Raw genomic sequence first — 144,179 nt, 5'->3', positions numbered from 1 at the left:
TGAATGTCAGCAGGGAATCGTGGACAGTGGGGTCATAATACACAGCCCTGCTGGATACCATGGGGGCCGCCTGGGGTTGCTGCAGGGAGGCCCAGGGATTTATATTTTCCGAACAGCCCGGAAGTATTTCCAAGTCACGGGAACAGAAGAAATGATATACTTCCGGGCTAAAGAAAAAGAGAAGTTTTTACCTGACCCGGAAGTGATAGAAAGTCACACAGACTGAGGGACAAACACTTCCGGGTCAAGGACTATAAAGGACTCTGGGAAATCCCAGACGGACGAGCTGAGTTGGGAGGCAGGGTGGCTAACCGTCTGGGAGAGGAGGATTATGATTTTTGGATTATTGTTTATTGGGAATTGTGGAGAGGTGTGTGCTTTGTGCACTTATTTATAATAATAAATCAATTATTTGGACTTTTATCTGGTGTCTGACGTGTGGTCTGAGGGTACAAGGGAGTGAGGAAGCCCTAATCTGTCACAGTTGTTAAAGAGAATAACGAATGATTGACATTTGAAACAACCGTATGTGGACTTTGTTAATCAGCCTCATGCATATGCAGTGATACTGCTGCAGACCTTCATCTGCTTGGAGAGCTGCCTCACACCACTGTCGGCATTTGAAGAGTCCTATTGTGTTCTTCCCAAACCGAACAAACATTGTAGTTCCTCTCCTTTGTTTTCTGGGAGTCAGGGACGAGTATAAGAAGCCAGCATCTGAGCAGGTAGCCACTATGATATGGTTGCTGTTGCAATGAATAGTAATGGCCAGATGAAACACTGAGGATTCAGCTAATCATCTTACCAACAAGCCAGCCATCATGTGCAGCAGCTCCAGGAAGATGCCTGCCAACACTATATTTTGCCTCAAAATAAATGAATCATTGGTTATCCCAGGTCCCCGAGCCACAATGTTTATCAGTCTAATCTTTGCACCACAGATTACTTGTGCATTATGGTTAACAAGATCTGCTTCACTCTCATGAATTGAAACTGGACACTTCTGTAGATTGCCTTTACACCCATATGCTATACGGAAACTGAATGCAGCGCCTCATTGGTCAGTTTATGGTTTCCAGTACAGTAAGTGTAATGGAGCTGAAGCTTGGCTGAGATATTCCTGACCAGTCAGCCAGTTCTCTCTGGTGGGCGCCTGTTGCCACAAAGCCAGTCCTTGGTTAATTCTTGACTGGAACAGGTGTAGCCCATTTCTAATCTTTCCATCATTCGAATTGTTTCTGTCTGTCTTTCTAAGTTTAGAGCCTAAATCAGCTCATGGGTTAGACATCATCATGGGGAAAAAAAAAAAACACCCTGCCATTCCCTAAAAGCTCCTTCCCTTTGTATATGAGCGTTTGCATGGTGTTCAAACAAGCCATGTTGTGTCAAACCATTAGGCCATGAATAGACTGTAGGGCATGAGATTTCGAGCTGTCTGTACTCAAGGAGTGAATTACGCCTGTGGTTTTACTTAATGCAGTTATTGACAACAAAGGGAAGTGACAACAAGTAGCCGATATAAACTAAGAAAAACCAAAATTCTTCAGTGCAAATTTGCAGAATTGGCCCTCTCTGAAAGGAACTGAAATAGAGTCTTTACATCATGATCATCAGTTTTCAGATGTAATATTTTTGTCACATCACTGCACATTATCATAACAGGCTCAGTGATATGAATTACAATGTTCACGAGTCATCACATGGCTGGTCTGGCTGCGTTTCCCTACTTAATCAAAAGTGTCATCATTTCCCACTTTCTAGGAATCGTTGTACACGGCTGGGTCAAAGGGGCCATAATTATGCACAAGCTCTCCTGTTAAGTTTTCATTATAAATCCCGACTTTTGTGTAGAAAGTTACATATACAGTAATCCTTCGCTATATCGCGCTTCGACTTTCGCGGCTTCGCGGATTTTAAATGTAAGCACATCTAAATATATATCATGGATTTTTCGCTGGTTCGCCGCTTTCTGCAGACAATGGGTCTTTTAATTTATGGTACACGCTTCCTCAGTTTGTTTGCCCAGTTGATTTCATACAAGGGAAGCTATTGGCGGATGGCTTAGAAGCTACCCAATCAGAGCATGCATTACATATTAACTAAAACTCCTCAATGCTATAAGATATGCTTCCCCCGCGGTGCTTGAGATTGTTAGCTTCTCTCTATCTTTCTCACTCTCTCTGCCTGACGGAGGGAGTGTGAGCTGAGGGGCTGTTTGCACAGAGGACACGGACGCTCCTCTACAAAATGCCGCTTTATCGCGGTGCTTCTGTATACTTAAAAGCATGTATTGATTTTTTGTTTGCTATCCTTAGCGAGCGCTCTCTCTGACATTCTCTGCTCCTGATGGCGCTCCTTTGAAGATAAGATATGTTTGCTTTCTTTTAATTGTGAGAAAGAACTGTCATCTCTGTCTTGTAATGGAGCACAGTTTAAACGTTTGACTAAAGGGTGTTATTTCATATCTAGAGGGCTCTAATAATGTTAACAGGGTGGGAGAGTTTATAAGGGCTTAAAATATATAAAAATAACCATACAAACATATGGTCTCTACTTCGCGGATTTTCACCCATCGCGGGTCGGTGTGGGTGTCTGGAACGCAACCCCTGCGATCGAGGAGGGATTACTGTACACATTTCTAGCCTCTTTTGTCTATATGCAAGTTTTATAACTCTGACCCCAGCCTGGTTAACTTCTACACCACATTTGTATGTTCTCCGTCTGCTATGGTGGATTTTACCTCTGGTTTTCTCCCATATCTCAAAGTTGTGCAGGTTTGTTGGTGACCCTTAACTGGCCCAGCGTAAGTACATGAGCAGTATGGAATCCAAAGCTGATGGCTGCCCACTGCTCTATGCTGTTAAGTGTGGATTAAGCTGGGTTCTGTGACTTTTTCTTATTCCTGCACTACATAGTTAAGCACATCGGTTGCCATTTATTGTAATTTTATTTCATTTCTTGAAGAGTTCCTCTTCATTGACTCAACCCATTCCCTTTTCAGTAGTGTGTCTGATGAATGTTACCATCGCGGCCTTTAGAGCCGACTATACTTTCTTAGAAGGTTGGCGTCCTTCAACATCTTCAGTAAGATGCTGCAGATGTTCTACCAGACGGTTGTGGCGAGTGCCCTCTTCTACGCGGTGGTGTGCTGGGGAGGCAGCATAAAGATGAAAGACGCCTCACGCCTGGACAAACTTGTTAAGAAGGCAGGCTCCATTGTAGGATTAAAGTTGGACAGTTTAACATCTGTGGCAGAGCGACGGGCACTGAGCAGACTCCTGTCAATCATGAAGAATCCACTGCATCCACTGAACAGTGTCATCTCCAGGATGAGGAGTAGCTTCAGTGACAGACTTTTGTCACCGTCCTGCTCCACTGACAGACTGAGGAGATCGTTCCTCCACCACACTATGCGACTCTTCAATTCCATCCGGGGAGTAAATGCTAACATTATTTAAAGTTATTTTCTGCTTTTACATGCATTTTTATTACTATTTAATTTAATATTGTTTTTTGTATCAGTATACTGCTGCTGGATTATGTGAATTTCCCCTTGGGATTAATAAAGTATCTATCTATCTATCTTTTATTTGCTGTATGAGGTAACTGCTTTCACGTTTTCATATGATACATTTTTTGGCATCTTTAATGGTTATGTTTTCATCATCTGTAACTTGTAAAATAACATTTTATTCTCAATTTACTCACCCAGTATTACAAATCGCTCATTTGCTATTCATGTGTATTCATTCAGCTTTCACTTTATCCAGTCAGAATTGTTATCTTTGTTGTTTGTCCTGTGTGGAGCCAACCCGGACACAGACAGGCGGACATGTTGTTTTTCACCACCACACGTTTATTATATACAATATTTACAATTTAAAGTCACTCAGACTTAGTATGAAGTGCACAACACACCCCAATCCACAGTCCTGGCCAAACAACAATGCCTTCTCCTTCGGGCCGCCTCCACATTCTCTTCTGCCTCGTCCTGCTTCCACCCGACTCCAGCCCTGAATGAAGGGAGACGGCCCCTTTTATATTCTCCCGGATGAGCTCCAGGTGATTCCCGACACTCCTTCATTGGCCACGCCCCAGCATGGCGGAAGTGCCGGTGTGGCGGAAGTGCTAAGGTAACAGGTCCCCAAGGCATTGGGCGGTGACCACGGGCCCCTACAGGGTGGGGCTTCCATGCCCTCAACCCGTGGCCCCCAAAGCAACCAGGAAGGCAGCCCCCACGTGATCCAGGGTGGAGGTAGACCCACATCCGGTCCCTCACGGCGTCCCGGCCGGGTCGTTGCCCCTGGCATCCCTGACACCTGATGACATTAAGTACAAAGCAGGAGCCAAGGCTGAATGAGGTGCCAGTCAGTTTCATGGCACACTCATGGACATAGCGTCACCATGCTTGCTCATACTGGCCTCATTTTCCCATTGTGGTGGATGGCTGTGTCCCATGCCCGGCCGGGATGCCCCTTTGACACTGGATCCAAGGAAGCAGCCATGGGATGCACACTTTGTTCCCCTGGAACGCGTGGTGGCAGCCCTCCTGGGTTACATCGGGGCCACAGGCGTGGGATTTCAGGGCTCAGCCCTGTTGGGCTCCGTGGCCACCACCGAAAGGAGCTGCATGGCCTAATGAGCCCCTGTGTGCGGGAATACAGCCACATCTGCAAGTGCAGCCTGAATTAGGTTAATTATTACCTGAAGCACTTCCGGGTGGGCTATAGGAAGACCCTGCAGCCACTACTCAAGGCGCCAGAGTGAGGAGGTGGACGAAGCTGCCTGGGAGGAGGAGGAGGAGGAAGAAGAGGAGGAAGAAGAAGAAGAAGATTTTTAATTAGTTTTGTGGTGATTTATGGGACTGTGCTGTAGCTGAGGGAAGAAAATAAATCTTTTGTTTTTATTTTTACCTGTGCTTCTGTTGTCAGTCTGTGTCGGGTCGGGCGCCTATATAGCGCCTTTTGCACCTTCTACTGGATCCATTTTCTTCCTTACTTTTTCCAATTTAGGGTTACAGGGATCCAAATCCTGGCAACAATGGGTGCAAAACAGGAACTAAGGCTGCATGTGGTAGCTGTCTTAACAGGGAACACTTGTGTGCACGTTCAGCCATCCGGGCGGAGTCCATTTAGAGCCACTAGTCAACTCAAGCTGCCTGTCTTTGGGATGTGGGAAGAAATGAGAAGGAAAAAAAGCAACGCGCACAGGGACAACCAACAGACCTGACTAAGTGTGTGTTTTGATAGGCGATTGCAAGGATGTTCTTTTGTCAATGATTTGACCCACTTGATTAAAAACGTTGTGAATTCCCATTCACACTGGGCACTTGTATCCCACTTGTATATGGATATGCTGTAAGTGCATTGCATTTACAATTGAAACTTTATACTGTATGTTACTTAGACAAACACAAATCTGATTGTGTCTGTTGTGGGGTTCAATATGGCGTTGCTTACATTTTTACTGACAATGAAGGCCCGAGAAAGAAGCCATTTGTGGCATATAAATAAGTGAAGTCAAGAGAGGCAGACGATGCACTCCAATGCTGCAAATGTGACATCTCCAGCCAAAGCCGCAAGTGTGCTGTGGTCAGTCTGCATGTGTGAATGGAATCAGGACTGCTGGGATAAAATCTGCCTTGGATCATTCAATGACCACTACTGCTGCCCAGCCTCTGCATGTGTCACCTCCCCTCACTTATTCGATATTTACAAATTAGTGCAGTCTCTAAGGTTACCGAAAAGAAAAAGAAAAGACTTGAGAATTTGAAAATATGTACCAATCCAAAAGATTGTTAGAGTCTGAGTTATGGAATATTGGCGCAGGTACTGGATGTGACACCTCGTGCTCTTTTGTTGGAATAAATAAATTAGAAGCGAGTCAGGGCGTTTGGAAAGAGTGCCCTCCGATCATCACATCAGGTTCAAACAAGGCTGTGATCGCTGACTCACATATTCCTGTCACTACCCAAAAAAGAGTTTTCCATGGATTATTACAACCAAAAAGGATGCTGCATAGTTCAAATGAACCTTTTCGTTAAAGATGTGCCATTTTAGTGGATTTGAAGATATGTGAACATATGTGGCTTAGCAAGAACAACACATATTCTTTAAAGTGACATGTCTGAGAGAATGCGTAAACTCAACTTTATTTATTCACATAAATAAAGTGAAACAGCTATGGTATCATTGCGTCTATCTCACACCTCTCTGCTTTTACTTAGTACTTTTTTCTAAATCCAGAAACACCAACAACTCACAACAATTCATGATTGAGCCTTTAGCATGTGTTAGCAGCATTGACTAAATCTGAGGAGTCTGCTTTATGCCCTACACATAAACCACTATGTGAGTTCATCATTTGTGACTCTTTCTTGCTTAGTCAACAACAAAGCTTTCATTATATTGTTTGTCTCACCATACTCAAAGTGTAGCCATAACAAGTGAAGGTGATTTCTTCTTAGCCACCCATTTGCTCATCTGTGCTTTCTGCATTGAAAGGTCCTTTTGTATTTGCAATAGTGCATGGCTACTAACAATGAGGACACCCTGTGGCTAATTTGAAAATTACATGAATCGAAGAAAAGGAGGGTTTTTGATGGGATTTCCTCCTCAAGTAAGCCTTTTTGGAAGAGCTTTGGAGACTTTTGTGTTCTGGGACTCCTAGTCCTTACACTTATCTTCTGCGAGGCTCCATTTTTTCAATGCCCCAGGAGTCTCTACCAGTCTTCTTGAAACTTCCTGGTCTTATAAAGTTTAACACAGATGTTCCACAGCTTTGTGGAATGCAGAATTCAGCGTACCTGTGTGACATTTCATTGTTGTTCAACCATCCTGCCCTGCCTGTCTTCAAGGTAATATGTTGAGAGTAGAGTAAGGTTTGCACCCCTGACCTCCTGAGTGTTGACACTTTGACACCACTTGAGATTCACGTGTGCCTGCTCATCCACACTTCAGACATTGGTCTCTGTGCACACGCCGATTTACATGACTGCAATGTGCTTCAGCATTATTTCACTCGAAGTAGTGGGGAAATGTATAAATCTCTGTAGCGACTCATACATTATAAGGGCATTCAAAGAAAAATTGAGAAATGGTTGGTTGTAACATACTGAGATTATCGCCATTGCAAAGCTGCACTTTCCCTAACCAGTAACCCTTTCATTTTGGTTGACCACACATATGTTCTTCATGCTGATTGAAAGACAACACGATTTATAAGTTCTGAAACCAATATTATTCCATCTCTGTCAACTTTGAGGTGGTTAGTCGTGTGGTAGTGCAGCAATGTGCTGTATCAGTGCAAGCTCCCAACCTCCTCCTCTTCTGTCAAATTGACATCTTTTTATAAATTCATTGTTCAAAACATCCCATCTTTCCCATGCGCTGATCTCTCCTGAATGCCATCTTCTGGCAGCTCCTAGTAAGTTAGGACAGCTCACAAGCTCTTGCTGAAGATAGGAATTAGTATCCTAAATTAAGGAAACTGATAAAGTGCTTTGACTCTCCTAAGAGTAGGACCAAATTTGTATCACTCTGAGATCTTTGAACCAGTTAGCACTGTTTTCCCACTTGATAAATACGGGCACGGGTGTCTTTTCATCTCACGGCACATGTTGGAGTAACAGCGTAGGCTCATTCTGTCCAATTTGGGCTCACAGTTGAAAGCTTAAATTAAGGCTAAAGACAGACAAAAATGAAATCAGTATCACTTCATAAATAATCAGTTCTTGAAGCCTGGGTGTTAGGTAAGCTTGTGGGTGATTGTTGGGAATTCTATAGATCAGGGTTGTCCATCTCCAATCATGGAGGGCCGCAGTAGCTACAGGTTTTCATTCTAATCCATCCATCCATTTTCTAACCCGCTGAATCCGAACACAGGGTCACGTGATCTGTTTTTGCTGCTAATTAACTTCTTTTGAAATAATTCTAATGGACTTTTTCTTGAAGACTCCAACCCCTTAATTGTTTCTTTTTCCTTAATTAGCAGCCAAACAATAATGAGATACAAATTATGACCAGCAAACTGTGTTCATCATACAATATCTGAAAATAAAGAAAGATGAAGGTCTCAGGAATGTTGACCTGCTCAGGTCCCCAAAACATTTTCACAGTGCTCTAAGAAAAGAGAAAATCAAAAATTTTGGAAATGTCTGCTATTGCATAATGAGAGCAGCAACAAGCCATGGAAATAAAGAACAGGTTTAATGAACAACGAGACTCAGAACCTAATTAAGCATCTGGTTGAAGTTGAAGACCCTGGTCTTCTGTTTGCTCACTCACGTCACATTTTGTTTCTGTTTGGGTGCCTTTTAAGGAAAGAAATGAAGCAATTCAGATTAACAATCAGAAGAATGATCAAGGTAACAAATTAAAAAAAAACAAGACAATTAAAATAAATGGAAAATGAGTTGATTAATAGCAAAAACTGGTCACAAATTAAGAAAAGAGTTAGAATGAAAACCTGTAGTCAGGACTGGAGTTTGAGACCACTGGTTCAGGCCATGTCATATTACACTATATCATTTAGATAATTCTAGTGCTGATTAGGTTAGATTGTAGATTAGATTGTTGTAGACACGGAACACACATGGAATGCATGTGTTCCAAATAACGATATATTATTTACTCAGTACAGCTCGAGATGTCTCGCTCCCAGATAATCAAGGCTTGAGCTGGGAGAACTTTTTGCCCTTTCTGCGGCGGTGGGGGATGTGATAGCAGGCTGCGTGCTGCTTGTGTTGATCGGCACATTTACAAGACAAAAGACACTGACGGAGAGGTTCAAAGGGATTTAACTTGGGCCGGGATTACAAGTTTTTTCGTAGGCTTTGGTAATTATAGAGTTAAAGCTGATGCCCTCTTTGATTCTGGCAGCAAAATTTTCATTGTTGAACGGTGATATGTACTACTGTGACAGTGGATGAAACTAAAGACCAGTATAACTCATTTACACAGAGAAGTATAAAACCGCCCTCTGTTTCATCAGTCACGGAGGATCACTGAAAAAATGTGGTCCTTCTGAACCCAGCTTTTCTGGTGATACTGGGGTGGGACTAGTCTAAAAGTAACTGCAGTTTAGTACTGCCTACTCCCAAGAACAATTTGGGCCTAATTATAGATGGAAATGACTCATCTCAAGCTATCTCCATGCCGTGTAATCAGACGGCGGAGAAAGATACGGAAGACCATGAGGGGATGGGGTGGTTCCTGGTCTGTCAAAGGCAGAAACGTCATCAATCAGTTCCTTGGTGGACCTGGGGGAATCCCTGCCCCTTGAGCTCAGACTGGACCCTCTCTCCAAGTTACAATTCCAATTTTGAGAAACTGGAATAGAGGAAAGTGATAGTTCCCGGTCCAGTCCAATAGTCTTGGTTACAAAGCCTGACAGAAGTTGACAGTCAACTTAATCAAGTCTCCCAATTCGATGCTTATCCAATGCCTCGAGTGGACGGTCTCTTCGAGAGGCTAGGACAAGCAAATTACGAAGGGGTACTAGCAGGTTCCTTTAATGGACTATGATACATTGAACTCTTGTATTGCTTTCAAGACATTTAGCTAAACCGAGTGCTATATTTGGCACAATGGTCAGACTTAGCTCCAGTGTTCTTGGTTCACTATTTGCCCAGTCACTGTCTATGTGACACTTAAATGCTCTCCCTGATCCAAGTTCAGATCTTTACTTTCTTTCCCCGTCACAAAGACATGCAGATCAGATTGACTGGTGACTCTAAATCAGCCAACATGAGTGAGGAAGGTCTAAGTACCCCATCCAGAAGGGTATTGGAGTACCCCCCCTAGCTGCCAGTGACCACAAACTGGAATAAAACCAATGCAGAAAATTTATAAATATGCCTATTATTACATTAGGAAACACTTTGGAAAAAAGCTCATACTCTTTAAAAGGCACCTTAAAATACCATTAGGTCAGTTCTCTTCTGCCCAGACTTATCTTTCTGATGATGTGTTATTTTCATGTCAGAACATTTCCTGATAGATGGCATTCTTCATCAATTGAAAACAATCAAAGTGCCAAGCATCAACAACAGATTTGACTTGTTAAACAAGTTCCTGAAGGAAGTTTTTCTCAGAACTATAAAGCCTGTAGTGTGAAAAGAAGCTCTCAGCACTATCTTACTGTCATGACATTAAGAAACATCTGGCAGGTAACTTGTCAGAAATTAAGTTTAATGAGATTCCATAATGACTTGGCCAAGTCTGGGTTGGGTGGGTTGGATTAATAGGTTGTGATACTCAAGATGTCCCTGATGGCACCATAAGGTGAATGAGCTGTCACCTCAGCATAGAGCAGTACTCAACACAGGGCTAAAGACATGACCTAGTCATCACTGTCATCATCTGACCTGGTCTGATCTGAGTGGTATTTATTTATTTCAATTCATTGGGGTGTCCCAGCATGGCACAAATTGCTCGATTTACTTTTTAGCATGCAATCCATTAGGGTAAAGTGTCTCACCAATCTGGTCATTCTGTGTCTCCTTAGTCATGTGTCATGCCAGTTTAGGCCTGGGTAGCACTTCTGGAAACTTCTTCAAAACACAGTATGGTCTTGGACTATCATGTAGACCTGCATAGCAAAATATTCTTAAACTTGTTTAATCAAGTTGAGTATCATTGGTGCCATAGACGAACTTGGTATCACAGCTCACGGGGCAAAAGCCAATCCTTGATGTTATACCAGCATACCATACAGCAAACTCACATACACACCCATAAGGGCGGAATGGTTGCTCTGAGGCTAAGGATGTTTGCTGGCATCCAGAAGGTTGCCGGTTGGAATCCCTGTCACTGCCAAAAGAGATCTTTCTCTGCTGGGCCATTGAGCAAGGCCCTTAACCTTCAATTGCTCCAGGGGCACTGTACAATGGCTGACCCTGCGCTCTTACCCCAACGGGTATGTGAAAACTAACAAATTCCTAATACAAGAAATTGTATAAGGTGAAATAACAAAAAAAAAAAAAACAAAAACAATTCACTTCCAGCTCTTGATGTTATACCAACATATCATGCAGTATTCTCACATACACACCCATATTCACTTCTGGGCATCATGCAGGTGGCTTCCTTTTAAAGAAGCTCTGCCTCTTTTATTTATTTATTTAATGAACTTTCTTTTTTACATTTATGAATATATTTATTGATTCATTGTTAATGTTAAGGTTTTTCCTCTGTCTTGTTATTATAAGTTTTTAAATGGATTTTTAAGCTGTCATCACAAATACAAACCCTAGTATCAGCTCGTCTCAACTGCCCTTTAGACAAGCTGCGAACTTGAGATATATTACAGGGTGAGCGAAAAGCATCTGAGGGCTACCTTACATCTATAACATCTGAGAACGTAAGAGACTCTAAAGAACTTAAAGTGGGATAGATCAAATTTCCCATATTCAATTGGCAGCACTGTGATCACGCTGCCTATGGAGCTCTCTTACACCTTGTCATAGGAGCAGCTTGTCTGGGGATGGAAAAGACAAAGAGCAAGGATAGAAGTAAGGAGGAAAGGATCAGAACTGGCTTTCCTTCATAAATGCGGAATGTTCAATTGCTTTAAAATAAGTTGAATGAATTGTCACATTTCACCAAGGTTATTATAGTTAACGAAAACTAAAATCTAAAATGAAACTAATATAAAGAAAAAAACATTTTCGTGAACTGAAATAAAATAATTAACAAAGCCAAAATGAAAAACTAAAACTAAACAAAACTTTTAAAGTAGCTGTAAAGGCTAACTGATATAAAATTGCATGTTCTCCCCGTGTCTGCGTGGGTTTCCTCCGGGTGCTCTGGTTTCCTCCCACAATCCAAAGACATGCAGGTTAGGTGCATTGGCAATTCTAAATTGTACCCTAGTGCAGGTGTTCTCAAACTCGGTCCTGGGGGACCCCGGCGGCTGCAGGTTTTTGTTCCAACCAGCCTCTGTTTTTAATTGGACTCCTGGACTAATTAAGTCAACTGTTGTTTCCCAGATTCCCTGTTTTAGGAACAATATACAAATTAGAAAACTAAGTTTGGTAAAAAAAAAAGAAAAAAGTATTAAAATGTATTAAGCAGTTATACAGTATGTATTTTTTTCTTTTAACAGTATTTTCATCTTGATTGTCATTCTACTTTTCTAGGTGTTCTAATTGTTTAATTAATCCATTATTTACTACATTGTGGGGCTGATGCTAAAGTAGTTGCAGCCTTTCACGATTGAGTGTTGTTTGCTTTTTGTTTCTGCTCTGCTAGTTTTTATTGTCATTATTAAGATTGAACGGTGGCGCAGTGGGTAGCGCTGCTGCCTCACAGTTAGGAGACCCGGGTTTGCTTTCCGGGTCCTCCCTGTGTGGAGTTTGCATGTTCTCCCCGTGTCTGTGTGGGTTTCGCCTGGGCGCTCCGGATTGGCGTTTCTAAATTGGCCCTAATGTGTGTGCTTGGTGTATTTGTGTGTGTCCTGCAGTGGGTTGGCACCCTGCCCAGGATTGGTTCCTGTGTTGGCTGGGATTGGCTCCAGCAGACCCCTGTGACCCCGTGTTTGGATTCAGCGGGTTGGAAAATGGATGGATGGAAGATTCAATGAAGGGAGCAAACTGCACAGAGAAAGGGTGAAATATAAGAGAGTTAAGCATTTAAATCCATAGCAAAAACAGACATATTTAAGATTCTTATAAATGTAAAAATCATGCTGCTGTGCTTTTCTGAATGTAGAATAAAAGATAAATAATACCAGCTAATTAAATGAGATCGGGTGTTCTCACTGATTAGGAATCTGGTTGGAACAAAAACCTGCAGCCACAGGGGTCCCCCAGGACTGAGTTTGAGAACCCCTGCCCTAGTGTGTGTGTGTGTGTGTGTGTGTGTGTGTTTGTGTGCGTCCTGCGGTGGGCTGGCACCCTGCCCAGGGTTTGTTTCCTGTCTTGCACCCTATGTTGGCTGGGATTGACTCCAGCAGACCCCCGTGACCCTGTAGTTGGGATATAGCGGGTTGGATTATGGATGGATGGATAAAAATATTTTTAGTTTTCGTTTTTGAATGAATATTCTTGCCATTAGTCTTTAACCCTTGTAACTTTTAACTCTAAAACAGAAAGTCATCCACCATGAACCACTCATATATATTCATCCAGTGAACGGTAGATGTTCACACAGCATTTGTGGTGACAGAGCAAGCTGAATATGGGCACGTAAAGCGTGTGAAATAGAAAGCGGTTTACTTTCAGTTTCTCTTTCTCTCATAACAGTGTTCCACACTGTCGCTGGAAGCAACATCAGTGCAAGAACTGTGTGACAGAAGCCTCACAACATGGGTTTTTACGAAGCTGCACACAATCCTAAGAACAATCTTCACAATACCAAGCATTGACTGGAATGATGTAAAGAATGCTGGAGCACTCTGGAGCAGTGAAAAAATGTTCTCTGGAGTGAAGAAACATGCTTCACTATCTGGAAGTCTGATGGGTGAACTGGGCTTGGTAAATACCAAAAGGATGCTCCCTTTCAGACTGCATAAGGCCTATTGAAAAGTTTGGTGGAGGAGAGCTAATGGTCTGCGGCTGTTTTTCAGTGTTTGGGCTAGACCCCTTGTTTCCAGGGAAGGGTGCTGTTAATGGCACAGCATACAAAACATTTTAGGTAATTGTGCACTTCCAGCTTCGTGGAAACGGTTTGGGGATGGTCCTTTTTTGTTACATCATGACTGAGTAACTGTGCTTAAAGTCAGGTTCATAAAGACATGGAGGAACTTGAGTAGGCAGCACAGAACCCTAACCTCAACCCTACTGATTACCTTTGGGATGAACTGATTGTCAATTGCGAGTCAGGTCTTCATTTCCTACATCAGTGCATACTACATCACAAATGTTCTTTTGGCTGAATGGACTTAAAGTCCATGAGACACACTCCACAATCTTGTGGAAAACCTTTCAAGATAAGTGAAGGCTGTTACAGATGCAAATTGAGAGTGGTGAGAGCAATTTCATATTAATGCTCATGGAAACGTCCAACAAGATCATATAGATGTGCTGGTCAGGTGTTCACAAACATTTGATCACACAGTGCATGATAATAGTGTTGATAGCCCCTCTCACCACTCTCTGGTGGATTTCAGCTCACAGTTCATAGAAGAAGGGAAAGAACATAATGTCTTACCTAAGACTGGGCCTTTCATGCGCTCACTGCACCGCAGAACCAGATATTGTGTAGATGATCTTGCAACATCTGAATCCATTCAGCAAACACTGTAATTTCAGCATTTGTGCACATGCACCACTTGTGACTTTATTTTCCATCAGCCCTTAGTAAAGATTTATAGTTTCCTGCGTTTTCCATTCTAATAATACATAGCGGTCAAGTGCCGCTAAGATTCACACCGTCGATGAGGCGGTGATTTATTTATTTTACTGGAGAATTACCAGGGACAACCCCAGCCTTGGAACGACACACACACACACTACAGAGAAAAAAAAAACATGCTAGGAGTTTAAATGATAAAAAGTATAATGAAATTAAGTTATGCAAATGAAAACAATAATACCACCCCTGATCCCTTCGGCAATATTACATTTAACATATAAACACAATAAGCACACAGCAAAGTCCATGGAAACCCAAACCGGATGAAATGAGAAGTGGTGAAGTTAAGTCCAGCGATCTGTATGATGAAAGAGAATGGAAAACACATTCCTACCGGTAGTTGCTGTAAGTATGACGGCAGATGGGTGGTTCAGGAGCGCTCCTTCTTTGGGGAAAGCCAATGAATCCACACACAGTCCTCAGTAGACAGTAGACAGATAGACAGACGATCCAGACCCCAACAAACAATACAATCCAGGACATGATGATGATAAATGGCAGAATTAACGGCAAGCAGTCCAGCAGATATACATAACACACCAAACAAACAAAACAAAACAAAAACTTTTTTTCTCTTTGACACCTGCCCTCCTTTTAAACCCCTCTGGCCACCTTTGACCCCAACAGCCCCTGCAAGGACTGCTGGGAGATGCAGTTCTAACTATAAGTAGCATTGCTACAACATAATTTATTTTCCATCAGCTCTTAGTAAAGATTTATAGTTTTCTGGGTTTTCCATTCTAATAATGCATTTTATTTATTTGTTGGTGTCTTTCTAAACAAAACACAGATTATAAACAAAAGTAAAATACAGAAGTTAAAATCAGACAAAGCAATTGTAATCAAAGAGAAAAAGCAGTCTTAAACAAATGGGTTTTAAGTTTCGATTTGAAAAGTGAAAATAACTCAATATTTTCTAAGCTCAGATGGTAGTGAGTTCCAAAGCTGGGGAGTAGAGCATTCAGTTGCAGTGGTTCTCAACCTGTGGGGGCCCCCCTAGGGGGGCACGAAGTAACAAAAACGGGGGTGCGAAGGTGTGAAAAAAAGAAAACAAGAATCAAAAATATGAAAAAAACATCTGTTGAAACCAAAACAAATTAACTTAAACTGCATTCTAATACTAGAACAATAAATATAGAGTTAGATAAATGTCGATAAAAGTTAAGTAGGTATAATAAAATATGCATCGACATTTCAAAAAAATGTTGGGGGGGACGCAATTAAAACTGTTATGAAAACTCGGGTCACAAATACTTAAAGGTTGAGAAACGCTGCCATAGTGGTTAGACGGATGAAGGGGACAGTCAAGTGGATGGAGGAAGAGGATCTAAGGGTACGGGAGGGAATGGCAACATGGAGGAGGTCGGACAGATCTGCAGGGGGCAAGGTTGTGGATAGCCTTAAAAGTTAGTAGGAGAATTTTGAATTGAATTCGGAACTGAACTAGAAGCAAATGAAGCTGCTGCGAAACGGGAGTGATATGGTGAAAAGAGGGGGTTCTAGCAATGATGCAGGCAGCTGAATCCTGGACCAGTTGAAGCTTATAAAGAGATTTCCAAGAAAGACCTGTCCTGTTAAACAACAAGAGACCACTCAGTCCATTTGTTGCTCGTTTGTTTAGCTGTTAGTAAGATGTCAGAGTATCTCCTAGATACTCCTATCTCCTGCTTCAGCTACACGACTTATAATTTGTTCCAGCTTCCCAACAGCCATCCATTTGCTGAACTTTTATGAATGTGTAAAGCTGAAGGACATCATAGCAGCATCTGATATAAGGCAGGAGCCAACTGTCTGACTTTGGTTAGATTCGCTTGTGTACCTGTAAAAGAGTTCATTCCAAGTTGCTGGTGCCCGCCATAAGGACATAAAAGTAACCAAACTGAGCAAAAGGAGAACTCCTTTCACCTGTGTGATTATTGGGCCTTTTGAGTGTGTGTATACATCTTGTAAGAGGCTCGATTCATTCTGTGGTCTCCCGCCTATGTGTCTTTGGGTTGTAGGTGTACCTGTAGAGTAATTTAGGGGACACTGGGAGAATATGAATGCTCTACACAAACAGCAAGTGGGACAGTATTTGAACTCCTGGAGCTGTCATGTAGTAGGACTAACCGTTCAGCTACTCAAGCCAACCACACAAGACCATTTAGAGTCACCAGTCAGCCTAACTTTCAAGTTGTTGGAACCCGGAGAAATGGCTGTCCTGTTAGGACTGAACCTAGGAATGTCCTAATCACTGTGCTGCCCTCCCATTACATCCTGACTTTTCAATACCGCAATGGTTTGAAATGACTCCATCTTTTTATTGTTATGACCTACTGATGTCGAAGGATTGCTGTGAGTAATAAAAAATAACCTGGAAATGGCAGCAGGGTAGCAACAAATCGAGTACAAAAGAGTTTCATGTTTCAGCTGGAGTTCCTCCCCTGGCTGGGATTCAAAGTCTTATTTTATGGCAATGTTGCCTTTGTTGATTGTGTGCATTGTTCTTTGTTTTTAATCTTGTGTATAATCTTCCTAGGTCATGTCCCATGTATTTTGTGGGTGGTCTCCCAAAAAGCAGGGCCACCTGCCAATCATTGCCAGGAACTGGTGGTTCAATTCGAACATGCCAGGGAGTTGGTGAGTGTACTTGTGCTTATTGTTTGTGATTAATTGGATTTCTAGATTTCTAGACTTTCAGTGCTTGCCTTTATTACTAGCTGAGGTGTAATGGTTATGTTTCCCTCTAGTGGACCTTTTTGGAAGTGCTTTTAGTCCACACCCAAAACAAAAAAACATAGAACATTTGATTAGGCAAACAAAATACAAGGGCAAACGAAGAACGAGTTCAAGCTGAAAACGAAACTTGACGCTAGGGCCTACTTGATATATAACATATTAGCACTAAAACATAAGTAACATGATTGTTATAATTTGTTACTAACCCTCACCTATTCTGTTTCTGTTCTCGGTACTCAAATGTGGCAATTGGTGCCACGGCCCACCTGCCAAGTTGTTTGCCTGCCTGTGGTAAAGTCATCCCTGATAGAGGATCACAGAAATCATGGGAAAAAGGGGTCCTTTCATCGGATTGGCTGGCCGAGCAACATTTCAGCCGTGGAATGGCCAAATGGGGAGGCAGCTTGATGGATGAGGTCTCCAGGACTCTAAAAATATCCAAATCTTATTATGTGATATCATCTACTGTTAAATTCTGCTTCGTACTTCTAAAATTTTATTATTATGCTGTATTAAGGTTTTGTTCTGTTCTGTGTATTGTATTGTATTGCATTGACCCCCTTCTTTTGACACCCACTGCACGCCCAACCTACCTGGAAACTGGTCTCTCTTTGAACTGCCTTTCCCGAGGTTTCTTCCATTTTTCCCTACAAGGTTTTTTTGGGAGTTTTTCCTTGTCTTCTTAGAGAGTCAAGGCTGGGGGGCTGTCAAGAGGCAGGGCCTGTTAAAGCCCATTGCGGCACTTCCTGTATGATTTTGGGCTAAACAAAAATAAACTGTATTGTATTGTATTGTATTATATAAGTGAGTCACACTAGAATAATTTGTGATATATCGCGGCTATATTTATACCAGTGGAAACCATGACATCACTAATATACAAACCATGGTTTTGTGGCAAGTACTCTGTGTCACCTATACAAAGAAATGGAACAGTAACAAAACAAAACATTTTTAATTTAGATGAAAAAATAAATAAATCCCAAAAAAAGAGTTCACCATGATCAAAAAACTATTCTATGAACCAAAACACATGTATAAAGTGAGGTCATTACCACATTGTGTTATGGTTTAGGATCTTTAATTGCTTTGTATATGTTTATTACAATTATAAAGAAAAATGTACATAATGAACATTAATACAAATAAATGGCGTAAAAATAATACAAAACAAACAAGAAGTTCCACTTTGAACCCCAGCCAGGGGAGACATGCTGGCTGAAACATGAGACTCAGGGCATCACTATCGAAGTTAAGAGCCCCAGTCTTTTCTGGGTTGTGGTAGAAAGAGGAGATACTGTTAGCGACTGCGCCCCCTGTAGCCCCAGAGTGGTATTGTTTACCTCAGTCGACCCAGAAAGGGGATCCCAGGTCACATATTAGGTGTATCACCTGATAGAACACATTCATTGTACTTACTTCATTGTTTTAAAGCTTTTTTGTTGAATGATGTTTGTTAAAACTGGATTGGGACACTATATTCTACTGGAAATGTATGGATTATGGAATCCCATTGGACTAGGGCTTTGTACTCTAAGATGCTTTTGTGTAAATAGATCTGACCAGTCTTTGTGCCATGACATACACAAAAAGTCTACAAGAATAACACACTGAAACATCCAAATCCCTTAATAAGAACTCATGAATACAGTGTAAATTTACATACTCATTGATAGTGTTTCCAGTATACGCATTACAACAAAACAGTACAAACAGTTAAAGCAAATTATGCTTGTCACGGTGGGCATGATGGCAATATGTGCCTCTAGTAAATAGCTGCCACAGTGCACATAATATACAATACTAGCTGCCTCAAAATAGTGAAATGGATGACAAGGTGCAATTCCAAAAAAAAAAAACCAAATCCAATGCCCAAATATGAGTACAGTGAAAAAATCCAGCTAACCTTCACTGTCAAAAGTTGTCATCAGAGAATGGGTGTCGGGTTGTCACCCCCTCTTTGTCGGGAGGATAAAATAATTCAATTAATCCTTTAGACACCTGTAATCTGTCTTAATTTTAAACAAAGGTTACATAAACAGTGAGGTATTGTTATTTGTGGTGAATGCATCATTTCCAGAAAGTTTCAATTCGAGTATTCAAATGCAGGTCACTTTCAAGTACGCACATGTCAGTATTGGACTTAATGCCACACATGAAACGCCATCTGAGAAGCTGGGATTCCTTGAGTTTTTTTGCTGTTCATGCTTAAAGCAAAATCTTTATCACATAGGTTCATAATGAAATACTCTAAATTTTATAATACTGTAATGGTTTTGAGAAGTTGCATCAGCCTGGGGTGAATCGCCAATAGTATAAGCTGGCATTCAATAATTTAAAGAGGAGCTTAGAAAAAAGGCCAATGCCTACAAAGTGCAGCAACAGTGAGCGGTCATTTTATGAAAACTGAGCAGCCCAAAAGTGTAATGTAAAGAGCAAAGAATTCATACCAGGACTTGGCGGTGATGATACATTGGTGTTAGAAGTGGGATGAGTGAAGACCTACAGTCCAACTTTGCAAAGCGGAAACTTAAAATGGACTGTCTGGGCTCTTCTGAGAAGTTACTGTAAAGTCTTGATGCTGAGTTCTAGGATGTAGAAGGCTGTTAACAGCATCAGTATAGGAAGGGAGACAGCTGAGAGACTACTACCTCTGGAGCTCCACCACTCCTTCCTCATCTGATAGGTTGCATTGGCCTGAGTTTGCAGTTGCCAGTGGAGCTTTGGGCTCATGGAGCTGTGAAAAAGTATGGCAGTTTGAAGCCAGGTGATCATGTGAATGAGGGCCAGTGGTAAAACTGCACAAGCAGAGAATGAGGCCGATCGTAAAAGCACTACAATGAAGCCACTGAGCTCCAGACCTCGAACATCATTTGCACCATCAATTCAGTAAAGAAAGAGGGGTGGGAGACCAGTACATCTGTAACTCCAGACAAGGAGGTTTGCCTGTCTACATAAGATGGACAGATCACCACACAGAAATGCAGTGTTTAACACTTCTGCTGCACTTCGTCACAGTGCAGCATTAAACATCCCTACCGCGCCACTTGACAACAGAGCATTCAAAACGCCCATGGATGTGTCTTTGTTACCACTGCTATGGAAACGAAGACCACCCTGCCGTTTTAAGGAGATGGAAGTGGTCACTGGGGATGGTGACTTTGTAGGAAGAGCTACAATATGTAATGGTGCTGACAAGTTGCAGCAGTCTTGGGATGAAACCACCACAATGAGCCGGTGTTCCATCTGTTGAAGCAGGCTGGCACGGCAGGGGCACCCTCAGCCCCAATGAAGGCACTCGGAGACTCAGGACAGACAGCAGAATTACATGTTGTTGTATGGCCCACATACAGACTCAATTCAGAATGAACAATGAGTGTCCAGTAATAGGCACCTTTTACTTTTATAACAATTCTTATAATTTAAGCCATTATTCTTCCTCATCTGACTTCTAACACTCTATTGCTCTATACTCCTGCCTCTAATTAATTCCACCAATAATCCTTAGTTAAGGGGGTGTCAAACCCGATCTGTCCATCTTATCTGTTTGATAAGGGCTATACTCTCCCCCTACTATCTCAGGGCTTGCTACAGTGATTTACAACCAAAGAGTTCACATTCTCCGGCTCTCTAGCACTCTGACCTTTGGCTTATGAATAACTGGTGTTTTCTGGGCTCATACAAAATAATAAAGAATATGTAGGCATAAATCTTTTTAATCCTCTTACATCTTGATGCTTAGTATAAAATAATGCTTACTTTCTCATGTGCTTATAATACTTTTCTAGTACGTGTAAATTATCAATTTTAGGAATACAGTAGTCTACAGTGGTGTGAAAAACTATTTGCCCCCTTCCTGATTTCTTATTCTTTTGCATGTTTGTCACACAAAATGTTTCTGATCATCAAACACATTTAACCATTAGTCAAATATAACACAAGTAAACACAAAATGCAGTTTTTAAATGATGGTTTTTATTATTTAGGGAGAACAAAAATCCAAACCTACATGGCTTTGTGTGAAAAAGTAATTGCCCCCTGAACCTAATAACTGGTTGGGCCACCCTCAGCAGCAATAACTGCAATCAAGCGTTTGCGATAACTTGCGATGAGTCTTTTCCAGCGCTCTGGAGGAATTTTGGCCCACTCATCTTTGCAAAATTGTTGTAATTCAGCTTTATTTGAGGGTTTTCTAGCATGAACCGCATTTTTAAGGTCATGCCATAGCATCTCAATTGGATTCAGGTCAGGACTTTGACTAGGCCACTCCAAAGTCTTCATTTTGTTTTTCTTCAGCCATTCAGAGGTGGATTTGCTGGTGTGTTTTGGGTCATTGTCCTGTTGCAGCACCCAAAATCGCTTCAGCTTGAGTTGACGAACAGATGGCCGGACATTCTCCTTCAGGATTTTTTGGTAGACAGTAGAATTCATGGTTCCATCTATCACAGCAAGCCTTCCAGATCCTGAAGCAGCAAAACAACCCCAGACCATCACACTACCACCAACATATTTTACTGTTGGTATGATGTTCTTTTTCTGAAATGCTGTGTTCCTTTTACGCCAGATGTAACGGGACATTTGCCTTCCAAAAAGTTCAACTTTTGTCTCATCAGTCCACAAGATATTTTCCCAAAAGTCTTGGCAATCATTAAGATGTTTTTTAGCAAAATTGAGACGAGCCCTAATGTTCTTTTTGCTTAACAGTGGTTTGCGTCTTGGAAATCTGCCATGCAGGCCGTTTTTGCCCAGTCTCTTTCTTATGGTGGAGTCGTGAACACTGACCTTAATTGAGGCAAGTGAGGCCTACAGTTCTTTAGACGCTTGTCCTGGGGTCTTTGTGACCTCTCAGATGAGTCGCTCTGCGCTCTTGGGGTAATTTTGGTCGGCCGGCCACTCCTGGGAAGGTTCACCACTGTTCCATGTTTTTGCCATTTGTGGATAATGGCTCTCACTGTGGTTCGCTGGAGTCCCAAAGCTTTAGAAATGGCTTTATAACCTTTACCAGACTGATAGATCTCAATTACTTCTGTTCTCATTTGTTCCTGAATTTCTTTGGATCTTGGCATGATGTCTAGCTTTTGAGGTGCTTTTGGTCTACTTCTCTGTGTCAGGCAGCTCCTATTGAAGTGATTTCTTGATTGAAACAGGTGTGGCAGTAATCAGGCCTGGGGGTGGCTACGGAAATTGAAATCAGGTGTGATACACCACAGTTAGGTTATTTTTGAACAAGGGGGCAATTACTTTTTCACACAGGGCCATGTGTAGGTTTGATTTTTTTTCTCCCTAAATAAAAAAAACCATCATTTAAAAACTGCATTTTGTGTTTACTTGTGTTATATTTGACTAATGGTTAAATGTGTTTGATGATCAGAAACATTTTGTGTGACAAACATGCAAAAGAATAAGAAATCAGGAAGGGGGCAAATAGTTTTTCACACCACTGTATATATCATGCAAATGAGCAGCTTCAGAGCCACTGCAGGGAACCCTATAAAAACGACAAACCTGCAAAGTCGTACATGAATTCCATCTAATCCGGCAGCAGTGAGCAGTCATTTTAAGGACAGAGTGCTACCTGAAGAGCAAACAGGTTCATAGAGTAGCCGGCGCTACAATAATAGCAAAGCATTGCAGTACTACGACTTCATCCTTCTGCATCCACACAAACTCCATGTGCATAGCTCTCCCAGCTCTTCCATCCTAAAGTGTTTGGGATTAATTTCATTGACAAATACTTTGCCTTACATTGAAAATCATAAATACAAGAGATGAGAGGACTTACCTATACTATAGCATTTTTTTTCCAGGAAATAGTCTTGGTTATAACTGCAGCTGAAGATGTTTAGCGAGGATGATGAGGTGCAAAAAAAAAAAAGGCTAACTCATCTGGATGACATCATGAAATGGAAGCATATTAAGAGGTTCATTCTTTTTTCTTTTATTAACTTGCTCTGCATTGTTGTAAGAATTCTCACCGTAAGAGGTGTTCACTTTACACCTGCGCTTTCACACTCATCACACATTCTGATTTCCACTCCATCTAAATAGCTCTAATAGACATACGGCGGCGTGTAAAAGTATTCCATCCCCTTCAAAGTCATCATCATTTTCTGCATGGCAAAAGATGTGTGCACAAATTTATCCATTCAGTATTTTTAATGGGACTCTTATGCTGTAACAATACATTTCCAATGTCAAAATAAAACCATTTTCTGTAGACATTTAACCGAAGAAGAAAAACTCCAAAAGTTAGTATCTGTATAAATATTTAAGCCAGACAAATTAATACTTTATAGGAACTCTTTTGCTGCAATAACAACCTTAATTCTTTTGGGGTAAGTATGGAATGATTCTTCCCCACTCTTCTTGGCAAAATTGATTGAGATCCTCTAGGTTGGTGGGATGGCACCTCTGAACAGCAGTTTGCAAATAGTACCACAGATTCTCAGTAGGGTTAAGATCAGGGCTTTGACTTGGCCAGTCCAAAAAAATCACCTTTCTGTTTTTGATACATTCCAGTTACACTTTGGCCTTATGCTTAGTGTTATTGTCATGGTGAAAGACAAATCTTCTCACCAACTGTAAACCTTCTGGTGACAGCCCATATGGATGTGCCATCTTGGAGGAGCCGGACTACCTGCTTGTGCAACCTGAATTGGCTGCAAGCACTGCCTCATGCCTCAGTAGTACAATACAATACAATACAATGCAATTTATTTTTGTATAGCCCAAAATCACACAGGAAGTGCCGCAATGGGCTTTAACAGGCCCTGCCTTTTGACAGCCCCCCAGCCTTGACTCTCTGAGAAGACAAGGAAAAACTCCCAATAAAACCTTGTAGGGAAAATGGAAGAAACCTCGGAAAGGCAGTTCAAAGAGAGACCCCTTTCCAGGTAGGTTGGGCGTGCAGTGGGTGTCAAAAGTAGGGGGTCAATACAATTCCTTAATACAGCATAATAATAAAAATTTTAGAAGTACGGTTTAACAGTAGATGATATGACATAATTAGGTTTGGATATTTTTAGAGTCCTGGAGACCTCATCCATCTAGCTGCCTCCCCATTTGGCCATGCCACGGCTGAAACGTTGCTCGATGAAAGGACCCCTCTTTCCCATGATTCCTGTGATCCTCCATCAGGGATGACTTTACCATAGGCAGGCAAAAAACTTTGCAGGTGGGCCGTGGCACCAATTGCCACATTTGGGTACCGAGAACAGAAACAGAATAGGTGAGGGTTAGTATTCAATTATTCAATTAGTGACAAGGATACTAGCAAAACGCAAAACTAGAGAAGAATCCGTCAAGAAGGATAAGGAGAGAGCAACTGTCTGTGGCCACCACTTGCAAAACCATTCCCTTTTTGGGGGTGCCTTGCTGTCACCTCTCCAGTGTACCTGTTGTTACTTTCATTTGCACTAAAGCAGGTTAAGTTGATTCACAATCGCTTGGGTTTCCTAACTGAACTTCCTAACTGAAGCTTCGTTGACTTGGTGTTAGACTAGGATGATTAAGCACTCCCTCAATTTTTTGAGCAATGTACTTTGCAAACACTACAGTTTGAGTTTTTCTTCTTCAGTTAAATCTCTTCAGAAAACAGTTTTTATTTTGAGTATGGAAATGAATTGTTACAGCATAAGAGTTCACATTAAAAATACCAAATGGCTAAATATGTGTACAAATCTTGTGTCGTGCAGAAGATGATAGTGACTTTCAAGGGGATTGAATATTTTTGCACACCACTGTATAAAGAGGCGAATATGTTGGTGTAAATGGGTCACTTACAGTGGGATGCAAAAGTTTGGGCAACCTTGTTAATAGTCATTATTTTCCTGTATAAATCGTTGGTTGGTCCGATAAAAAATGTCAGTTAAATATATCATATAGGAGACACACACAGTGATATTTGAGAAGTGAAATGAAGTTTATTGGATTTACAGAAAGTGTGCAATAATTGTTCAAACAAATTCAGGCAGGTGCATAAATTTGGGCACCGTTGTCATTTTATTGATTCCAAAACTTTTAGAACTAATTATTGGAACTCAAATAGGCTTGGTAAGCTCAGTGACCCCTGACCTACATACACAGGTGAATCCTATAATGAGAAAGAGTATTTAAGGGGGTCAATTGTAAGTTTCCCTCCTCCTTTAATTTTCTCTGAAGAGTAGCAACATGGGGGTCACAAAACAACTCTCAAATGACCTGAAGACAAATATTGTTCACCATCATGGTTTAGGGGAAGGATACAGAAAGCTGTCCCAGATATTTAAGCTGTCTGTTTCCACAGTTAGGAACATATTGAGGAAATGGAAGACCACAGGCTCAGTTCAAGTTAAGGCTCGAAGTGGCAGACCAAGAAAGATTTCAGATAGACAGAAGCGACGAATGGTGAGAACAGTCAGAGTCAACCCACAGACCAGCACCAAAGACCTACAACATCATCTTGCAGCAGATGGAGTCACTGTGCATCGTTCAACCATTCGGCACTTTACACAAGGAGATGCTGTATGCGAGAGTGATGCAGAGGAAGCCTTTTCTCCGCCCACAGCACAAACAGAGCCGCTTGAGGTCTGCTCAAGCACATTTGGACAAGCCAGCTTCATTTTGAAATAAGGTGCTGTGGACTGATGAAACTAAAATGGAGTTAATTGGGCATAACAAGGGGCGTTATGCATGGAGGAAAAAGAACACAGCATTCCAAGAAAAACACCTGCTACCTACGGTAAAATATGGTGGTGGTTCCATCATGCTGTGGGGCTGTGTGGCGAGTGCAGGGACTGGGAATCTTGTCAAAGTTGAGGGATGCATGGATTCCACTCAGTATCAGCAGATTCTGGAGACCAATGTCCAGGAATCAGTGACAAAGCTGAAGCTGCGCCGGGGCTGGATCTTTCAACAAGACAACGACCCAAAACACTGCTCAAAATCCACTAAGGCATTCATGCAGAGGAACAAGTACAACGTTCTGGAATGGCCATCTCAGTCCCCAGCCCTGAATATAATTGAAAATCTGTGGTGTGAGTTAAAGAGAGCTGTCCATGTTCGGAAGCCATCAAACCTGAATGAACTGGAGATGTTTTGTAAAGAGGAATGGTCCAAAATACCTTCAACCACAATCCAGACTCTCATTGGAACCTACAGGAAGCGTTTAGAGGCTGTAATTTCTGCAAAAGGCGGATCTACTAAATATTGATTTCATTTTTTTTTGTGGTGCCCAAATTTATGCACCTGCCTGATTTTGTTTGAACAATTATTGCACACTTTCTGTAAATCCAAAAAACTTCATTTCACTTCTCAAATATCACTTTGTGTGTCTCCTATAAGATATATTTAACTGACATTTTGTATCGGAACAACCAACGATTTATACAGGAAAATAATGACTATTAACAAGGTTGCCCAAACTTTTGCATCCCACTATATGTTTACACATTATGATACAAAATCTAACAATTTCTTGATTTTATTGTTTTTTCACAACACCATTTTTCTCCGACTGATGTTTTTCTGTCTGCTGTGTGAAATGTTTAAAAATCACTCTGCGTTCCTCTGCTTACAAAAGAATATACTGGCACCATTTACACATAAATGACGCACATGTGTTTTTCTGTGGAAGTCGGATCTCTACCAGGAAATGTAATAATTACCCTAAGTTTCCAAACAGTTGCTTCACTTTCAAACTGTAATAGGCTGCCGTTTGAGTCTGGATATTTTGTGCACTCTGCCAGACTTATGATGTTGCTTTTCTTCCACAGGAGCCCAAATATATTTCTGCTGTTGTCATTTCCACTATTACAGGGGACAGATGGCCTCTGTGGTTTAAAATACTCAGGACTTAAAATTCAGGGCTTTTCAGTCTTTCTTGTCAGTAAGTTGGACCAACATGGTGCTGTACAGTGCCTATCAAAAGTATTCACCTCTTGGAAGATTTCATATTTTATTGTTATACAACATTTAATCACAGTAGGTATCACTTGACTTTTTTGAGATACCACAACAGGAAAAAGACTCTATAATGTCAGAGCGAAAAGAAGTCTCTACAAAGTGGTCTAAATTAATTACAAAAACAATATACAAAATAACTGCTTTCCTAATTATTCACTCATTTTAATATGACACCCCCTAAATCACCACCACTGCTGCCAAATGGTCTTAGAAGTCACATAATTAGTTAAATGGAGACCACTTGTCGAGGAGTTTGCTTGATTGTTCTATAAATGGACCTGAATGTGGAGGGGCCAACTTTAGGTAAGTCAGTATGGTGACCTATCCTACACAATGAAGACAAAAGAACAGAAACGTCATGAAATGGTGATAAAAAAGCACAACTTGGGAGGAAAGAGACAAGAAAATATGCAAGTAACAGAATATGTGGTTAGATTATTCACAAATAAATGGAAAGAATATGGCACAGTTGTAAATCTGCAAGAGCAGGCTATTTGCAATAACACTATTGTGTGAGAAGAAGACTAATGAGGGAGGCCACCAAAAGATCACTGAGAACTTTGATGGAATCATAAGCTATAGTGGCTTCAGACTGGAGAGACTATGAAGACAATGGCTGTTAACCAGGTCCTCACCAGTCGCAGCTTCTTGGTTGGGTGGCAAACACAAAGCTATTGTTATAAAAGCACACATACAGGACATCTTGAAAGAAGGCACATGGAGACTCTGAGGTGAGCTGGAAGAAGGTTCCATAGTCTGATAAGAGTCAAATTGAACTTTGTGGCTATCAGACTTAAGACTATGTTTGGCATAAGCTGAACACTGCATGTTATCATAAACACCCAATTGTCACCGTGAAGGATGGTGGTGACAGCATCAGGCTCTGGGGATGCTTTTCTGCAGCAGGCCCTGGAAGGCTTGAGAGGGTAAAATGAATGCAGCAAAATATGGAGGAATCCTGATGCAGTCTTCAAGAAATCTGTGCCTTGGAAGATTTGTTTCTAGCAAGACAACGACACCAAGCATCAAGCTAAAACTACACTGGAATGGCTTCAAAACAACAATGTGAATGTCCTGGAGTGACAGAGTCAGAGTCCAGATGTCAATCCAATTCAGAATTTGGGGCTGGTCATGAAAAAGGCTGTGCACTCAGGATCAACATGCAGCCTGACAGAACTTGAGCAGTTTTGGAAATAAGAATGAAGTGTCGAGATAACAGAGAGAGACCTGAGCACACAGACTCAAGGCTGGCATGGCCGACAAAGGTGCATCTGCGGAACCTTGACTTGAAGTGAGGGAATACTTAACAGCTAATATTACCTGCTCCTGGTGTTACCTGGCTCTTGGTGTTTTGTTTGATTCATCACTTAATTTTGAGCTACACATTAGGTCTCTGTCCAAAATTTCATTTTATCATCTCCTTAACATTGCCCACCTCCGTTCATTTTTGTCCTTTAATGATGCTCAAACTCAGCTTCATTGTTTCATTATTTCTTGTATTGATTACTGTAATTCCCTCTTCATTGGCCTCCCTGCAAAATCTATGCAGAGGCTACAGTATATTCAGAACTCCGCAGCCACACAAAGCCTTTTACTCACATCTCACCTGTTCTCTCCCAGCTTCACTGGTTACCGGTTCCATCAAGGATTAAATTCAAGATTCTGCTTCTCACCTTCAAAGCCCTACATAACCTCGCTACCTCACTCAGGTCCCAGCTCCATACACTCTCAATCTCCTTACTGCCCCACGCACCCTGGAAGGAAGGTCCTTCAGTGTTAAGGCCCCTTAACTCAAGAACTCTTTTCCTCAGTCTCTCCGAGATTGCTCCTCTTTATCCACCTTTAAATCTCAACTCAAAACTTTCCACTTTGACAAACTTTTGCCCTCTGTATGTAAAGTGACCTTGAATTTGTGAAAGGGGCTCTATAAATGTAACTTATTATTATTATCTTCTTATATAATACACTACCATGGCTGTCTGTTTGTCCAGGATTTTAAATCAATTACAGCTCGCAAACCGTTTGACTTATTGACCTGAATGTGACTATGTGATGTCTACTATCCACTTTCAGGGTGATGATTGACCTCCAAGGTTATTTCTCTTTTTATTTTTATTTTATTTTAATATAGAATCAACTCTCAGCAGTGGCCAGTATCGCATTCCCTACCACCTTCGCTGTCACTTCCCCTACCTCTTCATATCTTAAAGCATTCTTGAGGCAGATTGAAGAGTTAAGTGCCAGCTTAAGTGAAAAGTAAGGAAAATGTACTAATTAATTGCAACACAGACACTGACTTAATCAGTTTTAACTTGAAAAGATGTAGACGAGAGAAGAGAAGAAGCGGGCTGCTAGGGTAGAGTAAAGAAGAGCTGCTCAGGAACCTCTGAGCAAATGAATGCTAAATGTACAGAGAAAGAGGATGAAAACTAGGAATGTTTAAGTCAAGTGTATTCACTGCATGTTATTGTGCAGTATGCCATTACTGATTATTAACAATATTAGTTGGACAGAAATTAACCAAACAAGAGAGTCTTCAAAAGGCTTCTTAAATACATTAAGGATGACAGAATTTCAAATGTTGGTGTGCACCTGGTTCCACCAGCTAGGAGCTGCACATGAAAAGATTCTGGATTGAGATTGATGCCATGTAGGGGTGTCATTACTAGCCACTATTCAGTAGCAGACCTGAGTGGTCAAAAAGGAGCATAGGACTCTCAGAAATGTCTCCATTTAAACAGTAGGTTCTGACCCATTGAGCATTCTGTGGGCCATCATCCCGTACTTGAGGACACCTAGTGGAACTGAAGGGAAAGGCTTCAGAGGGAGGAGAAGCAGCTGCCAATCATTTTTACAATGTAGGTGGTTAATTAACCCAACTTTTTACTACCTGCTAATCATTAGAATAGAAGTACATAAAACTGGATTGCTTGCCACCGGCGTAAACATCAAGAGAGAATGCAGACAATTTAATGAGGATCGACAGATGGATTTTCTGCATTGTAAACATTGTCCAATTTTAAAAATGATGGCCACTAGTATTTTTCTCATTTTTGTGTCAGAGGTAGGACGGGGGTGATAGACTTTGATGAAGGTCAGAGGTAAGATGGAGGATGGGGTGTGGTCAGATGGTGGAAAGTGGATGGAGGTCTGATGGGGATGAGAATCTTGTCAGAGGACAGATATTGAGTCAGGAGGAGGCTGAAGTTTTGTCAAAGGGAGAGAGGTGACCTAAAATGATCACCATACTAATGAGTTAAATGGTCAGGTTGGTTATCTCTTGTTTGTAAAATTTCTGATGGCCTTATGATGTTGAAATTTGCAATACGAAATATAGTCATGTAGAAATGTAAGTACATCACCTTTTCCCTTCTGTGATTTTACTGAGAATCGACTAATGAAAAGTTCCAAAATAGAATCTATTCTCTGTTGTTTGTTACAGTATCTAAGTTTTGAATTGATCTACTTGTAGGCCAGATTGAAGACTAGATGATTATTAGTTATGTCTTAATTTGTCAAGTCATAGAATAGAAAAGGGGGTACATACTTTTGCACATGACTATTAACACCTTCCTTAATCACAAAGGTCTTGTGTCTCATCTAGGGTTGGTTCTTGCCTTGTGTCTCATGCTACTGTATCCAGATAGTCTTAAGCTTCCACTGCTGTAAACACAACATAACATAAAATGGATGGACATTTCTTTCTCACTTCTATGTGGTCTCCATTTCTGACTACAGTGTTAGTTTTGTGCTGATGCCCCTTCTTTGAAAGGAACCATATAAAGGAGTACAATCTACGGAAAGTCTGTTTACCTTAGATAGACCACTTATGTCTTCATTAAAGCCTAGGCTACGCACTTTTGGTAACCTCACACCATAAACTGGCACTGCAGTTCATTGGTACAGGCTGGTGATTCAGGGGTGTCACCCAACATCTAAGGACTAATGGTCAACATTACCCATCTGTCCAAGACCCACAAAATGCAAGTGATAAAAACATAACCCATTCCCTAATCCCCAACCCCACACACACACATATATGATGTCATGTCTTCACTGGACTTCACAGACGGACGTTGTTCTGTGTAGTGCTGCTGTCAAGCCGCATGGTGACTTGCTTTTTTTGGTAGTTGGTTTTGTTCACACCGTTCTTCTTCTCTTCCTCATAGTAACCCCTCTTCATCACTCGTGTCAAGTAGGAAAACAAACTCTGCAGGACAAAAGAGAAAGATCAAAGAGTGTCAGGAAACAATCCCTGGTTTGACTTTCTTAAATGTGGCATGAGGGGTACCTAACACCCTCTTAAGCCACCGGTATCGCTCAGGCCAGGGTAAGTCAGCATACATCTCTAATCAGTTTCCCAAGCTGTCCTTACATATTTTCTGAGATCAGAGAGGATAAAAACATTTACAGCTTGTGAGTGTGGATGGACAAAGAAGACACAAATATGGGGCATAATTACTGTCAACATGGATAGCATTTGACATTTTGATCCACCCCTGTTTTATTCTGAACATCTTTTACTGAACTTTGAAACAAACTAAGTTAACTTAATTTAATTCAATTTAAGTGTATTAGGTTAATGACAAATAATTTAGCTACCATAGGCTCTTGGAACACACCTATACTTAGACATGGGAAACGGTGAAAAACTTTGAAACGATCAAACAACCCCATGTTTTGCCACTTCAACATCAAATGCAGCTCTAGACTGTGGAGACTTAACCATCTTACTCGTGTCTTATTCCAAATCCACCCTCAGGTTCTCACTCCCAAACCAACGCTGCTGACCCTGTGAGACAACCAGGCAGAGATTAAAAGATAAGCAAGCCAACATTGTGAGGTTCATCAATTTTTAAAGGAGAATGTGCACTTTACTACCCTGTTTGTCTTGCTCGGCACCCACCAGTGGGCAGTGGAGTCTTCTCGGAAAGTCATCACCAAGTGCTCATTATTGACATTCAATATGGATGCCCAGATGTGAACTGCTGTCTTACTTCTGTAGACAACTAGACAATTCTCCTTCTTCCTCTTCATCTTTTCCCACTTAAATGTGGTGCTGCTGGTCTCCAAACAGCTTGGTCCTGTACCTCCTTGCCAGTCAGTCCCTTTTCATTCAAACCTTCTTTCATTTATCCATTCACCTCCACTTTTGCCTCCCTCGTTTTCTCTTCCCCCGTACTTCCATTCCCATCACTCTTTTGCAAACATATTTTTTGTCTCTCCTCATCACATGTCCATACCACCTGAACCTACTTTCCTGCACTTTCTTAGATATCTCTTCTACTTTTGTGGTTCCTCTGATTGTCTCATTTTTTATTCTGCTCTTTTTGCATCTCCACACATTTATCTCCACTTTCTCATTTCTGTCACATGCAACTTCTTCTCCTGCACTCCCTTTACTGTCCATGTCTCAGCTCCATACATCATTGCTGGTCTCACCACTTTCTTGAAAACCAGACCTTTACCCTTCACCTTAATTCTTTCATCACACAATTCACCTTATACCTTTTTCCAATTGTTCCATCCACACTGCACACTATGCTCCATCTTGGGCTACCACTCATCCTAGATATTCAAAGTTATCCTGTCTTTTCAGTACCTCTCCCTGCAGGCTAACTTCTGAATCCTGATCATCCCTATCCTATTTATCCCCAATCCTCTATCTTCCAAAGCCCTTCTCAATTCTTCCTACTTCCTCTCCACTACCTGTTCTCTAGTGTTACTCAACACAACTAGACAATAATAACTAAAATTAGTCAGAAATAGGGAAAACCAACCTTATAATAATAATAAGGTATTAATAAGAAATGCAATGATTTACTTCTGTGACGGGCTGGTGCCCTGGCCGGGGTCTGTTTCCTGCCTTGCGCCCTGTGTTGGCTGGGATTGGCTCCAGCAGACCCCTTTGACCCTGTATTTAGGATATAGCGGGTTGGATAATGGATGGATGGTGTGAAATAGGACGGCCCAGACACACACAGGCGGACACCGCTTCTGCCATCACCACACGTTTATTTACAGTATATTTACAAATCAAGTCAAGTGCACCACCACCAAACCCCCAGTCTCCCCAAAGTCCAGGCTCTCACTAGCCACTGTCTCCACACACAAGTCACTCGGGCCTCTCCTCGCCTCATCTGCCACGACCTCTTCTTCCTCCTCACCCGACTCCAGCCTTGATTGCAGGGCGGCGGCTCCCTAAATAGGCGGCTGATTGCCGACCGCACCCAGCCACCTGTGACAATGGATGGATGGATGATTTACTTCATGAGGTTGAAGTACATAATAGAAACAAGAATAGTTGCTTAAGATATTTGAAATATTAAAATGTGTGCTTCAATTGAAATATATGAAGTCTAAATATTCTCAATATTAACAGACATTTGCCAATTTTACCCACTCATAGAGGTCCACAGAAAACTAGATTCTTAGTAAAGGATCAAAAATCATAAATAATATCATATTCGTAACCACTGACCCTGAAATAGTCCAAAATGCCACCTCAGATGCTTATGTTTTGAATTACTAATTTTTAACATTTTCAGAGTGGCTATTAGAGGGCTAGGACCACCGGTAAAGAATCAAGTATCAAAAATATCATCATAATCATAATCAGCAACCTTAAAATAGCATAAAAGGACACTCCATGTGTCAATATTACCAGTTTCATATCCCATTGTGGCCTGCACAACTTCAAATCCTTCTGATCATTTTTGCTGTAGACATCCAATTAGTTTACTGTTTATCATAAGGGTGTACTTTTCTGCTCAAAATATGGTCCAGGTCTAGAGGCCCACAAACAGTGTGGAACCCCAAAAACCTTGAAGCTAAACAGAATATCACATGTGGGGGCTTTCTTGAGTCAGGAGGCACCAGACAAAAAAAATGAAGAGATTTCAAAGCATTGAAAAAAAATTCTTATGAACACAAAAAGTTCACATGATTGTTTATATTCTTGCACTATATGGAAGCTTTTCTTCTTTACTGTGCAAAGACACTGCATGCTGCTACTGGATTGCTAAAGCATGCGTGTGCTTCAGTGAGAAGGGGACATTGAGCGGGCACATAGCCAGGGCTTGAAGTGGGGCATTTTTGTGCTTCAGTGATGCAGTGCCTGCTGTAAACGTTTGTGGCACCTTGCACTTTGCCAGCAAACACACACCATCTTCCCATTCACTTGCTCTTCAAAGTAATGTACCTCTAACAGCATGTTTAAAACTCAAGGGAGGAGCACACCACCTCATTATCTTAGATTGGGACCCGAGTGCACCCACACAACAGGTCAAGGCCCTTAACCTGCAATTCCTGTGTCCTGGGTATGAAGTTAACCTGCATCCAGCCCTGCAAGCAGGTCCTCCAACCTGCAGAGAAAACCTGGGGGTTGGTGGCAGGATTGGCACTCCAGCCACCATAAAAAAAAACTTAACACTGTTCCTTTCCATCTGAACTAGTGGGGTGGATGCCTTATAAGCATTGGAAGGCATGTTTTCGTAAATCAAAACCTTTGTCACATCAAAGTGGATGTATTTGTTAAGATTTAAAAATTTTATGGCCCTGATGGACCCGAGTAACCTAAAGCCTCATTGTAAACTTTAAGAACAGACAAGATACTTTTCAAATTTATGTAGAATGCTTAACTTTAGAATACAAGTTCAAGTGTGTATATATATATATATATATATATATATATATATATATATATATATATATATATATATATACTAGCAAAATACCAGGCTTGCATGAGAAGTAGTGTGTTAAAGAAGCAATGAAAAGAAAAGGAAACATTTTGAAAATAACGTAACATGATTGTCAATGTAATTGTTTTGTCACTGTTGTGAGTGATGAGTGTTGTTGTCATATATATATATCTACATATATACACATACATATACATACACACATACATACATACACACACATATATACACACAAATACATATATATATATACATACACACACACATATATAAACATATATATACATATACATACATATCTACATATATACACACACAGCTATTTCAGATCAGTGCAATACGCTGCTTGTTAAAATGGATAACTCCGCTCTTACGTGCAAGTCTGCGTGGATATTATGAACTATCGATTTGTTCAAGTTCTATTTAAATTTTAAATAGAAGGAATTTTTATTTAGTCGACAGAAATATCTTTGGTAGGAATGGTAAAAACAGACAGGAATATTATTCCTGAATAAATCAACTCAAACCTTAAACAACTTATAATATTTTGCTCTCCATAAAAATATATCCTGTCTAAATTATACAAGTTAGAAATAAAGTAAACATTAAAAGAACAAACATTCAAATTTCTTTACTCTTATGTAATTTTATATAAAAATAAACTTAGATTTTAAATATCCCAAAAGATTTTGCTCTCCATAAAAATATATCCTGTCAAAATTATACAAATTCAAATATGAACATGCTGCATAACAAAACCTGGAAATATAAATAAAATGTGTTCCTTTCAGCAATAACAAATCAAATCATTCAGTTGTCTTTGCTCATATGTCATTTTAGAGCTGGACGCCTGGCATCTTTTTTTGGCCACAAGTTCGTTTCTGTTTGGTGTGAGGTTCTGTGTTGTGGAGATTCTCAGGATGGATTGCAGGTGCTCATCAGTGAGGCGACTCCTGTGTGCTGTTTTGTTAGTCTTTATCACTGAGAAGAGCTTCTCACACAGATATGTGCTACCAAACATGCACAAGGTTCGAGCCGCATGTAGACGGACTTTTTGTTCTTCAAAGTCACCAAAGCGCCGTGCAAACTCAGTGCGCTCAGTTTATCAGCAAAGTGCGATTTGGGAACACCGTAGTGACGACTTGGTTTAACATTACTTGGCAACAGGGAAAGAGGGAAAGTTGCACTGGTGCATTTGTGTCTCCCATAAAAGCAGCTTCACTTGAAATCACTTTGTGATTGTGCACGGGTAAAAACGTCCGCTGAAGTGTCAGATTCTTATTTAATTATTCTGCTTTCTGTATCTTCTGCATTGCATTCAGGTTACCCTGATGTTTTGTCTCATAGTGCCGTCTTAGATTAAATTCTGTAATTACAGCCACATTAGCTCCACAAATGAGACACACGGGTTCAGTAAACATATACTCAGCCTCCCATCGGTTTTTAAAGGCTCTATTTTCAGAATCAACTTTTCTCTTCAGCATCGTGTGAGCTAGCTTCGCAATAACTTGCAGCATCATAAGCTAGACTTGATTAACGCGGTAAGTGTTCGGCAAGGCAGCTGAAGCGCTGCATTATGGGATCTGTAGTTTATTGTGTTACCAGCGCTTCATATACCCGGCCATTAATAACAATAATACAGTATATAAAATGATCTCGGGGCGGATATAATTACACCGGGCGGATGTGGCCCGTGGCCCTTGAGTTTGACACATATGGACTAAATAGAACTTGAAAAGATATTTTTTTGAAATGTGATCGCGCAATTCAGATAGAGTTGATGCGCACTACAGCCTGCATGCCTCAATAAGTCATCCTCCCCTCGCTCTTACTTTTTTACCGTTCATCTAATGAATACACTGAGTATGGCTTTACCAAAACAATCATTGATGGCGAATAAAGTATCCATTATTCGAGTATGTAGATCGGGATATATATATACATATATATATATATATATATATATATATATATCAGCAGAGAAGTAGTGTGTTAAAAAGCTAGAAAAGAAAAGGGAACATTTTAAAAATAACGTAACATGACTGTCAATATACAGTATTTGTTTTGTGAGTGTTACTGAGTGTTGCTGTCATCAAGGATTTGATTATCATTATTTCTTTCAATCAGGTTCGTATTTGTAGGATGTGTTGTGTTCAAGTTACATTCCGTGTTTGTCAATCGCTGTAAAGATGACAGGTTTCATTCATCGATTCGTTTCTTACTGCATCAATAAACAGCTCGTCTTCTTCTTTATCTGAGACCTGACACACTGCATGCACGGGTTTTTTTACACTGTCTTCCTTTAGCGGGACATTGACTTTTTCCACGTGTGCTTTGTTTCCGCAGTAGCTGGATTTATGAATATGCTTATCAGGCGCTTCATATTTTTGCTGCCTTTTCAATTGTGTAATTCGGTTTTGTTCAGCTCTTTGGAACTGTTGCCTTTTATCTGTGCACTCGTCCAGTTCACGTGAGCCACTCGGTGTACATGCATCGAAGGTTCCCAGCTGTGCTGGTGCCATCTCGTGCTATGTCCATGGCTGTATTTAATGTTACCTTAGTCCTGGCACTTAAAACTTTCTCTCGCAGTTTCGCTGAGTTTGTGTCAAACACCACCCTGACCATCTCATCTTCCTCTCCATAAGCACAGTCCTTCACCCGTGAATATTTACCCGTGGCAGTTTGCTATTGGATTGCCGCTGACGGACGGCCTTATATGGGCAGGCACTAAATTACAAACGCCAGCGCAGCCTGTCTATGAACTTAATTTAAAGTGTAGGTTTACATCGTGCTTTGTTTCCAGTAGCAGAACTCATGAATATGGTTGTATATGTCACTCGCCGCTTCTTATTGTTTCGCTGCCTTCTCAATTATATAATGCATGTTTTCTTCAGCGCTTTTGGAGGTCTTCCTGGTTTTCTATGTACTGCGTGATTACGTGGGAGGCGTGATGATGTCACACGAAACTCCGCCCACGGCGTTCAAGCTCATCTCCATTACAGTAAATGGAGAAAAACAGCTTCCAGTTATGACCATTACGCGTAGAATTTCAAAATGAAACCTGCCCAACTTTTGTAAGGAAGCTGTAAGGAATGAACCTGCCAAATTTCAGCCTTCCACCCACACGGGAAGTTGGAGAATTAGTGATGAGTGAGTGAGTGAGTGAGGGCTTTGCCTTTTATTATATATATATATATATATATATATATATATATATATATATATATATATATATATATATATATATGTTGTGACAGATAGGGGGCGCTGTAGCCCCTTGAACCCTCAGACTAGACGCCAGACACCAGGTAAAAGTCCAATAATAATTTTTATTTGAACAAATACGTGTACAAAGCACCCTCCAGTCCACTATACTCATATAATAAACAATAATCAATCACAATACAATCCTCCACTCTCTCAGATGCATTGCCAGCCTGCCACCCAGCTCAGCTCACTCGTCTGGGATCTTTCACAGTCTTTTATATTCCCTGACCCGGAAGTGGTTCTGTAGCCTCAGTCCATGTGACTTCCTATCACTTCCGGGTCAGATCAAAAGTCCTCTTCTTCATCCCGGAAGTATGTCATTTCCCCTGTCGCTGTGACTAAGACGTACTTCCGGGTTATAGGGCACGTAAGAGTCTCTGGGCCTTCCTGCAGCATCTTCTGTTGGCCCCCAAGGTATCCAGCAGGGCTGTAAAGGAAAACTCCAATGTCCATGATTCCCTGCTGGCATTCGGGGCACCTCCATGCTGCAGGGAGGGCTCCACCTGGCGGCCTGGGGGTATTGGCCGGGATGACTGGCCAGCCATAGTCCACAGTGTATGGTGAACACCAGGGACTCTCCAGTTCCTCAACACCTGACACAGACAGATGCTAGGCATGGGTGCAGTACAAACAAAGCTTCGTGGGAAATGTTCCAGCAAGTCTTCACACAATCAAAGCTCAGTACAACCAAGCACAGTCACAGTCCTAGGTGGTAACACAGCACTCTGTCCTCTCTCTGTCACTGCCTCCTCCAAACTTTGTCCTTCTCCTCCTGACTCTGGCTCTCTGAATGAAGCCATGATATCTGGATGTATTTCTGGTGTACCAAAGGCTTCGCCCAGGAATACTACCAAGTAAAAAGGAGCCTCCTGGTGGCACCCATGGCACCCAGCAGGGCAGAGTTACAGATCTCTAATTCCCATGAAGCCGTGTGGGAAACTGTGGTGCTGCTGCCACCCAGGGTGAATGCCATCTAGCGCTCTTGGGGAGATAAAGCCCTGTGCAAAAAATAAAATAAATAAATAATACCCCCAGAGTATTTTGCTTTGTGCAATCGCTTCTCTCTCTCTTCCAATGTTGACGCCATTCTGGACGTTGCTTACACTATGCTACTCACGAACACGCAAGGATCTGACATCAAGTCAACAAGTCTAACAGTCCTAGCAAAGAGGGTCTGTCATTAATGTAACAGTGAGTTTTATCGATGTTTACAGCTTTGTTATCATACTCTACCTCTGAATGTCAACTTTAGTTATTATCAACCCTCAATGCTACATGTCGACAAATGTTCAACATCTGCCCTAAAATAGTTATTGTTTATATTCATACCCCTGCAAATGGGGACTCCACAATGGAGATGATTTATTCTTTTACCAACGCTTTCATGATGACTCACTCTGACTCTGACTTCAACCATGTGACTTTGGAAGGAGCAATGACAGATTTCTCTGAGCTTCAGGAAATAACAAGCTTGGACCTGCTTTACCAAATGTTAAACATGCCTTTAAGTGTAAATCTTTGAGCAGGTCTGACCACAACCAGATTCGTCTTATTTCCAGCTACAAGCTATCTGAATCTGCTTCACTCAACACTATGTGTAAATTCATATTTAATGATTTGATAGTCAAGGTATCATCAAAATATCAAATGTGCACCTCTGACTGAAAGATTTTGGATTTCCTCACAGAATTCTTGTATATTTTGTAGCATGCAGCAGATATTAAAGCTCAATGTCTGTGTGATTGTTCTTTAAGCAATTCCAAATCCTTGGTTAAATCTTTGCACACATATCCCATATACTATATGCATGCACTTCTGTTCTGTGATCTCAAGAGGAGGCCATAGAGTACTTTGGAGCATAACATTTTGACCCTGTGGGTATATTTTGGTCGGGTTAAGGAGGGTTGTCCTTTTCACTACAGTGAGATTTTTAAGGACAGTGCCACCTGGTGGCTCAGAGCAAGTGAAACATCAGAAAGACCAAAGCCAGACTAGCAGACAAAAGAACCAGAGCTTAAAATGAATTACCCGGGTAATGCTGGGTGATGCTTCTAGTAACTGTTAGAGTTGATTTTTACTGTTAAATATAGTTTTCACTATTTGATTATGATAATGAATGACTTATATTGTTGTTAGATTTTTCATTTTACATTCTTAGAAAGCATTTTAATTGTAGCCTCTTGATGTGTGACCCAATCAGCTGACCTTTGCTGCTATTTCTCAACAAGGGTTAAGAGAACCAGTATACTCTAATTTAGCAGAATTCTGACTCCGAGGGTCTGTTTATCAGTAACTTGCAAGGACATGAGAAACAAAACTAACCACATACTTACCACATATCTAAGAAGTGTAATCAAATTCTGTAGTTCACTCTTCTCTTTTGTGGTACTGGATGCCTCGATGCTTGTGTCAAATCAAGGGAATTCTTCCCATTATGAACTTGCTTTTCGAATTTTACAAAATCAATAATTATGAAATCACTATGATTTATGCTTAAATTTGTTATGCTAACACATATGTGACCCTTTACTAAATTTCCATATTTCACACATACAGTACATTTAGCCTGCACTTGCACATACAATTATAAAGGTAATTTAAATAAAGTGGGTATATGAGTCACTATATGAGCATCAGAACAAATTGTTTTGAATATAAACATCTCAGGAGAAACAAGAAAACAAAATTATGCCTCAAGGAAAAAAAAACTAATAAAAATGTCTTGTTACAGAAGGAAAGAAAGCCCAACAGTGTACAGTTATAGTGCTTACTGAGGAAACTTGTAAATAAAGTTTGAATAAGATAATGATTCCTGGTGCTGCCTTTTTGTCTGCATGAGTAAACATCTAAGTTTTGACAGACAGAATGAGTCTATGCTGTTACTCCAACGTGCGCTGTGAGATTAAAAGACACCCGTGCCCATATTTATCAAGTAGGAAAACGGTGCTAACATGTTCAAAGACCTCAGAATGATGCAAATTTTGTCCTACTCTTAGGCGAGTCAAAGCACTTTATCAGTTTATTTAATTTAGCAGACTAATCCTATCTTCACCAAGAGCTTGTGAGCTGTCCTAACTTACTAGGAGCTGCCAGAACATGGCTTTCAGGAGAGATCAGCACGTGGGAAAGGTGGAATGCTTTGAACAATGCATTTGTAAAAAGATGTCAGTTTGACAGAAGAGGAGGCGGAGGTTGGGAGCTTGCACTGATACAGTACATTGCCGCACCACCACACGACGAACCACCTCAGATTTGACGGAGATGGAATAATATTCGTAACAAAACTTATAAATCGTGTTGTCAATCAGCATGAAGAAAATATGTGCGGTCAACCTAAATGAAAGTGTTAGGGTTAGGGTTACTGTTGTGTCTTTCGGCCACAAGGAAAGTGCAGCTTTGCAATGGCGATAATCTCGGTATGTCACAACCAACCGTTTCTCAAATTTTTCACCAAACTCTGAATGTCCTTATAATGTATGAGGCAATACGATTTATACATTTCCCTATCACTTCAAGTGACGTAATGCTAAAGCACACTGCAGTCATGCAAATTGACATGTGCACAGAGACCATTGTCTGAAGTGTGGATGAGCAGGCATACGTGAATCTCAAGTGATGTTACAGTGTCAACACTCAGGAGGTCAGGGGTGCAAACAGTACTCTAGTAGCTAGCATATTACCTTTAAGACAGGCAGGGACAGGATGGGCGAATGACAATGAAATGTTACACAGGTATGCTGAATTCTGCATTCCATAAAGTCGTGGAACATCTGTGTTACACTTTACAAGCCCAGAAAGGTTCAAGAAGACTGGTAGAGACTCCTGGGGCATTGAAAAAAATGGAGCTTTGCAGAAGATAAGTGTAACGACTAGGAGTCCCAGAATACATAAGTCTCCAAAGCACTTCCAAAAAGGCTTACTTGAAGAGGAAATCCCATCCAAAACCCTGGCTAGTTATTAAAAGGGCCATGTAGATTTTTTATAAAATAAAAGATTTATTCTTTGCAAAAATGTTCCTCAATAAAAAATTAACTCTGTGGAGCAGATAAAAGCAATAGGATCTGGCCAAAATAAAGACAATCCAATGTAACCAAAGACCAAATAGAGAAAGCCAAAATGAATTCTTAAACAAAGCATGAAGCCAAAATCCAAAAATCATAATAAACATAGAAGATCGTTGTAACTTACCACTCCCTAGCACTTTCTAGATGAATGTAACTGTGGAAGACCTGATGGATTTACATGGGGGGAGCTGCTGACGGTGATTGGTAGGTGGTCCACCCTATTGGGTGACCACCAACAAAACACACAGAACATAGCACAGGCATAGAAGACCAAGTAACATTAACATACTTCAATGAACAATTGAATAAACAAGACATAAAACAAAACTTTGAACATCAGCTGTGATATAACAATAAGGGGGATCACAGAGATAGACAGTTACTGGAAGATGATCAGGGACGCTGGAAGATTGAACATGACTTCAGAAAGAGCACAAGAATAGCCGTGGGTAGTTTCAGTAATTGGTATCTTGTGAGACCTAAACTCTCATTTAGTGTGTGTGTCTGTCTGAAACGCCATCTAATGAGTTTGGCAGCATTCACTGGAACCTGAGCAGATCAGATGTTTTTATACACCTCTGAATTCATTGTGCCACTGCCGTCAGCAGTTCCGTCATCATTGAAGAGAAATGACCTAGGACCTGGGGCAGCCATACATGCCCAAGCCATAACACCCCCAGCACCACATTTAACAGATGAGGTGGTCTGCTTTGGATCTTGCGTAGTTCCTTTTCATCTCCACACTTTGCTCTTGCCATCAATATGATGCAAATTAATCTTTGTCTTGTCTGTCCACAAGACCTTTTTCCACATCTCTGCAGGCTCTTTTAAGTCCTTTTTCACAAACTGTAATCTGGCCATCCTGTGTTTGTGGCTAACTAGTGGTCTACATCTTGCATGAAGTCTTTTGCAGATAGTCATCTTTGATGGAACAACATCTGCCTCCTGAAGGCTGTTTCTGATCTGTCAGACAGGTGTTGGGGGCTTTTTCTTTACCATAATGAGGATTTGTCTGTCATCAGCAGTGGAGGTCTTCCTTGGCCAACAAGTCTCTTTGTGATTCCTGAGCCCACCAGTGCATTCTTTTTTCTTAATGATATTCCAGACAGTTGATTTAGGTTATCCTAAGGTTTTACCAATGTCTCTAATTCTTTTATTCTTGCCATTCCATTGTTTTCTTTTACTGTACACAGCAAATTCATATTATTATTATTATTATTATTATTATTATTATTTACAGATTCAGCACTATGCACAGAAGATTTAACAATTACAAGACTTTATATTCCATTCAAACAATAGCCCCCCCATTACAGCTTCCCAGTCAGAAAGTAGATCAGAGAATCCTGCAGTTCCACTTCTGTCCACAAGGTGGTGGAATAACCCGTGACATGCTTGGCCTAGTCTGGTAAAGCCCTTCCGTACACACATTTTTGTTTGGTATACAAGGTTGTGTATGCAGGTGGCTTAGTCCGTGAATTAGACTACAGGTGATGGATCTGTTCTTCTGATTTATTTTTATGGTCCTCAGGAAGTGTTTATATTACAGAAATGTGAAAACAATTATTTTATATTGGACACCAGAAGTGCTAAGTTGTGCAGTGGTTAGTGCTGCTGTCTGACAGCTTCAGCATCCTGGACTTAAATCTCATGCCGGGACTTTTGGGTTTTCCTCCCAAAGACATGAGCATCATGTTAGTTGGTGAATAAATTACCCTGCGTATGCCATGAGTTGGATACAAGTGTTGCATCTTGCATTGCTGATGGGACAGAGTTCTGCCCAATGACTCTAAACTGGATTCAGCAGGTTTGAGAACCTATGTGTGTATATATAAAGTGTCTTGCAATAGCCCACACTATGAAATGGGGGTAAGTGAGTACTTAACATGTGAGGCAGTAGGAAACAAATCAATAATGGACAAATATACCTTCTTTTACTGCACATTGGACATTTTTACAAGGGGCATCATCTCTCAATGTGACTAACAATTACAAAACTGTTAACTCGTTCTTAACGTCTATTACAAATGGAGCACAAGCTTGGTCAGAGTCACACAGTGATCTGCCATTCTTCTGATCTGCCATCCAGTCCAGTTACCCATTTGGCCCACTGGTTCAGATGATGGCCTGTAAGCCACTTTAGTCCCTATTAGTGCCTCACTCTGTGACCCTGACCAAGTCACTTAACTTGCTAAGTAAGGCCAGGTGCATTGTCTCTGAGGATAATGTCCACTATGGAGAGGCGCCATGTAAAATAAAGTGTGCTTGTTGGAAGTTTTAGCTCACTAATACTGTACTGGAAACCAAAAGAAAGATCACATTAACTCTCTTAAACAGAAGGCAACTCGTTTATCTTGTGTGTGTGAGCTATGGAGCCTTCTTAAGTCAAGTCAAATCAAGTCTCAGAACAGCTGATAAAAATAAAATACAATAGAAAGAAAATGTATAAATAAAAATATACATAGCATCCAACATATACAGAACCTTCAGAAAGCATTTAGACCCTCTCTCATCATATTTTCTCCCTCATCAAGCAACACTCAGGGATGTAATAACCCACTGAGATGGGTGGGGGGGCTACTGCTGAGAGACTGCCCAGTAAGGGCATTTAGCCCGGCTCCTTCTGGGCGTTTTGCCATAAAAGGCACGCAGCCTAAAGAGATGCATCTTTTGCTGGAAGACATGAGTAAACTGCACAGTGGAGTACAAAATTAAACACCGGAGAAGGAGAAACCCTGGACCAGGGAGCAGCACATTTTTCTTTTTCATTCGTTTGGTTCATTTCATCTGGTTGGCATCCCAAACTTCTGACTGATTCCAGTTTGTCCTTCCACCGCCTAACTACAGATTATTTGTTTATTGAACTTTTGCACAGTTTTGGTTTTTGGATGGTTTTAATAAAAGTATTTGGCACTCATCTGCTGGCTCATCCCTCAGGCACATTATCTAGCAGTAGCGGGTTCAAGAGGCTCCCTGGAAAGACCCTGTAGCATGGGGCCAACCCGCACTGTCACCAATATGGGAGGAAAATCCACACAGACCTGAGTAGTGTACTTGGAGGAAGCAGCACTAACTGCCGTGGCACCATGCCCTCCCTATAATAATAATCATCATCACATTAATAGTATTGGTTGATGAGGTGATTGGAGAAGATCAGCACCAGTCAGAACAGGAACCAAGTCAGAGCCTAGAATGGCGTTTTTAGAAATTCAAGCAAGATGCTAAGCATGCCCATTATATCTAATGAAAAAGGTCTGGACTTCCTACATCAGTTTTTTTTGGCTTTTGTGTACCCATTTAAAGCCAATTTTGGAAGAAACAGACTGACTCCATTCAACTCAATTAGGCAGAGCCATGTGATCAGAGTAAATTGTGTTTTTCAGGCTGGCAACACAGACGCAGTTGACGTTGGTGATATGATGAGAATTTTAACAGCATCTGAATGTCTTATAAATTAAATTTGGTCAATACATACTACATGAAATGCTTTGTTGCTGCAAGTCTGCTTCTCCTGTGACTCCTAGGATTATTTTAGTTTACAGGAGCTGGTGAGTGTTAAAGTCAAATGTTCATTTTGCAGGTTTCTCAAACCAGCTGCTTATCTGAAGTGGCCCTTGGACAGAGGGCTTCCATGGAGTTTCTGTTTTCAACACAAAATGCTAGTCATCACCCAGCGTAATTGAGCACTGATAGTGTGCTTATAGGACTATAAGCAACCAGTGGGCACCACACAGACACATGTAAAGTGACACTGTATACACTGTACATGAAATTGAATGTCATACGAACAGCTACTGCACATATACAAATCTGTGATATAAATACCAAATTAATATTTCAATGTTTGAAAAGGGGCGGCACAGTGGCGCGGTGGGTAGCGCTGCTGCCTCGCAGTTAAGAGACCTGGATTCGCTTCCCGGGTCCTCCCTGCGTGTAGTTTGCATCTTGTCTATGTGGGTTTCCTCCGGGTGCTCCGGTTTTCTGCCACAGTCCAAAGACATGCAGGTTAGGTATATTGGCAATTCTAAAGTTGTCCTTAGTGTGTGCTTGTTGTGTGTGCGTGCGCCCTTCCTTGCACCCTGTTTTGGCTGGGATTGGCTCCAGCAGACCCCCGTGACCCTGTAGTTACAATATAGAGGGTTGGATAATGGTTGATTGGTTGTTTGAAAAGTAAACTAAAATTCCTGAGATGGAAGGCCGAATGTTTATTCCTACATACTGTGACAATAGTAGATAACTGGAAAAGATAGGCAGCAACCTGAAAGCACCCAGTATAAGCAGTAAATACTGGAGCGGCCAAAAAGTTTAAAAAATGACAAACAATCTACTAGAAGCTCTCCTCTCTGGATTCCAAAAAGGCCACTCTACTGAGACTGCACTGTTTTCAGTCACAAATACTCTTAGATCTGCTCAAGCAGCTTCACTTCTCTTTGTCCTTATCCTTCTTGACCTATCATCAGCTTTTGATTCTGTTAACCATTGCTTGCTCTTCTCTTCCTTCAATAAACTTGGAATTCATGGTTCTGCTCTGAACAGGTTTAAGTCCTGCCTTTTGTGTCTAACTCATGTCTTCTCCACAGAAACGCTCCACAGTGTTGGGTCTACATATCCTTTTCTCTTGACAATGGTTCCTTAGGCAATGTTATTTCTTTGCATAGCTTCTCCTACCAACTCTGTGCTGATGATGCACGGATCTTCCTCTCATTTCCAATATTCAACCAGGGCCATCTTAACAGCATTATAGGCCTCCTGGCAATGCAGTGCACCCACTCAGCAAGTCACAACAAACATAGATTAGCATGGGGCCTCTATGATCTTCGGCTGGGCTGCAGAGGGACAAAAGGAAAAAGCATCAGATGATAGCACCAATCAGGGCCATCTTAACGCATCCCTCTGCAGCCCAGCCGAAGCCCATGCCTCTCAGTGACATCACTACTGATGACATCAGTTCTTGCCCCATGTGCTGACATCACTTGCAGTGCTCAGAATCCATCTACCTGCCATATCATCCCTGACTCCACTTTTCCTGTCTTCCACCATATTTATAACCCTGTTTCACCATGTTAGTCAGCTCGTGTTTGTGAAGACATTTTTTCATTTTGACTGCCTGTTTTTAAAGTATACAGAGTGGCCATCCCCAAACCTTTTTCTTTCTACTGCCTATTTTGTTATGAATAATAATAATAACAATAATAATGTGAGTTTCTGTTATTAAATAATAACAGGAAAGGATAATAATGGGAAAGTCAGAATTATAGTGGTGGGCACAAAGTAACAAATATATTTTGCCAAGGTCCCCACATCCCCTTTCACCTTCCACATCTCTTTCTTTGGCCTCTTTTCCTCCTGCCTAGTTCTCGTGACATTCTTTATCATTCTCATTCCCAGAATCACTGGGGTTCAGAGCACTATGAGGATAGCAGGTTTAGAGTTCCCTCTAGTGGTCCATGGTGCCCCTGCAGCTAGTTTTTGTTAAACTTTCTCTTATGGCATTGTTGGGCAACCGGTGCGCCGTGGAATTTTCTATGGGCACCGCGAAAACTTTTGTAAAATATTTAAAATAGCTAGTGTTTTTTAACTTTTGGTTGATTAAAAAAGGTAATGTTTAAAAAAAAAAATTATGTTGGAAAAGCAGATAAAGGAACACTTACGGAAATGAGGTCTAAGAAACGCGAGAGACTTCAAATGATCGACAAGGAAATGCGAGTCTGTCTTTTAAAAATTGATCCTCGCATCAATCTCATATGTTCATGAAAAACAATCTCAACGTTCACATTAATTAAATTTAAGATTTATCCTTTGATTCCTGTATTAATAAAATGTCTTTCAAACTTGTAAAATGAACTGTTTTACGTCACGACTTTATTTATGGGCAGTCCCTCAGGTGCGCCGCGAAAGAAAATTTTTGGACTCGAAAAAGGTTGCCTTTCACTGTTTTATGGGTTCCCGACTGTCCTATTTACACAACGTTGCTTCTGGGGCACCCTGCCCACACCTAAGGCATACTGTACCTCTTGTATTTCCATTACCAGTGTTTTCCTGTTTTGCTTGTATGGTTCTGTCCTGTTCTGTACCACCTTGTCTTGCTAGCTATCCTGCCCCCTTATTACAATACATAAAAACTCACATGATGAACTGGGCTGAACAGTTTAGGAAAACAGATGAGCGGATAGATGGAAATTTTCTTAGTGAAGTTTGCCTTTGCTTGTCAGAAGCCAGCTTGTGATTAACTTGCCTTGAACCATCTATGGGGTTTGTGTGTTCTGCCTTGAGTTATGGTAAATGCCAGGTGTTCAAAGATTACCATCACGATGTAAGGAAACAGACAAAAGGCACCCACCTCCCAGGCCTCCTCCACATCTTGTGTCCAGTGGTCCCGCAGAATGGGTTTTACTGCACTGATGAACTGAACCCCAACGTACTGCCAAAAAGAAAAGAAGAAATTATTAGCTAAGAACTGTCCCAAGACTACACTGCTTAGGGACTCTGGGGGTGCGCCAAGGTGTCAGAAGTTATAGCTAAACTGCTTTTAGTTCCTCTTGTAAGTCTGTAAAGGCTGTCACCATGAGGCAGAGATTGTAAAATCCTCTCTTTAGATCACCGTAGTCATTCAGCCTTTGCCTTTAGGCCATGATGCGCACTAAACTACTCTCAGGAATGCCAAAAATAATGGCTGTTAAGTTGTTTAAAGGGCATGGCTGGTAATATGAAATGATTCTTGAAATTCATGATCCACTGAAATTGTAAACCACATGATGAGGCTGGTGGTAAAGGGGAGCGGTGGTGGTATTGGGTAAATTAACTGGATGACAAAGAAGTTCTGATTCTCACAGTGCGGTGAAGGGTGATGTTATGAAGTGGGCAGTCATCGTTTTGGGACTACAGGCACCATATTAAAAACAACCTGCATCATTTGAAAGTTTGTTCTCAGATGGACCTGATTTCTCTGAACACAAAACAGGTCTGTGCAGCTCTGACAACAGCAATGTTATTAGTGACACTGTGAGAATGTGAGAGTGGCTTCTGTTTTTATTTAATCTTACACACTATGCATATTTTACTCTTTATGTTATCTACCAGAAAATCTATGTCATATTTTAAATTGGGTATCTGTTTTTCTCAAGGGATCTTCGACAAGATGAACTCTTCTGGGCATACCCTGATGATCAAAGCTTGTAGGCAGAGCTGTCCATCACCAGAGCTGCTAGCCAGTTACCTGTGTGTAACATCATGAAGTACAGAACCCCATGTGTGCCTTTTGGCATAAAGAACAGCCCAGCCGAAACACTGAGAGACAACTGAGACATCTGAGATAGTCCATCCACCAGGGCGTTGAAGATGCCGTTCATGGGCTGATTTCTGCTCTTCGTTGTGATCGCTAAGGGTCACTGTTGCCCCTTAAACCAAACAGACAAACACGCAGAACTTTTCTTCTTGTAAAGTGCCCTGCAAGCACCACAGCCACCAATTAACAGGCAAATAATCAAAATAATAATAACCACAATTGTCTCTCTATCATGAACTGGAGTTTTTTATTGGGCAGAAACATTTTCTCCTGGGAAAACAAAAACATTGTAGAGGGTCAACAACAATTGTGTTTGTCTATTTTTTGCACACCACTCTCTATAATTATTTAGTTTATTTATGTAGTGAGAAGGGGCGGCATGGTGGTGCAGTGGCCTTGCAGTTAGGAGACCCGGGTTCGCTTCCCAGGTCCTCCATGCGTGGAGTTTGCATGTTCTCTCTGTCTGCATGGGTTTCCTCCCAAAGACATGCAGGTTAGGTGCATTGGCGATTTTAAATTGTCATGGGTGTGTGTGCCCTGTGGTGGGCTGGCGCCCTGCCCAGGGTTTATTTCCTGCCTTGCACCCTGTGCTGGCTGGGATTGCCTCCAGCAGACCCCCATGACCCTGTGGTTAGGATATAGCGGATTGGATGATGGATGGATGTAGTGAGAAGTCAAGCAAAATTGGCTAACTAAAAAGATTACAATATGCAAGCTTTCATGGAAACTCAGGCAAGATGAAAGGTTATTTACCAAAATACAGCTTTATGAGCAAAACACCTGGAGCAGTACTTGAAAATTATACTACTGCATGTAATGTAAAGGACGTGTTCCAAATAGGTGGAGGGCATACAGAGATGGGCTTCACTTTTGCGACAGCAGACATTTCTAATGAGTTTCATTTCATTGCATGATGTTGCGTATTTACTGTCCAGTAGCCATATGAACGTAACCACAATTTAGTTCATCTCAAACCATACAGCTACTATCTCAACTGTTAAATAACTGAACGTTGGAATGTTTGGTTAACAGTTACTACATACGTCAAAGTTAGTGAGCCTCTGTATCTGTACAGTTATGGCCAAAGGTTTTGAGAATAACACAAGTGTTGGTTTTCACAAAGTTTGCTGCTTCATTGCTTTTAGATTTTTTTGTCAGATGTTTCAATGGTATACTGAAGTAGAATTACTTGCATTTCATAAGTTTCAAAGACTTTTATTGACAATTACATTAAATTTATGCAAATAGTCAATATTTGCAGTGTTGGCCCTTCTTTCCTTTTCAAGACCTCTGCTATTCAGCCTGGCAGGCTGTCAATCAACTTCTGGGGGTTTAGATTTGAGGATTTTGATTTGGTGAGCTGAAAGCAACCTTCATTTTTCTGGGTTAGCATGTTTTGGAGACTTCCAAAAAGAAAAAGAGAAAAAAGAACTACAATTTCACTTAAGATGTGACAGAACCCACGTGGACTTTGTGTGTTGCCTGTGGTTGAGGAGTTTTTTTCTGCTTGTTATATCTGTGTACTGTACATGTTGGTATGTGGTTGCGCTGTTTTTGCCATTTATGTTTTATATAAGTAATTTAATACATGTACATGTATTTTCCACTTTGTATTTTGCTCCTTCTTGTTTTATTAGTATTATTTTAGTTATATTATTTAATCTATCAATACTGCAGGAATGGGAGGTTGACCTGCTATCTGGATCAAACACATCACCAAAAACATGGTGATTTATACTGGGAAAGGGTGAAGTGTTAAAATAGGCTTTGCAGGGATCACTGAAAATTAGTACTTATGTGTGTGTTTATTAATCTTAGGGTGTGACAGTAGACCAACCCATAACAAACTTAATAAGTTCCACTAACCTCATGTTAATACAGGTGAAGTGGGCATGCTACAGCCATACAATAATAGCTCACACTATAGTGGCACACATGGTAGTAACATTGCCACACAATGGATAAGCAGCATTGTTCCTGATTTATCACCAGACTTACATGAAATAATGACGGAAAAGGCTTTGTCTATAAGTCACAAGACCATTTTGTTCTTAGGGCCAAATGAAGTTTGCCATAACTTCTGCCAGCAGGGCAAACACCCACTTTGCATCTGATGTTAATCATACAGTACCTCATAGTATTTTGGTGGAGCATTGTAACGGCAATGACTTCTTCCCAGATCAAAAGCAATCTGCTCCAGTTTGTCTTCTTGGGACAGCCTCGCCACACTCTTCTCAATGAAGGACATCACCCTGAAATACGGACATCCAGAATCATAAAATGAGAGAGAGAAAGAAAACGAAAGGTCTATTACTTGTGCTATGTGTTGTGCTATGAGAATGGAACCCCAAGAGGCAGATCCACCATGACATCACTGATGAAGGACCATCCTCTGACTAATTTTTCTCGCTGAAAGCTAATGTCCTTCAGAGTCATTAAGTTCTGCAGTGTGCAGTTCATCAGTACTATTCAGATTTCTCTTTTCTGTTTGTTCTTTTTATTACTGTTTCTGGCTTTCGCATTTTGATTACAACTGGATTTGTTTGCTTTGGGTTATCTTATTAGGCAAAACAATTTTTGATTTTTTTTGTCTCCTTATCCCCTGCCTTGTCTGTTTATTGTTTCTTTTAATTATTTAAATAAATTATTGAAATATAATGAACAGTGTTTCATTTTTTGTTTGAAAGGCCAGAGGTTTTCAGTTATCTTCTCCCCTGAATGACATTTTTGAGCATTTTTGAAATTACTGAGCCTTAAATGCCTGCCGTTTGAGTTTGGGGCCTCTTCCTTGATGTACTGTCATGAGTTAACATTACAAATAAAATTCAAGAAGGATGCCTTTTTATTATAACAATTGATTTGAGGCCCACCACATGAGCCACTGACCTCTCTATGGCAAGACTAAATGAATCTAATAGAGTAGCTTCTTTTATCTGTCATGCTCATTTACATAACATAGTCAAATATCATTTAATTTATGCCACTCAGCACACACATAAATAGTATTTTTTCAATAGCATACCTATGTCTCTTAAAATTATTTAAATATCCCAATATAGATAAAAAGATTTAAAAAAAGTCTTACATGAATATATAGTTCGTAGAAATGCAACATCTTATGTGTTTTTTTATCAGAGAAGAAAATATAAAGTGAAAATATTATATGATCTCATCTCTAATTTAAATGTGCTGGTACAAATAGAGACACAGTAAGATTTTTTTCTTTACAAGGACATTTTTGGGTAATTATGAAATTACTTATTGTGATTATTTTCGGTGCTTCTTTATTCCGTAGATTGGCTTGTTGCTGTTCTTTTTTCTTTATTTGATAAGCAATTAAAATGTAAGGAACATTGTTTCATTTTTAGTTTGAAATGCCAGATATTTTCAAATGACATTTTTGAGTATTTTTGAAATTGCTGAACCTTAAATGCCTGCCATTTGAGTTTAGGGCTAGGCTGTCTGGGGTGTGGCCATTTCCTAGTGAAGACTGGTCCAGTTTTTCTTTATTCTGAGCCTTTTTTTGCTACTTTGGTGTTGTCAAATCACAATAATATATGTCCCCGCTATCTGATAATTCTTTCACAAAAGAATAGTCTGGCTTGCTTTGGTCTGAAATCTTGCTATTGTACAAGGACAGAGTGGCCCTTATCGATTCTCCTTGCCTTATTTTCAATACCATTGCTTACAGTACCTTAGGCCGTGTGCTTGGAGTTCCTTGCTCATCTTCAGCTCCTGCAGATCATCAATCTCACGAAAGATGAAGAAGACATCTTTACACTCAGGATGAGTCTCAAAGAGCCTAAATATTAAAAAAATAAAATAGAAAAATTAGACTCTTCGCTTTTTCACGACATTAATGTCAGCAAATAGAAAAAGACTACAATAAAGCCATTCAGGCTCAGTACTCTGTAGTGATAACAATTCTGATAGTGACTCTGGTTAGCTTGCTTGTAAAAGTGTACCTCCATTACTTTGGTCTCTGTCTAGAGGTCAACTAGAGTCATTACCCCTTATACTTTTTAAAGGGCTTTGTAAGCTTTTGAGCTTCTTCTATTGCCATCTGTGAAACAGTTAGCCGGATGCCAGGAGTTGTCACTTGTGCCATTCTCTTTTTTGGTCATCTTTTCATTTTTCTGGGTGGGATTCCCTCTACCATTGGTTTGGTTAGGTAGACTTTATCATCCCAGACTGAACTTTGTTTGCAGCAGGAAAGTACAAAAACACAGGACACTGTGACACAGGTACAAGAAAACAAACTAAGACACAGTATATGTTAGAAATCATTCAAAAGCAGTACTCACACCTACAGGACTTGTACAAAAAAGAATAATTAACTTTAAGAGTGCACAGTACTTATTCATAAACCAACAGGATCCCTACAACTACTGGAATTCAAAATGCTTATGAAATGAAGACAACTTAAATCTGCTCCTTACCTCTGAATCAAAATTTTCAGCCTGATGGCAACAAATGAAACTTTAAGAAGAGGATGGCTACCGTGTGACAAAACTAAGTCAGCCTTCGTTCATACTTGTTTGTGGCTACAGCACAGTACCCCAAAACCAATAGTTTTACCACTAATTTTTTTTAGCCACTTTATGTTTGCAGTGTTAAGTTATAATTCCTCTGCCGGCATGTGCTTGTCTGCACTGGTTTGAAAAATGAATTACCAGCTGTTGTCCATGGGCGGCCATTTATCCCAGCCAGTACCCCCAGGCTGCCAGAGGGAGCCCTCCCTGCGACATGAAGATGCCCCAAATTCCAGCAGGTCATCATGGACTATAGAGTTTTCCTGTAAAGCCCTGCTGGATAATGTCAGGACCACCAGGGGTCGCTCCAGGGAGAACCAGGGACTACTATTTGCCCTACGCCCCGGAAGTACGTCCGAGACACATGGACAGGAGGAATAATGTACTTCCGGGGTGAAGAAAATGACTTTGTATCTGACCCGGAAGTGATAAGGAATCATGGACTGAAGGATGGGAAACACTTCCGGGTCAGGAACTATAAAAGGACTCTGGGAACTCCCAGACAATGAGCTGAGCTAGGTGGGAGGGTGGAAGCGTGTCTGGGAGAGGAGGATTGATTATTGTTTATTGGAGAATTGATTTATTTATGAGTATTGTGGAGAGGAGGTTGCTTTGTGCACTTTATTATTATAATAAATGTAAACTTTGGACTTTTACCTGGTTTCTGACGTATAGACTGAGGGTTCAAGGGGACAACAAAGCCCTAAACTGTCACACAGTGTAGACTTCAGTCTTTCTAGGGGACCATAGTTATACTCTTAACTTGTTTACTGCCATCTCTATGACATTTGTGGTCCAGTGGCGTAATTTCAAATTTGACCACCAGAAGATTGTCGCATGAGCTTTAAATGATCAGAGTAAGGGAGTAACAATATGTAACAAACCAACACGTATCACATTCAAGTTTAAATTACTGAGAAATGATGGAGAGTGGCATGTATTCAATTATAAAAGAAAAAACAGGAGAACAATTTACCACATTTTGCTGGAGTTGTTGCAATGGACATCACTTTTTATTAAGTAATGAGGCATCATTTAGTAGTTAGAAGTAGTGATGAGTGAAACAGGCAAGTTTCGATTTGCATACAGCTCCACAAAACTGACACCAAAATTCGTTATGTAGGCAATTTCACAATTATCTAAAGTTAGAGGATGGACAGATATATAGATGGAGGTTTTCATCCTCATGAGCTTCTGACTCATGCATGAAATTTCTGTAACGCTCATCTAGGTGGCCCCAATAAACCATGGGACCCCCTCTGACATGGATACTTAGCTGACCAGTCTCGCCCTGTATGTTATTTGATTAGCCGACTGACTCCAGTCTGCCAGAGTTTTACTTTCTATGAGAGCTTTCTTCAAATTTGGTGTTCACCTCCTGAACTGTAGAAAATTCTGATATTTCTACATTTCTACTTCTTCGGTATTATGAGAAAAGTGTTGGAGATCTAAAGCTTTGGACAGGTCAGTCCAGTCTTCACATCTGACTCACTTTCAAAGCATTGAAGAATATCAGACTAATCTGGATGAGATCAGACCATTCCAACCATTTAACAATCCTCATCAGTCTCAATTTGCTGGTGATGAACAAAACAGCAAGTTTCGATTTTAATATGATTATGTGAAAGTGACACTAAAATTAATTTTGTACTTGATGTTGCATTTTTGAAATGTGAGGACCCTAATATTTTTTGGAGTTAATAAGTTTTTTGTTTAGGGACTAGAAAACAAGTAATACTGGTCCCTAAGTCCTTGTTCACTCCTCAATTCTATTTAAGTCTCTCAATCACATTACTTTGGAGAAGCAGTGTGCATACATAGGACTAAATTAAACATTTTAATCAGTTGTAAATAAATGCAAGAAAAAAAAAAGCATTGGTAGCCATTTTTGTCCCATGGCTCATTTAATGACAATGCTGCATGACTCCAGAGGCTTTTACTCCTCTTGTACATTTTTAATATGAAGTGAGGCATTGTTGGAGGGCCAGGACTTTGAGGACTTTTGCGGTTTGCGAGAGCACTTAATTGTATATAGCAGAATGTCCATTAAACGTGTGTTGGGTGAGTTGAACGTGTCCGCCTGTCTGTGTCCGGGCCACTAACAACTCTATATATATATATATATATGTATAAGTAACAAGCTGTGAATTTTACACATTAATAGACACTAAAACGCACGTGTTTTCTTTACAGGAAATTCTCATTACATGAAAACCCCCTGACATCCCCTGACTCTGTCGTTAGCATTACTGTCAACCAGCTAACGTCCTTTCTCATTTCTTTATTCCTATAAAATCTGGAGCGTTCTCCACTTGACTTTCTCATATATGTAGAGATTATATGTTAATTGCATGAATATTTCAACTTGTGAAACAAAACATCTACCTTTTCAAATTTCAAGTTTATTAGATAGTTCTTTTACCTGATTAGATAAATTTCCAATTGCAGTGTTATTTTGTGTTTGTATTTTCTTTGCATTGTTGATAAGTTAAATAACAGTTAAAAATAACAATACATTGCAACATAGTTAATAGACTTTTAATAAATAAGATGAATAATTAGGTATTCCCAGAATTATATATTATTCTTGCCCTTTAACTCTTTCATTCTGTTTATATGAAAAATCAGAGTGTAAACGTGTGTGCAACTGATTCATTTTCTTCTGCCTTTGCGATGCTCTTTGCTTTTTAACTCTCATTTTCAAATAAAAAATTAAATGTAGGTAATAATAAAAAAGATTGGGCAATCTAAAAATTATGGAAAACAAGAAGAAATGTGCATTAATTCACAAACAGTACAAAATTGATGAAGGATCAAACCATATATGAAATACAATTCGTGGAATTAAACATAAGGACAAAGCAGTAAATGTGTAGCGCAAATCAGAAAGGTATGGTATATAAATTTCACAATTTTCAATTTTAAAGAATAATTACACTTTAATTAAAAAGGATCTCTTACAGGAAAAATGATAAAACAATTATTTCATTCATTGCAATATAATTTATTAAATTAGTTCAAACAATCACTGTAATTACCGATAAAACAAATTTCTTTCATTGACAAAATAACGTGTAACAATGAAAAACAAACTTACCCACTGTTAGCGTTCATATGTAGCCCATCATACGTGATAAGTAGTAAATGCTAATACTTACTAATGCTGAATTGTATAATTTTATCAATGAATTAATAACCTTTCAAAGAAATTCAGAACCAGCACAATGAAAAAAAATTTCACAAACACTATTTAATCACTGAAAGTACTGTATTTTAAGCACAAAATCAAAAAAAGCAAAAAGTTAATTTCAACAAAGCACAGCTCAAAACAATTGTGGAGCAGAATTTGCTTTTATAAAGACAGCAACAGGTACCTAAATGTTGAAACAGAATAATTTGTTTAGCAGATAAACCTGCTTCAACAATACCACCACTGCCCCTCACATCACATGAAAACAGCCTGGCAGCCAGTCTGTGTGACAGACGGCCGGGGTCCTTGCCCGGTCGGTTCGCCCTTCTGAGGAGAGGACCGGAGGAGAGGACATGTCATCAGCAGTACCTCCTCCGGGACACAAGAGGGCAGCCCCCCTGGGTTGAATCGGGGTCACTGAAGCTCAGCCCTACTGGGGTCCGTGGCCACCGACAGGGGGTGCCTGGACAGCTCCGGAGCCTTGGCATGCAGCATTTCCGCCACACCTGGAAGTGCTACCCGAAGAGGAGCTGGATTCCCATACAGCATTTTCGCTAGACCCGGAAGTTGATCGGGGACCACGTGGTGTAGTGTAAAAGAGACCGCCTCACTCCATTCGGAGAGCCAGAGTCGGGAGGCAGAGGACAGAGCTTGCGGGAGAGGAGTGGAGGCGGCCAGAGAAGAGAGGAAAAGAAGAAAGGACTGAGCACTGTTGGTGATTTGTGTGTTGTGTGGTGCTGTAAAGCAAAAGATGAAAATAAAAATCTGTGTGCTCTGGACATTGGGAGTCGTATGTCTGTCTGGGTCGAGGCTGATCTTTCACACCTGCTGCACACTCCTGGCGAACAGGCGGTCACAGCATGAAGCAACAGACATTTTATGTTGATATCTGTGTGAAACCATTGCTTTGTGTGCTTTTCAGAAAATTGTGTTTTTTAGAAGTAATTGCGCCCTTGCTGCTCTTATTTTCCTGTCAGCAACCTAGGTCACAATGAAGAGGTTGCTGCAAATGATCTTCACTGCCATCTGATGTCGTAATGGTTCTCTTCCCGACAGAGATGCTGTGTGTTTTCATGGCTATTCTTTTGGCCATGTCACTACTTACAATGAGAAGCACCCGAAGCCCAGGCAGCCTGTGATACCAATCCATGGATCGCATTACATGTGTCACAGCACAAGTTCTTGACTGAGACCAAGATCAAGATTCAAGGACCAGTGTTCAACCATTAGTACTTCATAGATATAAATATTGAAATTAAATCACAGGCAGATACGTGTGAAATGAGAGCATGTAAATACTTTCAGACAAGACTAAACACTATTCTTCTTGAATCAGTGAAACAAATTTTGTTTGAAGTGGAACGCAATTTGTTTTCCATTCTCCAGTTTTACGAAAATTGTTTTTTTTTTATCAATACAAAATTGAGGAACAATAGTTCAAGCACAGAGACAACATTTTTAGATGAGAGTCCAAGGTTGGGAGGAAGAAATGCTCAGTATACTGTACATGTCATATCCATTAAAGGGCACAGAGCTCAAAGACGTGGTGCCAAGCATGGAGATATGAAAACAATTAATGAGGTGAAACCTTATAAAAAAGTACCTACTGTGATTTTGTTATATTGGTTAAAAGTTCAACAACTGGGAAAGGGGTGCCTGGTATAACACATACTGTACATGTTTTAAATCTGGGAAGGAGTTTTCTGGGAAACACTTTGAATGTGACATATGGGTTAAGTCGTATGTCATTGAGCCTGTCATGACGTCACATACAAGAGAAGTCATATCTCAGTGTACAGCCACTATAAATACAGCCAACTTGTTGGAAGGTTTGCAGCCATTTCTCGGTTATCTACTACAGTGCTGCCATCTAGTCGACGGCCATTGATTTTTTTTGGTCGCAACAGCTTAAGGAAAATAGTGTTCTAAACAGAATAGAAGATTGCTGATGTTTTGAAACATCTGACAGTAATGACAGTGATCGAGATAGTGACAATCAATTAGATGACATGGAACCTGTAGGCTCTGGTTTAGATGTAAGTAGTATAATGTCAGGCGGCTTCTGTCAAAATTTAATCCGAGTTTGATTGATGAGATTAAACCACGCCCTTTTTAATCGAAGACCGGAAGTCCCGCCCCCACCCACCATCTGTTGTTAGTTGACCTTTGATGACCTTTCAGGAAGTCCCCTCCCCCACCACCGGTTGTTTTGTTGACCTTGGATGACCTTGATCCGGGCCCCTGTTGATTAATGACAGGAAGTCCCCACCCCAACCACCGGTTGTTTGTTGACCTTTAGCCCAGCCATCTGTTTTCCCCAGGAAGCTGTCAAGGGCAATTTGATGGATGCCCCCACCCTCCTTGAACCCCCACCACCCCCCCCTGCTTGGCCACCTGCATTGCCCCATCTCACTAGGGCAAGTTCAGACATGCCCAAGGGCTGCCTAGGCCCCCCTTGAACCCATCACCAACCCCCACCACTTCCCAGCCACCACCCCTCTTCCAAAGACAAGTTCAGGCATGCTGCAGCCGGTCCCAGGACAAGTTCAGGCATGTTCCTATCCATACCCAGACTGAATGGCCTGCCTAAGCCTCACCGCAGCACATGATGTCTGGCCCCTCCACTTCCTGGGCCATTTTTCGAGGACATACACACACACACACACACACACACACACACACACACACACACATGCTCCGTTCCTGCCAATATTGCTTTGGGTAAGAATCCTTATATCTATGTAACAATTATTTTTAAAATATCTATCTATCTAATCGATGCTATATCATTTGTATGCCACTTTTTATTTTTTACCTAAGCCCACTTACAGATCAAGCCTTTTCACAGAACAACAGCCATCTCACAGACAGGCTCTGAGTTTAAAAAAAGCCTTTCAACATCGCACACAGAAAGACAAGCAGTCTCTGCGCAGCCCCGCAGGCACACTGAAATACAAGCTGTCCGGCTCTCAGATCAGACAGCCCCCCGCGCGCTCGCGAAATGGTCAGGGCCGAAGCTCTACGCAGCCTCCGAAAAGATACGTAGCTGTAAACTGCAGCCTGTATGTCCCTGCAGCGCTGACGAGGATTGATTCAGACCCTACTGAAGCGTGCGCGATTGTCTTAACACAGATGCCAAAACCCCACCTCCCCCGCCCGCTCAGCGCTGATTCAGTCCAGGAGCGTACATGCTTTTCATCAGCTGAACGTAAGCCCCCATCCCCATGCGCTTAGCACTCAGATACACAATTCAATCCCCCGACGCATGTTTCTTAAAAAGTTAAAGGCTTTCATGATAACGTGTAAAAAACGTGATAACTAGTTCGCTATAAGTCCTTTAAACATCACACAGTTAAATAAGATGCAGCAGTTCCCTTTTAAAGCACATTGGAGACGTCTAAATGCTAAATGAATTAATATATTTATAATTTGTATTAAAATCGATCTAAAACCAACCCTTTTTCTACCCCTGTTAATCCTCCCCTCATGAAGAAAGGCGTTTAGTTTTTTCTAAAAGTTTGAATGCCTTAATCAGAGCGGATATCTCGGGCTGTGGTCTTTGGGGAATCGGTGGCACTTCCGCATCATAAACGGCCTGAGCCGCTGATGACCTTTAACCTCGGAGCAAAACAGAATGCGTCTGTTTAATCAAATCTACCAGTTACAACGGAATCTATTAATCAAATTCGGATAACCCTTAACTTTGTGACCGGAACAAAATTTTTGCAAAGGTGAAAAGGTCTTGCGGAGATACGTACAGATGTTTAAACAAATCTATTAACCAAATTCCTGACTTTTTTAGCGTCCGCCGAAAGTGGTGCCTAGACACCGGACAAAGGCCATTATACGGATGTCCGATTAAAATGATTGGGGCACATTCCAAAACACCCAGCTTTTTGGGTCTATAAAAGTGTTCAGACTGGTCCATTACTCAGCAGGCCGTTAATACTGAAAGAGGACACCGAATCTCGTCGGAAACATCAAGGATCACGGTATGGCATATTTTTGATTATTATATGCGCCAAACAAGTATGTTTTTAGAAAACGGATGGATGAACCCTTATATTTTATTCTTACTATGAATAATTTCCAAGTTTATTCTCAAGTGCGTGCGCGCGTGCGACTCGTGTAGACGCATGAGCGTATAATATAAGATGTAGCATTTATATCCATCTATCTGCGTGTACGACGATTAATGTACAAATTCATAGGACTGAAGCAAACAATATTAGCTTTTTCATACCGAAAAGGGCTTTACAATCAAGTAGTTTTGTCTCGGCGTCTGAAAATTCAAACAGAGCCTCTTCTCTGAGAATACTCAGGCATGGTTTAAAAGCGCAGGCCGGTTGTGTATCAGCGCTGGCGTAGTAAGAGGTCAGTATTCTGAACTACGTACAGAAGGGTCCCGTTTGTGAAATGCGTACTCTTTCGAATCGGGCTTACTGTAGCAGGGGAATGTCTGCACCAGGGTCCGCATGTTTTAAAAGTCTGGGATATCGAAACATTTTAACTTTATAAACTCTCATTTGTTACAACCGGTTGGAGACAGCCTCCAATGATGAACGGGATCCAGGAGCATATATCGAATCGAATGCTTAATAGACATAAGGCAGCTGTGTTTTCATTCATTTCGCTAAATGAAAAGTAATTATTTTAATACGGAATAGTAGCCCCACAAAGGCCGGGTGATTTTAGACGTGAGTAATATAATTAAGTTATTTTTAAAAGTAATCCCACACTGCACAAGAGACAGATTCCACGTGTGTTTTAGGATTTGCTGCGGTCAGTGATGATTTTAATTTTTCCTTAGCTCATTTCTATAACATAGGAGCCTTTTGACAAAGGAAAACTCTGTAAATACACTTGTGCATTAAAACGGAGATTTAAGAAAGCAGGTTTCTACCTTAAGACAGATTACTCACCTTAACCCAGTTTTGTACGTGCATGTAAAAGCACTCACTGTTGTTACACTAGCACAAAATTGATATTTTCTGTCTACTCAAAAACTAAAATTATTTCTATTAACACAGGTGATAACTGGAAAGCATTTTCACTATTTTTAATTAAAAAGTTAAACAGAAAAGCTCAATTATGATTTTTGTTTTGTCATGCTAGGGTCCTAGGGTGACACTTGTGCCCTTTATACTCTCTTATGTAGACCTTAACACATATTCTTACCAAAATAGTTCATCACTTCCCAATTCCTGTAACTTCAGGTAATTAGACAGAGTGAGCTCCATAACAGGCAAGAGAAAAGTATTATAGGTCAGATACACAGAGCCATAAAACAAAAGCACTGAACGCCACACAACCTGGTATTGCTAGATGTATTTTGTTACCTGGAGAAAGAAGAAAAAAAAAAAAAAAAACATTTTTAGTAGTCACGTAAAATGACCAGTTGCTTTAACATGAAAATAAAACATCTTTAGAAAATAAAGCATCTAAAAGCATCTTTGTAAAGGACCGATTTTAAAACATAAGAAAAATCCTTGTTTCCAAAAGAGTTCTGCCCATTTTTTCCAGCAGTTTTCTTGACTGATCTCATTTTAAATGATAATAGCCAGTATAAAGTCCGTAAAGGAACTGGGTAGGAACTGGAGACATCTGATATCTTCTAGCATATCTTTTTTGCGAACAGAGTTTTCATAACAGTTTTAATCGAGCCCTTAACGTTTTTTTGAAAGTAGACCACTATTACCAATATGTCCTTTTTTAAAATTAATGATATACCATAGATGCATATTTTATTATAATTACTTAACTTTTATCAACTTTTATCTAACTCAATATTTATTTTTCTAGTATCAGAATGTAGTTCAAGTTATTTTGTTTTCGGTTCAATAGATGTATTTTTCATATTTGATTCTTTGTTTTTCACATCTTTGGCCCCTTTTTGTTACTTCGCGCCCCCTAGGGGGCCATCCCCACAGTTTGAGAACTACGGTTGTAGGGGATTATTTGTAAAACGCTCTGTGGCACTTCAAGCTAAATTAGATTTCCTTGGTTATTCAGCCGTTCATCGGTGTTCCATTTTTGTTATAAATTGTATTTAGTCTCTCTTTATTTACTAAACATTTTATATTTTGAATAGAAAACAGTTATTTTGTTCAGGCTTTAATTTAAAACCGCATTTTCATCAACAGGCTATAATCACTTTGGTACTTAGGATGCTTTGTATAATACAAAGTTTTAGAAATTCTGTTAATGCTTGGTAATAGCCTTCCATTTTACATCAGTTATGAACCCCTGAAAATAAGAATGGTTATAGTAGGTTATAGGAGCCTGTACACTACAGGGCCGATGATTAGGCTTATACTGGACACGTTAGGCAAATCAGGATGGACATTTTTTAGTAAATAGTTACATAATATTATATGTGTTTTACAAGGATTAAAATTTTACTAAAACTTTGTGGTTTATTCTTTCTTTTAGTTAGTCCAGGTTACATAGGACAGCTATCATTGAAAACTGCTTTTCCCTCTGTTTGTGAAAAGCACCCTTGGTTTTGGTAGCATTCAGGGTGAAGGGAATGTAAGTTTAAACTGTGATTCCAAGAGTCAACAAGTGTCTGCAAACGTCTTGAATACGAGTCAAAGGACCAGGGTTTGTGCAGGGATCATAGTCAGGGGCAGAGTTACGCTAGACATTATTATTCCAAAATGTAACATTGACTCGCCCATATCACAAATATAAGATAGTAAAACTAAAATTTACAAATACTAAGTCACAGAGGAGATTAAAAACATAATTAAGACCGGATCAACAAGGGATCACCCCAAAATCACAGCACACTACAACAGAACCTACGTTTTCTGAGGTATATTATCAGCTAAACTGTCATCTGTTTACCAGTTCCACGGGTTGCAAAGAGTTAGGGAAAACGTTATTTAACATCTGCTAGTATGAGGCTGATTAACATGAGCGGTTATTGTTAGAATCTTATCTGGAACTAAAAGTCAGGTTTGTGTTCCTCCTGATTCAGGAAGAATATTAAATATTGGAGTTTAGAATATGAACTAGACTGGTAAGGACATTTATGCCTAAATAAATAAATAAAGTTAATTATGAAATAAATAATTACATGAAAAAGTGGATTTATAAAGGAGTTATTACAATTTGAAAAACTGCTGTGATGTATAAAAAACATTGATAGGTGACAAAACCAGCACGAAAAGAAACCTTTTGAAATAAATAAGCTTTTTTGACATGCGTAGTCTGGAATAGTCTGAATATGTCTTAAAGAGTTCATTTTTTAATAAAACAAAAGGCAAATTAAAAATAATAAATAGTAAACCCGAATAAAACACAGAAGTATCATTTAATGATATCAATTAGTGTTAAGTATTATCAAGCACCGGGATCTATTTATAAGGATTATTTAATTTAGTTATAAACAAAATGATTGGTTGCATTTTGCTTTGAAATTAACAATAGTTTGATACCGCTTTAAGAATTAGAATGCAAGACAAACCTATACACTTAATAACAAATATTTGGATGCAATAGGAGTATCTCGGATCTCTGTTTTATTTTAACCTTTTGACAGGGAAGTATACCACCTATATTGAAAATGAACAGCCGACATGCTAACGAAATAGATATAATCGAAGATGTTTTAGAATATGGACCTGGGCACTAACCCATGATTCTGACCAACTAAAGGGTCTTTACTTAATTGTCGAACTTCCTGTGGGTGCTATGGATCTCGTAATGGAGAGTGCAAAAGATTCTAGAATCTTTACTCTGTAATGGTCCATATGACGGAGATCTAGCCTGTGTCCACAGTGTTAACCAGTCATAGGACATGATGTTCAAAATTCACCTAGGGTTTTTCAGAAGAGATAGGACAAGTGCGGTGTGTGTTCTGTATTCTCTTTTCTGTATTAACTATTCACAATGACCATACTCCCGAGACCTTAGGTTTTTTTATGCAGAAGTACATTTCACAGACCCGAATAAGAGACATCCATCAAAATGTTCTTGACACAAAGGAGGCCCAATCAGGCCGGTGGGGTGGGAGTCTCTTTTCAAAGAGTCTTTGCCCCAAGCGCCTGGATTTGTTGGGCTATAAAAAATTTTTCAACGACCCTCCATCCTTGACGCGAAAGAAATTAGGGTTAGAATTTAAAAATCAAATGGTACTTTATTGGTCATTTTCAAAAACAATATTAAAATTGAAAGAGGTTTTACCAACCACTTCAAAACATATTACAACTTAACAGCGTGATTAAAAGCAGACAAAAACTGGTGATCTCACCGGTACATTCAGTTCAGACACTTCATCTGATTTTCCAGGACGTATACCCATAAAACCTTAAAGGTCCATCAGACCTATTAGGTCCATAAAATGGCGTTTAGAGAAAGTCTCAGCTATTTCAGGTATTTTTGAGTAAGAGTCAGCATCCATGTTATGAAAGGCTTGTACAATCAACTCTGAATAGACTGTTCATTTTTCCAATCATCGACAGCACTTTGTACAAAGGCGTGAATCTGGTGAAAAGTAGAAAGATGTTGAAGCAGCACAGAGTCTTTATGACTAGACTCCTGAGCCACGGTTTGTGGAAAACAGACAGCCGCTGTTGCTGAGCCGGTCAGTGTCAAACAGACACGTAGGCCGTGTCTGGCTGGGTTGGTCTATTAAACATCCCTGCCCGGTACTTTTTAGGTGCCTATGCGTTATTATATCCGGCAGAACTGTAATCAAACTCTTGAACAGCTATTGAGCCTTTCGAAATGTCTCAATCAGGGTCCGTCAGTTTGTTCAGGGGCCAGGTCTGCATAATCCCATCCTTGGGTGATATGTTCCAAACGGCTGGTGCCTGTACCAGGTCATCCACGGCCTGAATGGCTATCTCCTCACCTGCTAGGAGCCCTGGAACATCATTAGCAGATACAAAATGTCAGGTACTGCGCGTTCTCCAGGAAACGATCCGACCAATACATATCACCATGGGTAGGTACCTGAGGCTCAGGATCCTAGATCTGGTCAGTTCAAGGCATAAGAAGGTCTGGCCAAGAAGATTGGTCTGGAGGTTAGCTGTTAGTCGTAGAGTACTCGGAGTCGGGCACGATAGCCTCAGGTCAAAACAGGCCATCGTAGGTGGCCGTCTGGTCCTTAGACCATCATGCCTGATCAGGAGCATAGCCGGAGAGATGTTGATTGTTAACCGTTCAAAAACACGTTGTTGAAAAATTTTTATAGCCCAACAAATCCAGGCGCTTGGGGCAAAGACTCTTTGAAAAGAGACTCCCACCCCACCGGCCTGATTGGGCCTCCTTTGTGTCAAGAACATTTTGATGGATGTCTCTTATTCGGGTCTGTGAAATGTACTTCTGCATAAAAACCTAAGGTCTCGGGAGTATGGTCATTGTGAATAGTTAATACAGAAAAGAGAATACAGAACACACACCGCACTTGTCCTATCTCTTCTGAAAAACCCTAGGTGAATTTTGAACATCATGTCCTATGACTGGTTAACACTGTGGACACAGGCGCTAGATCTCCGTCATATGGACCATTACAGAGTAAAGATTCTAGAATCTTTTGCACTCTCCATTACGAGATCCATAGCACCCACAGGAAGTTCGACAATTAAGTAAAGACCCTTTAGTTGGTCAGAATCATGGGTTAGTGCCCAGGTCCATATTCTAAAACATCTTCGATTATATCTATTTAGTTAGCATGTCGGCTGTTCATTTTCAATATAGGTGGTATACTTCCCTGTCAAAAGGTTAAAATAAAACAGAGATCCGAGATACTCCTATTGCATCCGCAATATTTGTTATTAAGTGTATAGGTTTGTCTTGCATTCTAATTCTTAAAGCGGTATCAAACTATTGTTAATTTCAAAGCAAAATGCAACCAATCATTTTGTTTATAACTAAATTAAATAATCCTTATAAATAGATCCCGGTGCTTGATAATACTTAACACTAATTGATATCATTAAATGATACTTCTGTGTTTTATTCGGTTTACTATTTATTATTTTTAATTTGCCTTTTGTTTTATTAAAAAATGAACTCTTTAAGACATATTCAGACTATTCCAGACTACGCATGTCAAAAAAGCTTATTTATTTCAAAAGGTTTCTTTTCGTGCTGGTTTTGTCACCTATCAATGTTTTTTATACATCACAGCAGTTTTCAAATTGTAATAACTCCTTTATAAATCCACTTTTTCATGTAATTATTTATTTCATAATTAACTTTATTTATTTATTTAGGCATAAATGTCCTTACCAGTCTAGTTCATATTCTAAACTCCAATATTTAATATTCTTCCTGAATCAGGAGGAACACAAACCTGACTTTTAGTTCCAGATAAGATTCTAACAATAACCGGCTCATGTTAATCAGCCTCATACTAGCAGATGTTAAATAACGTTTTTCCCTAACTCTTTGCAACCCCGTGGAACTGGTAAACAGATGACAGTTTAGCTGATAATATACCTCAGAAAACGTAGGTTCTGTTGTAGTGTGCTGTGATTTTGGGGTGATCCCTTGTTGATCCGGTCTTAATTATGTTTTTAATCTCCTCTGTGACTTAGTATTTGTAAATTTTAGTTTTACTATCTTATATTTGTGATATGGGCGAGTCAATGTTACATTTTGGAATAATAATGTCTAGCGTAACTCTGCCCCTGACTATGATCCCTGCACAAACCCTGGTCCTTTGACTCGTATTCAAGACGTTTGCAGACACTTGTTGACTCTTGGAATCACAGTTTAAACTTACATTTTCACCCTGAATGCTACCAAAACCAAGGGTGCTTTTTCACAAACAGAGGGAAAAGCAGTTTTCAATGATAGCTGTCCTATGTAACCTGGACTAACTAAAAGAGAGAATAAACCACAAAGTTTTAGTAAAATTTTAATCCTTGTAAAACACATATAATATTATGTAACTATTTACTAAAAAAATGTCCATCCTGATTTGCCTAACGTGTCCAGTATAAGCCTAATCATCGGCCCTGTAGTGTACAGGCTCCTATAACCTACTATAACCATTCTTATTTTCAGGGGTTCATAACTGATGTAAAATGGAAGGCTATTACCAAGCATTAACAGAATTTCTAAAACTTTGTATTATACAAAGCATCCTAAGTACCAAAGTGATTATAGCCTGTTGATGAAAATGCGGTTTTAAATTAAAGCCTGAACAAAATAACTGTTTTCTATTCAAAATATAAAATGTTTAGTAAATAAAGAGAGACTAAATACAATTTATAACAAAATGGAACACCGATGAACGGCTGAATAACCAAGGAAATCTAATTTAGCTTGAAGTGCCACAGAGCGTTTTACAAATAATCCCCTACAACCGTAGTTCTCAAACTGTGGGATGGCCCCTAGGGGCTAAGTAACAAAAAGGGGCAAAGATGTGAAAAACAAAGAATCAAATATGAAAAATACATCTATTGAACCGAAAACAAAATAACTTGAACTACATTCTGATACTAGAAAAATAAATATTGAGTTAGATAAAAGTTGATAAAAGTTAAGTAATTATAATAAAATATGCATCTATGGTATATCATTAATTTTAAAAAAGGACATATTGGTAATAGTGGTCTACTTTCAAAAAAAACGTTAAGGGCTCGATTAAAACTGTTATGAAAACTCTGTTCGCAAAAAAGATATGCTAGAAGATATCAGATGTCTCCAGTTCCTACCCAGTTCCTTTACGGACTTTATACTGGCTATTATCATTTAAAATGAGATCAGTCAAGAAAACTGCTGGAAAAATGGGCAGAACTCTTTTGGAAACAAGGATTTTTCTTATGTTTTAAAATCGGTCCTTTACAAAGATGCTTTTAGATGCTTTATTTTCTAAAGATGTTTTATTTTCATGTTAAAGCAACTGGTCATTTTACGTGACTACTAAAAATGTTTTTTTCTTTTTTTTTTTTTCTTTCTCCAGGTAACAAAATACATCTAGCAATACCAGGTTGTGTGGCGTTCAGTGCTTTTGTTTTATGGCTCTGTGTATCTGACCTATAATACTTTTCTCTTGCCTGTTATGGAGCTCACTCTGTCTAATTACCTGAAGTTACAGGAATTGGGAAGTGATGAACTATTTTGGTAAGAATATGTGTTAAGGTCTACATAAGAGAGTATAAAGGGCACAAGTGTCACCCTAGGACCCTAGCATGACAAAACAAAAATCATAATTGAGCTTTTCTGTTTAACTTTTAATTAAAAATAGTGAAAATGCTTTCCAGTTATCACCTGTGTTAATAGAAATAATTTTAGTTTTTGAGTAGACAGAAAATATCAATTTTGTGCTAGTGTAACAACAGTGAGTGCTTTTACATGCACGCATACAAAACTGGGTTAAGGTGAGTAATCTGTCTTAAGGTAGAAACCTGCTTTCTTAAATCTCCGTTTTAATGCACAAGTGTATTTACAGAGTTTTCCTTTGTCAAAAGGCTCCTATGTTATAGAAATGAGCTAAGGAAAAATTAAAATCATCACTGACCGCAGCAAATCCTAAAACACACGTGGAATCTGTCTCTTGTGCAGTGTGGGATTACTTTTAAAAATAACTTAATTATATTACTCGCACGTCTAAAATCACCCGGCCTTTGTGGGGCTACTATTCCGTATTAAAATAATTACTTTTCATTTAGCGAAATGAATGAAAACACAGTTGCCTTATGTCTATTAAGCATTCGCTTCGATATATGCTCCTGGATCCCGTTCATCATTGGAGGCTGTCTCCAACCGGTTGTAACAAATGAGAGTTTATAAAGTTAAAATGTTTCGATATCCCAGACTTTTAAAACATGCGGACCCTGGTGCAGACATTCCCCTGCTACAGTAAGCCCGATTCGAAAGAGTACGCATTTCACAAACGGGACCCTTCTGTACGTAGTTCAGAATACTGACCTCTTACTACGCCAGCGCTGATACACAACCGGCCTGCGCTTTTAAACCATGCCTGAGTATTCTCAGAGAAGAGGCTCTGTTTGAATTTTCAGACGCCGAGACAAAACTACTTGATTGTAAAGCCCTTTTCGGTATGAAAAAGCTAATATTGTTTGCTTCAGTCCTATGAATTTGTACATTAATCGTCGTACACGCAGATAGATGGATATAAATGCTACATCTTATATTATACGCGCTCATGCGTCTACACACGAGCGCACGCACGCACTTGAGAATAAACTTGGAAATTATTCATAGTAAGAATAAAATATAAGGGTTCATCCATCCGTTTTCTAAAACATACTTGTTTGGCGCATATAATAATCAAAAATATGCCATACCGTGATCCTTGATGTTTCCGACGAGATTCGTGTCCTCTTTCAGTATTAACGGCCTGCTGAGTAATGGACCAGTCTGAACACTTTTATAGACCCAAAAAGCTGGGTGTTTTGGAATGTGCCCCAATCATTTTAATCGGACATCCGTATAATGGCCTTTGTCCGGTGTCTAGGCACCACTTTCGGCGGACGCTAAAAAAGTCAGGAATTTGGTTAATAGATTTGTTTAAACATCTGTACGTATCTCCGCAAGACCTTTTCACCTTTGCAAAAATTTTGTTCCGGTCACAAAGTTAAGGGTTATCCGAATTTGATTAATAGATTCCGTTGTAACTGGTAGATTTGATTAAACAGACGCATTCTGTTTTGCTCCGAGGTTAAAGGTCATCAGCGGCTCAGGCCGTTTATGATGCGGAAGTGCCACCGATTCCCCAAAGACCACAGCCCGAGATATCCGCTCTGATTAAGGCATTCAAACTTTTAGAAAAAACTAAACGCCTTTCTTCATGAGGGAGGATTAACAGGGGTAGAAAAAGGGTTGGTTTTAGATCGATTTTAATACAAATTATAAATATATTAATTCATTTAGCATTTAGACGTCTCCAATGTGCTTTAAAAGGGAACTGCTGCATCTTATTTAACTGTGTGATGTTTAAAGGACTTATAGCGAACTAGTTATCACGTTTTTTACACGTTATCATGAAAGCCTTTAACTTTTTAAGAAACATGCGTCGGGGGATTGAATTGTGTATCTGAGTGCTAAGCGCATGGGGATGGGGGCTTACGTTCAGCTGATGAAAAGCATGTACGCTCCTGGACTGAATCAGCGCTGAGCGGGCGTGGGGAGGTGGGGTTTTGGCATCTGTGTTAAGACAATCGCGCACGCTTCAGTAGGGTCTGAATCAATCCTCGTCAGCGCTGCAGGGACATACAGGCTGCAGTTTACAGCTACGTATCTTTTCGGAGGCTGCGTAGAGCTTCGGCCCTGACCATTTCGCGAGCGCGCGGGGCTGTCTGATCTGAGAGCCGGACAGCTTGTATTTCAGTGTGCCTGCGGGGCTGCGCAGAGACTGCTTGTCTTTCTGTGTGCGATGTTGAAAGGCTTTTTTTAAACTCAGAGCCTGTCTGTGAGATGGCTGTTGTTCTGTGAAAAGGCTTGATCTGTAAGTGGGCTTAGGTAAAAAATAAAAAGTGGCATACAAATGATATAGCATCGATTAGATAGATAGATATTTTAAAAATAATTGTTACATAGATATAAGGATTCTTACCCAAAGCAATATTGGCAGGAACGGAGCATGTGTGTGTGTGTGTGTGTGTGTGTGTGTGTGTTATGTCCTCGAAAAATGGCCCAGGAAGTGGAGGGGCCAGACATCATGTGCTGCGGTGAGGCTTAGGCAGGCCATTCAGTCTGGGTATGGATAGGAACATGCCTGAACTTGTCCTGGGACCGGCTGCACATGCCTGAACTTGTCTTTGGAAGAGGGGTGGTGGCTGGGAAGTGGTGGGGTGGTGATGGGTTCAAGGGGGCCTAGGCAGCCCTTGGGCATGTCTGAACTTGCCCTAGTGAGATGGGGCTAGGCAGGTGGCCAAGCAGGGGGGGTGGTGGTGGGGGTTCAAGGAGGGTGGGGGCATCCATCAAATTGCCCTTGACAGCTTCCTGGGGAAAACAGATGGCTGGGCTAAAGGTCAACAAACAACCGGTGGTTGGGGTGGGACTTCCTGTCATTAATCAACAGGGGCCCGGATCAAGGTCATCCAAGGTCAACAAAACAACCGGTGGTGGGGAGGGACTTCCTGAAAGGTCATCAAAGGTCAACTAACAACAGATGGTGGGTGGGGGCGGACTTCCGGTCTTCGATTAAAAGGGGGCGTGGTTTAATCTCATCAATCAAACTCGGATTAAATTTTGACAGAAGCCGCCTGACATTATACTACTGATGTAGAAAGCTGCCCAAAAGTCGTTTCTTCATCACAAGGCGTTTGACAGGTTTCAGGACAGCACTTCATGGACATTCTGCCACCGAATGACTGCAAACATTCAACAGCTACCAAATGTTTTGTGTGCAACAAGCATGGACAGCACAAAAAAATGTGGTACATGTTCTTCTAAGCCTGCACTCTGCGAGGTGCCATGCTTCTGGACTCTTACTTATATGGAGACTTTTAGTCACGTTGCTGGTGAAAATAAAGTACTTAACAGGTTCTTTACATTTTTGACAGAGTTACTCTAGATAAATATACTTTTGCTTTTGTAGCAGGCGAATGATGAGGCGTGGCAAAAGCCAAATGCTTGGGGTCCCAACTGGGCAAAATCCCATTTAATTTAAACTAAAGATAAACAAATAAACAAAGCAATGGATGCAGTTGAGTGAGCTCTTTGTGAGGGACAATCTCATTTAGTTATCAATTGACAACACACTCTAATCTCAGTCTGCATGTTACTGTGGTTAGCTCCAAATTGAGACCCCACCTTATAAGTACCTCTTCATTATATACTGGGCAGAATGGGAGAGGTGGGGCTTCCTTGGCTTCATTGCTCTCGGGGGGATCTGGGGTTCTTGAGACTGTGAGGTTAAAGGAGACAAGACTGTTAGCAACATCACCCCCTGTGGTCCTGGGGTGGTACTACTTACTTGAGGCGAGCCTGGCACTTTCTAATGCATTTCGTTACATTACTTATCATATATGCATAGACAAATACTGCAGCATCCTGGTAATAAACGATCCAGTATTCAAAGTGCTGCCCATTCACAGCATGTTACATCTCTTAAAATGTTAAAGCTTGGAGAGTTGCAGGGTAGATCAGAAGCTGGGGCTGTAATCTTGGGATCGAATGTTTCGCCTGCTGACTTGTTCTCTTTGTGTCAGTGTGGCTTTTTCCACAGATACTCTGATTTATGCACACTACAACTACAAAAACTTAAGTTAATTAGCAGGTCTAAACTGCTAATTTAGCAGTTTAGTGAGTGTGTCTGAGTGGACACAGTGATGGTCTGGTGCCTGTCCAAGGTTGGTTCTTGTCTTGCTCCCACTACTACCATGATAGGCTCCAGCACAATGTGATTAAGAGGACAGAGAACGTTGTTTTAAAGCTTAGCATGGTGGGACAAAATGTATTGATGAATTGCAGAGTTGTAAGTGAAGGTGGAATTTATACTGAATTTTGAACATTAGAAAACTCTAGATGAGAACAGGCCATTCTGCCCAACAAAGCTCGCCAGTCCTATCCACTTATTTCTTCCAAAAAAACATCGAGTTGAGTTTTGAAAGTCCCTAACATCTTACTGTCTACCACACTACTTGGTAGCTTATTCCAAGTGTCTGTTGTTCTCTTGTGCGAAATTTACCCTTAACAAGTTTCCAACTGTGTCCATGTGTTCTTAATTAACTTATTTTAAAGTCACCATCTCGACCCACTGGACTAATTCCCATCATAATTTTAAACACTTCAATCATCTCACCTCTTAATCTTCTTTTGCTTAAACTGTAAAGGCTCAGCTCTTTTAATCTTTCCTCATAATTCAACCTCTGTAGCCCTGGAATCAGCATAGTCGCTCTTCTCTGGAACATTTCATAGCGCTGCTATGTCCTTTTTGTAACCTGGGGACCAAAACTGCACACAGTACTCAAGATGAGTCCTCACCAGTGCATTATAAAGGTTGTAGGTCATTGAATAAGTCCAGGCCTTTGAATGGATGTGCCGTGCTTGTAGACAACCAGTTCAAGAGAAGACAGTGGTCAGTACACAAGTAGTCCACAAGTAGGAAAGGATATGCTGTTTGCAATCTTTTGTTGCCAAGACACTTTAAGAGTCTTTTTGGCTTGGGCATCAATGAGTATGATAAATCACATCATTCTGTGTGCTGTATCTCTCTATAAAAAAAAAATTACTGGAAAGGAAATTTCCAGGGGGACGATATGTGATCTTCTCGGAAGTTCTCGGAAGACATTTAAAAAACACGCGAGACAAAAAAGACTGGCCACAGAGCGTCTCGTGGGGACCGTAAACATGAGACTTAGTGCCAAGAGCTTGTCCCAGGGCCATCTCGCAGGCATGTGGAACATGAGATTCTTGAAAGACACTCCCTTCTTATCAAATAAGAGCACAGCCAGCATTAGCACACACAGATCCTGTGCTCTCAGCAAAGAAGATAGAGCAGCGCGGAAAAAAGAGACCTTTGGGAGAGAAAAAAGGCAGATAAAAGATTATGAAAGCAGAGGAATTATAAAGGCTCAAACAAATGATGGCATGATAAACATGCAGAGAAGGGTACAGAATACGAAAGCAGTAAAATTCAAAAGTATTGTAGTGTACCAGCCAAGTTTTTGTTTTAAGTCACTGTTTTTTGTTTTAAGTCACTGTTAAGTCCAATTGATGGAGAGCGGAATACAGCATGGAAGACTGATAGTGGGGTACTGATTGATGCGGTGCGGGATGGGTGCTAGAAAGTTGTGTTTGGGGTTACGAAGACGGCGATTGTTCAAGTAGAACTTTTGTGACACTTTATTACGTCAGTCACTACAGTATCAAAAAAAGATAGTAGAGATCGCATTAGCGGAAAGGTAATTAATCATCACAACCAGGTATGATTGAAAAAATAGCAGGACAAATCGAGGTCAGAGATAAAAGGAAAAGAGTGGAAAACAAAGTCTTTTCGCCTTTGCATCATTCAATGAATAAAACGTGGATTTACACAATAACAGACCATACTCTATGAGAATCTGTGCTCCTGCACCAGTCAAAGTAACGACATGTTTCATTTCAAAGAATACACAATTTAGTCAGGTGTATATTTATGATCACGGAGAAGTGATTTAAATTTTAACATGTGACAAGAAAGGTAATGTATATATATTCCACGAATAACAATAGACACCAAAGGAGATTGTGATATGACATTCATATTAAAATGTTTACAGTTTACCGTGAGAATAGCTTTTGCTATGACAAATAACAAATCACAGGAACAAACATTAGAAAAAGTCAGATTATTTATTAGAGAAACAGAAACAATATTCACTCACGGGTAGTTATACGTTGCCTTGTCACAATGTGTCTCCAAAGACGGAATCAAAATTCAATGTGATATGGAAGAAAAGGTAATCCCAAAGTATTGTATTAAATGAAGCTTTAAAGTAAAAGCAGTAAAATTTGAAAGTATTGTATTGTCCCAGCCAAGTTCAAGTCTTTTGTTTTAAGTGGCTGTTACGTCTGATTGCGGGAGAGCGGAGTACAGCACGGAAGACTGATAACGGGGTCTTGATTGATGCAGTAAGGGGGTGCGAGACCCAGGGGAGGTGGGGTTGGAGAGAGTGCTAGAAAGTTGTGTTTGGGGTTACGAAGTTAACTTTTGTGACACTTTATTACGTCAGTCGCTACAGTATCAAAACAAAAGATAGTAAACATCGCATTAGCACAAACAAAAGGTAATTAATCATCAGAACCAGGTGTAATTGAAAAAATAGCAGGACAAAGCAATGTCAGAAATAAAAGGCAAAGAGCACAAAACAAAGGCTTTTCACATTCTCATCATTCAATGCACAAAACATAGATTTACACAATTATGGACCATACGCTATGAGATTCTGTGGTCCAGCAACAGTTAAAGCAACGATTCCAAAGAAGAAAAAAAAAGCTTTTAAAATTGTATATCGGATTAAACAAACACAGGGGTTGGCGAAGCGAAGCGAGCAGGGGGCAGAGCCCCTAATTATTATAAAAGAAAATATGTGAACCAGCAGAATGGGAAGAAAATTGCTTGTCAAAGAAATCTGAAGATGGTCTGTGTTGACTCTATAAACATTGACCTCACTGAAAATGGCAGCAAAATGTTACTGTAAGCTAAAGTGAGAGGTCAGTGGGCTTACCATCAGCTTCATAGGCCCCTAGGCAAAGTAGTGCACTGAAGCCCCTGTTTTGATAGCAAAACAGAAACATACATAAGCATCAAAAACATTGTGTGCTGCTGTGATCCAGGCACCCCTGGCCAGTGCCCATTGTGCCCATATGTTACTACAGCCCTGGGCTTAGTGTTACCAGAACAGATAAATGTCCCACATCCTTTAGGGGTATGCTGGCTGGAAGGCTGACATGCCGTGGGTTTGTGTCTGGATCTTGTTGCTGATGCTCAGAGGGCTCTAATAAGCAGGGAGCCTGTCAGCCTTTACACTTTAATGAGAAAGAAATGACAGGCCGGTGCGCTGCACTAAGTCTGCCCTTTAGTCTCTTACAATGACAATTAAAATGTCACAAGCCTCTTTAGTTTTTCTTTCCACAATGCCTGATGTCCCCCATTGTGTGGTGTCTCAGAGAAGTCCATGACCCCGCTACTGAAGCCCACTAATCAGCAGCTTTGGAACATGTGGTGGATCACAGGGGGCAGGAGACTTGATGAGCACATCATTTAGCTTCTCTGCAGGAGGCACATAATCATTGCAAGATGAATTTCCAAGATGTAGGGCAGCTCAATCAAGTCTGACAAAGTTAACACAGATGCATCCGCCTGTCCCTGTAGCTATACTTGGAAGACATTTTGATGCCTTCTCACTCAAGATGTGCCACAGAGCCACAGTGGGTGTACTGCCAGCAATAGCAAACGGCAACAATATTTAATTAGTGGTGCTGACTTGGAGCAGAAACGTGTAAACCAGCCTAAAATTCATAGCCTAAATACAGAAATAAAGGTTAGCAATCTAGGAATTCCAAAGAGCACTAAATGATTATTTTTATCTTGGGATATCCGCAAACTTAGATTAAGACAAATCCAACACCATGATTTTTATAGTATCATGATGGTGACATCAAATGCATGATTTCCAGGGCCAGACTCCATTGCAATTGCTGGTTTCTAGTTGTTTTTTTGATCATTATCATACTGCCTAGTAAAGCAGCTGTTTTGTCTTGGTAGAGTAATATTTTACTCTCCTTTCCCCTTTTGTATTATTAATGTGTAGCCTTTGTCAGAATGCCTCAAATCTCACAGACTTACCACTGTTTAGAATGTATTGTATCATATAACTTCTTCCAACCTTCCCTTCTACATCTATAACCTCAGGCAATTAGGTGTAGTAAAAGACAAGCAGGAGTTAAGTTACACTTTGAATAATGTATTATTGAAAATATTCATAAACAGTAATAATAAGCAAAGTACATGTGAACATTGGCAACCATACAACCTGATAAATGCTGATATGTAGGTTCAGGTGGCACACAGACTTGTTTGTTACTTAAAACATCTCTAGTTAAGCTTTTGGTTTTTGGTCAGCTTTCTTCAGAACAGGCCACATGCCTGTCTCAATATGAATGCTGAGCTGTGCTTCTCAGTGTGGTCTTTTTCAGTTCAGTGTGAGATGCTCCTTCATGATGATGGTGTAAGGGAGAGAGGGAGGGGTAAAGCAAGCAAATTTATGAACTCTCTGTCCAAACCCTACAGGCAAAAGGGTGTTGTGGTACTTAATGGCGTCTGATTTAAAACCAAACAGGCAACTTTAGACCAATACAATTCTGTGTGTGACACAATGGTTTCACACTTGCTCCCAATACCATTTGTTAAGATGGAGCTTGCCAGTTAGGTAGTTGGCCTCCACGTGGGGGCTGATTGAAAGAGTCCTGCAGAGAAACATTTGCCAAATTGGTTTTGGGCACTTCCCGTGACCCTGTCGTAAAATTACAAAGACTCTGTCCTAAAAGGAGTTTATGTGTGTGTGTTAGGTGGTGGATTCTTAACCATCAAATCATTGCTGTTCTCATCAATGATATAACACTAATGTCTATGTTATAAATAAAGACATATTACATATTTATCAACTTATATACAAAATTTCATACCACAACAGTGGTAATCCAGCCAATTCCTAAAACCAAAGGATAAAACAAACTGATTGCTTAGCATTCAGGAACAAAATGTCTGAATTGGCGCAAGCTGTCCTAATTCAGGGTGTTCTTCAGAAATATAATGATTTACGTCCTGAGGTAAAAGTACATAATAAACAAGAATAATTGCATCGAATATTTGAATTTTTGTTTAAAGTTTAAGTGTTCTCAATTAGAACTTGTCACACATGTGCGATTAGGAGGCAGTCAACAAGTCCAGAGGTGAGCGATTTATTATCAGACGGGCGGTTGAATTGTGGTACTGATGCCTCTCTCTCTCTGCCTTTCTAGAACCAAGGAAGAAAAATAATAATCCTTATGCACCATCAACAATTCTCACCATTGAAAATGGCTCCACAACAGTATCTTCTTCAACCATGGCATCATTTCCGGCTCCCACAGATGACGCCACTTCCGGTCCTCCACTGATGACGTCACTTCTGGCTCATACGAATGACATCACTTCCGGTCTCTCACCGATGATGACACTTCCGTCCAGTCCAAATGACATCACTTCCGGTCCCTCGCCTATGATGTCACTTCCGTCCAGTCCGAATGACGTCACTTCCAATTACATCTAACTTCCTGCCAAATCATTTCTTGTAGCCATTTTCTACTGTATGAATCAATGAATGTCGAATGTCTGATTTTCTAATCATTTTTGACAAACAATTGCATCCGAGCACTATATAGGGCAATTCCTCAACACTTTATAATTGTTTTGTGGACTTTATTTCATCACAAACTTTATTAACCCTCTCATAAAGGTTGATAGAGGGCTAGATCCCCAGTAAAGGATCAAAAATGTAAAATAACTTAATTTTTTCAATCTCTGCCCTTGAAATGGTCGAAAATGATACCCCACATGCTTATATTTGAAATGTGTTATTTTTAACCTTCTGGGAGATGCTCTTAGAGGGCTAGGACCACCAGTAAAAGAATCAAATATGAAAAATATGATCAAATTCATGATTAGCAACTTCAAAAATAGCATAAAATGACACTCCACACACCTATATTACAGATCCTCATTTTTATGTTGTATAAAAAGAAGTAACATAGACCCCTCGTATCCCATTAGGGTGAACCCTTGGAGGTTTGCTGATGTGTCCTGCAGAACTTCTGATCATTTATTTTTTTTGCAGACACCTATTGGTTTACTCTTTCACGCTTAGAATAAGCTACTAAGTAGCGTGGTAGACAGTAGGACTTTAGGGACTTTAAAAATTTGACTTGATGTTATTTTGGAAAAATGAAATGAATAGAACTGGCAAGCTTTGTAGTGCTGAATGGCCTGTTCTTGTTTAGATTGTTATAACAATCTAATGTTTTTTAAAAAAAGGTGTAATTTCCTACACAATATATGATTCAAAATGTCCTGCAAAATGAAGGTTTTTTGTTGTCTAGATGGCCAAAAGGGGGAGAGGGTCAAAATGCTCTACAGTTTGCATTACTAAACATTAAGACGAGTTAAACAGTGTATCATGAATGGGGGTTTTCTCGTAACGTGAGTCAGGACACACCAGACCAAATAACTGAAGCGATTGCAATGCATTCATAATTAATTCTTCTGAATGCTAAAATCAAACATTCAAAATATTTCTGAATAATTTCATGAGTTCTTGTCACTGTCACAATTGTTGTCTCCTGGATTTTCCACAAAGATTCAAATTCTCACTTAGCTAGACCCACAGGTTTGAATCCTCAGCTTGATCTTACTAATTAACCAATGCTGTAAGAACTTCTTAATATTAATTTACTAAAGAAAATAATAAATATTTAATTAACAATATAATTCATTAAGATAAAATTTGTTAATGGTATAAAGGAAAAAGAAGTCAGAAATAATAAAATAATCCAATCAGAAAACTGTAGGAAAACTACAAAAAGAGGAGACAATCACAGAAGAGCTAATCAAACACTTCTTTCGGCTGCTCCCGTTAGGGGTTGCCATAGCAGATCATCTTCTTCCATATCTTCCTGTCCTCTGCATCTTGTTCTGTCACTCCCATCACCTGCATGTCCTCTCTCACCACATCCATAAACCTTCTCTTAGGCCTTCCTCTTTTCCTCTTCCCTGGCAGCTCTACTCTTAGCATCCTTCTCCAAATATCCTCAACTTCTCTTCTCTGCACATGTCCAAACCAACGCAATCTCGCCTCTCTGACTTTGTCTCCAGACCATTCCACCTGAGCTGACCCTTGTCCCCATTTCTGATCCTATCCATCCTCGTCACGTCCAATGCAAATCTTAGCATCTTTAACTCTGCTACCTCCAGCTCTGTCTCCTGCTTTCTGGTCAGTGCCACCGTCTCCAACCCGTATAACATAGCTGGTCTCACTACCGTCCTGAATACTAAACATTAAAAATCTAATAAATAAAGAAATAATATTTATTAAAACATGCAAGGCCAACAGAAAATCTAAATCTGAATAATTATATAGTTATAGAAAATAAATAGACTTAAGATAAAATGCTTGAAATGCATACACTGTTAACAAGACTCATAGAAAAAATACTATTTCCCCATCAGGATTAATAAAGAATATGAACACCTAAAAAAAAAAAGGGCTGAGAGACAAAGATAAAAAAAAATCTAAAAATCAGAGAAACCAAAACAACTGAGACCAGAAAAATCAACACTCAAAACTCTAGAAGAGGATCAGAAATGCTCAATGGTTCAGGGGAGAGGGAAATCTTGATCAGCACTTTTATCAGAACCACTGGTGGCTGCCATAATTAACATAACACCTCAGGAGCTAACAGCCACAGGACGCCATTCTAATTAAAAAAACAATTGACAAATTACATAACAATAAGAAATGTTAAAAAAAAGGGAGGAAAAGGGTGGAGCCAAAGGCTGGACCAGAGCACTTATGAGATTCAAGCACTTTGTCAAACATGTTTGGGATTGGGAGACAACCTCAGGGCTCATCTGATAGTAATTACCCTCCGAACCAGAGGTTGGCGCTGTCACCTAATGCCTATCTTCTACCTCCCTCTAGAGAAAGAATGATTGATGGACTGGCCGCCACTGATGTCACTTCTGTTATCCAGTGCACTGAAACCTCCTCTTTCTACAGTATGAGGGTCCTGCTTAAACCGCCATCTTGGGAGAGTAAGAGGAGAACCGTCTGAAGAAGACTTGATTTGTTTTTGCTTAAATTTATTTTTCCATCAAAATATAGGGGGAGATTACTTTAGTGCCCCTAACCTTTATGATCTCTCTATGCATTTTTTTACAACTTCTAATTGGGATACATAGATATGATTTTTGTTAATTTATTACTTCTTTCTGTGAGTCTTTACAAACTTTATATCTTTTCCAGGGTGTTTTAATTTGAGGAATTAATTTCTGCTTTTATTTTGTTTTTATACTCCTTTTATTAAGTTTTTCATTTTTGCTATTTTATAACTCTGTTTTGTTTTTTTTATGGGCGCTGCCATATTCTAAGTCTGGTGATTCTCGCGTAAGACTCGGGACATTTAACATCACAATCTGCAATGGTATTTTAATTACCACCCAAGTATGCACTTTAATCAACATTGGACAAACTAAACCCATTTTTTTTTTTTTGTACTATTATTTTTGTTTCTGCATTTACTGGCTTTTTGATCCTCTGCTTTGTATTTTGGAACTTTGATTTTTGGTTAATGAATAGGATTGATGAAATATTGGCGAGACTTTTTGATATTTTGAAGCCAGCTTGTTATTTTTGACCATGTCTTCATCTCCTAGACCTTTTCATAAAACTCTTTCCTATCTTGCTAAGATAAAACACCCACCGTATTTATGGGGGCATCACATTTCTTAAAAAACTGAAAATGGAAGCTTAGGATCAGACAATCAATGCATCACAATGGTGTACATGGGAAAATGAAATTAATTACAAGTGAAGATGATAACACAACAATAAGTTACACTTACATGGACACCACCAACCCAGCATGATACCTACAGTACATTGGACTGTTGTCATGCATATAAACAGTGTTTAATTTTCTCCATGATTATTGCACATGTTTTCTTCTTTTTTGAATTTCTGTATATGTTCATTTTGTTTCTGCAACAGGTTTTTTAGGCTTACTATATTTCCTGAGCCAAAAGAAGAGGATACAGAAATAAAAAAAGACTGCACCCTCTGCAGTTTTTCTCCATATAAGAGCAGCATCCCCATTGCAGGTTTATCTGATATTCATTATGAATAATATGGCAGGTAATACTTAAAAAAAAAAAGATACAAATTGAAAAAAAAAGTAAACCTGGTTGGGAGCGATGGGCTGTAAATCCCAGACAAACTGAGTATTTTGTAAAATCCATCTGGATGCCTGGATAGGCACCTTTAAATAGGACATGTTCCGGGAAACCTGGATGTATGGCAGATCTCCAGGTTGTGTAATGTTTTGTATCTTAAAAATATTTGGAGTCTCGGAGCACCATTGATTTTTTCTTCTTATCGGCACTGCAGTTTTGAGCTGCTGCAGACTGCTACCCCATAACAATGGGAGGTGATAGCCAGTGAGGCCACTAGTGTGACAGTATAAAGGTCAGCATTGGCCATCTTTCATTGTCCAAGTTTCCGGATTAGCATTAATATCATGAGGGTTTTTTCTTTGACTATTCGGCAGCATGTTATTTTTGAATTTGCCTTTGGTTAGTGAACTGTGCAATTGTTTGGCACTTGACTGTAACCTGTCTATAAACTTTGTTTCTGCTTTTTGTCATCTCCTGGTCCTTTTCATAACTTCATGGCTGACTGCTTTGCCAGACAGCACAGTTCTTAATTGGGAAGAAAATCAGTCCGTGGCAGGGCTCCCCAAAAGACACACTCAAAAAAGGACCATGTTAGAGTTGACCATCAACGTTACTTTAGACTACAAGAAGAAACACAAATACTTGGAGAAGATTGATGGAAATTGGTGGCACTAGTTGATTGGATGAAATAATAAAGATATGCATATTAACAGTCAGATGATCTGATGTATTAGGTGAGGTAATGGTAGTAGAAAAGCAGAAAAGGAAATGAATTGTGTTATTGATTGCTCACTCTACAGACCGAGACATTTGTGCATATCTGTGTGCAAATAAAGAATTGTTCTGCTTTCTCATCTGCTCGCCATAAATGAAAGTTTTTTTCCACATGTAATATTTTACATTTACTTACATTACATTTCATCTGCCAGAAATATGCCCAAGCCTGTATGTTGACCAAATCCCTCAGTAACGATTTAGCTAATTCTGCATTGTCTACTCCTCCACCTTGTTTGATATTATCTGCAAACTTAACCAGATTGTTGATTATATTCTCATCCAGGTCATTTATATATACTAAAATGAGCAGTGGCCCCAGCACTGACCCATGAAGGACATCACTTTTAATATTGTAAAACTTTGAATATATTTCCCTTACCATAACCCTTGACTGACTGTGTTTGCCTTGCCCTAAATTACCAGTTCTTTAGTCTGATCATTACTTTACATGCAGCACCTTATCAGAATCCTCCTAAAAATTAAGTGAAATAATATCATATGCTCCTCTCTAATTGCATGCTTTTGTTGCTTTAGATTTTAAAGCAGAATTTCACTGTACGTTGTACGCAAAACAGTACTACTAAAGCTACTATTACCTCCAAAGAAACCTCTACAATCAGTGTTTCTCAACTGCTGGGTCACATGCTATTTTCGTGACTGGCAAGTTGTTATTGTTTGTAAAGGAAGTTCATGCAGTGGATTGCGAAGTGGGTCGTGGTGGGTCATGAAAGGATTGCACAGTTGGTCATTGTGGGTCGCTGCTCCAACAATTACTTCGACCCCCCTTTCTCTGATGATCACACTCAATTCACCAAGGGTAACAAACCACTCATGCTCAGTTCACCCTTCTGATGATCACACTCCTCCTTCATGGATCATGAAGACACCAACACAGAAGAGTATAGGTCACAACATCAGAAAGGTTGAGAAACTTTATATGTAAATGAATGCCCTAGGGTAGAATTTGAAGTGAGATTTCAATGACTAGCTCACCCTCAAACCTTTCTCAATCTCGGTCTGATGATCACACTCAAATCACCAAGGGGGACCAATTGCTTTGACGATCATACTCAATTCACCAAGAGGTGCTTCTGAGGTCTGCCTCCTTGATGGGTCACAAAGATACTGACATAGAAGACATGGTTGTGACATCAAAAACGTTGAGAAACACAGACCTAAATGGAGGCCCCTGGGCAGAATTGCAACTGAGATTCCAACTATTGGCTCAACCTCAAACCCCTCAAATCACCTAGGGTGACCAATCGTTCTGACAATCATGCTCAATTTACCAAGGTGTACTTCTAATGATCATACGCCTCTTTGGTGGGTTACAAAGAAATTGACATGGAAGAAAAGTGGGTTGTGACACCAGAAAGGCTGAGAAATACTGATCTAAATCGAGGACCCTGGGCTGGATTTGAACTGAGATTTCTTCTGGCATCACACAGCCAATTGTATAGAAGTGAAGAGGCAACAAGTGTATGAAGCACAGCTGCAGCTGAACTCTGCCAGAGACATTGCTTACACCCTGGCTCCAGTGACAGACTCTCATCTATTTGTTTTGGGCATTCTCATCACTTTGGCGCTAGTGTAAGTGCTAGCAAGCTCTTAAGATGTGAAATGGGTGTTTGTAAGAGATGGAGCCAAGGAAATATTTTGACTGAATTTGGAAGTGGGTTCCAGAAGATTTTAATTGAAATGGAGAATATGCTGACAAGCCACTGAACAATATGGTTCTGATGTTACATACCACTGAAGGCATTTTCTGTACAGAGGATGGCGCAAAGGCAGCCTTCTGCTGTGACTGAGGCTTAATTAGCACAGTGCAAGGAGAATGAAGAACTTTAACACTAGAATCCCTAAAGCCTACGAAAAAACTCATAATCCCGGCACACCTTAAATTCCTTTGCACCTCTTCATCAGTGGGCACTTTCTGGAAATAAGCCTTTTTATTGTATAACAATTCTGTGTAGCCCTTTTTGTATCTAGACAGGGTGTTTGACAGGATTCATCCCCCTATTTTCAGAAATGTGTTTAGGACTTACGTGTTTTGGGACTCCTAGTTCATGACAATCCTCTCATATTTGTGTATTTTAAACTCTAAAAACCTGAGTCAGGAGGAGACTGACTGAAGTGATTTCAAAATGTTCATAAGAATCTTATATGAACACAAAAGAGAACCTCAGCTACTAGTGGTTATTCTACATTATAGTGTATGTGTCACACAAAGTGAGTATGGAGTATATGTATTACCACTAAATGGTGGTTGTCAGGGCACATGCAGTCTACGCAAGTGTCTAGAGTGCCCTCTACAGGTAAGGACACAGATTGGGTGTGAATTTATGCATGCACGGGGTCCACTGAGAAAAGAAGAGTGTTCATAGATCAGCTTGCAGAGGAACTTCGTCATTGCATCTTACTAGAAAAGGAGGATTCAACATCGACAAGCTTCTGTTCCAGACAGCCGCTTTCCCCAGAAAAGTAAACTGATTCAATGTCACCCTACCCTCCCCTCCTTATCAGACTCTAAGTAACAGTGCAATGCTAAGAACTGATGATTTCCAATCAAGAGCTTCTGGGATGGATGCTGGCAGCTTCTCAAGTTTACCGTTTAAAATTGAGAGCTGCTCTTATTGTTAATATTATACAATAAAAGCATACATTTGATTTGCGTCTGTTAACAGCCGTTGTAAATGTATAGTAGCCTACTTGTCAAAGTTAGCGTCTTTTTTTAAGTTTATTTCTCACTCACGTTCACGCTCCCACAACACTTCCCTAAAATGTCAACAGGTAATTATTGTGGCATTACACGTATAATTTGTGAGCATGCCCTTGATGATCAAATAAAGGAAGCTCTGCAGTATACTTCTGACTTTATGCTGTAGGAAGATAAGTAAATAAAGTAAAACAAAAAAAAAGACGCTAACTTTGACAAGTACTATACATTTACAGAGGCTGTTACAGATGCAAATCAAATGTATGCTTTTATTGTATAATATTAACAATAAGAACAGCTCCCTACTAAAAACGTTTATTTTGGGAGACATTAACACTCGAACCCAGAGTCTTCTGAATTGGAGTCAGCAGCTCTAACCACTATACTAATCTTTGAAAAAAGCTCATTTGTTCTGTTATACTTGTATCTTTTGTGAAAGTGTTTCTTTGATATTTGGAATTCAGGCTTCACACATTATACACTTTATGTCTACATTTTGTCAATTATTACTAAAACATGAAAAACGTTTCTGTTTTAACAAAGTGTTTACTGTGCATAGATCGTTGTAGACATGGAACACACATGAAATGCAAGTGTTCCAAATAACGATATTGTATAAAAGGTGTCATTTTCCTTGACTTTTCACTCTATACAACTCTAAGCAACTGACATGCAGGTAAATAGACTTGAGCTGAGAAAACTGTGTGGGGTGGGGGATGTGATAGCAAACTACTTGCTGTTTGCTGCTTATCAACACATTTAAAGGACAAAAGACGCTGATGGAGAGGTGCAAAGTGTTTTAAGGTGGGACAGATCTACGAGTTTTTTCGTAGGCTACGGTAATTCTAGTGTTAAAAACAAAGCCCGGTGCCTTCTTTCTACTGGTGACTCCTCTGCTTCTCCCATCCAGGCTATGCACCAGGGGAGTCACCCTACCTGCAGCTGACCTTCTCTGCCTTCTGCTGGTTTGTTCGCCTTTCTGATCCCTGGCTCCAGTGGGCTCCACCAGACATTGACTTGGGCTCCCCAGCGACAAGGGCACTCACACTGGGGTTTTCAATTCCCAAGTCCCAGACTCCCACAGCCAAATGTGGCGAGCCATTCTCCTTACGGTCACTCCCACTCCTCACTAATACTCAGCAGGAGCGACCACTACCGACTGCCCCCAGGTGCCGGCCAAACACCCCACTAGGGCTCACTGCCCAGCTGCCTTCTTTCTTACAGTGAGTCTGCTCTTGCTCGCTCACTCGTTCACTCCCTCACGCATGGGCTCCTTCACTTCCAGCTGCCTTCTTTTTCCTTAACCTCCGTTCACTTTTTCTTTTTCTTTCTCCCCCTTTCGCACTCATGCTCCTACTATATATAATGGGGACGTGGTTCAGGTGTGGCAATTAGCAGCTCCCGGCTTCAATTACAGATGTTGACAATTCCTTGCCTGTGCACATAAGCAAGGAAATAGCCGCCTCATACAGCATCCAGGAACCGCTCCGGCCACACTACAACGCCCCTTCTTTAAACCACAAGTGCGGTGATTATCTATTTAAAATCTGGCCTTTTTAATCTGAGATATAGACCCACTATACCACAATTATGCTTTTTCAATGTATTTTATTAATTTAAATGACGTATATTTTATGGTAATGTCTTAGTAAAAAAAAAAATGTAGAATGTCACCATAATCGAATGGCACACATATTTCTAGTGGTTTAAATATAGTATAACTGTAGAGAGTAACAAATAAGTTTAGCATTAACTATAAAGTTTCTTTACAGATACTGTATGTTAAAAAAAATAAGTACAGACTCCTAATATATCCTACTTGTTTTCTGAAATGGCACCCGTCAAGAGCGTATTTTTCTGAGACAGTCTTGTAAACAGACATTGCTATAACTCAACATTCTCAAATTGTGAATTTGATGTCATAAATACTTTTGCTGCCCCCGGTCCTATCTCCAGGTCTCAGTGTGCAGGTCTGGCAGTGATGATTCCTCTCAAAGCAAAGGGGTTGATGGAGTACCTAACTCTAGTGGTTATCCTGTTAAGTGTAATCGGAGCTTGGGAATGGTAAATTGGAGAAACAACGTCATAGTAAATACTCACCCTGGCTTCTAAGAGAAAATATGGTGATCTCGAAAAGAACCACTAAGGCCCTGTCTTGGTTAAGGAGGACAGACAGCGTTTTCTTTATCATAGGTTCATAGGTCCATATTATCAAATAGTGCTGGCCACCATACAGTTTTAGAGAAATATGTCCACCACACAATAATAAGGAGATTTTGAACAGTATAAGGCAGTTAGGTCAAGCCCTTATCACTTAAGGCACAATACATCCCTCTGGTACATACATAAATAGATTATTAGGCCATCTTACATTAATTCAGCATCAAAGGAGGGCTGAAGCCTTTCTGGACAGCACTAATCACACAGTAGGAAACAGACTTGGCTAGGACTCCACTCCAACGTAGACCCCTGAGTACTGCCACATGCCAAATCATTTTGAGGGGATTCATCACTTCCCTCAAAAATAGGAGAACATTGAATTGCTTGGAGTGACTCTTAAGTGCCTTTCTTGGTTTTGTACCACAGACTGGCATATCATGGCATTTCACAGATTACTATTTGAGTCAGAAACTAAGAACAGAGGAGGCACACTGGAGAATTTCCTCTGTTTAGCTCCTTTCCAAGTTTATAATTTGACAAGTGTGCTAGTCTACACACACACCACAGTGTCCTGCTGTATCTTGCAATTGCTGAAGTAGAAGCGGCCCCATTATACAGATTTCCTTAAGTGAACGCGCCATCATTTAGGCAAAGAGATGCTTTTGTTGTGCAGAGGGAGCCTCAGGATGGCACAGTGGGATCATTTCCAATGACTTGAAAAAAGAAAAAGAAAAGGGAGAGAAAAAAAGTGAATTATGCACAGATCTTCAAGGGAACAGCAGCAAACGGTTTTTATTATTTGTAATCTTCTCAGCCCCGATCGAGAGAAGAAATGAAATGCGGGGGATAAAAATAGGCCTCTTCACAAAAGCATCTTTGGCTTTTGATTCAGCTTTGTGCACATCAAAAAGTACATTTGCATGTCAAAAAGCTGACCTGGTAGGCATGTGTCTTTTTTTCGTCTGAATCATGAAAATAAAATGAAGGCCACCTTTTAAAGAAACCACTAACTGCACCTCCTGCCCGTTTGTATAAAGCAGAGCCTTGAGACCCTGGGCAGCAGTTCATGAAACTTTTTACGTCTGCTCAACAAGTTACTCTTTTGGGTCCCGTTCAACCACCATCCTTGGTCACACTGACTGGAACTTGAGGTTATCTGACTTAGCAGTGCATAGGTGTCTTTATTTAATTTTTAAGGTAGTCTGAAATAAAAAGTTCCCTGTGTATTGATCAGTTCTGCCAATTGATGAGACAGAAACAGAAATGGGAAATAAAACAAGTAAATGGAACTTACAGAGGCAATGGAACATGGGGGGCTCCAGCTCCTCAAACCTACCACAACAGACACAGGGCACAAGTTATTAGCACACAAGAGCATTTTTATTGCATGGGAAACTCTTCACACCAACGTTTCCCACCACCACAACCAAAGGCACAAGAATAGTACAGCACACAATGACTCTTCTTTCTTTCTCTTCTGGTCTTTGCCTCCTCCGCTCCTCCCAGCAGGTTTTGTCCACCTTCCACCTAACTCTGGTTTGTTTCTGTGAGGTCAGCAAGTCCTTTTATGTTGGCCAACCCTGAAGTGTTTTTGCTCTTTCACCCACATAGTCTGTAAGCACTTCTGGGTAAGGCAGAAACCCCGGCTCCTCATTCCTTAAAGATCCCCCTCATGGCACCCAAACAGGGCTGAGGTAAAGAACTCCAAGTCCCAAGAACTCCGGGGCACCATTGCAACCCAGGGGACCTGCTATCTAGCCTTCTGGGGGAGGCAGTGCCCTAAAGAAGCTGCCTTCCCCCATCCTTCCTTCTCTTGATAAGACCGGCCGAGTTGGGCAGCTAGCCATTACTTACACTGTTAATCATCCATGTTCAAGTAATAAGGGGCCAGAGATGGTCGAAGGAGGAGCTAAGCAAAGGTTAGGACTTCATCAATCAGGCATTCATGTCTTTTGGATGTTGGACGAAGCTAGAATACAGTCACAGTACACATGAAGAGCATACAAACTCCACATGGGCATTGAGCCTGCTGGGATCCACCCCAAGGCCCTGGAGCTATGGAACCCACACATCTGTGCTCTGTTGTAGCGAAGGGTTAGTGTCTGTGTATCTGTTTGTTATGTCTCTGTTATATTCCATTTCGTATGGGATTCATGAAAGCAGTGGGAATGTTTGTGATGGAGGCATGGTGGCCCAGTGGTAGCGCTGCTGCCTCGCAGTTAGGAGACCCGGGTTTGCTTCCCGGGTCCTCCCTGCGTGGAGTTTGCATGTTCTCCCCGTGTCTGCGTGAGTTTCCTATGGGTACTCCGGTTTCCTCCCACAGTCCAAACACATGCAGGTTAGGTGCTTTGGCGATTCTAAATTGTCCCCAGTGTCTATGGGTGTGTGTGCCCTGTGGTGGGCTAGCGCCCTGCTGGGGGTTTGTTCCTGCCTTGCACCATGTGCTGGCTAGGATTGGCTCCAGCAGACGCCCGTATCCCTGTAGTTAGGATATAGGGATAGATGGATGGAATGTTTGTGATGTGCCGTCTGTTGGAGTGAAAAATACAGTGTATTTTATTATTACATGCATTAAAAAATACATTCCAATAATGGGGTAATGCAGATGTTAACACTAAATATGTCCAACAGGGAGTAACTGCCGATAGACAGAAATCAGTTTATCCACCTTAATAAAAGGACAAAAATAATTTAAAAAAAATTTTTCCCCAAAAAATTTTTCCAAACCCCGGTTTTTGAAAAAAAAGCCCTTTTTTAAAAAAAAATTTTTTTAAAATTTTTGGGGTTTTCCTTTTTAAAAAAAAAAAAAAAATTAAACCCAAGGCTTAAAAAAATTTAAAAAAAAAAAAATTTTTTTTGGGGGAAAAAAAAAAAAGGGGGAAAAGGGTTTGGTTTTTTCTTTTGGGGGGGGAAAAAAAGGGGGGCCCCTTTTTAAAAAAGGGGAAAACCCCCCAAAAAGGGGGGCCCAAGGGTTTTTCCCCCCAAAAAGGGGAAAAAAAAATTTTCCTTTTTTAAAAAGGGGGGAAAAAAAACCCCAAACCCCAAACCCCCCCCCCCAAAAGGGGGGAAAAAGGGGCCCCAAAAAACCCTTTGGGGGGAACCCGGGGAAAAAAAATTTTTTTTTTTAAAAAAAAACCCCCTTTTTTTAAAAAGGGGGGGAAAAAAAAGGAAAAAGGGTTTTTTTTTTTAAAAAAACCCAAAAAAAAGGGGTTGGGCCCCCCCCCTTTGGGGTTTTGGGGGGGGGGTTTTTTTTTGGGGTTTTTTTTTGGGGTTTTTAAAAAAACCCCGGGAAACCCCCCGGGGCCCCAAATTTTTTTTTTTTTGGGGCCCCCGGAACCCGGGGGGAAAAAATTTTAAAAAAAAATTTTTTTTTTAAAAAAAAAGGGGGAAAAAAAACGGTTTCAAACGGTTTAAAAAATTGGGGCCCTTTTTTTTTTTATTCCCCAAAAAAAAAATTTTAAAATTTCCCCAACCCAAAAAAAGGTTTTTTAAATTCCAAAAAAGGGTAAAAAAAATTAATTTTAAAAAAAAAAATTTTTTTTTAAAAAAAAAATTTTTTGGGGGGAAAAAAAAATTTTTTAAAAAAAGGGGGTTTTGGAAAAAAAAAAAGGGGGGGAAAAAAAGGGAAATTTTGGGGAAGGGAAAAAAAAGGGGCCCCCCCCCCTTTTTTTAAAAAAAAAAAAAAAAAAAGGGGGAAAAAGGGGCCCCCAAAAACCCCGGGTTTAAAAAAAATTTTTTTTTTTAAAAAAAGGGAAATTTTTAAAAAAATTTTTCCCCCCAAAAGGGGGGCCCCTTTTTTTTTTTAAAAAAAATTTTTTTTTTTTTTTTTTTTTCCCGGGGAAAAAAACCCCCCTTTTTTTTTTTGGGGTTTTTCAATTTGGGTCCCCCCCCCTCCCCCAAAAAAAAAAAAAACCCCCAAAAACCCCCATTTTTTCCCCCAAAAAAAACAAGCAAAATTAAAAAAAGGGAAAAATTTAAAACCGGGGGAAAAAAAAAAAAAAAAGGGGGGGTTTTTTTTCCCCCCCCCTTTTAAAAAATTTTTTGGGAAATTTTTGGGAAAAAAAAAAAATTTTTTAATTTTTTTTTAGGGCCCCCTTTTTAAAAAAAAAAAAATTTTTCCCCCTTTTAAAAAAAAAACCCCGGGGTTTTTTTTAAAAAAAAATGGAAAAAAAAAAAATTTAAAACAAAACCCTTAATTAAAAGGAAAAGTTAAGTCATTCAAGATAATCAATAAATAATCAAATATGACAATTTTTAAAGTAAATATAACCACAATACTCCCCCTAAGGGGACTCCTAAAAGATGTAAAAAAAAACCCAAAGGGTAACAGCAAAAGAAAAGAATAGATGCGGGGAGCAGGCTGATGCGGTTGCTTGCCCCACCACACCCATAGGACCACCTCAAGACCCCAAAATTTGGGGGAAGTATTTTGAGGAAGGGTGACACCTCCCCCCCTACAAATGGAATAGAACATGTGAGGTTTTTTCCCATTTTGGGGAGGAAATCCCCACCACCCCAAAATTTTCCCTTGTAAGTTGGAGGACCTGCGGGGTTGGATGAGGTCAATGTAAACCCAGGAGGGCCCAATTGCGGGTTTAAAGGGCCTTGCTCAAGGGCCCAAGGGAGTGGAATCCGTTTACAGGATTTGAACTGGAAACCTTCAATTGCCATGGCATCCCAAACTCAACCACCCCCACACAACAAAAAAAAAACAGCAAAACATTCTAGAAAAGTCCATAAATGGGGGGGCATCTTTGTTCATGTGTCCACAACCAAAAAAGACAAAACAAAATGATATTCATGGAAGGACAATTTAGGAAGCCACTGAAAAAGAAAAAAAAAAAACATTGCAGGACTTCCTCCAGTCTTGCCCAAAACCATTAACGAAAAGAATTTTTTTGGGGAAATGTTCTGTGGACACATAAGTCAAAGGTTGCAACTGTAAAGCATGGTGGAGGCTTTACTCGGTCCCCCAATCACTGAACTAAAAAAAGAACTCAAGGTGTATCAACACTTTTTTACAGGTGAATGTAAGGGCAGCAGTCCATGACCTCAAGTTTAAAGGAGGCTGTATGAAGCAACAAGACAATGATACCAAGTACACAAATACATCAATAAAGAAGGGAAAAAAAGGGCGATTTGTGGTTTAGAATGACCAAGTCAAGTCTAACTTAAAATTAAGAGCAGTGGCATGACCTGAAGAAGACTGTGCTGTTACTACAACCCAGAAATATTCATAAACTAAAAGATTTGTAGGGGGGAATGGTCCAAAATTCATTCTCAACATTGTGCAAGTCATATAAGTCTGAAATACTTTACCCTTAGAGATACACCCGACCAGTAAAGTGAACACTTCCAAAAAAATTCTAAAACCCCGCTTTAATCTGGCTTTCCTTTATCACCCAAGAAAAATAAATCCCCAGCATTCCTTATCGATGGAGGAAATGGCTTTTCCATTAAAGTAATTCTATTTTCCCCTTTTTTTGGGGTAGTCACCAATCACTACTTTTCGGTTTTCTTTTTTTGGGATCTGTGGTGGTCTCTAGCCACCACCCCTGGTCTAAAGGGTACTGCAGCCAATTGAGACGCTGGGAAAATGTAAAAATCCTGTTAATGGTGACACATTCATAGACGTAAACCCAAGAGGTTCAAGTTCAAGTTTAAATTGCTTTATTTAGTCATATTTAAAAAAAAAAGAAAATTTTCCTTCTCATTTGCATCTAATAACAAGTCAGGAAGAATGAAACAAAACAAATTGGACAAAGGGTTAGGTAAGGCAGTTTGATAATTCATATTTACACAAAAATTGTCACGGATAATGGCATAGAGGTCCGGGGGTTGAAAAAAGGGCCCGTTTAAATAAGTTGAAATCACCGCCTCCCAGCTTATAGAGGGGCGTGGTAGGGTGGACTGGAGGGCCTTTGGTTGGGGGGTTTCCTTGCTTATGTGCACAGGTGAGGGAATCCCAAAAACCAACCCAATCCCACCCAAATTTAAAATGGGCTTTGGGGGGGGGGGGTTGGGGTTGAAAATTTTTTAATTTTTTTTTTAAAAAAAAAAAAAAAAAACCCCCCCCCCCCCAAAAAAAAAAAAAATTTTTTTGGGGGGTTTTTTTAAATTTTAAAAAATTTTAAAAACCTTATTTTTTTCCCCAAATTTTTGGGGGGAAAAAAAAAAATTTTTTTAAAAACCCCTTTAAACCCGGGTTTAAAAAAAAAATAACAAAAGGTTCCCCAACGGAAAAAAGGGGCCCAAAAAATTTTTTTTTTAAACCCCCCCTTTTTTTTTTAAAAAAATTTTTTTTTTTAAAAAACCCCACCCCCCAAAAAAAAATTAAATTAAAAAAAAAAATTTTTTTTCCCCCCCAAAAGGGGGCCCCCAAAAATTTTTTCAAGGGGTTAAAAAAAAGGGGGGAAAAAAAAATTTTGGCCTTTTATTTTTTAAAAAAATTTTGGGTTTTTAAAAAATTTTTTTTTAAAAAAATTTTCTTTTTAATTTTTTTTTAAAAAAAATTTTTTGGAAAATTTAAAAAACCCTTTAATTTTTTTTAAATTTTTTAAAACCCCCAAAAAAGGGGGGGGAAAAGGGGGGTTTGGGGGGGGGGGTTTTTTTTTAAAAAAAATTTTCCCCCTAAAAATTTTTTGTAACCCCAAAAAGGGGGGAAAAAAAAAAGGGGGGGGTTTAAAAAGGGAAAAAAAAAAAATTTTTAAAAAAAGGAAAAAAAAAAAATCAAACGGGGGGGAAAAAAAAAAAAATTTTTTTAAAAAAAGGGGCCCCGGGGGAAAAAAAATTAATTTTTCCTGGGGGGGGGGGAAAGGGTTTTCCCAAAGGGGGAAAATTTTAAAAAAAAAAAAAGGGGGAAAAAAAAGGGGGGGAAACCTTAAAAAAAAAAAAACCCCCCTTTTTGGGGGGGGGTTCCCCCCTTTTTTTTTAAAAAAAAATTTTTTTTCCCCGGGGCCCCTTTTAAAAAATTTTTTTTTTAAAAAACCCCCCTTTGGTTTGTTGGGGGGGGGAAAAAGGGGGAAAAATTTTCCCTTTTTTTTTTTTTGGGCCCCCAATGGGGGGCCCCCGGGGGGGGGGGCCCCCCCCCAAAAAAGGGAAAGGGGGGGGGGAAAACCCCCCAAAAATTTTTAAAAAAAAAAAAAAAAAAGGGGGGGGGGAAAAAGGGGGGGTTTTTAAAATTTTTGGGGGAAAAAAATTTAAAAAATTTTTGGGGGGGAAAGTTTTTTTTAAAAAAAAATTTTTTTTTTTTGGGGCCCCCCCCCCGGGGTTTTTTAAAATTTTAAATTTAAAAAGGGTTTTGGGGGAAAAAATTTTTTTTTTTTCCCAAACCCCCAAAAAAAAATTTTGGGGAAAACCCCCCAAAAAAAAGGTTTTTTTAATTTTTTTAAAAAAAAAGGGGGTTTTTTTTTTTTTTTTTTTTTAAAAAAAAAAAAAAAAAAGGGGTTTTTTTTAAAAAAAAAAAAAAGGAAAAGGGGGGGGGAAAAATTTTTTTTTGGTTTAGTTTTTTTAAAAAAAAATTTTTTCAAAGGAAAAAGGGAAAAAAAAAAAAAAAAAAAACCCCCAAAAAACCCCCCAAAAACCCCAAATTTTTTTTTCCCCCCCCTTTTTTTTCCCCCCCAAAAAATTTTAAAAAAACCCTTTTTTCCCCAAAAATTTGCCCCTTTTTTTTGAACCCCCCGAGGCTGAAGTCGGGTGAAAGCAGGACAAAGCAGGAGATGAGAGTGAAGGCGGCCCGAAGAATGAAGGCAGATGTGCTATTGGCCAGGACTTTGGGGACTTTTGGGGTTTGTGTGCACTTTAATCTTGTATATAGTATTGTAAATAAACGTGTGGTGGTGGATTACAACATGTCTGCCTGTCTGTGTCTGGGCTACGTCCACAATCTTTATTTGACAATTGTGTGGAGTTTCCCAGTACCAAGAAGGAGATGACTGAATTACAGAAGTTTATTACATTTCCTAAATACACAGAGAGCAGTGGGCATTTCGCATGTCCTAGCAAGTTACTGGTAAATAAACACACGGAGTCAGACTTCAGCTCCATTAGATTATAATGGCTGTCTTATTAAAACTTAATATTGCAGAGAAGTAGCAGTGGGACTAGGTCACAGATCACGAAGCTTTAATTGAAACTCTTTCTAAGAGTGCTAAAGGCAAAAAGCTAATAAGGAAAAGTTAAGTCATTCAAGATAATCAATAAATAATCAAATAGTGACAATTATTGTTAACAGTAAATATGAACTCTGACAATACTCTCCCTAAGAGTGGACAATCCTGAAAGATGTACAAAAAAAAACCCAAGGGTAACAGCAAAAGAGAAGAGATAGATGCTGGGAGCAGGCACTGATGCGGTGCATTGCCGCACCCACACCATGACGGACCACCTCAAGATCCCAAATTAGGGCCCAAGTACTTCTGAGGAACGGGTGACACCTCAGCACCACACTAGCTTGAATGGAATAGAACAGTGTGAGGTCTTTTCCAGTGGCTGGAGTGCCAATCCTGCCACCAGCCCCCAAATTTTTCCCTTGTAAGTTGGAGGACCTGCTTGCAGGGTTGGATGTAGGTCAATGTCATACCCAGGATGGCGCAATTGCAGGTTAAGGGCCTTGCTCAAGGGCCCAATGGAGTGGAATCACGTTTACAGGATTTGAACTGGCAACCTTGCAATTGCCATGGCAGATCCCTAAACTCAGAGCCACCACTCCACACAACAGAAAAAAAAACAGCAAAACATCTCTAGAAAAGTCCATAAATGGAGGGCATCTTTGTTCATGTGTCCACAACCAGAAAAGCACTAAACAAGAATGATATTCATGGAAGGACACCATGTAGGAAGCCACTGCTATCAAAGAAAAAAAACAAAAACATTGCAGGACTTCACTCAGTCTTGCCCAAAACCACCTTAACGTTAAAGAATGTTTTTGAGGAAATGTTCTGTGGACACATAAGTCAAAGGTTGCAACTGTAAAGCATGGTGGAGGCTTTACTGCCTGAGTGCCTCGCAATCACTGAACTGAAAAAAGAACTCAAAGGTGTATCAACACATTTTACAGGTGAATGTAATGGCAGCAGTCCATGACCTCAAGCTTAAAGGAGGCTGTATGAAGCAACAAGACAATGATACCAAGTACACAAATACATCAACTAAAGAATGGCTTAAAAAGAAGACGATTTGTGGTTTAGAATGACCAAGTCAGAGTCATGAACTTAACCAGATTGAGATGCAGTGGCATGACCTGAAGAAGACTGTGCTGTTACTACAACCCAGAAATATTCATAAACTGAAACAGATTTGTAGGGAGGAATGGTCCAAAGTTCATTCTCAACATTGTGCAAGTCATATAAGTCTGAAATACTTTACCATTAGAGATACACCAGACCAGTAAAGCTGAACACTTCCAAAAACTTCTAAAAGCCCACGTCTTTAATCTGGCTTTCATGATCACCTAAGAAAATTACTAACATCACGAGCATTCCTTCATACTGATGGAGGAAATGGCTTCTTTTCATTAAATGTAATTCTATTTTCCCCTTTGTTTTTGGGCTAGTCACCAATCACTACTTTGACGTGTTTTCTTTTTTCTGGTAGTCTGTGGTGGTGCTCTAGCCACCATTGCCCCCTGGTCTAAGGATACTGCAGCCAATTGAGACGCTGAGAAGATGAATAGAGAATCCTGTTAATGGTGACACATTCATAGACTGTACAATACCCAAGAGGTTCAAGTTCAAGATTGAAGGTTGCTTTATTTAGTCATATTTACACAAGAAAACATGAAATTTGCCTTCTCATTTGCATCTAATAACAAGTCAGGAAGTAATGAAACAAAACAAATTGAGACAAAAGAGGTTACGGTAAGGCAGTTTGATAATTCATATTTACACAAAAATTGTCACAGGATAATGTGGCATAGCAGGTCCGCGGCTTAGAAAAAAGGCCAGTTTTAAATACAGTTGATAATCACCGCACTCCCAGCTTATAGAGGGGACGTGGTAGTGTGACTGGAGGACGCGCCGTGTTGCGGGTGTTTCCTTGCTTATGTGCACAGGTGAGGAATCGTCCACATCCACAATTAATGCTGGGAGTTGCTAATCGCCATACCTGAGCCACATCCCCATTATATTTAGAAGGAGCGTGAGTGCGGAGGAGGGAGATAAAAACAAGAAAGAGAACAGAGGTTAGGGAAAGAAACAGAAGAAGAATAAGAAAGCTGGAAACTGAAAGCTGGTGCACGAGAGAGAGAGTGAACACAAGCAGGCTCGCTGTATAATGACAGGCAGCTGGGAGAAGAGCCCTAGTAGAGTGTTTGGCTGGCACTCTGGGGCAGGAAGTAGTGGTCACTCCTTCTGAGTGGTTGTGAGGAACAGGAGTTACAGGAAGGAGGTTGTCTCTCCGCATAAGGCCGCAGAAGGTAATGGGAGTCGGAGGCTTAGGAGGTGGAAGCCCCAGCGTGAGCACCCTGGTCGCTGGAGAACCCAAGTCTCGGTCTGGCAGAGCCCTATGGAGCCAGGGACCTTGCTTTTAATGGAAATATTTATTGGATTTTAACCGCCACTGTTTCACCCAGTTTTTAATGTATTATTTATTTATTGGCTTTAAGAAGCACTGCACTGATTTGGACACTGATTTGGTTTTGTTGTTTTTAATAAAAGCGCTTATGCACTGTGCACCTTCCCCTTGTTTCGTTGTGATGTATTCATTGTCCAGCTCATCCGGTGACATTACCGACGGTGTTGGGTTCAAAGGCTCCCAAAAGTGAAATGGAAGCATGAAGCAGAACTCACATCGTCACAGATACATATCAATCCTTAATTATTTTCTCTGATATTCCTTATTAAAAAGTCACATGGTGCTAGGAAGAAAGGAATTTCTGGAGCGATTTGTGTGGGTTTTCAAAGCGACTATCCTTCCCGATTTGCTGAAGTTAATGGATGTCTATCTTCAAGTTGAGATGACTTCTAGTTTCTATAGCAATTGTCCTCTGACACACACTTGCCAGATCATCTCTATCAATCCCAACAACTTTAGCTGCAGGCTTAGTAATCTGCTGGAGCATTTTTAAATTTTGGTTTGTTAGACCACTAAACCAGGCGAAGAAACAGAAAGTGATAACAGACAACATGTGGTCCTTGTCTACTTTAAATAGTTTGAGTTTACGGAGGAGAAATAAACACTGATTGCATTTAGAGAATATTTTTTGTATATATTTGCATTCCAGTCAAGATTGTTATCTAAGTTAGTTCCTAAGTATTGTGACACTAGAGGCCGCTGTCGCTCCTCTAACCCAACAGACAAACATCCAGGACACCAGGCAAAAGCACAAAAAGGTTTATAATTTGTTACTTTTTTGTAATAGTGCCTCTAAGCACCCCAACCACCATACACAGGCAAGTGGTAATAATAATTACAATAATAAGTACACAATTCTCTCTCTATAAATCTCTTCTCCACACCTCCCAGCAAGCTCTGTCATCTATGTCCCAACTCCGGCTTGCATGCTGGGTTCACATGAGTCCTTTAAATAGTCCTTGACCCGGAAGTGCTTCTGTCCTTCCATCCTCATGACTTGCCAGCACTTTTGGGTGAGATGGAGAACTTGTAATTTCTTCAGCCTGGAAGTACTTCTGTGCTTCTATCCCAATGACTCTGAAGCAATTCCAGGATATGTAAACAGTAGGGAATCCTCAGTCTCCCTGCAGTATCTACTGGGGGCACCCATGATACCTAGCAGGGCTGTGTTGACAAACTCCAAGTCCCATGGTGCCCTGTGGGCATCCAGGGCACCACTGCAGCCCAGGGAATCTCCCATCTATTGTCCTGGGGGAGGCAGTGTCCTTGATAAGCTGCCTTCCCCCATCTTTCCATTACTGGGGCATCCTGGCCAGGATAAACTGCCGGCCACTCCTTACAGTATTTATATTCAGTCATGATTTCTACCTCCTACCCCAAAACAACAATGGATGACCATACAGATTTCTGTCTCTTAAAATCAAATACCATTTCTTTGGTCTTTTGTACATTCCGAACAAGACAGTTCTTATTGCACCAGTTTATACACACAGTCCATTTGATTTAGATAATGGCCCATCCTTCTCAAATATGCCATATAAGCATGTTGCCATCAGAATATTTGATAATGGAGCAGTCAGTGGTCACTGTTCTGTCTCAGGTCACTTGTGTACAGAGTAATGGTGATAAGACACATCCCTGAGGGCTCTCTCTGTTTGAATGAATAACTTTTGAAAGCGTCCTGTACCTTGACTGTATGTGAGTTAATTAAAAGAAAGTCGTGAATCCATAATGTGACAATTGGGTTTACATTCATACTATTCAGTTTTCTAATTAGTACGTGAGGCTAGATGATATTGAACACTGAAGAAAATTCCAGAAATAGCACTCTGACATACAGTATGTACCAGGCTGATCAAGAAAAGTATAGATTTGATGTAAGATAACAAGCAGAGCATCGTCAAGAGGGTCTGGGTGGTCTTTGGCCTTGGAATCCCACAGGTTTTTAAACTTATATTCTTATTTACTCAATGTGCTCAATAAACACATGATTAGTCCAGATTAGTTTCCTCAGATTGTGTTTGTCTGTAATTGTGACATAGATGAAGATCAGATGACATTTTATTAGTAATTAATACAAAAATTCAGGGTAATTCCCAAGGGCTCACTTACATTTTCTTGCAATGGCATTACATATTACTGTAATGGAAAAATGAATGGATGGAAGTAAACTCAAAGAAGCAGTATTGGCAGATAATAGTATGGGTTTCTAAGGGACTTAAAATCTGAAATATTGTGAAAGTCAGCTAAAACAAGAGATACCGTAGACCTGTTCTCTTCAAAGGATTAATCCAGGAGCAACAGTTCCAAATAGCACTTTTATTTTAGCAGATTTCTTGCAAGTAAAATTTGGAGGCAGTGAGTAAAGGGAATAGATTGAAGGAAGTGTATTTTTTTTGTTCTTTATTTCACCTTATACAATTTCTTGCATTAGGAATTTGTTAGTTTTCGCATACCCCTTGGGATCAGAGCACAGGGTCAGCCATTGTACAGCACCCCTGGAGCAATTGAAGGTTAAGGGCCTTGCTCAAGGGCCCGGCAGAGTAGGATCTCTTTTGGCAGTGACGGTGATTCAAACCGGCAACCTTTCAGATACCGGCGCAGATGCTTAGCCTCAGAGGCACCACTCCGCTGTTATTATTTTGAAAACATACTCACCAGTATATGCATAAAATAGCACAATGATTTTAATTTGGCGGCTATTTTTACAAACGCTTTTTTTCAGGCAGATACATGAGTGCATTACTGGATGGCTAGTTTTCTGGCCTATTCTTCTGCCAAGCCATTTGCCGTTCTGGCAAAATCAAGTCCAAGGAAGGATGGCAGCAGCGATGTTTTATAACTGAACACATAAATAAACTCATGCAGGAACACATTCATTTAGATGAGAGTTGATACACAGAACTTGAATGTCCTGCTACAGCAGGTCTAAAATGTTTTGATGCAGCAACATAAAAGAGATGAACAGATCTCAGAAGCAACAAATATCTGACCATTACTTAACTCGTCTGTCTAGATAAAGGCAGCCTGATCCCAAGCTCAAAAGGCAGAGTTCAAGGCCTTCAAGATTTAAAATGGGGCTCAGGGTTTAACATTTCAGTAATACTTTAAATACTTATATAAAAAAAAAAAATCATTCTAGGGAGGGAAAACTGACAACCTTCTGGTCTGAAGGATAAAAACAAAAACCAAGCTCTTAAATTTCAAAGAATTTTTTAATAAATAAAGAAGGGAAAGCAGGGCAAGGAGGAATTTCCAAAAGATAACATTGAGAAAACTGGAGCAAAATCTACAAAACCAGAAACTTTCAGTCTGTACTGTGATCATTCGTTTTTATGTTAATATTGCTGTTCATTTAATTTCTTATCTTCAAGCTTCCCTCTGCAGTATTTCTTGTGTTTTGTGGGTGTTTCCCCAAAAGGCAAGACCACCTGCCCATCACTGCAGTGCACTACCCTCAGCTCTTTAAATTCTGAGGAAAGCCCACAGTCCCTTGCAGTTCATTGTTTGTGTTCATGGTGGTGGTGAGTTTTTCTGTAATTATTCTTTTTTGATTTTTTGTGATTTACTTGGTTTTTTTACCTAATACTCTGTCTTTGACTTTATTCCTGGATTTGTGATAGGGACTTGTTTGACTTGGACTGCCATTGCCTTTTATGGTCTCCCTGGTTGTGCCTTTAATGCTCTTTGGAGCTTATTTTAGGTCTCATAGCATTTTTCCAAAACATATATATATATCTATAGATAGAAGCCCTGTGCTTCTCACAGATGAGGGCAGGTTCACCCTGAGCACATGTGACAGACATGAAAGGGTCTGGAGAAGCCGTGGAGAACGTTATGCAGCCTGTAACATCGTTCAGCATGATCTGTTTGGTGGTGGGTCAGTGATGGTCTGGGGAGGCATATCCATGGAGGGATGTACAGACCTCTACAGGCTAGACAACGGCATCTTGACTGCCTTTAGGTATCGGGATGAAATCCTTGGACCCATTGTCAGACCCTGTAGTTCTGCAGTGTGTCCTGGGTCCTGGTACACGACAATGTCCTGCCTCATGTGGTGTGAGTATGCAGGCAGTTCCTGGAGGATGAAGGAATTGAAACCATTGACTGGCCCCCACACTCACTCTCCTGACCTCAATCCAATAGGACACCTCTGGGTGTGACATTATGTTTTGGTCCATCCGACACCACCAGGTTGCACCTCTGACGGTCCAGGAGCTCAGGGATGCCTTGGTCCAGGTCTGGGAGGAGATACTCCAGGACACCATCTGTTATCTAATTAGGAGCATGCCCCATCAACATTGTCAGGCATGCATACAAGCATGTGGGGGCCATATAAACTACTGAGCACGATTTGGAGTTGCTACAATGAAATTTTGGCAAAATGGACTAGCCTGCCTGCCGCATAATTTTTTCACTTTGATTTTCACTGTATTATTTCAGCCCTCTGTAAGTTGATCATTTTCATTTCCATCAAACGATGTGGCATCCTTTCATTCCTAACACATTACCCAGTCTATATCAGTAGAGATAGCCAGCAGGATTTTTTCCCATTAAGATCTGATGTGTTTTCAAAGTGTTCCTTTAATTTTTTTATTTGAGAATTTATTTGAGAATTTGAGAAGCATCCTTATATATAATTTGATACTATCCATATGTATGGTGTTCCGAGCAGCCACAAGAGCAGCGGCCGCGGGAAGGATGCGTAGGAAATGAAGTCAAATAACTGATGCGGAATGTAGACTTGCTAATGCGACCACACGTACACAACAAGCACAACAAACGGATGAGCAGCGTACGACTACAAATGGTACTAACACTGAAAGAAATCTTGCAAATCGGACACTAATGAGGCAGCCGAAAAGGTCTATTTTAACCACAAATCAGTGCCATGATAACAAAATCATTTCAAGGACTTAACAAAACAAATAATTCTTTGTAGAGAAAGTATGGATTTCACAAACGTTGAATTTGTAGCCTGATTCGATTGGACTCCCAGTCGCTAGTGTATATATATATATTTATATGTATTTATATATATATATATATACAGTATATATATATATATATATATATATATATATATATATATATATATATATACATACAGAAACACTACTGTTCAGAAGATTTAGAATACCGTATATACTCACGGATCTTGTAACACGAAAAATCAATCATAAAATCAGACCCTGACTTGTAAGCCTGTTCAAAATTGTGGTACTTTTTTTTTACATCTTCTTGCCTCCTCCAATCTCGCATCAGTTTCTCAGATGGATTGAATTTTGTTGCAGCAGCACAGTTAACAATTTCTTTCTCTACTTCAACAATGTTTAATTTAACACCAGCTTCATATTTTCTTCTGATCAAACGCTTCATCGTAGATAAGGGATGCTGTTATGATAAAGGTGTATGGGGGTGTGAGATACAAAAAACACAAATCAGTGCAAACACTGCTTAGAATAGTTTGGTCACAATAGAGACAGAGAGCGAGAGGTTAGGAGCAAACGTTGATACAGCGCATTGCCGCACCCATATAGAAAAAAATGCAGTGTGCTCCATGGTTACTCTCTCAGGTGGGAGTTAGCATATCATAATCCTTTGTACCGATAGTGTGAGTTTTCTGAATTCAACTTATACGACTGACATTATAAAATATCAGAAATTCTACGGTAAAATCAAGTCCGACTTATCCGCGGGAGAACTTATCTCCGAGTATATACAGTACCTCAGTTTGTCCAGTCTGCAGTAGTCCACAGCCGGTATTTCAAGGCCATATTTTGTCCTTTGAGGGATGGCTTTCTTCCTGCCACTCGCCTTGTCAAACCTGCAGCACAGAGTCTCCTCTTTATAGTAGAAACTGACACTTGCTTTTTTCGACCTGCACTGTTAAGCTGTGCTTGAAACTGTTGTGCTGTGAGGGGTCTGTGATCACACAAGCTGGTGACCCTCAGAAACTCGTCTTCTAATTGGGTTGTGTCGTTGGGTCTGCCAGATCTTTCTATCAGAGTTTCTTCCAGTTTCCAATTGCCTTTGGATTGTGTAAGACACCGCTATCCTCACTGACACTTGATAGTTTTTTGCAGTTTCTCTAAATGAAAAGTTACACTTTTAAGGGTAATAATGCTCTGTCCCAGTTAATTTGTTAATTGCCATTTTCTTGTCATTATACAGTGTAATATGGTACTTCAGAGGGTGTACTAACACAATCTGTTCCAACTCTGCTTTAAGACAGACTGAGGAATTTTAAGTAATCAACAGAAGTCTGGACACCTGTGCAAATTGTTTGCTTCAACTTGCAAAGCTTAATTTATTATAATTGTTGCAGAACATCTGTAGGTTGTAACCTATTAGTTGTTCCCTGAAGAAGAAGGCCCATCTGCAATATTCTGAAATTTCCTTTTTTCAGTTTATGATAACCTAAACTTTAAATTCATTTCATTTCATCTGAGTAGATTTGATGAAAAACAGAATAATCTGAGGTGTTCTAAAACTCTGTGTGTGTGTGTGTGTATGCCTTGCCAGTAAATTGAAAAAGAAACTGAAAAAGAAACGAAAATTAAATGTTTAATTATGAAGTGTTAATTTACTCTGAATCTGAATACATAAGCCAAACTGCAAGTTTAGTTACATTTTTGAAAAAATTTGAAAGTTTTACTTCTATTTATTATTGTTTATTTTTAATGTATTATTATATAATACTAGACATTAAGCCTGTTACAATAACGGGCGCTAGAACAGTAGTGCATAAACATTAGTAGGAACAGTCTATATTAAATGGCAAGGGACCTTGTATGTAGCTGTAATATGCGTCACTGTATTGTGTGCCTTTAATTTTCTCTCTCAGTAATACTGGTTTGTATTTCCGTGAAATGCCTGTAATTTTGTCTGACAGTAATAAAGTGGAACCTCGGTGGAATCGAAGTAATTTCCCCCATAGGATTGTACGTAAATACAATTAATCCGTTCCAGACTGTATGAACTGTAAGTAAATATATTTTGTTTACGATTTTAAGCACAAATATAGTTAATTATACCATTGAATGCACAGTGTAATAGTAAACTAAATGTAAAAACATTGAATAACACTAAGAAAACCTTGAACAACAGAGAAAACTAACACTGCAAGAGTTTGCGCTATAGCCTTATGACCCGCTCGCTAAAAACACCTTTTTTAATGAGTTTTAAGCACAGGGAAAAAAATGAACATTTGAAAAATCCATAATTTAATTAACAACCAAGAAAAGTAACATTGCAACAATGCACGGGTGCACCTGTGTGTGTGTGTGTGTCTGACTCTGTTCCGGGCCTGCGTGTGTGTGTGTGTGTGCGTGCGGGCGGGTGTGCGTGTCTGTCTCTGTCTCTGTCGCAGGCCTGCATGCGTGTGTGTGTGCGTGCGTGCGTGCATGTCTGTCACTCGCGTAGGCCTGCCGGTCTGCGTGCGTGCGTGTCTGTCTCTCGGGTGGGCCTGCGTGTCTGTCTGTCTGTCTCTCACGCGCACGTGGCTTCAGAGTCAAGGTTTGTTCTGCTGATGTTAGTTCATCTCTTGTATTGCTGGACGTCTGCCCATAGCGGCACTGACTTCTCATTAGGAACTAACTCAGTAACTTACAGCATCAGTGTCCCAGTTATTTTTTTAATGTACAACAACTGAAGTAAAATGTGATATATGTACAAATCCTGCAGTAGATAAAAGTGTGGCCGGTGACGAATGAACAGTGGAGAAATGGATCAGTTTTATTTCAAGATAGTCCTGACTGGGTCATACTGTTAAGTAATATGGTATTAAATTACATTTAAAATATGTACAATTTAAAATTATTGCAATATTCTATATTATAACCTTGCTGAGTGCATATAAATAGCCATTTTAACAGTGGTGCATAAAATACACCATTGTGAGTTCATGTGAGATGTGAAATGGTGTGAGTAGCGATAGGTTAATATTAGTTTAACTTCATATTGGGAATTCAAATTGTTCAGAGCCTTCTCACACAAATGCAAATGTCTGGCTTAAGATTTGGTTTGGCTAACAGGTCTGATATATATACTAGCAAAATACCCGCGCTTCGCAGCGGAGAAGTAGTGTGTTAAAGAAGTACTGAAAAAGAAAAGAAAAGAAAACATTTTAAAAATAATGTAACATGATTGACAATGTAATTGTCTTGTCATTGTCATGAGTGTTGCTGGCACAAATATTTGTCTTTATGTCTGAATATATATATATATTGTCACAAAACAAGACAAAGACAGATAAAGGTTTGGGCAGCCACCCATATAATTTGGTATCCTGGCTGCAAAAGTCGTTTTTTTAAAGCAACTAGCACTGAAGTGCATACAATGGAGTCCAAAACCAGACTGCGGGAGAAGGGAAAAGGGTAGGCTTTTAAAGGGGAAGACAGGAAGTGAGGTCATAAGGATCGGGCACGTGTTCATTATTCATTGGATCAGGCCGGATGTGACATCAGGGGGGCCGGAACTGGTAAGGTCTGTTTCCATTGGTTTGGTCCCAGAAGTGATGTCAAGAGAGCCAGGTGGAGCCTCCCGGGTTTGGTCTACAGGGAAGTGAGAAAGAAAGTTAGTGCACTCTGCCACATGAGTTCCCTGCCTATCGGCCTTGGGGGCCGGGCGTGTTTTCTGTTTTTCAGGCAGGGGCTTCCCGGATCCGCATCAGTGGCGGGCGCATGCTGGTCTGCGGGGCTTCGACAGTGCGGTGGCAGCTGCGGGAGCTGCGGAGAAGGAGACGCTGCAGCTCGTGAGGCGCTGGCAACAGCAAGGCTGCCGGCAAGCACGTCGCCGCCGCAGGAGCGGAGCTGAAATGGCCGCAGATTGGAAGTCCCTCCCCCTGACAGGCACGCAGTTGGATGGTGTGTCTTGCATGCCCGCCGATGACTGGAGAGAGGCGGGACAAAGGAATGTCCATCACGTGCCGGGGGGAGACCCGATTGGGCCAGAGGAAGAGGCCCACAGGAAGTTGCCGGCTGACGAACAGTTAGGTCGGTTAACTTCCTGTCTTTGTCGGCTGCTCTGTCGGAGCTGGAGGTGTGCCTTCAGCCCGCGGAGAAGCGTGTGACGCAGGTACTACGTGCCCTCCGGGCAGAGCTGTGAGTCCTGGAGATGAAGGCGGTCACGTCTTTTGAGGAGTTGTCGAAGGCGATCAGACGGCGCGACGCTGGATTCTTCAGCCGGAGGTGTACGGCGGGGAAGGTGAGTTCAGCCGTCCCCGTACAGCATGAAGGAGGGTTTGCTGAAAACAGCTGTGATTGTAATGATCAGCAACAAGTAAGCAATCCTCAGACAGTGGATGCGGCGCAGGAGGCTGTGCGCGTGGTGAGGGGAGAGACAGCAAGGGGGCTGGCAGGACACGGGCTGTTGAATGCCCCAGGTCCTAGTGTCCTCCATCCCGTCTCATGCCGCTCTACAGGGACGCAGACGGAAAGGAGGCTCTTTCTTTCCAATAAGGAGACTCAGACTGTCAGGGCATCCCAGAGCAGGATGGGACATGGTGCTGGGTGCACACGTCTGCGTGCTGGCCGCCCTCTGCGGGGGCAGAGGGAACCCTTGAGGTCAGCGGAGAGGAAAGGAGTGCAGGCGGTTCCGTCTATTCCAACGACAGGAGGGACACAGAACTCGCGGAGGGGGTGCCGAACAGGCAAGTGCCGGGGTGCTGGATGGAGGGGAGATTGCTGCTAGTGCGTGGCACAGAAGGATGCCAGGGAAGGGTGTCCAGGCAGCGGTTCTGCCCCTTTCTTTCTGTCTGTTTCAGGACCGGACCCCGGACAAGCAGTAGGACCCACTTCGTTGGGAACCTGCCCTCAGGAGACGGGCCGTCTGCTGGAAGGACTCTCCGCTGGCGTGTGGGTGCCGCCACGGCTGGAGGAGACTACGAAGGAGCGAGTGGCTCCAACCAAAGGGGCACGAAAACCTCGGAGGGGGTGCCGAAGGAGTGGGCTCCAGGGTGCCAGTAAGAGGGGGGAGTGCAGCCTGTGCGAGGCACAGGAGAGCACAAAATGGTGGTGTTCTGGTGGCATCTCCACCCCTATCCCTGTTAGAAGAACAGGGCTGGACCTCGGCTGCCCAGGAGTTGACCTGCTTCGGGGATAAGCTGCCCTCGCGGGACGTGTCGCTCCTCCCGAGTGGTCTTCGCTAGCTGTGGGGCATTGTCAGGGATGCCAGGGGCTACAACCCGGCTAGGACGCCTTGAGGGACCGGAAGAGGGTCAATGCCAACCCTGGATCACGTGGGGGCCGCCATCCTGGTTGCTTTGGGGGCCACGGGTAGGGGGCTTGGAAGCCCAACCCTGTAGGGACCCATGGTCACCGCCAGGGGGCGCCCCAATGCCTTGGAGACCCTGGACCTCAGCACTTCCGCCACACCAGGAAGTGCTGGAGGGAAGAGGAGAAGGGACACCCGGAGTTCATCCAGGAGAACAGCCGGCACTTCCGCCACACTGGGGCATGTCCAGGGAGGAGTGCTGGGAAACACCTGGAGCCCATCCGGGGTGAAATAACAGGGGCCGTCTCCCTTCATTCGAGGCTGGAGTCGGGTGGAAGCAGGACAAAACAGGAGAGGAGAGTGGAGGCGGCCCGAAGAGGAAGGCATTGTGTGGCCAGGACTGTGTTGGGGTTCGTGTGTGCACTGACCTTATTCTGTAAATATAATTGTAAATAAACGTGTGGTGGTGGAAAACAACATGTCTGCCTGTCTGTGTCCGGGCCACGTCCACAATACATATATACACATATATACATATATATATACACATATATACATATATATACACACACACACACACATATACATATATATGCATATACATATCTACATATATATATATATATATACATATCTACATATATATATATTAGGGGTGGGACTCGATTAAAAAACTCAAGCTCTTTTAATTTTTGAAAAAAAAAGAAAACTAAGTCACTTCAGGTTCTGGCCAGATGACATCACTTGCGCCTTTCGGCTTACAAAGCTGCCATATTTCCTCCACTAGTCGAACTCGAAATAATGCACAGCAGTGTTGTACAAAAACCCCTTTGCAGCCAGGAACAATATATGGGTGGCTGCCGCAAACCTTTTTGTGTGTGTCAAGGCCATTCATTTCAATATATATATATATATATATATATTGTATTCCCGGCCGACTGGAGCCTCGCCGACGTAGGAGGACGTGAGGAGGGCTTGTGCCTCCTCCAGACCCGAGGCGTCCGTCCCTGGTTCTATTGGGAGCCACGGGTCGAGGGCATAGAAGCCCTACCCTGTAGGGGCCCGTGGTTACCGCCAGGCGGCGCCCGATGCCGGTTCATCCCGTGTGGCCGGCGGCGGAGTGGAGCCGGCGACGCATTAGAGGACCGAGGAGGGCGTGTGCCTCCTCCAGACGGCGGCGTCGGTCCTGGTTAGACAGGGGGCCTCGGGTACAGGGCTTTGAAGCCCAGCCCTGTAGGGCCCCGTGGCCACCGCCAGGCGGCGCCCGGTGCCTAATTATCCCGAGAGCCCGGCACTTCCGCCACACCAGGAAGTGCCGGGGAGACTTTGTGTGGCACCGGAGAGCTGCCAGGAAGACAGCCGACACTTCCGCCACGCTTGGGCGTAGCTAACGACGGAACACCTGGGGCTCATCCGGGAGCCTTATTTAGAGCGCCTCCCTCCAGTCATTGGTGGAAGTGGAGGAAGGCAGACGGAACTGGAGAGAGAGGGACGAGAGTCACCAGGAAGGCACAAAGACTGTGGGCCCTGGACTTTGGGGAATCAGTGCAAGAAGGCACTGGGGTGCACGTGAGCAAACCTTGTAAATAGTGAATATAAATAAATGGTGTGTGGTGAAACAATGATGTCCGTCTGTCTGTGCCGGGGCCAGGTTTCACATATATATATATATATATATATATATATATATATATATATATATATATATATACAGTATATATGGAAATGTTCCTAAATAAGTCTAGAATGTGTGTATGGTGTACACAATATCACTTCCCTTCATTGCCATTTCAATTTTTTATTATTATTTTTTATAAGCAGACTATTTGCAAACACCAAGAAATGACTCATACAGCAGGTGCCCAGTTTTAAATACAGACATGGATGTGGGTGTCTGTTTGGGAGGGGAATTGCAGAGAGGATCATTTCAGTGGCAAATAAACAAAAAATTGAATAAAGATATGATTCTTTTAGTCAGTATGCTGTTCTGGGGCTAATGAAAGGAATCACTGGTGGGAACACATCACAGGTCCATCCACTCCAACCTGTGACTTTATTTGTCTTCATATAAAATGTGCATGAATGCTTGTGGTAAGATATTCTGAAAAAAAGCAAAACGTGCAAATGAGCATCTAGTTTTGCTTTGTGTCTGCTTATCTTGCTTTGAAAGTGTGTTTTCTTACTGCATTTGATGATCAACTCTTAAATGCGCCATGCTAAACTGAATTTCTCGGCTGGGACCCCAACGCTTTGTTTTACATTTGCTTTGTGTTTATTTCTCTCTCTTCATCAAATGATGAGTTAGAATGAATAACTTGCTAAATTAAAGACAGGGTGACTGAGAGTGTGGCACATGCACTGGGCACAATGAACTGCATGTAGCAAGTGGTAAAAAGGGCCGGGATGAAGAAATGAGTATGACAGCTGCTGGAGTGCATTTTGAGCTCAATCATGCTTGGCTATGTTCCTTTAATATGATTTGACAAGCACTTAGCTAATACACAATGGTACAAGCAACCATTTTGATGTCGATCATCAAAAACGTCTCTCAGAAGGCTATCATGTTAGCATTTTTCTGATTTTATTTTGTGGGTTTTTGTGCCACTCTTGCTTTGTTTGCTTTTTCACCTTGTCAATCTGTGATCTTGTTACTTTCTTGTATACTGTATTATCATGATATTTCCCTCTATTTGCCCTTTACCTAGGAGTAAGTGTACTCATCAGATTCATTACCAGGTTGGTCTACTGTTGCACCTTAATATTAACACACGCATACATAGCTATACACGTTCACACAGAAAGTCAACAGTGCCCTATGAATGACAAACATACAGCTGATTAACCTCTAGCACTTTAAACCACACAAGTGCCTTAGCAAAAGCACAGCCTGCAACTCTCTCAGAACTTCAAAACAATTACTTATTATCAGCACGAACAACATACAATGTTTTAAAGATACCTCAGACCTAAATATTACTTTTGATCTCCAAGAATACATTTAAACATACAAAGGCTCAGCATCCTTGACTATAGGCCATTTATTAGCCAAGAATGCCTTACTTTATGTACTGTTTCCTACTTTTGTGTGGGGCTCTCACCCACAGCCTTAATAAACCTCACAGCACAGAGGTAATGGCAAACCTCCGGCTGCACCAGGTGCTCAAAGAAATCTACCTTATTACTTCAATCACTTTAGACATTAAGACAAAGCATAGAAAGTTAAAAACCAGTGTGGTATTTATTAAAGGAATAATAATACCAGCAGAACAAAGAATAATAGAAAATAGGACTGATAGTAAAGTCTGGATATATATAGTCTTTAGAAAAAGCATATGAAAAAGTAAAGATGACATGGATGAATATCACAGGTGGCTTGTGATCTAGCACTTGTGGTTGTTCATTATATGCTTTACTGACAATCAGATGGAAACGGCTGCACGTTGCCAGCACCCTCTTCTGACGTCGCTCTGTTCCCCTCTCCTGACGTCTTCGTTCCTTCTTCTTTCTCCCTCCTATGTTGACGAGGCATATTTATTATAAAATTCTACTGGGGGTTTTGCCAGATATGGTTGTTAGATATTCTGATTGGCTTGCTGTCAAAATGATGAATGAATTCACTGTCCATTTTCCCAAACAATAAAACTTTTTTTGATGTTGCTTAAAACCTACTGGCATGTCTTCCTTTCCCAGGCTGTAAACCAGTTTAGCTACTTGTTGTCTGAGATGCCCAAGTTATAAACTAATCAATACAATTAGGCACCAGCATGTCTTCCTTTCTTTGTTGGAACAACTGTTTTAAAAGTGAGGTGCAACTGGGAAGACGATATGCTTTGTCCTGAATTTTGTTCATTTGTTGTTTTGGCTTGAACAAACTATAATGGAAATATAAACCAAATTGTATAGATTTTGTACCCCACAACATGTACGACATTTAGGGAAAATATTGTAATCGTCCAAAAATTAGATGTCGAGATTTTTATGAATCTTGACGTTTTAGACCCCCCTGACTTTCTTGTATACAAAGTATGGGGAAAGTATTGAAATCCTGCAAAAATTCCATTTTGAGATTTTGATGAATCTCAATGTTTTATACCTCACATTTTTGTAATCAAGTCTGTGTGTGTGTGTATGTAAACATGATAACTTGAGTACACTTTCACTTAGATCAACCAAATTTTGCATGCAAGTATTAGTTACAAAACATAGATTTCTATCAACGTTTGGGCTATTTCCGTTAACCGGAAGTGGTACTTTACCTTTTATTCATGCAGCTGCAACTTTACTTTTGTAATAATTGTTAAATATATTATTAATTTGATTTAATTTGTTGTTGATGGTTCTTTAATATACATAATATACAAATATAATCATTGTCTTGTGGTTTACTCCTCACATATCCATCCCCATATCTGAATATACGAGAAAGTCTAGGGGAGACCACTCCCAATTTTTTTTTCCTTATTAGTGTCCATCAATTCCAGTCACACTTTTATACTACAGTTGCTTGTCTGCCATCTACAGGTCCACTTTAAACCATGCTGCTAGCTGCTTTCATCTTCCTTTTGTCCAGTCTAAGTAACCAGATGTCAAAATGGAATGTGAAAATGTAAAGCAGTTTTTGGTGAAAATCTCTAAGAACTGCAATACTTACAGTACATGTCTGCCTGACACCATCTGTTCATCCATTTTATTGTCTGTGAGCACAAGACAGACATCTTGTCCATCCATCTGTTCCATTCACCCCGAGCAAGGTCATGGGGCAAGCTGGAGTCCATCTAAGCCAGCATCTGGAGCAAAGCAGAGACAATCCCTGAACAGGCAGACAGACAGCATACTCAACTAAATTGATTCCTTCAACCTGTTTCCCACCATGTGCCTTTCAATGGGCTTAGATTGATAGTGAACATGAAACGGCAGACTTCCAGCTATTCTTCCAGCCCCATTCAAGAGATTGAAATGCTAAAGGCAGAATGAAATGTAGGTCTGATATGTGACATTTCCATCGTGCACTTTGGAACATCAGCATGGGATGGCAGACTTGCACCTCAGGTAACTTGATAAGCAGTTTCTGGTACATCACACAGTTGCCAACAATTGCTTCATAACACAAATTGCTTCTATTCATCTTTCTAATCTTTCCACTGATTACAGCCCTGGTACAAGTAAAGTGGATCAATTTGCATGAAAGTTATTATAAGTAAATGCTTCAACGACAACGAGACTGTTAAATCACATCTTGTCTCTTTCCCCTTAAGCCCCCCTCCCCCTTTGTAGATGACAGTAAATTACCTCCATTTTAATTTAAGCCTGGAGCTAATGTGGCATGTTTAAAGCATACTGGTAACGTACATCCCGCTGCTGCAGGGTATGAAAAGTGTGACTTCAATTAATGCACCGATGAATTCTGAAGGATAGAGATAACAACAACAGAGAATCTTTTATTGGTTTGGTGCCTAAATTAGGACCTAAAAGCCAGGGTGTATGTTAATGGTTTAGGCCAGGGGTGTCAAACTCCAGTCCTGGAGGGCTGCAGTGGCTGTAGGTTTTCATTCTAAACATCTTTTTCATTAGTGACCAGTTTTTGCGGCTAATTCATTTATTTTGCCTTAATTTTAATTAACTTGACTCAGGCCCATTTGTTGTTTCTCTTTCCTTAATTATCAGCCAAACGATAATGAGACTCAAAACAAGCCGTCACATGACCAGCTCACCTCTGCCCATCACACAATATCTGAAAAAGAAAGAATGATGAAGGTCTCAGTAAGGTTGATCTATCAGGTCATCAAAACATTGTGGCAATATTCTTAGAAAAAACTGAAAAATCAACAGTTTTGGAAATGTCTGCTGTGGCAGAATGAGAGCAGAAACAAGCCATGGAATTAAAAAGTGGGTTTAATTAACAGCAGGAATCAGCTTCTCATTAAGAAACTGGTGGGAGTGAAATTGGTTGGAGTTTGAAATCCCAATTTAGTTGGTCATTTAGTGGCTTGTTTCACATCTCAGTTCTGATTGGCTGTCATTTAATGAAGAAAAGAATCAGTTCAGAGCACTGAATCCTTAAAAACAGGGCTATTAAAATAAAGGGAAAAATAATTTAATTAGCAGTGAAAACTGGTCACTGATTAAGAAAAGAGTTAGAATGAAAACCTGCAGCCATTGTTGCACTTCAGGACTGGAGCTGGAAAACCCCTGGTATACTCAGTGTGTTGGGTTTGAGGAGCAACAGTGCTCTTTAGTGTCCACAATAGGTAAATAGATAAATGAACTACAGAAAATCAACAGTTTTGGAAATGTCTGCTGTGCCAGAATAAGAGCAGAAACAAGCAATGTAATTAAATAATGGGTTTAATTAACAACAAGAATCAGTCTGTCATTTAGAAACTGGTTGGAGTGAAATTGGTTGGAGTTTGAAGCCCCAGTTGAGATGGTCATCTGATGGCTCTTTTCATGTCTCAATTCTGATTGACTGTCACTTAATGAGGCGGCATGGTGGCACGGTGGGTAGCACTGCTGCCTCACTTCCCAGATCCTCCCTGTGTGCTCCGGTGTGCACCAGGTGCTCCGGTTTCCTCCCACAGTCCAAAGACATGCAGGTTAGGTGCATTTGTGATTCTAAATTCTCCCTTGTATGTGCTTGGTGTGTGTGTGTGCCCTGCGGTGGGCTGGCGCCCTGCCCGGGGTTTGTTTCCTGCCTTGTGCCCTGTGTTGGCTGTGATTGGCTCCAGCAGACCCCCGTGACCCTGTAGTTAGGATATAGCGGGTTGGATAATGAATGGATGGATGTCATTTAATGAAGAATAGAATCAGTTCAGAGGGCTGAATCCTTAAAACCGGGGCTATTAAAATGAAAAGAAGTGAATTAGCAGTGAAAACTGGTCACTGATTTGGAAAAGGGTTAGAGTGAAAACCTGCAGCCACTGCAGCCCTCCAGGACTGGAGTTTGACACCCCTGGTTTAGGGAGTCAAGGCTGGGGAGCTGTCAAGAAACAGGGCAAATTAAAGCCCATTGTGGCGTTCCCTGTGTGATTTTGTGAAAACAGAAAACAAAAGCAGACATTGCCTCCATATACTGCTTTTCAAGAAACTCGAAGTGCTATACATAGAGGAGGAGAGCCTCTTCAAGCACCACCAATGTACAGCATACACTTGGATGATGCATCGACAGCCATTTTGCACGAGTATGCTCATCACACCTTAATTATTAGGTCATGAAGAGTTAAGAGATACTTAGCCAATTAGAAATGGGGGGTGGTGAGGAGGCCAGAATGACTAGGCTGTGGTGGGCAATTTTGCCAAGACATCGGGAAACACCCTACTCTTTACGAAAGATACCCATTGGCCATAGAGAGTCAGTGTTGTGACTGAGGGAGTCCCGCAAGCACAAGTCCCAAAACGCTTTCAAAAATTGCACACTACAGAGAGGAAGACACCTCCAAAAACCCTGACTACAAACCCAAAGGGCTGAAAAAAATCTTTATAAAAATTAAAGGTTTATTATAACCAAAAGGCTCTGCAATGCATGAAGCTCTGAGGAGCACAAAAGAATTGCCAGAAAAGGCAAGAATCTACACAGTAAACAAAGACCTAAAACAGAATCCAGAAATCATTGTCAAGACAGAGCAGAGGTTCAAAAGCAATAAACACAGTTCCAATATAGAATCCATAAATGCTGTCATATACAGAGCAAAGTGTTTGGAAGTCTGGGAAATCACAAAGCAAGGCAAAAGGCACAGTAAACACAAGAGACACTCCACTCCCTTGTATCTGAAAGGAACCATCAGGAACAATGGAACGCCCTCCCATAAAATAGGGTGGACTGCCATTCCTGATGGTAATTGGCAGGTGGCCCCACCCCTTTGGGAACTGCCCAGAAAACACATGGGGCATAATCACAGCCACTTTAACTTACAAATGAACCCAAACTAAAATGTACATTATAAATAAAAGAAATATAAATACATATAAAGAACCCAGCCACAGGGGATGCACAAACCAGTGTGTTTCTTTGTGCTGGTCCCAAGCCCAGATAAATGGGAAGGGTTACATCATGAACGGCATCTGGTGTAAAATTTTGCCAAATCAATATGTGGACAACAATACAAATTTCCATACTGGATTGGTCGAGCCCCGGATTAACAATGACCGTCACCAGTACTGTTAGCCAACAGGGTGCTGGCTGAAATTGGGCTACTGTTGGCCGAAGAAGAAAGAGAAGAAGAGGGGGGAAACGTATCCTTAGGTGGGAGGAGACGAGGAAAGTAAAGAGAGTGGAACTGAGAGCAGGAACTTTGAATGTTGGCAGTATGACTGGTAAGGGGAGAGAGTTAGCAGATATGATGGAGAGAAGGAAGGCTGATATATTGTGCATGCAAGAGACTAAATGAAAGGGGAGTAAGGCCAGGTGGATTGGAGATGGGTTCAAATTGTTCTATCATGGTGTGGATGGGAGGAGAAATGGGGTAGGAGTTATTCTGAAGAAACAGTATGTTCTGGAGGTGAAAAGAGTGTTAGACAGAGTAATGATTATGAAGCTGGAAATTGGACGTGTGTTGATGAATGTTGTTAGTACATATGCCCCGCAAGTTGTTCAATGGGTGAGAAAGAAGATTTTTGGAGTGAGTTGGATGAAGTGATGGACAGTGTACTCAAGGGACAGAAAGTGGTGATTGGAGCGGATTGCAATGGCCATGTTGGTGAAGGGAACAGAGGAGACAAGGAGGTGATGGGTAGATATGGTGTCAAGGAGAGGAATGAAGAAGGTCAGAGGATAGTGGATTTTGCCAAAATGATGGACATGGCTGTGGTGAATAAATATTTTAAGAAGAGGGAGGAAAATAGGGTGACGTACAAGAGTGGAGGAAGATGCACACAAGTAGATTACATCCTATGCAGAAGAGTTGATCTGAAGGAGATTGAAGACTGCAAAGTGGTGGCAGGGGAAAGTGTAGTTAAGCAGCTTAGGATGGTGGTCTATAGGATGACGTTGGAGATCAAGAAGAGGAAGAGAGTGAGGGCAGAGCCAAGGATCAAATGGTGGAAATTGAAAAAGGAAGACTGCAAGGTTGAGTTTAGGGAGGAGGTGAGACAGGCACTGGGTAGCAGTGAAGAGTTACCAGACAGCTGGGAAACTACAGCAGATGTAATAAGGGTGACAGCAAGAAGGGTGCTTGGCATGACATCTGGAAAGAGGAAGGAGGAAAAGGAAACCTGGTGGTGGAATGAGGAAATACAGGAGAGTATACAGAGGAAGAGGACGGCAAAGAAGAGTGGGATAGTCAGAGAGATGCAGAAAATAGGCAAGAGTACAAGGAGATAAGGCGCAAGGTGAAGAGAGAGGTGGCGAAGGTTAAAGAAAAGGCGTTATGATGAGTTGTATGAGAGGTTGGACACTAAGGAGGGAGAAAAGGACCTGTACCAATTGGCTAGACAGAGGGACCGAGCTGGGAAAGATGTGCAGCAGGTTAGGGTGATAAAGGATAAAGATGGAAACGTACTCACAAGTGAGGAGAGTGTGCTGAGCAGATGGAAAGAGTACTTTGAGAGGCTGATGAATGAAGACAACGAGAGAGAGAGAAGAGGTTGGATGATGTGGAGATAGTGAATCAGGAAGTGCAAGGGATTAGTAAGGACGAAGTAAGGACAGCTATGAAGAGGATGAAAAATGGAAAGGCCGATGGTCCAGATGACATACCTATGGAAACATGGAGGTGTTTAGGAGAGATGGCAGTGGAGTTTTTAACCAGATTGTTTAATGGAATCTTGGAAAGTGAGAGGATGCCTGAGGAGTGGAGAAGAAGTGTACTGGTGCCGATATTTAAGAAAAAGGGGGATGTGCATGACTGCAGTAACTATAAGGGAATAAAATTGATGAGCCACAGCATGAAGTTATGGGAAAGAGTAGTGGAAGCTAGGTTAAGAAGTGAGGTGATGATTAGTGAGCAGCAGTATGGTTTCATGCTAAGAAAGAGCACCACAGGTGCTGATGGAGAAGTTTGGAGAAGGCCAGAAGGAGTTGCATTGCATCTTTGTGGACCTGGAGAAAGCATATGACAGGGTGCCTCGAGAGGAGCTGTGGTATTGTATGAGGAAGTTGGAAGTGGCAGAGAAGTACATAAGAGTTGTACAGGATATGCACGAGGGAAGTGTGACAGTGGTGAGGTCTGCGGTAGGAGCGACAGATGCATTCAAGTTGGAGGTGGGATTACATCAGGGATCAGCACTGAGCACTTTTTTTATGTGCAATGGTGATAGACAGGTTGACAGACAAGATTAGACAGGAGTCCCCGTGGACTATGATGTTTGCTGATGACATTGTGATCTGTAGCGATAGTAGGGAGCAATTTGAGGAGACCCTGGAGAAGTGGAGATATGCTCTAGAGAGGAGAGGAATGAAGGTCAGTAGGAACAAGACAGAATACATGTGTGTAAGTGAGGGGGAGGTCAGTGGAATGGTGAGGATGCAAGGAGTATAGTTGGCAAAGGTAGATGAGTTTAAATACTTGGGATCAACAGTACAGAGTAATGGGCGGGCAGGGTGGAATTGGTGGAGAACAGTGTCAGGAGTGATTTGTGACAGACGGGTATCACCAAGAGTGAAAGGGAAGGTCTACAGGACAGTAGTGAGACCAGCTATGTTATATGGGTTGGAGATGGTGGCACTGACCAGGAAGCAGGAGACAGAGGTGGAGGTGGCAGAGTTAAAGATGCTTAGATTTGCATTGGGTGTGACGAGGATGGGCAGGATTAGAAATGAGGACATTAGAGGGTCAGCTCAAGTTGGACGGTTCGGAGACAAAGTCAGAATAATGGGATTGCATTGGTTTGGACATGTGCAGAGGAAAGATGCTGGGTGTATTGGGCGAAGGATGCTAAGGATAGAACTGCCAGGGAAGCGGAAAAGTGGAAGTCCTAAGAAAAGTTTTATGGATGTGGTGAGAGAGGACATACAGGTGATGGGTGTAACAGAACAATATGCTGACACTCCTGACACTCTTCTCTACCCATTCCACCCTGCCTTCACTCTCTTTTTCACCTCTCCTCTACACTCCCCATTACTCTGTACTGTTGATCCCAAGTATTTAAACTCTTCCACCTTTGCCAACTCTACTCCCTCATCCTCACCATTCCACTGACCTCTCTCTTATTTACACACATGTATTCTGTCTTGGTGGTCCTACTGACCTTCATTCATCTACTCTCTAGAGCATATCTCCACCTCTCCAGGGTCTCCTCAACCTGCTCCCTACTATCGCTACAGATCACAATGTCATCAGCAAACATCAGAGTCCACGGGGACACCTGTCTAATGTCGTCTGTCAACCTGTCCATCACCATTGCAAATAAAGAAGGGCCCCACCACTGTCACACCTCCCTCTTTTATATCCTGTACAACTCTTACGTACTTCTCTGCCACTCCCAACTTCCTCATACAATACCACAGCTCCACTCGAGGCACCCTGTCATATGCTTTCTCCAGGTCCACAAAGACGCAATGCAACTCCTACTGGCCTACACTAAACTTCTCCATCAGCCCCCTAAAAGCTACATAATAATAATACAAAAGGGGAAAGTAGAGTAAAATATTTGTCTACCAAGACAAAACAGTAACACAAACACACACACACACACACAGGCGAACAAAACAGCTGAGGAAATGTAAGGAGGTGGATTCAATCAGCAAAGGGCCATGTAAAAGTAACAAACCAATTAGCATTTCAAGAGTCTGCATTTTCAGGCGTTAAAACTGCTGGGATAAATCAGATAAAAGGTGAAAACAGACTAATATCTTCATTTTAAAATGAAAATGTAGTAATGTGGATGCAGCCTCCGTTTCTCTGTTTCTATCCCTCTTCCTAGAACGTTATGTCTCTCTCTTTCCTAAGGCCATATGTGGAAATTAATTCCCCAGATGTCATTCCTTTTTTCTTACCCACCTCCCATTCTTTATACCTGCCTCTTTCTCCTTCTTACTCTTGAGTGCCGTCGACTTGTCAAAGGAAATCTACCCTGAAGACCTCACTGGAGATATTCGGTTGCCATTTGGCTGCTTCCTGCTTGAACATTTGGGTCCATATTCTCACGTACCTTCAACAAGTCATGCATGCTGACAGTTTACTGCAAACAAGACCTTCCTGCTTAAATTAAACAGCAAACAGTGTGTGTTTACACTAAGCCTGCTATCAACTCGTGTTATCATCTTCCCTTATCCTTTATCATCTTTATCTTTGTTCCGCTAAAAGCAAAATGTGGTTTAATGTTGGTTTATTTAAATTCTTACTTTATTTTCGACTTTCTAACTGCACTAGCAAGGCCTAAAATAGCTTAGAACATGTAAGTGCTACAGAATACGCTGAAAGATTTTTATTCCTCACTTTAAAAATAATCAGACATCTGTTGATGAAATGCAGATTTGCTTGTTGTGTTACAATTCCAGTCATCAAACCCCCACACACAGATGTGCATTATTGGGCTCGCTCAGAATCACCATCATCAAATATAAAAGAAAAAGGAAAGGTGAACTGAACACAAATGTCCGTGGGGGCCAGTTGTTGAGATACCTCTGTCTTGTTAACATTGCTGTGAATTACAAGGAGAAACCCCGATAGTCACTTATTCTAGTTCACGTGTGCCAGGATGTTCAGCATCAATATGCAGACAGAAAAGTGCCACACTGACCAACACTTCCATTTTCACCAGGCATAATAGGAATAACCAAAGTCAACAGAAGACATCCAGGCAAACAATAGGAGGACACAAAAATGGTGTGCACGATGAATGAATCAAAGAACACTCCACATAAATGCCATCTAGCCTTTTGATTTCTTTAAAGAGTTAATAGAAAATCCTCATATTTCTGACCTTTGTGGCCAGTAGGGTCGATCTCAGACCTCAAACCGCAGACCCTACTACACAATACACAAGTCCTGGGGTCAAATGACCTATTTTTATTTCACAACAATACCTTTCCAGTCTTCCTCCTACCACAGTCCCATCACAAGTACAAATCACCTTTTCCTTCTTCAGTCCTCCCCTGGGAAACATTACCCTCCTCATCTCCTGACTCCTACTTGGGTGGGTTATCCAGGAGTACTTCCATTACCACAACATTGCACCTCCATAAGACAAGGGCATCCTCTTCCAGCAGCACACTCTGATGGCCCTCAGGGACTCCTATAGATCTGTATCTCCAAAACTACAACTTCACTATTACAGGAAAAGTAGCCATCTAACATATTAAGGGAACACTCAGTCTTGGAGCGCAGTCTCTCCCTGTCCATTAGTAATCCTTGATTCTCAACTACTGCAGGGCATTGCACCCATCCTGCTTAGGATGCTTACCCACCCCTATGGTTGTCCATCCTTGATCATTGCCTCCTTTACCAAGCAAATGCCTGTCCTTCAAAACCATCCTTTGCATTGGCCGTACTCAATTGGGGAAGGAAATGCAATGCACCTTCATCAGAATGCTCTTCCATCCCCTTGGATCATCCATTATACTGGTTTCCCAGCCAGGTAAGGAGACACAGTCCATCCCAGCTGGGACACCAGCTCATCCATGAGACCTTTCTTCATTACATTTATAAGACTGTTTTTCTGAAAATAACAACCTACAGTTTATTCAGCAAGGGCTCAAGTAAAGGATTCTTTGAGACTTTCAATTCCTGGAACTGTTGTTTCAGAAACACACTGCTCAAATAAGGCACATGGAGTTTCACGAAGGTAGCAAAATCCAGTTTTTTTATGTGATGCATACACGGACCCAAATCAAATGAAATGAGCAATTAGCAAACTCAGCAAGCTTACATTTATTACAATTCTTATCACTTATGCAAAATACTCTCCTCCTTCTGGCTTTTCCCATCATTACCTAATACCCATGACCTGACCGAAACTGCCATCATTACTTCACACCCTGTGCAGGTGTCCAAAACTTATTTATCAATCGATTCCTACCATTAAGTCAGAATCTGGCAGACCCACACATGAGATATTGGGCTAGAAGTTGGGGCAGTTGTGCCCCTAAAACAATAACGCATTTTTCTTGACTTGTCATCACCTGTCCAGGCAAGCAGACAGGGAGGCAGAGGCCCAGCCGCTGCAAATGGAAGCAAATGGCGTATCTTGGCTGCATTTCTTAAAACAATGGCCCGTTTAGCCCTATAAAAGTACACAATGTCCTTGACTGATGTTTTTAAGCTTAGCAGCTGCAAAGAAAAAAATAATAAAATAGACAAGAGAGTGCTTTTTATGGTTTAACCCTTACTATGCTAATGTACATCAGAATATACTGTATAATGTTCCCCTATATGCTTTATGGTCTCTTTAAATATATGCAAATCATCAACTTTAAGAATATCTTTTTCTACAGAACCAAGGGTTAACATCTATGGGCCCACAGCAGTGCTTATTTAGATTTAGACTGGGATACAACTGTATTTGTCCCCACAGTGAAGTCTGGCTTTTTCAGAGGCTCATTATCTAACTAACTAAATAAATGTTTCAATTGCAGTGTTGCTTATTGTTACACGTTTTACTATATACCTATTGTTATAGACAACACAGGTTGGCTGGCATCCTCGCCGCCAGGACAGATGGTCTCTTACCTGGGTGGATGGGCATCCAATGTTGGTTATTGGTACCTTTCCCAGTCAGAAGGCCATTATAATGAGTTCAAGAATGTTAAGTTTATCAGTATGTTATCCGGCACTCGGGATCATTCATCTGTAATATTCCTTTCTCAATAAATACATGCAGTAATTATCCATTTGACAAAGAAATAAAAATTACCCATCCTTATACATATCCATCAATTTTTCCTTTGCATCTTACATGGTTAAAGAATCCTGGAGACATTTCCTCTAACATTGGCACTACAAGTCAGGAACCAACCCTGGATGAGCTGCCAGTCCATCAACCATTAGACTTGTGTGGGACGAAGACAAAAGTGCAAGTTATCTCAAATAAATAAATGTTAGGCTGTAGGAGGAATGTGAGTGTCTGCAAACAAACCCACTGGAAAGAAGGAAGAACATGCATGTGTCTCATCCACAGCATCAGACCATGTGCTCTCAAATAATAAAGAAGCAAAGCAGCAGACAAGTGGATGGGTGGTTGGCCTAAATAAATCCTTCCATCTTGGAAGCAAGTCAAGATGGTGGAGAAAGCAGTTGAAAACAAAATGCCAATGCATCACAGATAGTGCACACCCACGCACATTGGACTGCTTTAGATTTGCCAATCATTTCGAAAGCATGTCTTTAGGCTGTGGGTGGACATTGGAGTCCCCAAAGGCCTACACACAACATAATGGACTTTTTATGTCTTGTAAAATCACTGCATCCTGTTAAATCAAAATTGTTACTAAGAAAACCAGACAAGCCCACACAGAGACAAGGAGAGCTTGCAAATGGCACACACGTGACAGCTGCACACAGATCATGAATCCAAGATGGTGGATCTATAAGACAATACTGCTAATCAACGCAACATCATGCCACCCTGCTAGATTTGGAGGCAGGTTTACACTGACCAATGAGGTAGTCTCTTTCGGGGAACTGGCACCCCAATGGATCTTCTATGCTGTTTAGATAGGCTTAGGTCTCCTGAAGCCTTAAACATTGTATTGGATGGGCTTAGCAAATGGATGGATACATAAACAGCAGAATATACACAGAAGAAGGCAAAGCAGTAGGAATAATTTGATTGTTATCTGTTGTCTATTAAAGTTACATGAATACTTATCAGATAGATAGATAGATAGATAGATAGATAGATAGATAGATAGATGAAAGGCACTATATGATAGATAGATAGATAGATAGATAGATAGATAGATAGATAGATAGATAGATAGATAGATAGATAGATAGATGAAAGGCACTCTATGATAGATAGATAGATAGATAGATAGATAGATAGATAGATAGATAGATAGATAGATAGATAGATAGATATTTTTTTATTTTTAAAAAGACCTTTATTGTGAACATAAAATTTGAAAATATTAATAATATACACAGTCAAAAACCAAACAAGCCCAATTTTCAGAATATAACAAAAAGAGCCAAAAAATATCAGACCACCACTACTCCCCCTTTACACTTCTCCTACTCCACATTAATAAGAAAATCAAAAGTTAATATTTCATTATAACACAAAGACCACCACTACTCCCCTTTACACTCCTCCTACTCCACATTAATAAAAGCATGTTGTTGATGCCCACCACTTTTTTATTCCCAGTTGAGCACCAGTTCCCCCCTCCACAGCATACAATACCTGATTAGATACTAACATCATCCTAAGAAACCAAAATACAAATACAGAAAACTTAACTAATGTCTCATACATTCATTTTTAGTTCTCCATCCTCAATTGAGCAAAGCACCCCTTTAATTCCCCACACATTTTTAAATAACTCTAATGTATTCATCAATTTATATATGTATATTCCATTATTATTCTAGATCGTACATTTATCTTGAAAATCAAGACAGCATCAGTGGCCCCTGTCCCAGATTGTTTATTATTTCGACTCTTTAAAATTGCTAGTTTGGCTTCACCCAATAGATAATTTGATAACTGAGCTTTTTGCCGATATTTTTTGTTGTATTTTGTACCATAAATGAACATGATATTATTAAATTTCCCCATTAACTTTTTACATAATTCACTAAAAAAACTGAAAAAACTGAGTCTCATACATTGCAAGAATAAATGGAATATAGTTTCTTTTTGTCCACAAAATATACAATTATCATCCCCTTTCTGCTCAATTACTTTTAAAAAAGAATTTGTAGCGACAATCCCATGCAGAATTCTCCATTGCAGGTCAGCCGTTCTTTTCTTACTTGGGGCTTATATAGCTCCCTCCAAGCAGGTGCACTCCCACCATCCACCCCAGATTGTCTCTCCATGGCGTGTCACATACTGTTTTTAGTGCTGCAAAGTGTATAATTTTAATACAATATTTATAAAGGTCCCCCTTTGACAAAGACTTAAAGCTCACGACTTCCCCTTTATGGAATGTCACGATTGTATTGTCGGTGAGTGAGGACAGATCAACAGCAGGGCAGACCTCCATCTCCGTGTTTGTTGCTCTGATCGAGTTGTTCAGCCGATGATAATCTTTGGCCATGAATGATAAAAAACTCTGAACTATTCTGACCGACTTGACCCCCAGTATTGAAGATAGCTCTGCTGGGTCAATAAAAGACTTCTTGCTCTCATCGTAAATTTGGGACAGTGTAAGTATTTGATTTGTGATGAGTATTTTAACAAAACTATCGCTGAACAACAGAGGACATGAGAAAACAGAGTTGTAAACTAACGGCTCATCAACCAACCAACCAGATGTATCAAAGTTTCTTTTAAAAACAAAGTGCCATGTTAATAGGACTCCCTTGTAAAAATGGGGTAGGCTGGACAGGTCCATTTTGTGAATGTTCATCACTAGAAGTTGTCTATCAAAACGTAAACCTCCCACTCGTCTGAAGAAACCCAATGCCAGCTCTCTCCAACTCAGAGGGTGAGAAACAAAAAAAACTTTCTGCAGAGCCTGAAGTCTAAATTGTGCAACTTTAGAGACAACGTCAATGAGCCCCTGACCCCCCTCTTCCAAAGGTAAAAAGATTACACTTTGTTTTATCCAGTGCAGGCCAACCCAAAAAAAATCAACCAGAAGTTTCTGGATTCTGTGTAAAAGTCCAGGAGGAGGGTCCCCACTCACAAGTTTGTGCCAAAGCATAGAAGCTATCAAATTGTTACAAACAATCACTCGTCCCCTGTAAGACAGCTTGGTCACAATCCACCTCCATTTGTTCAGTCGCATTGTTACTTTATCTAAAAATCCTTCCCAATTACTTTTGTCCACCCCCTCAGCACCCATTACCACCCGAGATATCTAAAACACTTTCTGTCCCACTTAATTTCTAAGGGTAGATCTGGTGGTGAACTTGCAGTCCAGGATCCAAGTAAAAAAGCGGTACTTTTGGCCCAGTTGATTTTTGCTGAAGATATTCTCTCAAATATCTGTTGACATGAGATTAACATTTTAATGTCATCGTTTGACGTGACAAAATGATGACATCATCAGCGTAAGCCAAATATTTAAAAGTAACATTTGGGCACATAGGAAAACTCACGCCCTGCAGTTTGTGACTTATCTGACGTAAAAACGGTTCGATTGACAAAGCGTAGAGCATTCCAGATAAGGCACAGCCCTGTCGTATTCCTCTCTTTACTGAGAACGGGGCACTCAAAGAACCATTGACTTTTAAACGCCAAAATATTAGTATACAAGAGCCTGATCATATTTATAAAATATTCCCCAAATCCAAAGCTTTTCAGCGTATAAAACAAGTATCGATGATCTACTCGATCGAAAGCCTTTTCCTGGTCTAGAGACAGAATCCCTAAATCAACCCCGCACAGATTACAGGCTGAGATAACATCCCTCAATACAAATATATTATCATGGATTGAGCGGTCAGGCACACAGTACGATTGACACGGGTGAATTATGGAGTCCATCACATTCCTCAGGCGGTTGGCCAAGGCCCTTGAAAAGATTTTGTAATCCGTGCACAATAGGCTCACAGGGCCAGTTTTGATTTGGCACAAGTCCCCTTTTTTTGGTAGCAGAACAATGACCGCCCTCCTGCAGCTCAGTGGTAGTTCACCAACCTTTACACTCTCCAGAAAAACTGAAAGCATGTCCGGTCCCAGCAAATGCCAGAACTGCTTATAAAATTCTGTTGGAATCCCATCAATCCCCGGAGTCTTTCCAACATTCAGATTAGAAAGTGAGTCAGAGAGTTCTTGAAGACTGATCTCGGTATCCAGATGTAATCGGAACTTTTCTGAAATTGTTGGCAAACCTTCCAAAAACTCGGACATGGCAGCTTCATCAATGCTTTCATCCTTAAACAAATTTGTGTAAAAAGAGACAGCAAAGTCTCTTATCTCCCCTGTAGTGCACAGTTCTTGGCCGTCGGTGTCACGGAGCATATGAATTGTCTTACTCTGTGCTTCCTTCTTTTCTAGACTAAAAAAAAACCTTGTGGGTGCGTCCAGGTGATTGAGATTCTGGAAGCGAGACCTCACTAAAGCTCCCTTAGCCTGCAACTCCAGAAGCTGAGACAGTGAATGTTTCTTAGCTGTTAAAATCTCAAAATTGTCTTTATCAAAACTGTTCTGAAGAGTGGCGTGTAGTTCAGTGATGTCCTCCTCCAGGCTTTTCATATGCTCCACACTCCTCTTCGTCACTTGCTGGGTGTATTGTTGGCAGAAAGCTTTAATCTGAACTTTTGAGACATCCCACCATTGTCTGAGGGAAGTGAATTTGGATTTAGTGAGGGTCCATTGCTGCCAGAAAACTCAAAGCACTGAAGGAAGTTTGAATCATCCAACAGGGAAACATTGAATTGCCAGAAAGACTTAAAGAAAGGTTTTTTTGAAAAGGTGAGCTTTAAAGCCACCAGAGAGTGATCAGAAAGACCGAAAGGACAGATATAAGTAGTAGTGACTGAATTTAAAAGATGCCTTGAACAGTAAAACCGGTCTAACCGTGCCATAGAAATGCGCCACCCCTTTGACCCAGGTGTATTGTCTATCTGTAGGAATTTAATCCGCCATACATCTACCAGATCTGACTGCTGTAACAAAGTATTTAATACTCTGACAGAAGCTGGATGTGGCTCAGTACCATTTCGATCAAGCTGAGCGTTATCAGTACAATTAAAATCCCTCCCAGTAGAAGAATTTCCCATTAATAAAAGATTCCACCACTCTTCTCAAAGAATCAAAGAAACAGATCCTCTCTCGACCATTTGTTGGTGCATATGAATTAATTAACACGAGGTCTTGTTCCCCATCTTTAATCTGCACCACCAGCAGGCCCAGCCACCACCTCACTAATATTAGTGATTTTATAATTCACAGTTTTGGAAATCATCACAGCTACCCCAGCACTGACATGAGATCCGTGACTAAGCACAGCCTGACCCCCCCATTCACGTAACCAGTCCTGTTCATTCTTAATATCAGTGTGTGTTTCCTGAAGTAGTGCAATGTGAAGGCCTTTTGCTCTAAATACTCAAAAACTGCAGCCCTTTTTGCGTCTCCCCTACACCCGTTCACATTCAGACTCCCAATATGAAAAGATTCCATTAATTCAAGACATAAGGGAGTAACCAATAAAATACATAACACAAATAAATAAAAGAAACGTAGGACTAAATCCATCATGATTAAAGCAGTGATTTCCTAACCCTACTGATCAAATTCTTTAGTCTCACTGACTCTTTCTGGTCCATGCCAAGCTGCACGGCATTGCGCATCACCCTCTGTGCTGACACCAGGAAGAGCTGAACGTCTGGGAAGTGTTCCTCCACTTTAACCCCTCTCTTACCCTCAATAAATTCTAAAAAATACCGTATACTTGCGGTGCTGTATCCGCCTCCCAGTGTATATCTTGAAGAGGACTCGCTTCTCACGGAGGTGTCAGTGTCACTACCCTCATCCTCTCTGTCGCCCACGTCACAGTCACTGTAACTCTTGAACAAGTTGCTGCGTTCACTGGATGGCTCGCTGGACACAAGGCTTTTCTTTGCCGACTTAGTATTCTCTGATTTAATCTTTCGTTTGTGACGGGCACTTTGAAAATCTCATCCCTCTCGCTCACACTTGCACTCCCACTCTCCACTTCACACACCTCATCCATCGGCCTCTCATTCATCTGCCTTTCCACGGCTTGCTCTGGGATAGGCTTTATCAGCACCGCGTCTTCAGCAGCCTGCACTTGTGCAGCTTCATCGGATGCCTGAGACTCGTTCACAGCGGAGGCAACTGGCGCAACTCCCTCGGAAAGAGTGTTCAATGTCGTCCCCTCACTGCTACTGGTCTCAGGCTCTGTGCTCACTTTACTCGCTGCACTTTCAGTTGCCATATCCTCGGCAACAAGAAGCGCGCTCTTCTCTGGAGCGTCTTTAGACAGAAAATTTTCGGGCCGATCATACACAACACCCGCTCCATCCAACCGCTCATTACACTCAGACCCATCCTTCTCCATATTCTCCACCTCACTTTCATACTCAGACTCGCAGTTTTCATCATTAACCCGTCCGTGTTCTCTTTGACCGGAGCGGAGCCGGCCGGCATCACTACGGGCTCATGTTTGCACTGTGCCGCTTTGTGTCCAGCTCTGCCACAGTTAAAACAACGCATTGAATCAGAAGTTACGAACACAACATAATCATCGCCTTCCACCTTAAACCTGAGGGCCACGTTTAGATCTTCATTCATATTATTTAAAATCATATAAACTTGTCTCCGAAAGGAGACCACATGTTTTAACTCCTGCATTTTGCAGCCAAGGGGAATAAGCACTATATCAGACATAATCTGCCCATAACGTCTCAATTCCCTTAGTAAAATATCATTTTTTAAGAAAGGTGGAACATTAGAGACAATAACTTTCTTCGCAGGCTGATAACGGCAGGACAGGAACTAATGCGCCATTTATAACAACCCCTTCTTCAACAAGTTTATTTACGAGAGACTCGTCGTTTAGAAAGACGACTACAGCCTTATTCATTCTGCTTGCTGATAGAACATTTTTATAACCAACTATTTTCCCTACTCCCATCACACAAGCTTCGGCAGAAACCTGAGGGTCCACCAGGACCTTAGCGCCATGGCGGCGTGAAAGACTTTCAAACGCCTTTGGAAACAAACCAGGTGCCCGCCTTTGGACACGGCCATGGCGATAACCGCCAAAGCCGCGTCTTAACAGTAAAAAAACTTATCAAAAAAACACCAATAACTCTAAAACAAATCTCTAAGAAAAAGGAAAAGAGAAAAAAGAGGCTTACACAGAGACGTCGACGCCCGTCGGCTTCCACCGACTCAAAACACTCCCACCCCAGACAGCACTAATCGAGCAACACACAGACAGCAAGATAGATAGATAGATAGATAGACATGAATGACAGTTCTGTGTTACCACTGTAACATCCATACTAAACTTTCTAAACTTCAACGTCATTAAAACTACTATTAATGCAAGCCTGTAAAATCATGCTAAGTTTGTCACATTCAAAGATGGCACGTATAAGACCAGACAGGAGGTGAGAAAAGTGCCTTGAAAATAATGAGTCTGAGAAGCAGGCTGTATGGGAACGCGCTCGAGAAAGGGAGCACCAGTGAGGAGATATTTACATGCACGCAAATACAAAGGAAAGACACTGAAGGTACAGGTTGGACAAGAGATCGCAAATATATATATATAAATATATATATATATATATATATATATATATATATATATATACAGTACATCCAGAAAGTATTCACAGCGCATCACTTTTTCCACATTTTGTTATGTTACAGCCTTATTCCAAAATGGATTAGATTCATTTTTTTCCTCAGAATTCTACACACAACTCCCCATAATGACCACGTGAAAAAAGTTTACTTGAGATTTTTGCAAATTTATTAAAAATAAAAAAATTGAGAAAGCACATGTACATAAGTATTCACAACCTTTGCCATGAAGCTCAACATTGAGCTCTGGTGCATCCTGTTTCCCCTGATCATCCTTGAGATGTTTCTGCAGCTTAATTGGAGTCCACCTGTGGTAAATTCAGTTGATTGGACATGATTTGGAAAGGCACACACCGGTCTATATAAGGTCCTACAGTTGACAGTTCATGTCAGACCACAAGCCAAGCATGAAGTCAAAGGAATTGTCTGTAGACCTCCGAGACAGGATAGTCTCGAGGCACAAATCTGGGGATGGTTACAGAAAAATTTCTGCTACTTTGAAGGTCCCAATGAGCACAGTGGCCTCCATTGTCCGTAAGTGGAAGAAGTTCGAAACCACCAGGACTCTTCCTAGAGCTGGCCGGCCATCTAAACTGAGCTATCGGGGGAGAAGGGCCTTAGTCAGGAAGGTGACCAAGAACCCGATGGTCACTCTGTCAGAGCTCCAGAGGTCCTCTGTGGAGAGTGGAGAACCTTCCAGAAGGACAACCATCTCTGCAGCAATCCACCAATCAGGCCTGTATGGTAGAGTGGCCAGACAGAAGCCACTCCTTAGTAAAAGGCACATGGGAGCCCACCTGGAGTTTGCCAAAAGGCACCTGAAGGACTCTCAAACCATGGGAAACAAAATTCTCTGGTCTGATGAGACAAAGATTGAACTCTTTGGTGTGAATGCCAGGCGTCACGTTTGGAGGAAACCCGGCACCGCTCATCACCAGGCCAATACCATCCCTACAGTGAAGCATGGTGGTGGCGGCATCATGCTGTGGGGATGTTTTTCAGCGCCAGGAGCTGGGAGACTGGGGTGACGGTTCATCTTTCAGCAGGAAAACGACCCTAAGCACACAGCCAAGATATCAAAGGAGTGACTTCAGGACAACTCTGTGAATGACCTTGAGTGGCCCAGCCAGATCCCAGACTTGAATCCGATTGAACCTCTCTGGAGAAATCTTAAAATGGCTGTGCACCGACACTTCCCATCCAACCTGATGGAGCTTGAGAGGGGCTGCAAAGAGGAATGGGTGAAACTGGCCAAGGATAGGTGTGCCAAGCTTGTGGCATCATATTCAAAAAGACTTGAGGCTGTAATTGCTGCCAAAGGTGCATCGACAAAGTATTTAGCAAAGGCTGTGAATACTTACTGTATGTACATGTGATTTCTCAGTTTTTTTATTTTTAATAAATTTGCAAAAATCTCAAGTAAACTTTTTTCACGTTGTCATTATGGGGTGTTGTGTGTAGAATTCTGAGGAAAAAAATAAATTTAATCCATTTTGGAATAAGGCTGTTACATAACAAAATGTGGAAAAAGTGATGCGCTGTGAATACTTTCCGGATGTACTGTATATACATATATATATAATTTTCTATTACCTGTCTTCAACACATACTGTAGCTAATAAAAGGATAAGTGCCTGTTAAAATGTGTGTCCATCCAGTTGCTTTGTCTCTGTCATTCCAACAGATGGTGCATCACAAACATTTCTAGTGATAAAATACATTGCATTTATCATTCTAACAGATGGTGCATCACAAACATTAATACTGCTTTTATGAATCCCATACCAAATGGCATATAACAGAGACATATTCATTGCTTTCATAATTCCAACAGATGGCACATCAGAAACATTTGTAATAATGCATTTTATTACTATGTCTGTTGTGGCACTTGCCCATCTTACGGCACATTCACACACATTTCAGTCATAATAGGCAACTCAAACTTAGCAATCAACCTGTTATTCATGTATTTAAATCCATGTGGGAGGCAATGAAGAGCACAAAGACACTGTGCAATCTTCATACAGGAAGTGTGTGCATCATGATTTGGACCCAGGACTCAGGGATTATGCGATAAAAATTCTAACAACTGTACTACCCATGAAAGGTTTAGGTAGAGGCACCTTTAGATAGGGTTTGACATGACAATTCTTTACATTGTCCTGACAGCCTGGGTCGATTCTCCCTCCATTTCTCATTTAGGTTTTCTTGGGGTGTTCCAGATTTACAGGATGGGATTTCAGATAGGTCATTGGCACTGAACTGGCAGGGTATGTGACGAGTATGTTTGGGTGTATAGCTGTGCCTTCTTGTGGGCTGACATCCCATTCAATTTATGACTTAGCCTAGCTAGCTCTTTCATGTGTCTGGCACATGCTTTTAGGGGGCATCTTCAGAGGTCTTATATGGAATGTATTCACCTCTTCACCATGGGTCAGTGCTGTCAATAACTCCTTTCTTTTTACCCTCAGAAGACAGGATGATCCTACAAAAGAACATTGACAGCATTTGCTCTAATGTTACAAAGCTTCCATCTCAAACAAAACATAAAAATAGCAACCACCAGGAGTCAGCTTTCAGTTAGGATCCCACAGCTGATGAAACTGGACTCTTAGTCCAGGACTGATTTATTTGAGAACAACAGACCTGTGATGCCCCCAATTAATCTTATTTACTGTTTTCCACTTTTACTTCATCTAATAGGCTTGTTTGTTAAATGGGGTTCACCAGGGTGGTGCCCTAACCCTTCATCTTGTCCAGTTTGGTTCTCTTGCATTGGTGTAGTCGGAAGGATATTGGGCTGGATCCATGATAGAACTGACTGACCTAGCATCCCTCATCCAGTCTATGGGCAAACAACTTCGTCTTCTTTAAGTGTAGGTAGCAGCACAGCAGACAGCCATGTAACATCTAATTTGCTGTTGTGTTAAATCTATTAGGCTGGCCTATTAAATGGAGTTTATCAGGCTGGTACTCCAACTCTTTATCTTGTCCAATCTGGTTTTCTTACACAGGAAATAGAACCCCTGCTCTCTGCCAACTTGTATTGAGTAAAATAGGTTCAGAAGTCAGATGGATAAATGAAATGAACATGCATCATTTATTTTTTTATTGTGCTTTTCTTTACTGAGCACCTTCCCAAGGTCAGCAACCAGGTTCATCCCAGGACGATATGGACATGTCCTACTCTGACTGGCTCAGAGAATTAAATCTGTTTATCCTCAAGCAGAGGAGACAATGTGGGGATCTAATCCAGGTCTACAAAATCTTCAAAGGCATCGATAAAGTAGATCCAGCAGATTTCTTTCTACTAAATGGTGAATCACGTACTTGAGGACACCAGTGGACATTAAGTGGAAGTGCATTTAGGATCGAAGCTAGGAAGCATTTCTTTATGCAAAGAGTTGTGGAAATCTAGAAGAAATGACTGAGACATGCAGCTGAAGCAGAAACATGACAACTTAGAAGAATCTGGATGAGATTTTGGGACAGCGTAGATCATACCTGAACAAACAAGCATGATGGACTAAATAGTCTCCTAATATATGTAAAGGTTCTTATGTTCAACACAACTATAGTGTAACCTGTTGGGGGCATCTCACACCCCTAAACTCCCAAAACAACTCCACAGACTCAAGTCCTAGGTTCCTAGTATTTATTTTAAAGAAATACCTTACACAGGATCTTCCACTATAAATGATACTTCCTTTTTTCTTTTCCTTCTCCTCACATGATTCCAACTTGCTTGGGTGAGACGGAGCAGCTTCTTTTATGCCAGATCTAGAAGTACTTCTAGTGACACCATGTTGCATTCTGGAAGCACGTCCAGAACCCTACTAAAACCAAAAATCCTCCTTTCCACAAGTCCCTCTGGTGGCTCCCAAGAAACACAGCAGGGCCACCCATCAGGACTGCAATTGCCCTGCTTTTGTATGTATGAGACATCTACCAGAGGGATGCTGCCACCCATCATGCAAGGGGAACACATGGCTGCAGAAGGTGGTCTCATCCTGTCCATCCATTATAATATCTCGACCGGGAAATTGTGATTCACCAGAAGGATGCTGCCACGCATTATGCTAGGGGAACTCATGGCCGTGGAAAGTGGTCTCCTTCTGTCCATCCATTATATTATCCTGACGGGGAAAGGGTACACACGCAATTCCACCCCAGAATGCCCATCCATCCATGGATACTATCTACTATGAGGCCCTCTTGACTGGGTAATAAAACCATTCATCCTGGCCGGAATGGCTTCCATTCTATGTCCTCCAGGACATTGGTTTATATGCAGAGACTGGCAAACTAGAATTCCTACCCTATACACAATGCTGCTAAGACCGCTTTGGCTTTCGTAAAAATAAAAATGGGCACATAAATTTGATGCATAATTGGATTTAAAAGTTAAGCTAGCAGGCTTTTAGGAAACATAAATAGACTGCACTATTCACTGCACAACAGTTTCTTAGCTGTTTTCAGAAAACCACAAGTGATACAAGTGATGGTGGGTGTCTCGGGATCCAAGGATTTAATCTTCCTATTAGGCTGGCACACTACATGAATTTGAGTTGGAAAGCTCGGCAAACTTAGTGATTGCAGCTGATTAATCTCGTTGCCTTGAGGACATCATATCTCACGACTAAGAAAGAACAAATTACGTGAGTGCTTTGTGACTTTTCAGTCTCTGCATTTTGGCAGTCAATTAATATGCTGCCTGACGGTGCCAGTGGACCTACAACATTTTCCAAGTATAATGACTTCAGGTGATGTCTTGACAAGTCTTTCTGCCTTTTCTTTTGAGGTATAAATCGCACGCAATCCAAAAGAGACTCTTTACTTCCTGGATTGTGCTTCTGTCTGAGCACTCACTGGTTGTTACAAGAGGTCACTCTTATGGCTTAGCTTCATTTTTGTCATGCTGAGTCACAGAAGGCTATGACTGAGCCACTGGGGATGTCACACTCTATAACTGAAGGTCATGAAGGTTATGTAAATGAAGGCTACGACTGAAAATCACAGGAAATGCCGTGTCTTTACCTCACACACTTACACAGTTGTAAAATGCCCATGATAGGGTGGCTGACTGGTTTGCCAGGGTCATCAGAAGAGTGGCATGGCCTATGACTTTTCTCTGACTAACTTTGCATCCTCCAGAGTTTTATTTTTGTCAAGAATGCCACTGACTTAGGATTTTCATTACCTTTCCTCCATGGTCAGCTGTCCAAATCTTAGTTATATTAATGGACATATCTTCTGTGGCCACTAAGGGGCGCCTCAAAGCCTAAAAGTCTTGACCCAACTACAAATACACAGTTTCTTAGTTCAGGAAACCCATTTTAAGAAATACCTTGATACAAGTTTCTCGCACAAAACTTCTTTCTTTCTTTCTTTCTTTCTTTCTTTCTTTCTTTCTTTCTTTCTTTCTTTCTCCCAGTGCACTCAGCCATGGCTTGCTCCACTGGGACGTCGATAGTCATAACCGAGGATGGGCTAGGACAAATGACAACACACAGCACAAGTCTTAAGGTGCAGTATAGTGTGTTTATTGAATGAAAATGGTGCCCAGTAAGAAGGGTGTAAAAAGTCTTCAATAAATAGACCATAAAATAGTGCAGTGAAGATAAAACCAATAAATAAATGTGATAAATATTTAAAATCAGAAATAAAATCAGAATTTGCTCCTTCTTTCCAATCCCAGCACTCTTTCTCTGTGTCTGGGTCTCACAGCAGGATGGAGACACTGTTGAACGCGGCCAACCATTTCACTTTTGCTCCAGTCACCTCATTTGGTACCCGTTGGGACACACTTAGTCTGTCTCCATCCTTCTGCCACCTTGGTCAGCACAGGACCCTCAGATTGCACCTGCTCTTATGTTGGGATTAATAAAAGCAATGCTAATGTTTTTGATGTGCTGTTGGAAGCCGGAACCTGCCATCATGTTTTTCTTATATTAATCACTTTGAAATCGTTCCATTCTACTGTGTGTTCAAACAAATGCATGTGTTCAGTTATGCAGATGATGGTGTGGTTTACTTCTTTGTCATTTCATTGCAGCTGGAGACTTGTTGCTAGGCCAGACTAAATTGATTTGGACTGCTCACCATTTCCTCACCTCACATACATGATGTGAAATGCTGAAACGCTGACTTTCCAGCATTCATTTCATTTTTCAGCTTGAAATGAACTTTCATACATTTTTTTTTTGTACTTTACAAACACCAGATCAAGATTTACGTCAGGAGGTGTAAGGTTATGTGCCTGTCAGATCTGTATCACATAAAACTGACAGACCCCAGGTCCTTGATGGAGGGACCGAGAGGCAGACGCAGAGGAGCAATTTGACAAAAACGATGCATTTTATGGTGCAATAAATTGCTAAAATAGTCCGAAAAAGTGCATGTAGCAAAATGATGAAAGATAAACCCAGTAGCTTATAAAACATACTAAAATTGCACAATCTCAAGCAAAATAAAAAAATTGTGAAAAAGCACCCACCCATTTATTGCTCCATGTGGGTGCTGCACTCCCAGCACATTCAATCTCTAACAGGCTCCACTTCTTTTATAAGTTCCTCTAGCAACCAGCTGACAAAGGAACTGGTCACCCATTCCCCTGTAACGCGTCCCGTGCCCCTTTAAAGCAGGGAGTTAACCGTAAGCGCGTGCACGCTCACCTGTTCACCAGACGCCGCTAGTTCACGCTCACGTACACCCCCCGAATCCTGCTCATGGCTTCTTATGCCCGATTAACTGCACCTCCTCAGCCGGCAAGAAAAGTAGCCAAAAATTTTAAAAAAGCAGTCTTTAAAACTTTTATTGCACGTCCCAATCTTGCCGCCTCCAGACCCGCAGCAGCAAGCAAGCTCATCCAGAAGAAACAAACGAGCGGTGGCCAATACAACTCACCGAGGGGCCTTCGGTAATGCTATCTAAAATCACCCGGTGGCCGCTGACATTGTCCTACTGTACAGCCCTTCATGTGCACCTAAAATGATGCAGCATCGTGTCATTTCTCAAAATGTTATTTATATTAGTGAGGACGGACAGGGCCCAGTTAATTATAGTCATCAGGACACCTTTGTGAGGAACTATAAACCGCCCTGCAACAAGCTGGTGAGGTCAAATATACCCCAACATTGTTATGAAGGGAGTTGCATCTTTACAGTGCCAAAGACTGGAGCTCACGTTCTAGACGAGGGGTCTGAAGGGCTTTCTGTAGTGCTTCTGTTAGTCACTTATCACCATGGTACACCAGCAGAGCCTTTGTTAAGATATTGTTAGGAAGCAGTTACTGACTTGCTGACTGGCTCTGCAGGCAGCATCTATTCTCAAGTCTCATTGGTGCTCGGTAAGGTTTATTAGGATCAAACAAAGAATTTGTAAAGCTGTTTTTAGATGTTAGTAAGTGAGTACAGGCACCCTACAAGTAACGGTTATCTCGTCCCTCAAAAGAAAGGAAACTTTCGATTTATGAGCCAATGAATAGATAGATAGATAGATAGATAGATAGATAGATAGATAGATAGATAGATAGATAGATAGATAGATAGATAGATAGATAGATAGGAAAGGCAAAGCCATCCGTTCATTTTCAAATTCATACACTCCACAGCAGCGCCACAGGAAGTCGCAGCCTATTTCGGCAGCATTGGGTGCAAAGCAGGAACCAATGTCCCGGTCGAAGACCACTTTGGAAGGAAGAGGTTTGGGAGACGTAGGCTGTCGCACGTCCTTTTAGTTACTAACACGGTGCCCCTCGGTGTTCATAGCGCACGTTCACCAGTCCACTTCGATGACCGATGCCGGTCACCGTCCTTAACTTTCATAAACGGCACCCTAAGCGGCCTTCTGAGTCGCCTAATGGATTGACGATGCTGTAAATCGTGAGGCAGCACGCGTTGTCAATTGACAGTATCTGTAATCATCGATCTCAGTATCTCAAAGTGACAAAGAGCTTCCACATTTAAGCGATTCTGCCTAAAAGGAGCAATCTGAAGACAAAAAAGCTAGATGTGAGGCCCTCGCACAATGCGATCAGTTTGTGTTAAATTAAGCTGGTCAAAGTTTCCGCTTTCTCACTTCCCACGGCAGGTCAGCTACACGCCCACTCGGCTGTGCAAGTGAACATCATTATTCTCATTTTAAAATGAATACACGCATGCATAAACACGCACGTAAATAAAATTTCCCCAAGTGACACCCTACCTGCCCCTGTCCCTCCTGCTAAACCCCTGACAGACTTCGTTCCTGACTCGCGGCCGCGGTGTGTTCCTTACATTTTCGTTTCGCGCACCGAGCACCGCAGATTAGTCCATGCTTCGCTGAGTGAATGGATGAGCACCTATAGTAAACTTCAGCTGTAAAATAAGAAATAAAATGATAGATACCATGCCGGGGTTGGCGCTGTGTGTGGAAGCTGGCAGTTCCAAAGGTTGCGGGGATGTATCTGTACCTGACGATGTTATCTTCACGGGCTGTCCCTGTCATGCGACCGTAATGCATTCGGACTTCCGTGACTGTAAACTAGGAATTCATGTTTTGAGAATTTTGCTGATGGGTTGTCGCAAATCTCGCGCTCTGTGCTGTCACATAAAGCATTTGTTGAATAGGGAGCGAGCGGTGGCGTGTAAAACCCAGCAGCAGTACATATCTATAAGGTCTTCCAGATGTTTGCATGGGCTTCTTACTGTTCAAACTCCTTTTCTTCGAACTCCAATTGCCGTTTCCAAATCGTACGGAAGAAGTGAGTAGGAGTGTGCGCCCTGCGAAAAGCTGGCGCTCCGTCCACGCCTTATAGCCAATGCTGCCTGGGTAGGCTCCGAATCCTCGCAACCTTTACAAAAAGCAGATTTTAAAAATATTTGGAGGGTGCAGCGCAAGAAATAACTTGAATTTTCGTCTGCAGCGTCTCGTAAATCAAAACAGCTTGCGGAATAACTGTTAAATGTTTTTTTTTCACACAACAGACGGAATTGTTGAGCCATTGAACGGTTGAGTTGTCACACTATGCAATGTCGATATCTGAAGTGCTTATACGAAAATAGAATCAGACCAGAAAGCAGGTGATAACGTGTGCCTGCGTTAATATGCAACGAAAAATGAATAATAAAACATATACTGGAGGTTCTAAATTAGCTTCAAGCAAGGGAATACACCATTGGGGTCTAACTGGAGATTTCGCCCCGTCCTGGGATGGTGGGATGGTTCTGGCCTTGTCCCGATTCCTGCCGGGTTCCAACCCGCCACCCTTAATTTGGATGGGGCTGAAAATGTAATATTATAAGCATTCTTCAACCATTATATACACCTTTATTAAATAACAAAACATATATAGTTGATTTTATAAAATAACGGTTATAATCATTACTTTGATAACATTTCAGCCGTTACACCGGATCCTACAGAATACATGTCCACTTGCAAAACTGTTGTTTTCCCCCTCCCTCGAATAATCACCCGTCTTACCGTATAAACATGATGATTCCGACTCGGGCTATATCTTGGTGTAATATTGTCCAGGATTCCCGGATCAGCTCCTTCTGCGCCTCCGACAAGGGGAAAGGTTCCGGGTTGGAACGAGCCATCGTCCCGTCCACGCTGTCGGACTCGGTCCCGGAGACGGGTGCGGGTTCTGAATCGCAGTGACTACCAGCTGCTCCTGCTGCATTCGATTCTGGCGCAGCTTTACTCAGATTCACTCCAGTCCCAGAGAGCGCACAGCCCATGACCAATTCGACGAGGAGAACAAATCAAGTCGGAATTTATCAAAAAATAATTAAGAAAGGGATATCGATCCTCTATGGACACCAATGAAAGCAACGAGACATTCGTCCAAACAGCGCCTTGATTATTCCAAGGAAAACAGTAGTGATATTCCTATTTAGAATCACCTTAAAATTTGATTTTTTTTCTTTTCTTTCTTTAACCTTTAATTACTTAAAAATCCAAATGCGACCGCGAAGTCGACGGCAGGAGAAGACGGACGCGGACGTGAAGAGAGAGCGCACGTTTTACTCCATCGCCTGGACACCCCCCATGGAACACGCGCACACACCCAGGAGGCTGCGCCAGATATTAAACCATCAATCCATACTTTTAAAGGCACACACGAACTTCGCTTGGGAAGGAGGGCGCAGCTTTCTGTCGGGGATTGTTGACAACGCTATCGTTTTCGTTGGAAGTTCAAATCGCTCCCTTTTTTTCTCATCTCATAGAATGGTTTTACTTTCGGTGACACTCGCTTCTGGTGATAAAAGTAAAACTGAATCTCCTCAGTGACTCACTTTTAAAGAGCGCAGGTATCTCATCAGCACACTCTAAAGCCCATTGGATTGGACTAAAACCTCTTGGACCGCGCGAAGCTTTGTAAGCGCAATGCAGAAGCTCCAGACAGACATTATCCACAATTTCTGTGTACGTCTGCTGCTCTCACGTATCTTTGGTGTTAAGTATTTCAATTATAAATATTTGCTTTGTTAAAAAAGACTGCATATTTGAGAACTTTTATGTGGATTTATGGAGCTTATTGACGGGTGGGTGACGCAGCCATTAGCACTCATCCCTCACTGATCCAGGTCTGCGTGGAGTTGGCACGTCCTCTCCCTGCTCTCATTTAAAATGTTCCTTAATGCGTGTTTTTCCAAGACTTGTGTAGTTTAATAAATCTAAATTGGCCCTGTGGGTGTGTGTTTGTTCTGGGCTGGTTGCTAGCGAGCATTGACACCTATTGAGTTCTTTAAGTTGTCATGATAGGCGCCTGCTCCCCCGGCCTTGACTGCAATAAGGGGTTTGGGGATATGCTTCCGTGCTCTTCTTAAGTAATTTACACATCTCTATGCTTCTTTTCATCTTCTCATTATTATTATTTTTTCTTCGATCCCATCAAAGATTTTAACTGTCCTTTATAGATTTAAGGGTGCTGAATGCAAATCTAGCAACATATTTGCTCTGTCACATTCCGTTACCAGTTTTTGAGAAGTGAAGGTTACAAAAATTAGGGAAAAGGTCAGTCATCTTCCAACCCGCTATATCCTAACACAGGGTCACAGGGGTCTGCCAGAGCCAATCCCAGCCAGCACAGGGCACAAGGCAGGAACAAATCCTGGGCAGTGTGCCAGCTCACCGCAGGACACACACACCCACACGCCAAGCACCCACCAGGGACAATTTAGGATCGCCAATGCACCTAACCTGCATGTCTTTGGACTGTGGGAGGAAACCGGAGCACCAGGAGGAAACCCACGCAGACACGGGGAGAACATGCAAACTCCACATGTATTTGTGTTCAATATAATTATTACTTACAAAAAGTTTTTTCTCCCCATCATTCTGGTAGAGGTTGATCTTGGATTAATCTGTTTAAAGAATGTTTTTCCAGAACTGTGCTGGCTTTTTTAGATGATCTTTATCAAAGTCCAATCTAGCCTTTCTATTCTTGAGGCTTATGAGTGGCTTGCACCTTGCAGTGCACCCTCTGTATTTACTTTCCTGCAGTCTTCTCTTAATGGTAGACTTGGATATCGATACGCCGACCCCCTGGAGAGTGTTGTTCATTTGGTTGGCTGTTGTGAAGGGGTTTCTCTTCACCATGGAAATGATTCTGCGATCACCCACCACTGTTGTCTTCCGTGGACGTCCAGGTCTTTTTGCGTTGCTGAGTTCACCAGTGCTTGCTTTCTTTCTCAGGATGTACCAAACTGTAGATTTTGCCACTCGTAATATTGTAGCAATTTCTCGGATGGGTTTTTTCTGTTTTCACAGCTTAAGGATGGCTTCTTTCACCTGCATGGAGAGCTCCTTTGACCGCATGTTGTCTGTTCACAGCAAAATCTTCCACATGCAACACCACACCTCAAATCAACTCCAGGCCTTTTATCTGCTTGATTGATAATGACATAATGACGGACTTGAACACACCTGCCCATGAAATAGCCTTTGAGTCAATTGTCCAATTACTTTTGAGCCCCTGAAATGAAGGGATTGTGTAAAAAATACTTTAGTTGCCTCACATTTTTATGCAATCGTTTTGTTCAACCCACTGAATTAAAGCTGAAAGTCTGCACTTCAACTGCATCTGAGTTGTTTCGTTTAAAATTCATTGTGGTGATGTACAGAACCAAAATCAGAAAAAAGTTGTCTCTGTCCAAATATTTATGGACCTAACTGTATGGTCCCTCTCCCGGTCCTTCCAGGCGCCCCAGCTGGGCATAACCCTGTGACGATGTGGGTTCTGGCTCCACACTCCCTTGGCTGTTTGAAAACCCTTGAACCCAACACCGTTGATAATGTAACCGAGTGAGCTAGTCAATGGAGGCAAATTACTGAGCAAGGGGAAGGTAGAAAGTGCAAAAGTGCTTTTATTAAAACAGTCAACAAAAACAGTGTCCCATAAATAGTGCAGTTCTTCAATAAATAAATCCATAAAATGAAAAAAAACGTGGAGGTTAAAACAACAATAAGAAAAGACAATCCTTTAAAACAAGAGGTTAAAATCTTCTCTAGGAAGCAGTCTTAAAACAACAAACAAATCCGGTGCATCGTCTATTAGCGTTTGTTAGCGTCTCACCTGCTTATCCCGTTTGGGCCAAGCAGCAGGCAAGACGGTCTCTGCAGCTGCCCTCCTGAAACACACGCATGAGACTGGAGACCTCCCGAACCCTGGCTCCGGTATGGCACTCATCCCAGCCTCGGAGAACTTGGTTTCCACCAACGGCCAGGTCGCTCACGTTGGGGATTCCAACCACCAAGTCTCCCGACTTCCGCTGCCTTTCCGCGGCTTCTCTGCGGCCCGTCGCTTTCACCTGATCACTCCCGCTACATGGTCGCTCAGCGGGAGCAACCTCAACTCAAGCGCCTGGGTGTCGGCCTAACACCCAGCTTCCTTGCAGCTGCCCATGAGCGCTCGATCGCGCGCTCACCACACGCACGCTCCATGTGTCTGTCTCTCCTGCACCGCATGC

General features: G+C 41.0%; 1 protein-coding gene across 1 annotated transcript; it reads right to left on the bottom strand.

The window, feature by feature from the left end:
• Positions 1-29,415: 29,415 nt before the first annotated feature.
• xgb (x globin) lies at positions 29,416-141,632 on the bottom strand. Its single transcript, XM_039768270.1, has 5 exons — positions 140,686-141,632; positions 53,028-53,135; positions 51,465-51,585; positions 48,389-48,469; positions 29,416-31,224 (listed from the first exon to the last, which is right to left on the bottom strand). Exons 1-5 carry the CDS (start codon positions 140,943-140,945, stop codon positions 31,078-31,080), a joined length of 717 nt encoding a protein of 238 aa, XP_039624204.1. The 5' UTR covers positions 140,946-141,632; the 3' UTR covers positions 29,416-31,077.
• Between the last annotated feature and the right edge of the window lie 2,547 nt (positions 141,633-144,179).

Source organism: Polypterus senegalus, chromosome 11, assembly GCF_016835505.1.
Source record: "Polypterus senegalus isolate Bchr_013 chromosome 11, ASM1683550v1, whole genome shotgun sequence".
Taxonomy (NCBI): Eukaryota; Metazoa; Chordata; class Cladistia; order Polypteriformes; family Polypteridae; genus Polypterus; species Polypterus senegalus.
Note: the sequence above shows the minus strand (reverse complement) of the source record. Positions and strands in the feature narration are given on the sequence as shown.

Coding starts and splice junctions, on each gene's coding strand:
- xgb (XM_039768270.1), bottom strand. CDS start 140,945: ATGGGCTGTGCGCTCTCTGGGACTGGAGTGAATCTGAGTAAAGCTGCG. Junction 53,136..140,685: donor GGAATCATCATGTTTATACG/GTAAGACGGGTG, acceptor TTTAATATTTAG/GCTCTTTGAGACTCATCCTG. Junction 48,470..51,464: donor CTCCACCAAAATACTATGAG/GTACTGTATGAT, acceptor TCTTTTTGGCAG/TACGTTGGGGTTCAGTTCAT.